The sequence below is a fragment of the Lissotriton vulgaris genome, chromosome 10 (genome assembly GCF_964263255.1).
Source record: "Lissotriton vulgaris chromosome 10, aLisVul1.2, whole genome shotgun sequence".
NCBI lineage: Eukaryota > Metazoa > Chordata > Amphibia > Caudata > Salamandridae > Lissotriton > Lissotriton vulgaris.
The window spans coordinates 1,109,175,146-1,109,319,324 of record NC_141698.1 but is presented as its reverse complement, the minus strand read 5'-3'; the positions used below and the strand labels follow the sequence as shown (position 1 = coordinate 1,109,319,324).

General features: G+C 44.7%; 1 protein-coding gene across 2 annotated transcripts; it reads left to right on the top strand.

The window, feature by feature from the left end:
* Window positions 1–46,173: 46,173 nt before the first annotated feature.
* LOC147689408 (vomeronasal type-2 receptor 26-like) lies at window positions 46,174–142,624 on the top strand. Of its 2 annotated transcripts, none has more exons than XM_086940087.1 (3): window positions 46,174–46,389; window positions 77,714–77,837; window positions 141,717–142,624. In XM_086940087.1, exons 1-3 carry the CDS (start codon window positions 46,174–46,176, stop codon window positions 142,622–142,624), a joined length of 1,248 nt encoding a protein of 415 aa, XP_086796213.1. The 2 variants fall into 2 exon arrangements, with proteins under 2 accessions (XP_086796213.1, XP_086796212.1); XM_086940086.1 differs by having other exon boundaries at window positions 46,174–46,401.
* Window positions 142,625–144,179: the final 1,555 nt, after the last annotated feature.

The window sequence follows — 144,179 nt, the reverse complement described above, 5'->3', positions numbered from 1 at the left end:
TGCCTTTTTAGCTGCTCCCAAACATGCCCACATAATTGCTTTGTATGCCTTAGTTTGGTGTTCTAGTGTGGTATCTCTAAGGCCGAGTAGGATCACATCTATGGAGCTCGGGACGGGGTATCCTAGCATATCTTTCATTTGGGCCAGAATTTCTTCCCCGAATGGGTTGATTGTCGGGCAGTCCCACCAAATGTGGAGGAAATCCCAGAAGATCCTGCACCTTCTCCAGCAGTTATTTGAGGTGAGGGGAAATTCTTCTTAAGTTTGGCTGGTACTAGGTACCAGTCGAATAACATTTTGTAATGTGCCTCCCTCAAGTCAAGTGAGTGATACCATTTAGTGATGTCTGCCCATAGGTGTTTCCATTCCCCTTCTGGTGTCTCCCTTCCTAGGGTCTGTTCCCAGGTAGATCTCTATCTAAGATGTGGTGCAATCGTAGTGGAAAATAGTAGCTTGTGTAAAAAGGAGGTTGTGCCATTGGTCGTATTAGCTTTCCGCACTAAAGTTTCTAACGGGGTCAGGTCTTTAGTCACCTCCTCTCTAACTTGTGGATGTAAGGACCAATGTTTCAGTTGCAGGTAGTGATAGTGCTCTTATGGCAGTTCCCCAAAATCCCATTGACCATTTTCACAAGAGAGAATGTTGTAGTTGTGGAATAGATCTGAGAGAATTCTGCACCCTCCCTTTCGCCATGCGTCAAATGGCCTTTCCTTTAGCGTGTGTGGGAGTTCTGGTTAAAGTGTATAGGTGTATAAGGAGATGGAAAAGAGGTCCATCCCAGGTTCTTATTTACCTTGTCCCAAGTCCTAAGCGTGGTCCTGGTAGGAGTGCTTAGGTATGCATGAGCCGGTCTACCATTTTTGGATTTTCACAGCACATCCAAAATTTTCCTTCCCACGATGGCACGCTTCATGTGTAGCCAGTGCTTGTTCAATTCCCGCATGGACCATTCTGTGATAACCCTGAACTGTGCTGCCTTGTAATGGAGTTCAATGTCTGGGAGAGCTACCCCTCCCTCTGCTCTAGGTCTCCTTAACACGTGTAAGGGGAACCGTGCTCTACCATCCTGCCAAATGTAGCGGAGGATCATAGATCGTACTCCTTTTATATAATCCTTATCCAGTTCTATTGGGAGTGCCTGGAACAAGTAGAGCAGTTTAGAGAGAAGGGTCATTTTGACTGCATGAATCCTACCCAGCCATGAGATAAACAAGGTTTCCATCACTGTAGTTCCTGTTTTACCTGTCAAACTAAGGGTGGAAAGTTAGCCTGGAACAATTCTTCTATACATGGGGTAATCTGAATCCCCAAGTAGGCTAAACTGTGCTTAGCCCATGCAAATGGGGATTCCTGCTGTATTAGTAGCCTCTCCCCCTCTGATAATATTAGGTTTAGTATTGAAGATTTAGAGATGTTGACCCAAAAGACTGCCACTCCCTCAAATGCTCTTAATTCCAGCTGTAATGCTCGGAGAGACGATTTAGGTGCTGTGAGAGTTAACAGAATGTCGTCTACTCATAGTGACACCTTATGTTCATCTCCAAGAAATCTGATTCCTTGAATGTTTGGATTCGCTCTAAGTCGGGCCTCCAGCGGCTCGATACCTAGAGCAAACAGCAGAGGGGACAATGGGAACCCCTGCTTTGTTCCTCATTTCAGCTCAAAGCCAAGCTCACCCCATCAACCTGAACTCCAGAGCACAGACTTAAATAGTTGGCTCTTATCATTTGCAAAAACATATCTACAAAGCCAAACCTCTCCAGGGTAAGAAACAGGAAGTACCAGTCCACCCTGTCGAAGGCTTTTTCCGCGTTCAAGCCCAACACTATCGCTGTAAGTTTGAATGTGTTGGCTTTTTCTATAGGATGGAGCATCTTGCAGATGTTGTCATGCGTCTGTCTCCCTTTTATAAAACCGGACTGGTCCAGGTGGGTAATGTCGGGCAATAGATTTTCTAAACAGGTTGCTAAAATAGCAGAGTTAACTTTGGTGTCTAGATTTAGGAGAGCTTTTGCTCTATATGAGGTGCAATGTTGCGCGTTCTTCCACGGCTTTGGAATTACTGTGATGAGTGCTTCTGCCATGGAGGGGTTGACCGCCTGTCTTGTTGCTATGTCATTAAATAGAGTTGTCAGATGGGGTAGTAGTTTGGCTGCGTATGTCTCGGGTGCGACCCCTCTCACCCGGCAGAGCCGGACCCACCCTGTGTGCTCTTTCAATTTAAATTTTAAGGTATTTAGGCTCAAGTATCTTTGCAAAGAGGCCTTCTACAAATGCCTCTAAGTCTTGACTTTCTGCGTCTTTCCTCCAGGTCCTTGGTGTGTATATTCCGTCGCCCGACCTGTTTTCCTGGTCTTCATTCTTCAATAGGGCCAGTTGGAGTTGCAAATGTAAGAGTTGTACCTTGTCGTTCATGTCCTTTGTTCGTTTGTCGAGCTCCTGGGTTTGGGACTCGGTATCCAACAGTCTTGTTCCGATGGAGTCCATATCCTGCTGTAGAGAGGTATTTTTTTCTGAGAGATCCAATTTCAATTGGGCCATGGAGGCCTGGAGGTCCCCTTTTAATTTAGAGCGCAGTTCTGCTTTGAAGTCCTACAGGGAGCTGAGCGGGTCTTACTTGGTCAAGGCCATGACTGGATCAGGGGTCTCCTTCTCCTGTGCTTGTGTCTTCTCCGCAGGTGCAAAGTAACTGAACACCTTAGAGGTTGTCTTCTTAGGTGGCAAAAAAGAGGGCTGTTAGTCCTTCCGTCCCCAGAGGCTTATGAGATTTGAGCGCTCCAATCGAGAGTCGCACCTCATCTTCAGAGACTGGAGCATCCAGCTGTTCTCTCCAAGTTTCGGAGATCTTAGGGAAGGCAAACTAGTCTAGGTAAGTCTTCTGCGCTGTAATGGTAGGGTGTGTTGCTTTATAGAGATTCGGGTAGAAAACACCAAACAGAGAGGCTTTACCCTTGTTGCCTAATTGTAATTCCCCCATCTTTTTTATTCCTCCAATAAACTCCCTCGTCCTTTTTTCCCTAAGCTGTCTCGCCAGATGTGTGCCCACTTTCTTTCACTGTGTGTAAGCACTATGACGAAGACGGAGAAGTGTGAATTCAGCTCTGTTTGTATAGATTGCCCCTAGTTTCCATTTGAGAGTACCCAGCTGGCACTTTAGACTACGTGTGGGGTTCTTTTTTTATTCCTTATCTACTTGGGACATGGCCGCCTTCAGGTCCTCCTGCTCCTTTGCCCTTTCCTTGTTTTGCACCGACCATCGCTATACACTTTCCCCTAATGACGGCCTTAAAAGCATCCCAATTGTTCTGGGCGGAGGTGTCACTCGAGTCATTCATTTGAAAAAACTCTTCAATCACTAGTCGTAGATCGTCATGGAGCAACTAATCTCACGTCAGAGAGGTGGCGAAATACTATTTTGTGAACCCCTGCATCTGTCCACCCCAGTTCCTGCCCAACGTTCTTGGACTATGGTCAGATAGAGAGATGGGAAGGATATTAGCTCCCTGGAGGGAGCCCTGTAATTCTAGGTACACAAAAATGTGGTCTAGTCTGGACTAATTTTGGTGGGCATGTGAATAGTACATGTAGTCTTTGGTGGTGGGATTGAGAAATCTCCATGCGTCAAAGAACCCCAGGTTTTGAAATGCTTGTTTTAGGGATTTAAGGAAGCTGCCTCCCGAGGACCTATGCAGCTGTGAACTATCGTCTGGATGGTGCTAAGTGAGGTTAAAGTCCCCCATTATGATCATTTGACCCTCGGCAAAACCACTCATCATATTCAGTAGGAAATTCACAAATGTCACTTGTCCTGAATTGGGAATAGGCTGAGATAAGTGTCACAGATCTACCCCTGAGCTTGCCTTTCACCATTACCACCTGTCTGTCTTTGTCCATCTGAATGTCTTCAGTCTGAAATTTAGTGCTGTTGTGGAACATTAATGCTACCCCATTATGCTTCGTTTTGGTGGATGACCTATATATAAGTGAATTGTTTTTATGTCTAAGCCTCAACTCTTCTGATCTTTTAAGATGTGTCTCTTGGAGCGCCACCACACCAAATTGGTGGTCCTCCAGAAACTTCCAAATTTTTTGCCGCTTGATCAGTGAGTTCAGGCCTTTCACATTCCACATTGTGATTGATATCATCTTATGGGGTACCCTGCCCCTTCATCGTATGACCCCCATGGATATTTCTTATCATACCTCCCTGCCAGTTACCTCTCGCCAATTCCTTCATTCCTCCGACAGCATAGATCACAGTTTGGCGTAGCAATATGCCCCTCCTCCCTCCGCTTCACCAGCACCCCTCCCTCCACCCAAACCCTTACTTTGAAGTTAAAACATAACCATAAAGAATAACAGTGTTTGTCCGCAGTACCCTTACGTGCCCTGCCATTATGGCAGTTCTCGTTAAGAGAGCTGAGCCGGGGTTTCGGCCTTCTCCCGTCACCTTGCTGTCTCTGCATCGATATCCAACGTAACCGTAGATCAGTTTCAGCGTGAGCCCGCCCTGCACGATTCATGACCACTCCCGAGAAATGTGGGGCATACCATACCCTCCCCCAGGCCCTTTGTTCTCTCGTCAGCCTTAGTCATTGAGCAGCCTTATATTGAGCGTCCATAAAGCTCCAATCACTCCTGAGGAATGTATCATAAAAGTTTCGATCTTTCCCCGTTGTCGTGTCTGTCCCATAGGCATCGTTCAGTCTTGGCACATGTTCAATTTTCATTGATCGCATCAATCCTTTGGGCTGATGTAGGTTAGATTTAGCTCAAACCTCTGTCCTGCTGTACCTTGTCTGTCATACTTTATGTGGATCCTTTATTGCACATTTACAAGTATCAGGCCTTCTGGTATGTCATTTTCTAGTCAAATCTCCTTTTCCCTCTGCTGTCTTCGAGTCAGGTCCTGGAAGAGCGAAATTTAGTGTTTAGTTGGACCGAGGGGGGTCACTTTTTCCAGCCTGTGAGCTGGATGCCTCATCTTCCGGAATTGGAATCTCGAGAACCTCCATACCTTCTTTGAGCTCTGTGACATGCTGCTGTCTGTTTTTATATTTGAACGCTAGCCCAAAGGGATAAGTCCATTGATATCTTATTTTGTCCTTTTGGAGCTTTTCTGTGAGAGGTCTGAAGGATTGTCTTCTCTGAAGGGTCGCCTGCACCAGGTCTTGGAATAGGACTCAGCGAAATCCTTGAAAGGTGATGGAGTCTTTCTTTCTGGATTCTTGTAGGATAGCTTCTTTAATCTTATATGAGTGAAGTTTGACAAGTATGTCTCGGGTGCGACCCCTCTCACCCGGCAGAGCCGGACCCACCCTGTGTGCTCTTTCAATTTAAATTTTAAGGTATTTAGGCTCAAGCATCTTTGCAAAGAGGCCTTCTACAAATGCCTCTAAGTCTTGACTTTCTGCCTCTTTCCTCCAGGTCCTTGGTGTGTATATTCCATCGCCCGACCTGTTTTCCTGGTCTTCATTCTTCAATAGGGCCAGTTGGAGTTGCAAATGTAAGAGTTGTACCTTGTCGTTCATGTCCTTTGTTTGTTTGTCGAGCTCCTGGGTTTGGGACTCGGTATCCAACAGTCTTGTTCCGATGGAGTCCATATCCTGCTGTAGAGAGGTAATTTTTTCTGAGAGATCCAATTTCAATTGGGCCATGGAGGCCTGCAGGTCCCCTTTTAATTTAGAGCGCAGATCTGCTTTGAAGTTGTGGTAAATAAAGTATTACCCTGTCATAATTTCTATACTTAAACAAAGGGTCATGCATATAATGAGAGGCAGAGTCCATGGTGTCCGATTCAAAAGGGCTTTATTTCAGTAACTCGAGTTAAGGGAGAATCGGGTTCCATCACCACTAAGGTTCAGGAAGGGTCTTCTAAACTTTATTCACAGAGTACAATATTTATACATTAAATTGCATAGAGAAGGAGGTGCGCTCCAGGCAGAGCAAGAGAAAGAAAGAGATAAGAGCATGTGGGCGTGCATGAGGGCGTTCACTTGAGGAGTCATAGGTGTGTCATAGGTGGGTGGATACATGGAGGGGGTCTGCATGACCAGCTGAAACCTTTGCCCTACTTGTGTGCGCAACTTGGCCATGACGTGCAATTGACGTGTAACTGGGGGAAGCTGGGGGGAGCTGACTTTCGGTCTAGTAGAGAGGCCTTCAGTGTCAGGACGACCTATCTTAGGTTTGGAGGATGTATTATCTGAAGTAAAGGTCGCTCAAGCAAAGGTTGCTCATCACCAAGAGCCAGTTTGGGCATATATTTCATATATTTCTTCGTTCATTGTGTGGGGGCCGTGGGCTTTCTATGGATGCGAGCTCTGCAAATCACTTAAACAGAGACAGAAAGGCTAGGCCCTATCTCTGCAGACGGGTTCTGTTTACCTTTTTCACCAGGCAAGAATGTGATTCTGTAGAGCAAGCAGATAACTGTGTGCAAAATACTGTCTTGGCACCCCGGGCTGGGCCCCTCTCGGCTGAGCCAAAAGTATGCGAGAGGTCAGGGATATGTAGCTGCAGCTTTCAGAGTGTCAGGAGGCCTGAAAACCCTAATTCGGAGACTGGCTCAGGCTGAGCCACAAAATGGGTTCATCTCGATATATTAAAAGTGCACAGTGCAAAAACATGGACAACATGGGCCTCAATGCAATATTAACGTTTCTTTCATGGAAGACTTGGTAACTGACATCCTAAAGTGGGACGGAAATGCAGAGGCATTATTATTGCAGGCATGAGAGGGAAAATGCATGGGTGACATGCACATACACTAAACGTGGGGTACACGAAGGGGACACATTGGCCATGTAAAATTTCATTTTCCTCAAAGTCCTTCAGGGAGCTGAGGGGGTCTTACTTGGTCAAGGCCATGACTGGATCAGGGGTCTCCCTCTCCTGTGCTTGTGTCTTCTCCGCAGGCGCAAAGTAACTGAACACCTTAGAGGTTGTCTTCTTAGGTGGTATAGATGCAGTCTCTAATGTGATCCCGAGCTTCCATAGTCTCCCAATCCTCTTCTGTGCGCTTCTCTCTTGCTCCTGTGTTCACTCTCTGGAAGGTTCCTGTGGCCTTGTAGACACATGCTGGACCCCTCTCCCACGAGGTGGGTAAGAGTGCTTATATGAAAGACCAGTCTTCGGCGGCCATCTTAGGGTCAGGCACTCAGCATTTGTTCATGGTGACCAAATAGAGGCGCACTGCCCACTGACCCCCAATACCGTTACTTGTTCATGCCCTAGCTGGAGTTCTGGCTTTCATCAGTGGCTCTGTTAGGGGAAATCGATGTAGTGGGCTCAACACTGCCATATTGGAGTCAGGCTTTGTGAAATAGAGGCTCCCCACCACACTGCTGCTGCCTTATGGGACCCCCATAGCCTCCATTTGCCTCTCACGGGTGACTGGAGCCAGTACTATGAGGCGAGAGCCCCCTCCTACCTCTGGAGCCTTCAGTAGCCTCTCAACTTTGCCGGACCCCCTCGATGAGCACTGCCCCTTCTCACAGTGCGGAGCCTGCCGGTGGTATGTGTAACCGCTGGAGTCCCCTTAACAGCTTCCTCTCCGCTGTATAGGGTGGATGCACTGGGGGTCGCGTAGCGGTGCGGTTCCCGCGTTGCTGTCCCCAATCCTGGCATGAGGACTGAATCACTCTAAATGGCAGCGTGCCGCCATCTTGGGCCTTGCCATCCTTCTCCGCATTCCGGACTCTCCTGCTTCTAGGCTACATTGGGGCTTCAGAGATGCCCATAACAGCCTTGTGCTGATGGAGCCGATATGGATCATGTCCGATCGTCCATCTTGCAACGCCCCCTTGAACTTTCTTTTACTTGGATAAATTAGGAGCCTAAGACCTTGAGGAAGATTTAAATCCACAACAATTAATGACTCACTTTCTTACACATGCAAAAGAAACAACTGATGGACAGAATGCTGGACAATGCAAACATTCAACCCCAGCCACAAGGATCTGGGTTTAATCCATCATTCTCTTGCTCACCAGACCACCCCAGTTTGGACCCAGCCATATGCAAATCAGTCTTGACCCTGTTCCTTGTAGGAACAGTCCAGCCCGAACTGCCAAGCCAGGTTCTCCCTGGACTGGAAACACGCATCCTAGGACCGGTTTCAGGGCATCACCCTGCATCAGCCAGGCTAGCTTGAATCCAGTGGTGTAGTGAGCACAGGACCCAAGTCTGGGCATACCCTTCCCACTTAGGGTGACAGATGCAAAAGAAACAATCGATGGATGGAATGCTGGACTATGCAAACATTTACCCCCAGTCACAAGGATCTGGGTTTAACCCATCATTCTTTTTCTCACCACACCACCCCAGATTGGACCTAGCTGCATGCAAATCAGTCTTGACCCTATTCCTTGTGGGAACAGTCCAGCCCAAACTGCCAAGCCAGGTCCTACCTGGACCAGAAACAAGCAAACTGGGACCGGTTTCAGGGCATCACCCTTCATGAGACAAGCTAGCTTGAATCAAGTGGTGTAGTGAGCACAGGACCCACTTCTGGGACATCTGTCACCCTTCCCACTTAGGGTGACATATGCAAAGAAAACAATTGATTGACGGATTGTTGGACAACACAAACCTTCACCCCAGTCACAAGGATCTGGGTTTAATCCATCATGCTTTTGCTCAACACACCACCTCAGGTTGGACCCATCTATATGCAAATCAGTCTTGACTGTGTTCCTTGTGGGAACAGTCCAGCCTGAACTGCCAAGCGAGGTCCTCCTTGGACCGGAAACGAGCATCATAGTTTGGACTTAGTTATATGCACATCAGTTTTGACTCGGATGGACGGAATGCTGGACAATGCAAACGTTCACCCCTAGTCTCAAGGATCTGGTTTAATCCATCATTCTTTTGTTCACCACACCACCCCAGTATGGACACAGCTATATGAAAATAAGTTTTGCACCTGTTCCTCGTGGGAACAGTCCAGTCAGAGCTGCCAAGCCAGGTCTTCCCTGGACTGGAAACAAGCATCCTGGGAACGGTGACCCCCCTCCTTATTGGCTGACCACAACATGCTATGGCAACCATTACAGGACTATAGGACATGGGGTCACAAAAAGTAGCACTTATGAAAGGTGATAACAGATTTTAGTTATAATATAAATCATTTGCTGGTGGTACAATATAACTTTTAGGAATTGTGGCGTGTTCTAAAGGGATTTTACCCTGTAATAAATGCTCAACATGTACTGGGATTTCATGAATCTTGTTTGAGAGAAAAGGATTTTTTCATAAAGGTTATGGAAGGTACTTGAGAAGCTAAAGTGACAACACATTTTCAGTACATCAACACCATCTTTCTTTGCCATGTGAAGACAAAGTCTGACATTTACAGTAAATATGTATTCTATGTCAGTACCGGAGGCGAGGATTATGCATAACTTTCTTCACTTTTTATTAACAGCATATTCAAAGTTAAACAAACAAAAAACACTGTCCACACTACAACTCCCATTAGTCCTTGGGAGGAGTCCATGGCAAACACAAGCTAATTGCAGTAACGTCCATCCCGGTATACAAATTCTCGTTGTCAGCAGTCCTTTCTCTTTCTTCACTGCTGTGACAGTTAAGTCCCTCTTTTCAATCATCCGTCTCTGGGGTTTTCATTGTGCTTTTCATTGTGCTTGGGGGATTATAAGCTGGTTAAAGCTTGACTTGTAACCTTTGTGATAAACACAGGTTACATTGTACTGTTTTAGTGCAATTTGGGTAATTGAGTGGAACACGCAGAACGCACTGGCCCAAGCGCTTGCATTTTGCTATTGCGTGGGCGCACTGGGGGTGCTGCTTCTTGATATCCGTGGCCTGTCAGGCGCATCACAGCCTGTGAGGTAGTGTGTAAGAAAATGTATTCCACTACTCAGGCTCATGAGCCCGATAGGGAGTTGTGGGGAGCCAGTTACAACCAATAAAGGATCATGCAGATTGTGTGGAGACCTGTCCCTCTCTAACAACCCTTGCATAAGACCGCATTCACGGTAGGAACAAAGGCCTTGGGCCAATATATATTTTTACATATTCAGAGTAGAATTCCTTCTCTTTTCAGAGCACCTGCGAGGGGGCTGCTCTCTGCATTTATAGAGTGTTTTTGTTATTTTTCTGGTGCTCACACCCTCAGTACAAATGGATCCATACAGGGATCAAGACAACTCTTCAGATCTAGCCTTGTGGAGGAATGGCCCCCACAGCACAACCTCCCTGCAGCATCTATCTCAAGCAATTTCTAGGGCTTTGTCACCCCTGTTGGAAAGTGTGGACAAGCTCTTATCCCATGTCTATGGGGGTCCTAGGATCCTTGGGAAAATGGGGGCAGAGCCTAGATCATATATTCGCGTTCCCATCTTCAAAGGCCCATAAACGCAGCGAAGGTCACCTGGAAGAGCTTGACCGATTACTGGGCCGACTTCTGTAAGAGTGCGCTCATGTTGCAGAATGCACCCTACCGGACGGAGATACTGGTGACAATGCTACTTGTATTGCAGACCCTGATGAGGGGTTCCCTGATCCAGGGGAGCATGGTACGGATGAGGAGGGACCCCTTGGATGAAGGACATTGAGGCAGGCCTTGGCTCCCCAGCTTGGTGGCCTCCAGTTCCTTTGAAGAGGATACCACCGCATCCAACATGTTTGAGCCAGAGGGGATATATCATCCAAGATCCTCCGAATTGCTCCCAGACCTTAAGGTGGAATGAAATAAAAGGAAATCCAGTATTTGTAAAGCGCGAACATTTACCTGAAAGTGTCAAGGTGCTGGGGGCCGTTGGGAAGTTCAGGCAAGATATTGGCCAGAGACACATGGTGCTGGGCTAACCTGCTACCTGCACCGGGGATCGAACCGTAAGCTCCAGTGACCCAGAGTCAGCCACTCTGGACGCTGCTCCACACCTCTTCCAGAATATGGCAGAATCTGTGGCCCCAAAAATATGCCAACCTATGGACATAAAGTCCTGTCCTGCCTTCAGGGTGGAATGCCCTAGACCATCCTTAGAAGGAAAGGTGGTGCCATCCCCAACATTGACCCCAAGTTGTCTCCGTTTTTTTCCAAGTGAAGGATAAGCCTGGGCGGAGTTCATGTAGCAGCGCTATGCGGAACTCTGCGAAGCGTTAAAAAAACTCTGCAGAGCTGCCTATTCCGCCTGTTTGTGAGACATTTCTGCCATACAGCAATGCAGATTGTGTGTTCCGGGGTAATATCAAGCGGACTTCACCACTCGGTCTCGCACTGGTGCAGCAATCTTGTTTTTCTACTCTTGTTTTAGTTCTGGGGCCTATTTTGAATCCTCCCTAAATCTTTCCAATCTTTTTTTCCCAAAACCTTTTTCTGATCTTTTTATTTATTACCTATCCCTCTCTCTTCTTAAGTGCATATTTTGCATTTTTTCTTTTTGTGTGTTTTTTTTACTACGTTTGTACTGTTTTTCTATATTACTACCTTTTCATATTTTTTACTTCCTTTCTTCTTAATGTTAGGTAATGCAGACTAGAGATACTCCTTTCCGTTGTCCAGTCACTAAGATAGTTGTAGTTAGTTATTTAGTATTAGTAATTTAGAGGCCTGCGTGACGCGTCCTCTAACGTGACTTTAGTCCTTGACTCCTTAGTCCTTAGTGAACCTTTCATTGTAGTTTGTATAGTGAGTGAATAGCAACCAACTAATTTGGTGTATGCAATATGCATGCATCCATCTATGCATTTAAGAAGACTAAATGCAGCCTTAGTGAATTGGTCCTTCAAAAGGGGTTGAGATGATTGCGATTGAGATCGGAGATTTGGAACTTAGAAGCAAATATCATTTTTTTGCAATTCCTTCCAAAGTCTATGGAATAGGCGGGCTAGGTAGGTTTAGGATTCAGGAATCTGAATGGAGCCGTAAAATCATAAAGATAGAATGGTCCGCTACTGCAATACTAGTCTACTACTAGGCGATCTGATTTAGGAAAGGTCATGGTTATTGCAATTTGCGTTTCCTGTCAAAAAATTATTTTGTGGCAATTATTTGATATTTATTTAACACCTGTAATTTTTTGTCTGTGTTATTATGTCTTGCATGATCATCAGCATCTAGGAGGGAGAACACGATGAGGTCTTCCGAGGCGGGTGCGGGAGCTGGAGGGGTATCCCAGGGGCAGGAACGCTCCTCGGAAGATGGCTCTGCTGACTATTTTTATCCTAATTTTATTTTTTCCAAATCCTCTTCAGTCTATCACATTCTGAATTCTTGTTATCTCTGCATTACCTACTAACATAGTTATTTATCTATTTCTAGAGTCATTGTTTTGTACTATGTATTAGTCTGTCTGTATCTTGCTTTCTTCTGGCTTTTCATTCAGCTTTCCCTCTCCCCTCAGATATATTTTTTGGACTGCCTAATGGTGGGACTGTAAGACTTGGAGAACCCATTGCTCCTTACTACTGCTAGTACTTTGCTGTGCAGATTGCATGCTCAAGTAAGGTATTCTAGGCATGTTTGTTGAGATGAGAAGGCTTTCTTTACTTTCTCATACTCAATTAGTAAATGATGGTCTCGTTGGACACCCCAAGGCCTAGCATATTACAGCAGTTTTTGGTGAACTGATTACCGTGCACCATGGCTGGAAGGAAGTATGAGGAGTGCAATGATGTGTGTGGTGCATGTATTGCATTTTCAATATTGCTAGTGAAAAAAATAAATATAGGAAGGCATATATGGCATCTAAAAAAGCGTAATGTTTTTTCTAGGTTTACCGGCCACCAGTGCCGGGGCCAGCGGGGAAGGCAACGCCAGCCAGAAGGGAGCAGATGCAGCAGCTGCATGGAGTGAGCCAGCAGCAGTGGCTGGTGCTGGTAATTAATATTCCTTGCTTATTGACAATCAAATGTACAGATTCAAGGCAAGGTGGTACAGTCACTGTACTGTTGGGACTAAGTTGTGAACAGTTGAAGAAGACACCCTTTACTTAGCATTAGCGGCAGATGATGGCCTCTTCAACTCAGCAGACAAAGTTTCATAAAGAAGACTAAGAGTCAGACCTTGGAGGGTTGAAGGGAAAGGGAAAGAAGGAGGAAGGACGGGTTACATGTAATATATGACTGTCAGAGAAGGATGCATGGGTGAAGGGACCCAGGGTTTGCATATAGGTGGCTGAAAGGATGCATGGGTGGTTGAAGGATGTGTGAAAGGTGAAAGAAAGGATGCCTGCCTGCGTGAGTCAAACTGTATGGGTGAAAGGAATCCTCCTTGGGTTGGATAGGTCAAACTTCAAGGCAAGCAAGGATGCATGGGTGGTTAAATGATAAATGTATGTAGGTGAAAGGTTTGTTGAGAATAATAGCCATGTTTGGATGGGTGGATGCCCAGATGGAATTCAATCATAGTTGAAGACTGGATGAAGAGAATGCAAAAGAAAATTAAACCATGCCAGAGTAACAAAGCCAACAGTGAAGAATAAAAATAATTTTAAATGGAAAAATCCCTGGGAAGAATACTAAACAATGTGATAAGATGACTGACATGTACAACGATTTATGGTTCAGAAATTGTTATTAATCATATTTTTTAGACATTTTATGAAAGAACCATAGTTAAAAAATGTGCTGCAAATCGTGCTGGTATGTCAACGACGTTTCGATCCTAGTCAGTTGGGATCATCATCAGGACCATGTTGCCATTTGAAGGAGCGATACAAGGGAGGGAACGGGAAAATGAGATACGGGAAGGAGGGGGGGTTAGAGCCGAGAAAACACCATGAGTGCGTGGGACTCGGGCTGGTGAAGCATACCTGGGGAAGGTGCTGAGTCGTTGATGCAGGTAGAGTAGAAAGGCTAGCCCTGTCCCAGAGGCATGTGTGTCCAATAGGGGCCCTGTAAGGCAAAAGGGCCAGTGTGGGCCAGGTAGAGAGTGCTGTGGCCAGGGGAAGGTATTACCGAAGGTGAGGTGCAGAATTACTGGTAGGCAGGGTTCCTGTGGGGGGGCAGAGTCCGGGATGGTAGATTGTTCCAATGGAAGGAATCGGGATAAGTTTGTATCTGGTATCAATGAATCCGGAGTCACGAAGGCCCTGGAAGAGAACGGGTGTGTGAGTATGAGTACGGAAAGGACTGTGGCATGGGCTAAACCGCGTGAGTCAGTGATGCTCCAAACTTAACATGAAAGGAAGCATGAGCCAGTAGGTCAGCAAAAGCTGATGACTGACAGGGTCGGAGCCCCGATCAACTGTCGGCTGGCTGAGGCGAGGGGTAGAGGAGTCATTTAGTGGGTCTGTTCAAAACAAGGGATAAAAGTGGGGGTCAAAGACAGGCGTCCAAGGAGCGGCCCGGGTGTGGGATACATGGTAAAGTCAACATCAGGGCTGTAGAGCTTACCATAGGAGAGAAGAATCAGTCCAGGCGTGGAGTAAATCAATGTCGATTTGGATCCTTGCCCAGAGTGTGCGATCTCCACGAGGCCGCCACATTCGTGATCGGCTTGAAAGAATCCAAAATGCTAATGAGAGTCTGGCATATATGAGGAAGTGCACAGGATCCCAATTAGAGCGTGACCATCACCGCACAAGAGGGTGAAGCATAAAACATCATTGTGCGTAGGGGCGTAACGGCCTGATGACACCACGGTTGCCAGGGGGACTAGGGAAATGCTAGAGGTGCGGCTAGGAAGAATTACAGAAGGTGCCAAGTGTGCCGTGTCAACAGTAGTGTCGACGTAATATCGAAAGGGGGGACATGCCCCGGCGGATGTGATCCCGGTAGTCAAGGAAACCGGGCAAGCGCTGCAGCGTGATAGGGCAGGCGGCAAGGCATGAAGTGGGGTAGTGATGGGAGCGCGTAGAAAAAGGAGGGGGATGAAGGTTTAGGGTGGGTGGGTCAAAGGGACATCAATTGAACAATCACTAGGTAAACATAGTACAAGTATACGCATATGTAGCCCAAGATATTTGCGATTCCTCATAATGGAAAATCGTTGGCACATAAAACATATATGCTGGCTCATAATACATATATACTGGTTCAACTCAGGATTTTACCAGCTCAATGTGACGGGATAATGTGGGAAGAACTGGATGCAAGTAATCCAACCCAGATGAGCCCACAGTAAGCACAAGGGCTCAATCTTGTAGAGCATGGTGTAGCATATTATGGAAAAAGGGACATTGCAGTCGGGCCTTGTTTTATTTTTTGTGATACAGACAGACTGTATTTAAACTGCCACGTACATTTTGGTGCAAGGTAAAACATGGTACATGAAAAATATGAAAGTGAGGCCTAGTCTGTCTGAAATGCTTGAGGTAAATTAGCATGTGTTTTTGCAATGTAGAGAAAAACTCGTGATTTAGGTGGCCTCTTTAGCTTTGAAGATTAATAGAATGTGTTTCTCCCTTCCCAGCTCATCCCTTGCAATCTAAATTCACTATTCCGGTCTTAAAAGACTTTGCCTTGTTGCATATTTAGATAAATATTTCAGTTAATAACACCTATTTTTATAATGTGTGTGAATTTATAATGCACCAAACACTACACATCGGGCTAAATGCTTTTTTGCATGAAAAGCTATCTAAAACATTAAAGCATGTATGTATTAGCTGTGTGCGCTGTATTAACTGTGTGCGCTTTTAAAATTTACACTAAAGCATAAAAATGCTATGTTGCACATTTTGCATGTTGTGCATAACCAATCATAAAAGCTTCTTCAAACTAATAGCTTGGCTAGATAAACATTTATAAGGGGTATTAGTATGGAGTTGGGAAACATAATGGGCTGATTTACATGAAATTAATATTATTTTTTTTGTGTCTGTTTAATTTTTGGGCCTACAATTAAATGGCTGCCTGTGAATCCAGCAAGGCTATGACTTGCATTAAAGAGCAGACACCAGCTTGCCTCAAACCATGAAGGAGTCAAGGCCACTTTAAACTTTGAACATTCTTGTGATTGTGCCAATGTACCAGTTAGCTAAAGTATCCTTCTAGCCTGTGCTGTGACAGGTAGGAAGAGGAAAAGATAGAAATATTTTCCTAGCAAATGATGCAAACATATAAAATGTATTTACTTGTTTTGCGCTTCTTTTGTTAAAACTGGTATGCTCTAGAATTTTAAATGAGTCACAATAGTGAGACCTCATCCCATCGTGGCTAACCAATCAAGTACAAGCTTTTGCGAAGATGAAACATTTTTGTGTAGTCTGCCAAGAATTAGAGTATAAATAATGCCCTCTCTGGAGGCGTGGCTGGCTTTTTTCTCACTCCCTGGCTTTTTGCTCATTTTGGCTTTTGGGCTCTTTAATCTTAGGCTCTGTTTCATAAATATAGGTTAGGTACGAGATCGTCACGAGTGCAGCCTTGGGAGGTAATTTGCGTCCGAGGAGAGTCAGGGGGAGGTTTCCTGCTTCCACGTCATATTTTTGGCACGGCAGGCCACATTCCTTTTAGGTCTGGTGAAGGAGGGGGTGCTTTCAAGGAGAAGCTCCAATCAGACACACCGAGATGCAGAGAGCAGCAACAGATAGAAAGGCTTTTTAGATTTAGATGCTAAAACTTTAAGTTTATGCTTTGACTAATTAATTAGGTTTGAAAATATGTATTCGTCTTATACATTATTTCTCTTTATGGGAGATTTTTGCAAACTAATTATTGATTAGCCTTGCAAGACTATTTTTCTTAGAAACTCTTTAAGAGTTTTGACTGATATTTTGTGCCACATTTTCTTTTCTACATGTGATGCTTATATGCAGACTGTAATATGTTCTGTATTTATGCTATTTTTCCTGTTTTCCAAATTCTGTAACCTGATTGATATGTTACTAATGAATGGTCAGAGAAAACCTTAACTTTTGACTAGAAAATAAAACCCTTTAAAATACTCAACAACTCTCTCTTCATTGGCTTAAAAAATAATTGCATTTTTGACTGTTCATGTTTATTTGAAATCTCCTGAAGGTAATACATGTTGTCAAGGGCCCAATCCCTTTTTCGGCGGTAAATAGAGGTAGCATGAGGGTTTTGTATTGAGAAATTACCAGAAGAAATTACCGCTGCATCAACATCAATTGAATAATCAGTAGGTAAACATAATACAAGTATACGCATGTACAGTCCACGATATTTACGATTCCTTACAATGGAAAAGAGTGGGCACATAAAACATAAATGGTGGCACATAATACATATTTACTGGTTCAACTTAGGTTTTTGCCAGTGCAAAGTTAAGGGAAAATGTGGGCAGAACTGGATGCAAGCTATCCAACCCAGATGAGCCCACAGTAATCATGAGGGTTCAATCTTGTAGAGCATGGTGTAGCGAGATTATATCCAAGAGGGCGGGTTACTAGGTTAGTGCAGAGGGCTCAGTTGGATGTGTTAAGCAGCTGGGGGTAACACTGGGTGAAGCCAAGTAACAGGTAGTGTTTAAGGCAGACGAGATCCACTCTTCGCTCCTGCCCTGAGTGGTCGCTCCCCTGTCTCTGTGCTGAGACGTGGTATCGTATCGTTACGCTGCATTGTGACAAAGTTTGTTTAATAGCGCCAGGAATTTACTAGCGTTTAGATTGCTTGGTCGCTGCTTTGCTGGCTTGCTCTGATATTGACCTGCACATTATTTCAGCGATATCCCCCGGCGCCCTGCTCTGCCCTCCCCTCCATTTTGTTTTTGTTGTTGTTGTGCTCCGTTCCCTTGAGCCCGCCCCGCCTCCCAGCTGAGCCGCCCTCCCACTACCAATATACAGCGTCCCCTGACCTCGCAGCGCTGTGATCCACTCTTCGCTCCTGCCCTGAGTGGTCGCTCCCCTGTCTCTGTGCTGAGACGTGGTATCGTATCGTTACGCTGCATTGTGACAAAGTTTGTTTAATAGCGCCAGGAATTTACTAGCGTTCAGATTCCTTGGTCGCTGCTTTGCTGGCTTGCTCTGATATTGACCTGCACATTATTTCAGCGATATCCCCCGGCGCCCTGCTCTGCCCTCCCCTCCATTTTGTTTTTGTTGTGCCCGCCCCGCCTCCCAGCTGAGCCGGCCTCCCCCCTCCCCCCTTCACCATCCATATATGACCGCTGCATTTGCGCGCAGCGTCCACGCGCAGCGTTCGCATCCCAGTCGCGCCGAATGTGCGCCAAAGGTAAGCCCGTCTACGCCCATCCGCGCCTGGACCGCGCCCAGCGCCAGAGCCCCTGGTCCTCGAAATATCCACCCCTCCCGCATTACTTACGATGCCACCACCCTCCTAGCCCTCAACCCCAGCCGTTCCCCCACCTGCTTCCAAGCCGCCCCTGGACACACCCATGGACCCTTTTCCTGTAACTCCTGCAAGTTCGACGGCACCAAGAACAACTCCTCTTCTACGAACACACAACAGATAGCCGACCCCAACAACCTACAATGCATCCTGCTCAACACCCGCTCGGTCCACAGGCACGCCATTGACCTCTGGAATCTACTAGACACCATCTCTCCAGACGTCGCCTTCCTAACAGAAACATGGATGAACGCCGCATCAGCCCCAGACATCACCATTGCCATCCCGGAAGGATATAAAATCATTCGCAAGGACCGTACAGGCCACACAGGAGGAGGCATCGCTATCGTCCATAAGAAATCCCTCCGTATCTCAACCAGCTCAGACATCAATCTCGCCAATTCTGAACACCTTCACTTCCAAATCCACATCGACCCCAAGACCACACTCAGAGGCACCCTCCTCTACAGGCCACCAGGACCCCGCGCACAATTTAGTGAAGACATCACGGACTTCATCACTCCACACGCGCTCCCCTCCAAGGAATACATCCTTTTGGGAGACCTCAACTTTCACCTTGAAAAGAACAACGACCGCAACACCACCACCCTTTTGGACAACCTCGCCAACCTCAGACTTAAACAGCTTGTCACTACCCCCACCCACATCGCAGGTCACACACTCGACCCCATCTTCACCTCCAGCAAACATATCTCCTTCAGCCACTCCACAGCTCTCCTTTGGACTGACCACAGCTGTGTTCACTTTACCTACAACAAGCCCACATCCAACAACCATCCTCAACCTACTCTGCAAAGAAACTGGAACAAAATCACCATCGACCAGATCTCCTCATCGCTTCTTCAAAACCCCCCAGCCCACTCCTCAAACCCAGACCAAGCAGCATCCAACTTCACCCAATGGCTATCCAACAGCGCCGACATCCTAGCACCACTGAAAAAACGACAAATCAAAGTAAGCAGGAAGAAGGCCTCCTGGTTCAACGATGATCTTAAGAAATCCAAGAAACTCTGTCGCTCCCTTGAGAAGGCCTGGAAAAAAGACCCAACCACCAGCACCAAGGACGCCTTCAAAAACGCCACCCGCATACACCACCAACTAATTCGGAATGCCAAGAAAGCCGCTTTCAAGGACAGACTGGATAACAACGCCCACAACAGCAAGGAATTATTCAACATCGTCAAGGAATTTACCAACCCTTCAGCCAACACCAACGACATCACCCCCTCTCAAGCCCTCTGCGACTCCCTAGCCTCATTCTTCCACAACAAAATTGCAGACATCCACAACAGCTTCGACAACCGACCCGAAGACCAACCCTCCCAACCCCCCGCAGGACCCCCACCCCCCTGAACATCCTCAATGACTGGAAGCCAATCTCCACTGAGGACACCATCCGTCTGATGAACTCTATCCACTCAGGATCCCCCACAGACCCATGCCCTCACCACATCTTTAACAAAGCAGACTCCATTATTGCACCGCACCTCCGAGACGTCATCAACTGCTCCCTCAACTCCGCAACCTTCCCGGAAAGCTGGAAACATGCCGAACTCAGCGCCATCCTGAAGAAACCCACAGCTGACCCCACCGAACTCAAAAACTACCGCCCTATCTCACTCCTTCCATTCCCGGCCAAAGTCATCGAGAAAGCGATCAACAACCAGCTCGCCGCATTCCTCGAAACCAACAAATCCCTCGACTCCTCACAATCCGGCTTCCGAGCCAAGCACAGCACTGAAACCGCCCTCATCGCAGCAACAGACGACATTCGAACTCTACTGGACAATGGAGACACAGTCGCCCTCATCCTCCTCGACCTCTCCGCAGCCTTCGACACGGTCTGTCATAGCACCCTTTTACAACGCCTCAGAAACGTCGGAATCCAAGGAAAAGCACTGGAATGGGTCACCTCGTTCCTCACCGGAAGAACCCAGAGAGTCCGCCTTCCACCATTCAAGTCAGAAGCCACTGAAGTCATCTGCGGCGTACCACAAGGATCTTCCCTCAGCCCCACCCTCTTCAACGTATACATGAGCCCCCTCGCGGTCATCGCACGCCAACACAACCTCAACATCATCTCCTACGCCGACGACTCTCAACTGATCCTATCACTCACCAGAGACCCTAACACCGCCAAAACCAACCTGCATGAAGGAATGAAAGAAGTAGCCGAATGGATGAAGCACAGCCGTCTGAAACTGAACTCAGACAAAACAGAAGTCCTCATCCTAGGCACCTCCCCCTCCGCCTGGGATGACTCTTGGTGGCCAGAGGCCCTCGGAAAAGCACCCATTCCGACGGACCACGCACGGAACCTAGGCGTCATCCTGGACTCCTCACTCTCGATGAACAGACAAGTCAACGCCGTTTCTTCATCTTGCTTCAACATCCTTCGCATGCTCAAAAAAACATTTCGCTGGATACCCACCGAAACTAGAAAAACAGTCACCCACGCTCTGGTCACGAGCCGACTGGACTACGGAAACACCCTCTACGCCGGTACCACCGCAAAACTCCAGAATAAACTCCAACGCATCCAGAACGCCTCAGCCAGGCTCATATTAGACATCCCGCGTAAAGAACACATCTCTGGTCACCTGAAAAACCTCCACTGGCTCCCCATCAATAAGAGAATTACTTTCTGGCTCCTAACCCACGCACACAAAGCACTCTACGAAATCGGACCCGAATGCCTCAACACACGACTTTCCTTCTACACCCCCTCCCGCCAGCTACGATCCTCCAACCAAGCCCTTGCCACTGTACCTCGCATCAACAAAACCACCATGGGAGGTAGATCCTTCTCCTACCTGGCAGCTAAAACCTGGAACTCACTTCCCACTCACCTTCGCCTTACTCAGAACCACCTAGCATTTAGAAAACAAGTCAAAACGTGGTTATTTGACAAGTAAATACCCACCCTTGCTCAAGCGCCTTGAGACCCTATGGGTATGTAGCGCGCTATATAAATCTTCTTGACTTGACTTGACTTGACTTGAGTTACACTTGGGAAGTACTGTTCCATTCATCAATGTTGTTGAGTCCAACATTTACTGAATTGCATCTAGTGATCCATTTGCATTCACTCCTGTTCAGTAGTATTTGAAGATTACCACCCCTAGTTGAAGTGAAGGTTGGTCAATGACCTGCCACATCATTTCCAATTCGCTGTGTTGTTTCTTGATGTAGTGGAACACCAACGGGGCGGTCATAACCTTGCAATGAATGCAGATCTTGTGTTGTATTCTCTTCTGGTTGACCATTTGAGTTGTTAGGCCAATGTAGATTAGGTCGCAGGGACATCAGATGAAGTAGATTACATCACTGCAACAGAAATTGGTGAAGGTTTGCGAGTCATGTTATTAGTGGTAAATTCCTTAGTGTTCAATGTAAGGCAACAAACCACACAGTTCTGGCATCTGTAGTGTCCAATGATGTGTGGCAGGCCCCATGTGGCATTAATATATTCCAGTGGGCTGGGTTTCTTGGGCCATGTGATAGCAAGAACAAGATGGTTGCAGAGGTTGTTGCCTCTTTTATAGGAAAAGAGCTGGGGTTGTTGAAATGGTTCATGTGTTCTCAGTATAGACTAGTTTTTCTTGATGATCCTGCTGACCTGATTACTGCAAAGGCTGAACATAGTGACAAAAGGTATCCGAGTGTTGGCTTGTCTTTTTTGGGGTGTAAGGAGCTGTCCTCGGTGACAATACCATGCTCTTTTGTGAGCTCCAGAGACCAAACATGGTAGATAACTTCTTGGGAGGAGTTAGTTTGAGAGGACGGCTGCTTCCCGGAAGTAATCTTTCAGCCACTTACAATTTCTTTTGATGCATAGAAATTGCCCGTAAGGGAGGCCATCACGGAGACTGCGAGGATAGTAACAGGAGTAGTGTAATAGGGTGTTGTGTTTGGTGGGCTTCTTATATAGGGTGGTCCAGATTTTTCAATCCTCAGTGTGCAGGGTGATGTCTAGGAAAGGAAGATGATTAGATCTGCAATCCGAGGTAAGCTTTATATGAAGTTGCGACTGATTCAGCCAAATCATGAAGCCATCTAAGGTATTGGTCGGACCCCTCCATAGTAGGAGAATGTCATCTATGTAGCGTCGCAAAAGCGAAATCTGGTTTTGGAAGGGATTATGAAGCGCAAAAATGTGGGTCTTTTCGATGTTGTAGACAAATAAGATGGCAAAGTTGGGGGCAAAGCATGCCCCCATTGATACTCTCTTGATTTGAAGGTGTCACTGTATAGAAAGTAATTATTTTCCAAAGCAATTTTCAATAAGTCTATGATGAAGTCCGTAGGGATCAAGGTCAGTCTAGGTCTAGTTTCAAGAAAGTCCTGGATGACACGTAGGCCTTCCTCGTGGGGAATGTTGGTGTAAAGATACTCCATATCAAGTCCCTCCATGAGTTTGGTGTTGGTGTCAAATGGTCCATCCTCAATGGCGTTTATGAGGCCCATGCTGTTGCGTATGAATGTTTCCATCATGGGTACAAAGTCTTTGATGACTGCGCCGATGTGTCTGCCCAAGGGTTCTAGGGCGGAACCACATCCAGAAGCAATGGGGCGGCCTGGTGGGTTGGTACTATCTTTATGTTTCTTGGGCAATACATAGATAACCGGCATATGAGGGTGTTGGTTGTTCAGGAATACAAACTCTTTAGGTGAAATGATGTCCTGGGATCTGGCCTGGCTGGTTACTCTTTGGATTTTGTTTTTCAGATCTGGTAAAGGGTCTTTGGCTAGTGTATGGTGGTAGCAGCCATTGGCAAGTTGCCTCTTGATTTCTTGATTGTATTTGTCGGTGTCCATAACCACAAAGCCACTGCCCTTGTCGGCTGGTTTTATGATCAACTCCATCTTTTCTTTTAAACTAAGTAACGCTTGCTTTTCAGGCCAGTGGAGGTTCTACGGGATGTACTCAAATTGATTCTTGTGGTCTTCTCGGAGGACCAGACGTTCAAACAAGAGAATTTGGTAGATGGAGGGTTGAAGGTAGAGGGTAGGTGGAAGGGGCTCCTGGTGGTTAGTTGTGACGATGGTCTGTCAAAAAAGAACTGTTGTAGGCTGATGCATCTGAAGAACTGAAGTCAATATTCTTGAAGGTCAAACAAATGACTGCGTTCAGTGAGGACAACGGTAAGGCCTCCACTCAAGAGTGTGGTTTCCTCAGAGGATAGGGTGTGGCTGGATAAGTTGAATATTGCTATCATCCTCAAGTCCAGGGTGTTTGTTGGTTACGTACTCGAGGTGGACGGGTCCCCGGTGTCAAGGGGTTTGTCTATTGTGGTAAACCCCTTTGGTAGAACTTTCTTCGGGTTTGTCATTCTCCGGAGTACTGATACTGGTAGTTGTTCCATGTTGGTCCTCGTCTGCGACATCGCTCGCGGCTCTCTTCTAAAAAACAAGGAGGAAGCAGTGGTGGTGGTCAATTGGAGTTCTTTGAGGTGCTGGGGCGTTCTTCTGGGTCGGAGTCTTCTATGAAGGTATTGGAAGAGTCAGAGAAGGTGATGGCTTAGTTGTTGCACACACTGCCCAAATTGCGGGTTCACAGTGGATTGTAAGGGGTGTTGTAGGATTTGTTCTGTAAGTATGGGTATGTCTTCACTTTGTCGTAGTTCCTTTTGTTTTTTTGGATTTTGGTGATCTTTTTATTGAGCTCAAAGGTATTAAAGGAGGCAATTGTTGTGTTGATTTTGTCTAGGAGGTTTTTGGCTTCTGGTAGGGTATTGTTCTCCAGAATGAGTTTTTCAAGCTCAGCAATCTCTTCCAGTTCCTTACGGCAATGCTCAATGGCCACATAGATGCCTAGCACATCCAATGATGTGAGCAGGTTGTAGCCAGGTGACTGAAGCCTGTATGGAATTTGGGGCCCTGAGTGAAATTTGCGGGGGTGTTGCGAATTTGTAAGACCAATGGAATGATGTTCGATTTAAGATATTCCGTTAACATGCATGCATGGAAGTTGGTTATGATTTGTTTTTCCTTTCGTTTTTCAAGTCTTTCCAACAGAATCATGGAAGTGTTAGTTGTAGGAGTAGAGGAAGTTGTAGGAGGGGTGACAGAAAGTAAGGAGGGGTCCCTGAGTATTTGTTGGATATAATCATCTGAATAAGATGGAGTCTCCCTAGACATAATGTTTACAATAAATCTAAACAATGTATGTCAATTCAATTAGCTCTTGCAATAATAGCGGTTGAGACATTGTTGTTTTTCTACACTTTCTTACCCAGATCTCAACCTGGTCTATGTTGTTTATTGCTATTCTTATGGTGGTAGTCATGCTCACACCCTGAGTCATTCCATCATCTTTTCTGATCTTCCTGACTCAGACTCCGTATGGTGTCCAACTCCGTACCAACAGTGTCCCTAGTGAGTCCAGACTCTCCTGACTCAAAATGCAATGGCTCAACCAGTAAAAGTACAATTTTGTTATTGACCAATAAGAAGGGAAAGATTGACTTGAGTCACTTTTTGTGTGTAGAATATAGTAGACAACATTCACACCAAACATTAATCAGTCAGCGTGCAATGCATGCAATCATTTATCTGTTTTTACGGGGCAGTCCCTCTAGGCTAGGAAACAATAGATAGATAGTCAGGGCCCAGGGTTATAGGCTGGCACCGATTTGTTCATTTGTATTCTCCATTCAATGTCTGGCTTGAGGGAAATGACTTTAGTGCGAGTCTAGACTCGGGAGTCAGGACTTACTTCTTCTCCGACTGCACACAGTTGCAAATCCAATCTTGCAATAAAAGAGCAACCAGTCGGGATGTATTTGTGAACCAGAGATAGACACATACAAATATTGTTCCATAGCTAAATCTTTTTTGGGGGGGATTTGGGCGTCAAAGAAAGAAAGAAAGTAACTGGAGTAGAGCTTGTCCTTAAACTGCTTTGCCCAGGTGTGGGTCACTTAATATACTACTTCCCTGACCTAAGTTGTCGTCATCATCTTCCTGCTGTGATACTTAGGTATGTTATAATCTGGTGGTAAAAAGTGCTAATTCATTTTGATCATGGTTGGCCTCTCAACATTTTGGGGTGAGAGACTGGTCCTTCTCACTGTCGGAATGGCACCAGCAGCACTGAAAGCACACTCAGCAGAGACACTTGCTATGGGGCAAGCCACATAGTTTATCGCCATCATGCGGAGCAGTGGCCATTGGTGCCTTGTCCCGTACCAATACAGCAATGGGTTTTGATCAAAATAGAACTCTGATGGGTCCTCAGATAGGCCTGGACCCTCCACTCAATTGTCATGGGTGCTCCGCTTTGCTTGGCCGCTTTGGCCTTTGCATCAGCTCTGGACTTAATCCCTGCCTGTAGAAACCCTTCTTTTGCCGATTTTGGGGCTGATGCTCCTGTTCTTGTTGATGTGTTGTTATTGGTGGTTTTGGCTGCTGTGAGCCAAACACACTGCCCTCAGGCTCTGAAGTTTAACTAGAAGGCTGCCCTGCAGTACTTGCTGTGCCCTGGAGGAGCAGGCCTCAGATTTCTGGCCTTTCTTTTTCTAGCTGACTGCCTTGCACAGCTATCCAAGTTTTGGAGTTTAAATCCCTGTCTGAAAAAGGAATGAAAATGTCCAGTAATGGTTTGTACCATAGATAAAGAATTGTGGCACAAATATAATGGTTGGATGACACAATGTCTCTTTGCACCCTTGTATTTGCAGATAAGTGAAGTATTAAGTTCTCCACCAACTCATAAGCTTCTTTTTTTTCCCTCCACACATGCGTTCATTGCATACACCTCCTTTAGCTGTTCCTGTAGCATGTGGAACAATGGGATAGCTTGGCCCTTAGTACAGTCCTCCTTGCTGACTTCATGTGTGAACACCTCGAAAGGAAGCAGCATCTCAGTTAGGCTTTTAACGAGGCCCCATTGGTCCATCTCAATGATTATGCCTTTCACAGTTGCATCCCCTCTCATTCATTGATTGGTATGTTCTATTGAAACAGATGTTCAAGCATGTAATAAGTTGAGTTCCAACATGTTGGCACCTCCTGGCATTCTATTATCACATTGAATGATCCTCAGATGCTTCCGATCTTTAAAAGATTGGCTGAAATATGTGCAGATTCTTCTGCAGGTGGTCAGCAAGTTGCTGACTCGGTCTTCTTTTTTCAGAAAGTCTTGAACAATGATGTTAATGCTGTGCGCCAAACACAGGATCCCAAAATAGCCACCATTGGCCATGGCCTTTACAATATTACTGCCATTGTCCGTGGCAACAAAACCAATGTTAAGCAGTCTTGGTCACAGCCATTCAAAGACCTCAGTGTTAAAGTCTTCAAAAATGTTTGCAGCAGTATGGGATTTTTCCATGGCGAACATGGGTACTGCACCATGCTTCTGAGTGCCATTAGAAATGTCAGCAGTGCCAACACCTGCAGGTATCTTTTCTCTAACCCCCAAAAAAGAGATCCAGTGTGCAGTGATGCACATGTAATCAATGCCTTGGCAACTGGTCCACATGTCTGTCATCAGGTGGTTACTGTGAACAGCACTCTGCTGCAAAGCTGGTCCAAGCAATTCCAGTACGTTGTGATGTAGTGCTGGACCAGCAACTCTGGTGAAATAGGACCAGCTCGGAACCTTCCATTTCGGGCAGATGGCTGCCACAAGTTCTAGAGAACCCACCCCTTCCACAAAAGAAAAAGGGAGACGGTCCAACGCCAACATTTTAGCCAGTTTCGCATTGTACAACCGTGCCGCTGGGTGGTTACGTTTGTACTGCCCCTCCGGCCTAAACATGCTGAGAATTGTAGCTAGGATTTTTTTCTTTTCTGGTACCACTAATGCAGGTGACTTCTTGAGACCAGATATGCGTGTTTTTTTGTTGCAGTACTCTCTTGCCTTGGACCCCTTAGTTTCTCGGCCTGATTCTTGTGTCATTGCAATGTTGCTGATGATGAAGTGGGCAGTACCCCTGCACTGCTGGGACAGGGCAGCTTTGTGTACTGGAGACAATGTCTCCCTCTTGTTCACCTTCCACTGTGATTGGATCGTCATCCCCGCCACCAACAACACTTGCAGCTTTTCGGCTGCTAAGGTGCACCTCCCACTGGATCAAGTGGTGTTTTCCCAGATAGGTTGTTTGGCCTCCATTACCATAGTTTGTACCAAGCTTACCCTGACTGACACCTACTCCACAAATAGAGCATATAACAATATTCACCTCCTTCTGGCTAACCAAAAGGAATTCCCATACCGGGGAGCTCAACTTTCTGACTCTGCTGGTGCCACTTGCAATGTCGGATGAACTGGTAGGTGGGCGTGACGTTTGACTCTCTGCAGTACCCACTTCTACTGAAGTGGTTGTGGTGGATGTAGGTCGCAGCCTGGACTTTGTAAATATGGCAGCTCGAAGTAGTGTTGCTGGTATCTGTGTTGGTCATACCCATGCAACATCCCTCACAGCAATTTGGGATGGGGTAATGTTGTTCTCCACTGGGGCGGGGCTAATATCCATGTTGACTAGCTTGTCAATACCCTTATCGCCTACATCTGCCACCATAATTCTAGGGCTTTCTGGAACTTTCCCTTTCCCTAGTCTTGTGTTGTTGCATGTCTCACTCTCAGACTGAGGTGGGATCTAAGTGGCGTCTAGATCATCAGGAGGGGGCTTGCATAAGAAGTTGATAGACTCACCCTCCTTTTTCTTGCTGGGGATCTGGAAGACAGTGGATCTTCTGAAAGAGTGGCTTGCTCTTCTTCTTCTTCAGGAGGAAGCTCGATCTCCTGAACTGCCCCTACTTCGAGTGGAACTACTACCAATGGGGGTGGTTGCAGCTGTTGTTGCCCACTTATTTGAGTTTCCTGCATTGAATGAGTACTTCTTTGCGATAACGATAAGTCAATTTCAACGTCACTGCTCATCGGAGTTTCAGTGATTAGACTGGCTGCCTCTTCGACAGACATTGGCTTGGACCTAGGTTGGTCAGGTTGGTCCAGTGATGCGGGGTGCTGCTCCAAACATGCCTATCAGACACTGCTACTGCATGCGCAATTTTTGGTTTCCCAAAAATGGTCTTGGGTGACATACTAGTGGTGGTAAGAGGCAGTGCCTTCTTCTTCTCACTGGCAACTTTGACTTTCTTGGAACAGGCACCTTTCTTTGGGGCCATCTTGAAGATGTTAGTTAGCATGCAGCTGCACTTGTCTTAGATTCATACTTCATGGGACATTGTGCGCAGGGTGCAGGCTTTCTGCTTGGCAGTACAATAGGTGATGTTGTTTCCTCTTCCTTTGTGCACCTAAAACCAAAGAAGCAAGAAGAACATCAGTAAAACTTGGCATTGTTGTAGTTCAATTACTAGTACAAACAAATATAATGTTATTTAGTGAGTGGACACACTTGATAGTGTTATTACCTCAGTTATTAAAACAATTAACAATACAGTGTAATCATTTGAAAGACTTTGACAACAACAAGGGCTTTGATGGTGTACCGTACAGTACACTTAGAAAGGATAGGAAATAAGAAGAACAACAACAAAAATACAAAAATACAAACGAAATGGTTTGGCATTGTGCATCACGTGGGATGCAGCACTAAGGGCGCTAGAGCTGATAAATGACAATGGAAGCAATAAGCCAAGGAGAACAAAGGGAAGACAGACATGTAGGCCTATATAGCAAAAGCACACTGATTGCCTTCACAAAATGACCACCAGCCACGTGGTTGCAACAACAACAAGCAGGAGCCCTGGAAAACAATGAACTAAAGCAGGCCTATATGGACACAGATGTTACAAAATTGCCCGTGGCCACATAAGGATGCTCATCCAAGGCAAATGATGGCCTACTATTACAAGCACACTCACACACTTGCCAGACAAAGGTGGCATGCTAAACAACACATCTTTAATGCAACAATGCCAAAAAAACAAACACAGGGCTAAAAAGATTTGCTAGTTATAACCACACACAACCAACAGCATCATTTGATTTAACACACATATGACACATTTTGTATTTTTAATCCAATGCTATCCATGACCAAAATGATGTTTAAATTCAACAGGCACCACAGAAACAGCTTTTTCATGCACCCATGAATAGCTCTGGGCCAATTGGCTGAGAAAGGCCTATTTGTGGCAGACTACTGGTCTACAAATTGAATTAAATAAATATTGCAAATTAATTTCAAAACATGGAGAAACATGTAGTGAACTTTGCAACAAGTTTCCTTTATAAAAGAAGAATAAATACTTACAAAGAAACAACTAGGCCCTACTGAAACTACAGGCCACCCACCACAATAAATACATTAAAAAAACAATAAAAAGTACAAATAAATCTAGGTGCATGCCCCAACCAAACAAACACCAATGTTCCAACTTCCTTGTAATATCTCAAATGTAAAGTCCTCAAATCCAATGATATATTATGCAGCAATTACAAAGAGTGATTCTTCCAGCTCCAAATCCAAATGAAAAGTGACTAGGAGGCGGCTGCTGGATAGGAACAGGAAGTTGGAGACTCTGGGGCATTTCCTTCCTCTTGAAATAAAAGTTCAAAAACAAAAAGGACTCCTTACACAAAAAAGTATAACCAAATAGCAATTTCATGAGTTTTTTTTTACTTCAAATCATCATTTCGAGAAGGTTTTGATGCTGCTCGGGGAGAGAACCGTCTCCAGTTTGTAGTTTTCGTAGAGCCTGCGTGTTCAGGAACCTGATCGTCACAAAACCCCTGCCGGAACCCCACTGGCCTGCTCAAAATACATGTCTGTGATCTCAAACTCTTGTGGGACCATGCGGCTGCCTAGCAAATCTCGTGGCCCTCGCGAACATCTTGGAAAATCTCGTCAGCGATCGCAGGCACAAAGTAAGTCCCTCCAGCGTACACGCATAAATGCATTTGCTTAGAGCAGAGTTTTTCGGCAACTCAGTGTTCTACTTGGAGCACGGAGTTGCAAAAACACTGCAAACTCCGTGAGCGGATCAGAGTTTCATGCCCAGGTTTAATAAACGACCCAAAGAAGGGTATTGACCGCTCCTAGAGAGTGAGCCAAGACAAATGAATTGATGTTATGGGTCCCTTACCAAAATTATAGACCTAGTTGAACAATCTAAGCAATCAGGGAGACACTTACCTGCGGATATTGTAGCTGGTTGGGTGTAAAGGACAATGTGCCTTTTGGGCAATGCCAATTGTGCCTTGTAGGCTGAGAGGAGAAACTCCCTTCTTTTGAAAAGTAGACCCGAAGCTAAGAGAGCTCTTCTCATCGGAAGCAGGCGCCATAGTGAAGGGTAAGTTGTTCAGGGACCCTTTCATGAAGGAGCTGAGTAAATTTGTAGCCACCTTTTCAGCCCTTGATAAGGCCCGGTTCCCCTCAAAAGCATTCTTCTCAGGGAAGGTTTTTGCAAGGGTTAGAAGAGTCAGGGGTCACTCCTTCAGCCGCGGTTTCCAGACAGGCTCCTACAGAGGCCAGACCGGCCGAAATAATGGCTGAAATGATGGCAGACAGAGCACCTTCTACCCTAACCAACCAACTGGAAGAGGCAGAGTCAACCAAGCCAGAGGGCGAGCTAATGCCCCAGGAGGTTTAAATGGTAAGAAATACCCTTTCTTTCCCTCAAGATTTAGGAGGGAGACTAAAGTTTTTTTTCTCTCAAGTGGGAAGAGATCACGTCAGTCCTGTGGGTCCTGGAAAAGGTAAGGGGCTATCACAAAGAGTCCTACAGAACTCCGATCTAGTTATCCATACTGCACCCCTGTAGCCTCTGGGTTTCCTGAGCAATCTCTTTCTGGTAGTAAAGAAAGACAAAGGGTTTCGACCACTGATAAACCTAAGAAGCTTCAATGAGTTGCTGGTATATCAGCACTTCAAAATGAAGGGCATCCCCGCCTAAGAGATATGTTATTGCAGAATGACTGAATTGGTGCGTCTGGACCTCAAGGACACCTATCTGATGGTTTCCAATTTCCCACCTCATCGCTTTTTCCTTCAGTTTGCTTGGAGAGTTTCAGGTGTCTGAGTTCCAGTCTCTACCTTTTAACCTTTCCATAGCCCTATGGTGCTTCACGAAACTGCTCAAACCAGAGGTGGAGATCCTCCAGATAAAGGGCATATGGCTGATCATCTTTCATGTCGATCTTCTTTTGATGGACCAATCGCAATCCCAGCTAGTGTCCCATTTGAACATGACTATCGCATTACTCCAAGTGTTGGGGTTCGTGATCAACGAGCAGCCGTCAGAATTGACTCAGTCTCAGAACTTGGAATTCCTTGGATTCCTCAAAGACTTCATGATGGCTACACTTAGGCTACCGGAGTTAAAGATCTAAAAAATCAAGAAGGAGCTGACCAAGGTCTTATGCAGAGATAGGATCGCTCTCAGGCAGTTAGCAAGGATATTTGGCTTATTATTGTCTTTGATCCAAGCCATCTTTCTAGGCCCACTCCAAAACCGAGTTCTAAAGCAGCTGAAAGTAGCTCATCAGGCAAGAATTTCAATGGTGGACAGACCACATGGAAGCGTGAAATGGGAAGACGATCTTCGGTTCCCTCCCAGACTTGTTGATAGAATTGGTTGCCAGTGGTCTGGCTTGCGAGCCAGATGTGGGGATGTCTCCATGGGGGTGTGTTAGAAATGGGATTTCTGGTTGGCTAAGGCTTGCGCCAAAGCCAGGCAGAAACCACCATTCCTAAGTCAGGCTAAGGAAGTCACCCGCCAAGATAACCCCTGCTCACCCTCTTGGTACCGTGACGCGAGCAGCATAGCTAAACTTGGAGGCTATGTATGTTAAGTGTTTGCGCACGCACCCAGCAACAACACCCAAGGCCACCACAAAGGAAACTCCACACAAGGTTATATATAAAAATAGCCTTTGTATTATACCAAAACACATTAGATAAAAACACACACTTTGCAATGTGCCAAAAGGTACGGGCAGAATTTACATGGGATATGTACAAGACAGGGCCACATGGACCACTGTCAGGAATCAGCACTTTTAGAACTTAGCACTGGGTAGAATTAGCACTTAGAACATAAAATCACTGTAGCACCAAATAGCAAATAGAACACACAACCAGTAACTACTGGTAAGAGGTAAGTACCACCTACGCAACCCTAACCACCTTAAGAGAATGTCACGCAGGAAACCAGGACCTCACTAGCAACACCTGTACTAGGAGAAAAACAACCACCTAAGTATCACCATACATTTAGGGGTATAGGCAAGGACACGATACACATGATGCATCACAACATTCAGAGGCGTAGGGAAGGAAAACACACGATGCATAAACATACATTCAGCGGTGTAAGAACAAGGCACATGATGCATCATAACACATTCAGAGGTGCAGCACAGGAGAACACATGATGCATAAACAACCCATTCAAAGGTGTAAGAACAAGGCACATGACGCATTTAAAACACATTCAGAGGTGCAGCACAGGAGAACACATGATGCATAAACAACACATTCAGAGGTGTAAGAACAAGGCACATGACGCATCAAAAACACATTCAGAGGTGCAGCAAATAACAATTATCAGAAATCACATTAGCACAGAACTTACATCCGAGTCCAGGTTGTGCCCCTGCGCCAAAACCTAAACGTAGCAGCTGCCCACTACTTGCTGGGCAGCTGAGGGACAAGACAGGACAGGGCCTAAACGCTGCAGCTGGCACTAAGTGCTGCGCAGCTGGGGAAGGCCAAGGTAGGGATGCAGGAGTGTGTCTCACTCCTTCTAAGTCCAAGAATAAGTCCCTAGAAAGGAAAGAACCCTAAACGGTACAGCTGCCCACTTCTTGCTGGGCAGCTGGGAAGCAAATTGCGACAGGGGCTCTCGCTAGCCCCTCAGGAACCCAAACTGCGCAAACTGGAAGCTTCTAGGCTCTAGGACAAATACTGCACACCTGGGAGCCCTCTAGGCTCTGAAAACAAATGTGGGCCTTGGAGCCTCGGGGTTTGGACATACAACTGTGCCCCCTGAGCCCTCGTGGGCTCTAAAACAACAATGCCCGTCGTTGGAGTCTCATGGACTCTGGAGGAATTGGGCCCAGTGTGGGGGGAGCGGCCCACTGCCTGTCGGGGCCGCTCTACCACCCAGAATGCCCGGGATCCCGGGAGTCCCTCGTGGGGGACTCAAAAAGAACTAAACACCAGCCAAGAGCCTCTCTGGCTCTAACAATAACTTACCCCCCTGGAGCCCCTCGGGGGATCGAGATAAATGCTGGTGCCTTCGGTGGAGTCCCCCCTCTGGGGACTCAGAAAGAAACAACTGCCACCGGCGTTGGAGTCCCTTGTGGACTCAGGAACAGCAGAAGCGCTGGGGAGCGACCCGCGGGGACGCCCGCACTCACCGGATGGCTGGGAGGCGGTGTCTCCTCTCCGCAGCGTCTCTTCAGCTTGGCACTTACGGTGGAGGCATTCTCTGGCGGCTGCGGAGCTCTCCCTCGGTCATGGGAGCCCCGCCTGGCCAGCTGCCAGGCTTCACCTGGCCCCCCATCTCGGGGCTGGGACTTGGAAATGGAGCCTGTGAGGCTCCGGGCTAACAGCAGACCATGGCTGCCCCCAGGCGGGGGGAAGCGGAAACAACGTCCTCCCGGCCCCGCCCACAACCAGATGGCTGGCCCGATATCGGCTTCCGGTGCTCCACCAGGACCGGCGGTGAATCTCAGGTGCCAAAAGGAGGGGTGGGCACCCTCGTGATAAAATAAAAGGCAGAAGCAAGGTGGGCACTCGCTAAGGGGCAGATAAACGGGGTGGCACCCGAAAATAAAAATATAATGAGAATCGGGCACCATGCAGGGTAGGCTCCTGCGAATCTAGGCTCATGAGCAGGTCAGAGAGCAGCTCCATGCTGCAAAATTCAAATAAGGCGCTCTTCAGCGCGCTGGGGAGTCCAAGGAGTCCTGGGGCAGGGAAATGGAGCAGGCAGCTCCCAGTAAAGAAAAAGTCCTCCAGTACCCCCCAGGCAAGACAGAGGGGTACCACAGGGAGAGAGCTTTCCAGGCCTCCAGGATAACAAGGGGCTGGTCAGGGCCCAGGGAGGCAAGCCGTCCCCTGGGCCCAAGCAGAAGCACTCCCCTGGTAGATTCGAGTTCGGAACAAGAACATTTTGTAAGGGGACACAGCCCCTTTTTATACAGTAAAAACCTTTGTCTCAGGGTGCAGGGTGGGGGAAAAATCAGTCGCAGCTGGTTTTGGAATACTTTTTTTTCCTCAGCCACCCTTTCCCTTCACCAGGCAGGCTAGGGTCATCAGTCGTACCACAGGGGACAGAGCCAGCATTGTGTGGGGAAAGCCCAGCCCTATTCAGGTCCCAGGTGCACCACTCCCTCACATCACACATGCTAATCTCAACACTCACCACCGGGGCATATCCATGGAGCCTGGCACACCAGCAGCTCCAGCCAATCACAAGCCAGCACATTCACTGCACAGAAAGGCACACTTCTAGAAGTGGCACTTCCATATTAGATACAAACACGCTGCACACACCATTGCGCTGCATTCAACCACACGAGTCCGCACATACCAGACTCGAGCCTGTACACCCCACACATCAGGAACTACCAGGGACACATACATTCCCCATGCATTCCTATGGGAGGGCAGGCCTATCTCACCACACGCACTCAGAGTGCGCACGCACTTTCCACTGGGACACAGTGAAAGTGCGCAGAAACCAAGACAATACTATAATTATTTAATAACTCCATCAAAAAGTTCAGGGGTGAACCTGCCAGAAGGGCCAAGTCCAACAGGGGAAACGATGGAAAGGACAAATTGAACCTACACATAAACTGTCTTGAACTCCAGGCGGGTTACTTTGCGATCCTCTTTTTGATGAGGGACAACGTCTCCTGCTGTGTGCTATTGAGGATGGACAACACAACAGTGGTTCAGCATATCAACCAACCGGGGGGTAACAGATTTATGACACTGGCAGAGATGGCCAAGAACTTCGGACACTACTGCCTAGAACGGCAGATCTCTGTAACGGCGGAATACCTGCCAGTTCACTGAATACAGTGGCGGACTGGAACTCCAAACATTTCACGGACACCAGCGATTGGCAAATAGAACTAGTGATCTTTCAGGCCCTGATGGGACTGTGGGGTCCCTGCTCCATCGACCTGTGTGCATCCAGACTGAACGCACAGATTCCTCAGTACGTATATTGGAGACTGGACCTGGGAGCTGCGTCAATGGATGCTTTCCTGCAGGGCTGGTTGAGGGGACAAGCTTACGCATTCTCACCTTTTCTCCTATTACCCAGTATGGCAGCTCAAGTCCGATGTTAGAAGGCATCTTTAATTCTGGTGGCACCAATCTGGAGATCTCAGGCATGGTTCTCCTGCCATATGGAACTCTCCAGGATGGAACTACTTTGACTTCCATCATTTCCTGAGATCCTGCAGGATCCCCAGGGCCGTCCTCATCCTATTCCCACCTTCAGCTCATGGCGTGGTGGATTTCAGTGATGCTGGCAAGACCGCAGGTTTTCAGATGACGCTGAAAGACTCATCCAAGCATTACAGATCGACTTGGAGATTATGGATTTGTTGGTGTGTGGAGATACACCTGGATCCCATGGGGGTGCAAATTACAGACGTCCTGAATTTTCTTGCTGAACTGGCTGGATCCGGTAGTGTATTGCAAAGTCAATTCCTTATACTGAGCTATTTCTGCTGGGCACCTACCCATTAACAACATCCCGGTCAGGGATCCTCCATGGGTGTGCAAATTGCCGACAGAGGTTACGGAGTCGAATGAAATCCAGGATGGCCGCAAAGGAGCGATCATTCAGTCAGCAATCTAGTGTGCCAGCCTTATGGTGTAATCAAAGATATCCAGGTGAGGCGCCTGTCGAAGTGCGCACTTCACCTGAAGACTTCGAGGGAGTAGGAGCTTCGGATACTCGTGGCGCGAAAGTTCAGTCAGGGACCTTCTGTAGCGTTTCACTCAACGGAATTGAGTTGTAGTGCAGTAAGACATAGTGTTTTCTGTGAATTTGTTATTGTGTTTTGTTGAAATATAATCTCAGGCGCGTACTGCGCTTCCACAGAGTATTTACCTTGACATTGAGGGGCAAGCAGTAAAGAGGCAAGCTAGTAAATTCTGCTTTAGGGGACCTCAGTTTTAGACTCACTGTGAATGAAACATTGTAGCAGTGCTACTATTTTTAGTTACTTGTTGCCAAGAGTCGCTTACCTCATGCAGTCCAATTTACAGACTTATCAGGCACAACATCCTAGCTTTACAGTAGTGTTAATTTTCTATTGAGCATATGGACCTTAGTTGAGGAGGACATTAGTCGCCAGTCAACACTAATTTTCACTAGGAGAAATGACACTTAAATTCAGGAATTACTAGAAGACACCCTATATCAAAGATACAATAGCGATTACCTGCAATCAATTTTAGAGGGTTTCTAGGTGTCTACTATTAGCCTTGTAGGTAAGAGTATGAAAGACAAAAAAGAACTAAAATTAAAAGTGATGTTTAAGTTAAAAGACGTTGTCTGACCACACATGTAAATTACTAGTTTCAGTCAAGGTTACCATATCTAAAAAGCAAGAAGAAAAGAAGAGAGGCAAACATCAACAGAAGATTGGGTAGGTCTAAATGTAAATTAAACTGTTGTCAAAGACATTGTAAATTGTTGTGGCATAGATATTAATTAGGGGTTTATTACAGTTCCAACAAAGTCAACGCTTGGTGAGAAACACTAAAAAAGCAGAATAAGAGAAGATTCCAGAAGGAAACAGAATTCTTGAGTGGCAGTCTCTTCTCTGTCCCAATCCCCTCAGCCCTCCGGAGATTCCTTGGCATGTCATGTGCTAGAGAGCCTACTGCCTGGAAGCTGTAGTGGGGCATTGGGAACATACATCGTTCTGCTCCTGTGCATCAAGGTTCAAAGGTACTCTGACAGATTCCCAAATGGAGTGACTCCGCATTACTTAACTTCCTGCAGCAAGAAAGAGGAAGCCCTGCTGAGCACAAGGATTTATATGTTGGGACAGAATTTACTGCTATTGGCTTGTGGTTGCCCTGGACTCCTCCAAAGGACTCATGGGAGTTGTAGTGTGGGCATTGTTTTTCGTTAGTTTAACTTCAAATCAGCTGTTAATAAAAAGTGAAGAAAGTTATGCATAATCCTCGTCTCTGCATCCTTAATAGAATTAAATGTTTTCTTCACTATAGCTAGGATATTTCTAATTTCCATTAGCAGCTCCTCTCAGCTGATACCCAGTACTCTACTTCAGGCTTCCAGAGTGTTCTAAAGAACAACTAGACCGCTAACAGTCTTACTTATGACAAAAGAGTGGGACACCTGACGCCATTTTGGGTGAATGAAACTGGTAAAACATAAAACATTTCATTTGAAAAGAAACATAGAAATGATGGTTGTGCTGTAAAAAGAATAATTAGGACACATTTTAAATGAGTTCTCAAATATCTTACTCTTCTATGTAATTAAAACATTCTGACATACAGAACGAAACATGCACTTTCAACACCAGCAGCAGATGCCAGTTAACTCCCTGGTGATCAGCAGGTTTATGATAGTGTTCTAATGAGGAACTAAGGGCCATATGTATCAACAAACCCTTTTGCGATTCCTAAATAGCGATTTTTAATGAATCACTATTTAGGAATCGCAAAATGGTATGTATGAAGATATTCGCTTTTTTTTTGCGATTCCTTAATCTTCCTTATTTGCGAATTCGCATTTTCGAATTAAGCAATTAAGCAATTAAGGAATAATTTCCAATGCATTCCTATGGGCCAGGAGGCCCATAGGAATGATTGCAAAATAATTCTTAAATTGCGAATTCGCAATTTGCTAATCGCAATTTGAGAATTATTTCAAGGGTGCAGGGGTGTCTCAAAGACACCCTGGTGCACCCCTGAAATGTACATGAGTGTGCATATGGCGCACATACATGCCCTACGGGCATGTGTGAGCATCACATGCCACCTTCAAAAATGCCAAATTGTGCATTTTTCTAAGAATTCGCAAGTTACTATCAACTACAAGTTGGTGGTAATTTGCGAATTCTTAACCATAATTTGCAGCCCAAAAATGCTACATACATTGCAAATGGCAAAATAAGGAATCCCAAATCTTTGCTATTCCTTATTTTGCGATTATTTCATACATACCAAAACATGCAAAAAGGCCTTTTGCAATTCGCAAAGGCCGAAATTCTGAGAATTTCAGCCTCTGCGATTCGCAAAAGGCTTGATACATCTGGCAAGAGATTACTAACATTCAGAATTCAGAGTAAATGCGGAAATTCAGGAGCTTCATAACAAAAGGGCTTCCAATGGCGCAGGGAAAAAGGGCCCGAATGTAGCACAAATATCAATCAAATGTAGCCCAAATATGCCCAATGACACAAGTGTGAAAAGGCTTCTTTTTTGCACTTTTATATAGCACAGACTTGCCCCAAAGATATTGGTGTCATTTACATGAGCATTGATTACACTATACAAGGACGCATTCATTTTGGTTGTAGGCATGGGGAGATTAATTGATTTGCCAAGACACATAGAATGTTGAGGCAAAGTCAAAACTCAAACCTGAGTCCCCTGTTGCCAAGTAGGTAGCTCTGACTGTAATGCTATATCCTCTACCCTGGGTGCAGAAACTAATCAGGTGAACAACTGGAAACAAAAGCATTGATATAGCAAATAATTTAAAAGCACTTTATCGCTATTTGGGAAATCAGAAATGAGTGCTCATATTAATTCTTTAGAGGAGTAATCATAATTTCTATGTGAAAAGACCCCCTCATGTTTTAATTTGTAAAGGAAATGCTTCAGGTATTACAGTTGTGATTCCATCAAGATGACATCAGGCATGACACACTTTTGTAATGAACATAGAATGAGGCAGAGGTCAGGGACATGCACTTAGACAATTGAGGACAGGGAGAAGGGGGCAGAGGCAGCAAGTTGACCATGCTGGGATGGGCATGAGGGGCAGTGGCAGCACAATGGACCATGGAGGGCAGGGGGAAGGAGAGCAGGGGCAACAAACCAACTATGTAGGGCAGGTAAGGGAGGCTTTGGCAATACAATATACCATTGGGGCAGAAGAGAGAGGCAGTGGCAGTACAACCATACATGCCACTTGACCTAATTCAGGCAGGAAACTCACAATGTTTTTAAGCCCAAAAAGGACTTTATTTTCACTCTGTAAAACCTAAAATATCCTCTTTTTCAATGTAAGTCATTGGAGAAAATCCATTCCCCAGATTTCATTTTTCAAAATCTTCCTCTTACCAAGTTCATGGACTCAGAAAATAGACAGCAGAAGGGAGGTGGGCAAGGGCACCAAACTGACCTCACAGGGCAGCCACCAGGGGCGACGGCAGTACAATACAGCACACAGGGTAAGTGAGAGGGCATTGAGCCCAACAGACCATGGGAAGCAATCAGGATGGGATGAGGTGCCCACAGGACAAAAGGAGGGTATTGGGCAAGGTGGCAGGGCAGGTGAACTAACCTGACAATGCAGGGTGGTCGGGATGGGCACTTCAAACACAACACACCATGGAGGACAATAGGGAGAATATAATGGAATGGACACAGACAATATAGGGAAGGCGGTACAAATCAGGGGCAGCAAACTGACCACACAAGGAAGGTGGGAGGGGCAATGACAGCACAAAAAACCATCCATGAACAGTGGGAGGGCTAGTGGCAGCACAACTGCGATAGTGGGCAAGAGGAAGGGGGCAAGACCATGCACAAAGGACCATGGAGGGCAGAAGGGAGAGAGAGGTAGGGGCTGGATACAGACATGTGAGGACAGGGGAATGTAGCAGTCACTTCCCAACACACCACGCCTGGTGGGCAGGGGGAGCAGTTGCAGCACAACTGAGTATGGAGGGCAGAAGGGAGTGGCAGAAAAATGGACCATGGAAGACAGAAGGAAGAAGCTAGAGTCATGGAATTATTTCAATTGAATAAAGGGTGGAGAGAACAGGGATAGGTGACAGCTATCTGCCCATTCTGTGCAGGTAGGTGGGGCAGTGGCAGGTCCATGGAACTTGGTGGGAAAAAGAGAGTGAGCAGGGGCATATATACAGACTTTAGAGGGCTGGGGATGGAGGGTAGAGGCAGCAAGCTGAACACATAGGCTAAGCAGGAGGGCTATGATAAAGGCATACCCTCAGGCAACAGAGGGAGGAGAAGTGGACAGGGACATCAAGCTAAAAAGCAGGCAGTGGCAGTATATCGAACCATGCAGGACAGGTGGGAGGGGGCAGATGTATGGACTCAGACAGCAGAAGGAAGGGAGGAAGTGGGTACTAACAGCAAGCTAACTGTGCATGGCAGTGGAGGAACAATGGCCACACAGAGCTGAAGGAGGGCGAAGAGGTATGGGCTTGGGCAATGGAGGACAAGGAAGAGGGGGGCAGGGGCAACAAGCATTGATGGGGCAGCACAACGGTCAATGCCAGCCCAAACCTTGCATCCAGCACCCCCTGCCATGCATTACAATGGACATCTTACTTTACATAAAAAAAACTAAAGATTCACTGTAAAAAACAAAGGTTAAAGTGACATTATAGTTAGAAACTGTAAGAATATCTAACTTCAGGTTAAAAAAAACATAGAAATTCACTGGAGAAGCCAAAGGTTAAAGGGATGCTATAGTTAGGTGAAAATTACATGTAAAGCATACCATTTGAAGCTAACAAAACCACAGAAATTTAACAGTTATAATTATCCCACGCAACTATAACTCCTACCCAAAAGAAACTATAATTTGCGTCCTCACCATGCACAGCTTTTACCCTTGCATAATAAATCACCGATGACATATTCATTTACTACATTTATACTATACTTAATCCCATCTGAAATGCCATCATTGTTGATAATACTGTGCAAGGTGGGAGCACAAATTATAATTAATTTAGCGTTTCCTCCCAGTGGATGTGAAAAATAAGATTCAAACATAATCAAAATTTCCCTCTGGTAAATTTCCCCCTCCCTGCAACCTTGCGTGCTGGACTTAAAACTACCTGTCTCCCCAACAATGCAGAGCACCTGTTACTACAAAGAAAGTGTAGAGCGAACAGGTTGCTGTGCGAGGTCCCTGATAATTTGTCATCTTTTCTCATCCCGCAAGAATTACATTGTATTTCCAAGTCAAATCAAATCAAATCAAGCTTTATTCGATTTTTGTAGTACAAAAATTCATAAAAGCATACATGGTATTGCAGAAATAAATAAGACATGTGGACACAATATAAAAATAATTCATTCAACAGTCATAGTTACGAATAAAGCTAAGAGTAAGTGGTGCTAGATGCTGTCATTTAACTTTAACATATTAAAGATTGTTTGCTACTCCTGATTATACTTTTTAAAATTGAGACTATTTCTCTTGTAAAACAATCAATGCCTAAAATCTACAGTGCAATAAAAGCTGGGCAGCATTGCTTCAGACCCCATAATTTTAAAATGGGAAGGATCCATCCCCTTCTGTTTGCAATTTAGAATTTACAGAATATTACTACGTGCAAATTAATTTGCTGGGAAACCTCATCACACGGGCAGGGGCACAGAATTTTAGACCAGTCATTTATTGAAGCAAAGCTTACCAAACGATGGAAGATGTTAAGTCTGAAACGAGTCATAACCAGCCTATCATAGCCGCTTGACATATCGGTTAAGTAAGGCTGAATGCCATAGGTACTTAACAGCATTTGATTTTGAAGTACCGTCTGTCGTGAGGCTCCTCCAGAAAATCTGATTGCCTCCAGGTGAACCATACAAGACTTTTTAAAAGCTTTTCTGGAAATGTTAGTCATAGACAGGGGGTCTTCAAAATAGCCTGCATGCCCCATATTGTTTGTGAAATCTTTATTGTACTTCAACTAGCGTATTTCAGATACAAGATCCAGTTTGAGGCTGTCTCTTAAGATTTCACAGTTAAATTCTGTCGCATTTGAGGACCAAATGCGATGCCAAAGGAGGACAGGTTGTACTTTTATTATATCTGTTATGTACAGCACTCCAAATTCTGAGTGACAAATATAGGTCAAAGTACTGCATGGGACTGCCGACAGGAACCTTAAAAAGGCGCTCTGTGTCTTTTGAATATAATTTACGTTGCAATAGCCCCATATTCCAGCACCATATATGGCTGTGCTAATGCATTTCACGCTGTAAATGTGAAGCAGTTCCACTGGAGGTTTCTTTCCTAACTTCTTTTGAGAAACTTACCAAAGCTGAGTTGCTCGCATAAAATGCAAGTTTCTAGTTTTAATGGCTTGGGTCCAAGTTCCATTGGAATCAAATAAAATTCCTAAATAGGGATATGTTGTGGTCTTAGCCAACTTTTTATTGTCGATATAAATGGCTCTGCTCTTCGAATTTCCTTTCCCACAGCTCATAATAAAAGTTTAGGATGTGTTTACTCTCAGGTCCAGATTTTTCATATAATCGTTGGAAGTGTCAAGGGCCCGTTGTAGAGCCAATGGAGTACGGGCCATTATCACAGCGTCATCAGCATGGAGAAGGGCAGGCAGGTGGCGGCTGGCTATCTGTGGTAGATTGCAACATTTCCCAAGCATTGTCTGCTCTAATATATTAGTGTATAGTGTAAAAATAAAAGGGGCCAAAACGCAACCCTACCTGACCCCACTCTCCATGCTGAAGGGCTCCGTACACTCACTGTTCGTCCGATAGCGGACTCTGGCATACGCATTACTGTACAACTGCCTCAGGAATTGGATTAGAGCTGCCTCCACCCCCATACAGGCTAGTATATTCCATCATTTCTCATGGATGACACATTCGAAGGCGGCCGTGAGATCTTCAAAAGCTAGATGTAATTGGCCCTAACTTGATCTTGTGTATTTCCCCATTAAAATACTGAGGTTCAAGCCTTGCTCTAATGTGCCCAATCCTTTCCTATTTCCAAGTCATTTCTGGGAGAGAGGTCCACAAACCTCCAGGCAATGTGCCTACCTATGCCAAGGCTACTATGATGTAGGAAGGCATCTCTCAGTTCAGCAGTCTCCAAGGTCTTACTGGAATCAACAGCACTTGGGAAGTCCCTAGTCTCCCGTTCCAGCACTAATATCCCTTCATCAAATGCTTCCCATGGGCTTTCTATTCTCTGGAGTCGCAAAGTGTCAGGTCTTCCGTTCTGCCACAAACTTTTACCTTCACAGGAAAAACCTCATGTATTAAGAATCTTTCACTCACAGCACATTTTAGATACCATTGAAGCTCCATCATATGTGTTGTACGTTTTGCTGTGAAAACATTTATGGTGGCATTTTAATATTGTAAGTTTCTTGTGTACTTGTAGGACTGCATCCTTATCTTAAATGATGATTAAAATGTGTACAATAATAGTTCGGTGTGGGGATGTGGTACGGAGAGGCAGTGTTGGGGCCCTAAAGTCAAGTTCTCCAGGAAGAGTTCCACACTTGACCCGTCTGCCCACTCAAGTACCCCTACACTCAAATATTGTTCCTTCTGGAGCAGTCCTCGTAGTCTAATGATGTGTCTCCTCCAATGGCAGCTCCTCTGCTATGGCAGAGGATCGTCGCCCCGCTGCTTTTAAGCGGTGCAAAGTAGAAACATAAAATAATAATAACTTTGAGTTATTGTCATTTTATGCTTCGTGCTTCTCTACAGGCCGGCAGGTGGGCTGGCCCAATCTGCTCTCAGGGCAGGGGAGGAGTGGTTTTCTACTCCTAAGTGCACATTACTGATTGGCTGGCCCTCTCGGGCCAATAAAAACAATCATGCACACTTTCCCTGTTCTCCATGAAGGCTGCCTCACAGCCTGCATGGAGAACATGCCCAGGACCGCATTCCCTGGCTGAAAGTTGAACCAGGATGCTCAGACCAACTGTGATTGGTCAGTGGGGCCTGGCTGTGCTTTCTGTTCCTCGAGTTTGACAAGGGGATCAGGAGCAGAGACGCGGGAGTCTGCGGCAATTTAAGTTTTTAAAATTTTATACTGTGTAACATACCGCCCCGCCGCACCACCCGTGAGCCATACCAGCCGCCACTTGTTTCCTCCCTCATTGGACCGTTCTGATCTGCGCTATATGGGCCACCATGTCATGTCCAGCCTGGCACACACTGCTCCCTTGTGCTGCGTGGTACTGCAGCGCTACCACCACTTAAGCTCAGGGATTCACAATCAGACGCATTCCACCTACTTAATTACAGTCACACTGTTTCTTCTTCTACAGCTTCCCCTCACCTTGCTGCAGCATTGCAACTGCTGGTGTCAATTCGGGCTAGATTTCAGGATGGATGCATCAGTGCTAGACAGCCACAAGTGTGCCACAGCTGGAGAAAGCTCAAGAGCTTCATATCTTGATAGTTATGGTGGTTTCCAACTCTCTTCCATTCACACTGCACTGCACAACAGTTACCTTGCTGTGTGAATTGTAAGTAACCCAGCCCTGATTATCAGATTCAGTCATTATTCCAAACAATGTATTATACATGTATAGGTCCTTTAAAAGACTGAACATGCTAAACCAGCCAACATTTTATGTGCTTTTAGGCTCATCCTACTGAGTAGTCTCTAACTAATTAGTGCTTTTATATATCCTAATATAACTTAGTGTTTCCTCACAAAACCACTAAATGAATAAAATAAATATATTAACAAGGAAGCCAATATCAAAATACCCGGGTGGCTAGTGGCTAGAGCGAGATCTAAGCAGGTACTTTTTCAGACTTCACTTTGTGATCTCGCGCAGCCATGAATATCTCTGCGATGACCTCTGCATGAACCCCACAGATTCAACCCACCCATGCTTCACCTTCCTCTTCAATAAATAGTACATGATCACAGACATAGGCACTTTGGGGCAGATTTACTAAGAAGTCATGCAACACAACACAGCAGGACAACTTGCTGCGATGTGTTGCACGACAGGGGCAGAGCAAAATGTGCCACATCTACTAAGATATGCTGCATTTCTACTCACCCCCTGCGCTGCTGCACTTTGTACTGCCTAGCACCGAACCGGTCACACTCGCACCATGCTGCAAGGGGGGCTGTATTAAGAGGATTGCTTCACTCTAATGAGGTTTTTCCTTTTCCTGTGTGCCACAGAATTCAGTACAAGTTTAATGAGGGAATAACAATGAGAAAAAAAGTAATTTCTCCTCATTATGTCTCACTTGGAAAGGCGTGCCATTTTGACAGAACCCCAGTTCACAATTTTTTATTAAATCTGGGATTGCACCAGTATCAATGGGTGGATGCAAGGGAGTGCTCATGCTCCACCTTTGAAATACTTTATCAATGCAGGGTGCTTTAAGGCAGCAATTTGGGCTGTCATGAGTTACTCGGGATTTACTAAGCTATGCAAGGTGGCTTTGTGTGGCTTATTAAATCCCATTCCAGGGATTGCGTTGCCTTGTGTCACCTACTATGACACAGGGGGATTGCAAGCCCTTTGTAAATCTGCTCCTTTGTGACCAAGTCCTATCACCCCAAACCTGGCACTGTCAACTGAATGACTCCAGTTATTGCCATCATGGCATGACCAACTCCTGCAACACCTATCAATTTAATTGCACCCGTCTGCTGAATACCAGCATCCAATGCCCCTTCAACAGGCAAAGTGTGTTCTCTACCACTGAAGTCATCTTGTTATTTCTACAGCACATTCTCTGCCTCAATCTGGCATGGCAGCAGCTCTTCCCTGCATTGTCAGTCTGCAGGACTACACCAGGACAACTGCAGTTGTTCTGAGCTGCATTGGGTTGGACCCTTTATGACATCTGACCCACCAAAAGTGCCTTATTTACAAACGCTTCTGCAACAATGTTATGTCTATGAGTAGCAGCCCACTGCTGTAGGTATTATTGGAGCTAATGGGTATTTATTCACTCTGTCACTTTCAATTTCTCTGTCTTCTTCCAGTTACATCATTACATGCAGAATCTTCATTTTAAAACTTCCTCTGGTGATGAAATCTACTTTGATGATCAAGGGGACCCTCCCACGCACTTTGAAATTTCCAGTTGGATTTACTATGACCACAATAATGCCACAAGGACCAAAGTGGGAAGCTTCCATCTAAACCCTTCTGGGGAAGAACAGTTCATCATTGATGACCGAGCCATTCACTGGCACCCCAACTTTAAAGAGGTAATGGCTCCTGTCTGATTTGGGAACAATCTTGGAAAAAGGTGAGAAACATGAGGATGTGAAAGGACAATCATGATCTAATGGAAAAGTAATTGTTGCCCCAAGGACAGTTTGAACTAGCGGTGAGGGGCCTATGTACTTATTTTTGGTGCAGGCAGCACAGCAGGTCACTTTGCTGTGCTACTCTGCATGAAAAGAAAACTGCAGGAATACTCCATATCTATGGGATGCAGCACATTCCTGTGCTTTCTCACTGTGCAGGTGCACAATTGGCTGCCTAGCACCAATGCAGGCAGCATTGCACCACTGTGCAAGGGTGCCTTCATTGTAGAAAATATAGTATTTGTGCCCGAAGGGACACCTTCTTGTACAAAAACAATGGAGGCGCTTTCCTCCTGCTATGTGTGCTGCACATTGCAGCACAAAAAGAAAGAGGAAAAAACAAGATGAAATAAAGTTATATCTGCTCTCGCATTTCCAGCATTACATGTCCTTGTAAATCTGTGGTAGCATCCAAATCCATGGGTGTTGCATGGGAACACCCACAACGTCACCCTTGGAATGCCTCTTTGATGCAGATTAGGTAACGCAGCGACTTGCTCTGCTTTGCCTTACTCCATATATAAGACCATGAAAAGCCGCTCAAAGTGGCTTTGCGTGGCCTCGTAGATATAGGTCAGCACTCTGCGCTGCTGGTGCATCAGAAAAAGTGCCTCTGCTTCATTTAGAGGTAGAACAATGTGGGGTTTTCACCTCAGAGCATAAATTGGCTCAGATGGCAGAAAACATTAACCTAACGGCTTGTCTGCCACTTGACCACCAGCTTACAGTATCAGGTGCAGGTGCTGTACTGGGCACAGCGAAGGTCACCACATATCTCTGGGTCACCATGTCTGGATTTGAGACCCATAGCAGGGGAATTGTTAAATGACACCCACACTCAAGGACAATGTTGGAAGCTGTGTTTTCTGGTTGGAAGATATGAATATCCAGCCAGGCAGAATCCACCACCTGTGTCAAGGGCAGGTGATTACACTCACTGTATAACCTGTGCTCACCCTTGGGTAGCTTGGCACTAAGCAGTCAGACTCATCACAGAGGCAGTGTGTAAAGCATTGGCTCAGCACTCCCTAACGATAAATACCCAACGCGGTACAAAAGAGATTTCACACAAGACGTATGAAAAAAATCATTTGTACTCAACACACATATGCCATCAATGCAAAATAAACATTGTGTACTTTGGGGCATAAATCACACTTGGAATTATTGCTAGCAATACTAGGCCCACTTGTGATGTCATAGTAGGAAGAATGTTCACACTGGGGACAATTCCCAATCAAACCCCCCACACAATACACAGCACCCGTATGCGGTGCAACACACTATCCACCCCAAGCCCACCACAACAATCCTTATAATTCAATCCCGCACAGTTATAGGGGGAACACCAGCTCACAACGAAATCAGGAACATTTAGGAAATTCAACCACTTTTTAGCAGCTCCTCAGGCCGGGTTAACTCAGTTACAACCAGTGTTAAATGAAAAGTGCCTTTGGTATGAAATCAACTCATAAAACTGCACTGCCAGTCAATGTTGTGAAACACTAGCAGTATGCACACTGTTACTCCAACACACACTCACTCCGCACTGCCACACAATGCCACTGATACCAGCCAGTCTGTACAGATTGTTCTTAATCAATAAATCAATCATAGCATTTGTAAAGCGCACTACATACCCATGGGGGTCTCAAGGCGCTAGGGGGGGTAGCTACTGTTCGAAGAGCCAGGTCTTGAGGAGTCTTCTGAAGGTCAGAAGGTCTACGGTCTGCCACTGGCAGATGGGGAGGGTGTTCCATGTCTTGGCGGCGAGGTGGGAGAATGATCTGCTGCCGGCTGTCACTCTTCGGATGCGGGGGACGGTGGATAGGGCGCGGTCTGCGGAGCAGAGCTGGAGGGTGGGAGTGTAGAGGCTGAGTCGGCTGTTGAGGTATGCTGAACCGGTGTTGTGGAGTGCCTTGTGTGCGTGGGTGAGGAGTTTGAAGGTTATCCTCTTGTTGACAGGGAGCCAGTGCAGGTCTCTCAGGGAGGGGTGTAATGTGGCTGCAGCGAGGGATGTTGAGGATCAGGCGTGCGGAGGTGTCCTGGATGCGTTGGAGCTGTTTCAGGAGTTTGGCCGGGGCTCCTGCGTAGAGTGCGTTTCCGTAGTCCAGTCTACTGCTGATGAGGGCCTGGGTGACCGTCCTTCTTGTTTCAGTGGAGATCCACTTGAAGATCCTGCGAAGTATGCGGAGGGTGTTGAAGCAGGAGAAGGAGATGGAGTTGACATGATTTGTCATGGAAAGGGTAAAGTCGAGGATGACCCCTAGGTTGCGTGAGTGGTCGGTGGGTGTAGGGGGAGCTCCTAGTGCAGTCAGCCACCAGGAGTCGTCCCAGACCGAGGTGGTGGATCCGAAGATGAGGACCTCTGCCTTGTCCGAGTTCAGCTTCAGTTGGCTGTTCCTCATCCAGTCGGCGACAGCCTTCATTCCTTCGTGGAGGTTGGTTTTGGCGGTGTGGGGGTCTTTGGTGAGGGAGACAATCAGCTGGGTGTTGTCGGCGTAGGAGATGATGTTGAGGTTGTGCCGTCATGCGACGTGGGCGAGTGGTGCCATGTAGATGTTGAACAGCTTTGGGTTGAGGGAAGAGCCTTGGGGTACGCCGCAGATTATCCTGGTGGCTTCAGAGCTGAAGGGGGGAGGCGGATGCTCTGTGTTCTGCCGGAGAGGAAGGAGGTGGTCCAGTCCAGAGCCTTCTCTTGGATTCCGGTGTCGTAGAGGCATGTTTGTAGTGTGCCAGTGTCGAAGGCGCCTGACAGGTCCAGGAGGATGAGGGCCGCGGTTTCTCCATTGACAAGCAGGGTTCTGATGTCATCGGTGGCGGCGATTAGGGCAGTTTCGGTGCTGTGGTTGCTACGAAACCCGGACTGGGACGGGTCCAGGATGCTGTTCTCCTCGAGGATGCTGGTCAGTTGTTTGTTGACGGCCTTTTCGATGACCTTCGCCGGGAACAGGAGCAGGGAGATGGGTTGGAAGTTCTTGAGGTCCTTGGGGTCCACCTTGGGTTTCTTGAGAAAGGCGTTGATCTCTGCGTGCTTCCGGAGAGCTGCCTCGAAGGAGATGCTGTTTAATTTCCGGAGATGGGGTGCGATGGTGCTGCTGGCTTTGTTGAAGATGTGGTGTGGGCAGGGGTCTTCCAGGGATCCGGAGCGGAAGAAGTTCATGATCTTGATTGTATCATCATTGTTGATGTTGGTCCAGGAGAGCAGGCGGTTGGTGTGGGTGGTGGTCGTGGGAGTGGGAGTGGGGGTCTCAGTGGTTTCCGGGGTGGTGGCGGTGTCAAAGCTGTCGTGGATGTCTGCAATCTTGGGATGGAAGAAGGTGGCCAGCGAGTCGCAAAGGTCTTGTGAAGGTGGGATGTCGTTGGAGTTGGAGCTGGGGTTGGAGAGTTCCTTTACAATGTTGAAGAGCTCTTTGCTGTTGTGTGTGTTGTTGTCTAGGCGGTCTTTCAAGGAGGTCCTTTCGGCGGATCTGATGAGGGGGTGGTGTCTGTAGGTGGCGTTCTTGTGGGCTGTGTAGCTTTCCGGTGTTCGTTCACGGATCTAGTTTTGTTCGAGTTTTCGGCAGGATCGCTTGGAGGCCTGGAGGTCTTCGGTGAACCGTCTGGCTTTCTTTTTGGTGTGGGTGTTGGAGGGCTTCTTGAGCAGGGTGAGGGTGTGGGCACAGTCGTTGATCCACTATCTGAGGTTACGGGCTGCGGCATATGCTTATATGTAATCAGCATCCTAATGTGGTGCACAGACACTCAGCAGGCCAAATGATAACACACTGCAGACACTGCGGCCCAAACCTCCCTTTACCCTCTAGTTCACCCTGGCTGTCTCACAACCTCAGATGCATAATCCCCAGGCCCCATTAGTATGGGTTTTCAGGAACAGGTGAAGAAATTAACAAGTTTAATTAAGAGTTAGACGTAAACAACAGGGGTTTGGGTGCCACTCAGGAAGTCACCCACAGTCTCTCACCACACCCTAATACGCAGACTTATATAGGTACATTTCACATTGCCCTTCTATAGTCATAGAAATCCAGTCCTTATTTAGGCAAAGTCTATGCTACCCAAATACAGGCATGGCTACTTCCATCCGTTCATCTACGTCACAACGATTTCTTGGAAAACCAGACTCTTAAGCCGTTAAGGACTTCCCCTTGCTTGGATATTGATTTCTCCAAGAACTCATTTATTATGCATGAACATCTATTCCTTAGGGGTTCATTCATGATGTTCATATGCCCGACTTTACGTCAATACTGGCATTCCTAAACACCATCAAGGTTTAAATATACCTTCACTTGCTCTGGCAAAGCACTGTGTGGTTCGGGCAGTTCGACTACCTACTTGCACGACGCAGCTCGCCACAGCAAGTCCTGAAGGAAGCCAACTATCCATCTGACTCACTGACTAGAAGCTGTCATCCTCCTGCCGAGAATCCAGCTTGAGTGTTTCTGACTCCCCTTGCGGGGTGTTGGGAAATCGAGTCCCGGGAAAGAGATACCAACCTCTCTCCTTTTAAGGTATGGAGCTGATTAGAACCTAGAGAAACCTTTGGCAGATTCTTGGGAAACCTAAACTTAACCTACTTCTTCCCTTGTACTAGACCTAGGTTAGGTACACTGGGGTAGGCGTATTTTAGAAGCACCAGTTGAGTATTTTAGCCTGTGTTATTTATGTATGTATTTTTATATATGTCATAGCAACAGACAATGCTTTTACATTATGATTTTATATTACTGTTTACGCTGGACGCATTATACTTTGCGTTCTGTCTAACAATTGTAGCAGTTCATATCTCTTGCATGAGAAATAAGACTGTTCAATAAACCTTTTTATTGAAACGCCCATCTCTCTATCTCTATGTCACTCTGTAGAAACGAAGCATGCACAATTGACTGAGTAACATAGTTATCTATTGCTTCCATGACTCCACAAAAGTTGTCATGTTTATGCAGTTGTCAGAAACGAATCCCTTCTTGTTTATTTGAGAACGTTTCTAGTGACCTCTGAGTTAGCTGGCACACACACAATTAAGTTAAATATACTCGATAGAGACATACTGACCACAGTCCTATGTCAAATCTATACTGTATGTTATTCCAATGCGCAGAGCCTATTGTGAATATAGGAACTACACTACACTACAGAACATCCCAACAGCGCCACAAGAGTGGTCTCCAACCTGCCAAGACACTGCCACATCTCCCAGGACCTGGCTCCCCATCGAAGCTAGAGTCACCTTCAAGATGCTCACCCACGCTCACAAGGCCCTCCACGACACCGGACCAGCATACCTGAACAGCCGACTCATATTCACACACCCCAAAGGACCCTACGATCAGCCCTGCTCTCCTACGCAGTGGTCCCCCGCACCAAAAAGACCAGATCGGGAAGCTGCTCCTTCTCCTTCCTCACGGCCAAAGCCTGGAACGACCTTCCTCTCCACCTCAGGCAGACAATATCACTCCCCATCTGCGCAAGAAACCTCAAAAACTGGCTCTTCGACAGACCCCCTCCTTGATGGACTGGAACCTTTGATCCCCCCAGTGCCTTGAGACCTTAATGGGTGAATAGTCACGCTTAACAATCACCTGATTGATTGATTGATTGATTGAATGGTCTTAAAACACAAAGGAGTCACGCAGTCTCTTGATCCACTTCTCAACTGTCTCAGAAGCGTTGCCCCAGCCCAGTGAATCTCTCTCACTATTCCCAGGCGCCACAATGTCTTTGGGAGAGGCCAAGTCAGAAGAGGCAGTTGGTCCGTCGAGATGATGGTCAGAAAGGGAGCATCAATGAATGGGGAAAAATACCAGGGAGCCTCTCAAAAGCAGAAGGAACCCCCTCAGTTACACATTGATCTGTGTCGCATCCAGGCATCCAGGCAGTCTAGGCACAATGTCTGGTGCTCATTAGTATGAGTCGCACCATCAATGTTTCTTATAAATTGCTCAACTGCAAACCACTGTTGCAGCCCAAAGTAATGTTGAGTACTTCTCCATGTTATCTTAAGGGAATAGCAAGTCTCATAGTAAGTGAAAATGCTTCGGTATTTTACACTACCTGACAGCATGAGCGCTAATGCGTACACAGACATGCAATAGCAGGTTGGACACAGACCCAGGCACCATCAGTGCCAGGGTGCTCACAGAAAGCCTGAAATGGCAGATTGGATATGGGTTTAGCCATCCTGGGTGCAAGTGCTTACACACAGGCCTACATGGTAGGATGGACATGTAGTCAAGGGCACCATAGGTATAAGTGTGCACGCACAAGCCTGCAAGAGCAGTCTGGACACATAGTAAAGAGTACCATAGGTGTAGGAGTGCACACATAAGTCTGCAAGAAAGATGAGACACGTAGTCCCTAGCACCATTGGTGCGAGTGCAAAACCCAAATCTGCAAGGGCAGGCAGGACACATAGTCCCTATCACCATAGTTGCTGCTGCACATGCACAAGTATGCAATGGCAGGCTGTAAAAAATTGGTTTTCCCACTACGGAGCAAGTGTACTCACACAGGCCTGTGATGGCAGGCCGGACACATAGTGCCTTACACCCTGGGTGCAGTGCATCAACTACAGGCCTATCCCGGGTCTTGGAACATCGTTGTCGTAGCTATGCACACATTGGCCTGCGATGGCATGTCAGACACCTATGTGGGTGCGCTCCCATAAGACTGCAGCTCCAGACTGGACACGTATTCAAATCAGCACAAGGGCCAGTGCGTACACCCAGGCCCGCAATGACAAGCGTACACACACACAGGTGTGCCATGACAGACCAGCACATGTCTCAGAACATTGTTTGGGCACCACTTCCTAACATGTATAGGAAGGAGATCATACTTTCACATTGTCGGTATGGTGAGAACGTGCCCCAGGCCCTAAGGCCACACAAGAGCATTGCCAACAGCTCAAGAGTGCCCTGTGGGGAGTCAAACTCCAAGGCAGAGGAAAACCTGCGTGTGTGCTCCTCGGAGGACAGCCATATCTCCCCGCCCTGCCTTCAGCTGACCACCCCAGTGCCCCTCAGGGCTTTCTTGGGAGGTGTTCGCATGGTATTAGAAGGCCCACTCAGAATTAGCTGAGGCATGAGTGATGGCATCATAAGCAGGTGTGCAATGGCGCCTCACAGGCCGGCGATGGCAGGTCCAATACATGGTTGACAGGGTATCCAGGGGGTGGCACACTCGGTGCTACGTCCCACTACTATCAAGTATTGTACCTGCGCCGGGTATGTTGTGTGCCTGTTTATGGAGTATGTGTAGGTACAGCACTGAAACCAACAACGTACACACCCCTTCCTGGTATGTGCAGGACAGGCAGGCGCACCTTGCCTCTGCAGTACAGCAGGACGGTGCCAGGAGACCTATGCTCAGGCAGAAAGATACAGCAAAAGCCAGCAGCAACTACATCACTGAGACCGCCCTGCTCCCTGCCACAGATGACATCTGCACCCTCCTCAACCAAGGCAACACTGCAGCTCTGATCCTACTTGACCTGACAGCAGCTTTTGACACAATCTCCCACCATACACTCCCAACCAGACTACACGACGCTGGCATACAAGGAACCGCCCTTGACTGGATCCACTAGTTTCTCACCGGCAGAAGCCAACAAATCAGAATACCACCTTTCCTATCTGAGTCCACATAAATCAACTGCAGAGTGCTCCAGGGATCATCACTCAGCCCAACCATCTTCAACATCTATATAAGCCCCCTCGCCACCATTGTCAGACAGCACGGCCTCAGCATAGTTTCCTACGCCAACGACACCCAGCTCATCCTCTCCCTCACCAAGGACCCCACCACCACCAAACTCAACTTCCAAGAAGGAATGCAGAGTGTGGCATCCTAGATGAGCAACAGCTGCCTGAAGCTGAACTTGTAAAAGACAGAAGTCCTTGTTCTCAGAACTACACGGTCAGCTTGAAATAATACCTGGTGGCCCACCGCCCTCGGCAGCCCTCCAACCCCCATGGACCACGCCAGAAACCTCGGCATCATACTCCACACCTCCCTCTCCATTAGCAAGCAAGTCAAAACCGTTACTTCCAGTTGCTTCAACATCCTCCACATCCTCCGGAAGACCTTCAAATGGATCCCCATCAAGTCAAAGAAAACAGTCACCATGGCACTCATAAGCAGCAGACTGGACTACGCCGGTGTCAACAAGTCCCTACTCTGCATACTCCAGACGATGCAGAACACCGCCGCCCGATTTGTGCTTGGCACCCCCCAACAAGACTACATCAGTCAACACCTACGGAACCTCCACTGGCTCCCCGTTGAGAAGAGAGTCACTTTCAAGATACTCACCCACGCCTCCAAATGAGTACACAACACAGGACCCCAACACCTCTAACAAAGAATCACCTTCCACGTACCCAAAAGAAACATCCGATCCGCCAATCTCACCCTCGCAGAAACCTCGTGCATCCACATCGCAAGAACAGGGCGAAGAGCCTTCTCCTACATCGCGGCCAAGACCTGGAACGAGCTCCCAGTAGACATTAGACGCTCCCCCTGCCTGAACAACTTCCGGAAGGATCTCAAGACCTGGCTTTTTGACTCAGCGGAACTGCTACCTCTTCTCTTCCCCCAGCACCTTGAGACCCACATGGGTGAGTAGTGTGCTTACAATTCTCTGATTGATTGATAAATACATTATAACATAAAGGAATAATCAAAATAAAGGGGGAGGGAATTGGTGCCGAACATAACATTGAGTTAAAAATTGGGATCACAAGTGCCAAAAGTGACAATCTCAATACTGCCATAATGACATTCTAGAACATGGGCTAGCTTGTACCTATGGGTTACTTTCCCCCCAGTTGCGAGATGTGCAAATCTTCGTAAAGTGCTATATCAGACATCCTATATAGAACATGCAATCTCACAAGTCATTCATCACAAAATTGTTAAAAGACACAAGAACATTAAAACCATGAGTGGTGTTGCAGGGATTCTGCACAAACACAGAACAAAGCATAGTATTATTGGACCTTGGTATACAGGGACTGAGTCATCCTACTACCTTAGTACCTATGAGCCCAGGACCGGCTAGCTATAATGTCTCACTTGCCCTCCTACTTACAGAGCAACAAGTGAGTAGACACCCCAGAACACAGCGCTTCCCACTCTCTCAGGACTAGCTGATACAAAGCACACCCTTTCACTCACACTCTTGTACTTGTTCACAATAAGATCACACAGAGACACAAACAAGTTCAAAATATTTATTTTAATGAACATGCTCTGATATGCAATATATGTGCTACAATAAGCAGAAAAATGCATAACACAAATTCAGTCAGCATCGCAAGTAGTCGTAAATCATGAAAAGAGCTGCCATAGTGAGAGACAGTGTAGTCTAACCTCAATCCCCTTGCACAAAAGCACAATGAATATATATTAGAAGATCTCTGGGTGTTATCTTCAGACCCCGTACCTCAGTCTATGGATGGTAGATCTACATCATTGGTGCTGTTATGCTCTTCCCTCTGGAAAGGTCCCTCTCCAAGGGTGAGCTACCCATCCATGTATTCCAATATGCCCAAAGTACGTATTCTCAAACAACAGCTGCATCTGTATGTTTTGTCTAGTTGAAAGGGCCTGACCAGAACAGAAGGGGCATTGTTGTTCCACCTTGTTCATGATGTTCAGACAAAATCCCAGGAACATGCAAAGCGTGAAAACAGCGATAGGTTCTGATGTGAAAATATCGACAGAGACGGAGTGAGGTCGGGTAGGGGCACAGGCCTCAAAAACCTACTAGGAACTATCTCCAGGGAACACTCAGCCGATTCTTATGGGGATTTCTTCCTGCTTAACTTGGACTACTACTTCCTTAACTTCACTGTGGCACTAGATTCATTATTGCAGGCCACAAATCTTTCCTATCTATCACCACACTCTTTCTGGTCCTGAAGAAGCGCATGGGATCTACTCCAGAGACCATTGAAATGCGCAAAATATGTTGACCTAAAAAAACATACCCACTAAGGGGGTGTGGTGAACCTATCTACAGAGGCCCATTATCTCCTTCACAGCAGCACCACCTTTTTGGTTTTTACAAATGACAGAGGGACTCTCTTTCTCAATAGACTTTTCTGGACACCCCTCCAGTAATGTTTTCACTCCACGTTAGGACACCACTGCCACTCACCCCCACGCACCCTCACTGCTTTATCCTGAAAAAATTTCCAAAAAAGTGACCCTTCAGGAGACCAGGAGGGCATTGCAGGGCCGACTCAATGAGGAGCAATAAACCAGTGATGAAGCATGACATTCTTTGGGGTGTGTGAGGGCACCAAGAACAGGACACATTGTCCCCAGTAATCGCAGTATTAGAACAAACATTATTTCTTCCTCTGCCTATCTCTTATAAAAACAGTGACCCTTGTGGAATATCATGATAATCAGACTAAATCCCAGGAATATGCAAAGTGTGAACACAGCAATAGAATCTCATTTGAAAATACATTTGCAAAATAACCTTGTGTAGTGACATGCTAAAAGCAGCAGACAGTCTGCAGTGGTCCCATGTTAACTTAGGGAAGATGACAATGTCCCACCGGGCCACAGGACAGTGGGTTTACTCCCATCAACCTGACAATCTCTTTTTTGTCGGTCACACTTTGCCATTTCCTAAACTGTTCCTGCTTGTAAACACTTACTATGCCAGATCCAAGATGACATTAGAAATCTGGAAATCGAAGAAACCATCAGTTTACTTGTGCCAGTGCAAAGGATTCTATATGCCTCCATATATCGTCAATTCTACTAATATATGGTGCTCGCCTGCTTCCCTTTAAGTGCTGGCATACCCTGTGCTGCCTTGCACCAAAGTGGGCATCTATATACCATGCTACAAGACAGCCTGCGCTAGGGGCAAAATAGTTTTTATGCGGGAAGGTATACCTTCCTGCAAAAAACAATCTTGTAATGAAATTTCAACTTCCTATTTGTGATGGAGACTGCATCACGCCTAGCAAGATAAAGTAAAAAGGTGAGATTCATGTATTTCTACTTATTACACATAGCTGAGGAAGGGGTAGCATTTCTAACTGCAGTGAATCTTGGAATGTGCCAAAATCCATAGATGGATCCTTGAAAATGCCCATATTCCATCAATAGAATGCCTCCAAGGTTCAGTGTAACTCAACACAGCACAAGGAGATGCATTGTGTTTTATTTAGTTTACCAAGCCACGCAAGGCGGTCAGCCATCGAGTGGCTTAGTAAATACCAACTAACATTTTGCGTCACAGCTGCATCTAAAAAGTGGCACAACCACAATGAAAAATGACAGTAAATCTTTGCCATAGTGCAGTCACTTCCACCACAGCAGCTACATGAGGTTTATGACGCCAACCCCACATTCTTGAACAGCACACTACAATAACATCCACGGTGCAAAGCAGGCAGGCACTTACAAACTGTCAGACCCCCACATTGATTCGCAGGATTATCCGCTTGAGGTAGAAACATTTAATGCCGAATATGCAGCAGACAATGAATAGGACATCAAATGATGATGTAAACCTTTTAACAACTATATTAATTGGAATCCAAAGGTATTTGCTCATCCTTCTAATTTTTGCCTGTGCTTAAAGTTAGCACTGTCTAATGAGAATGGACGGCTGTCATCATCTCTTTTGCTTGCATACGTATATATCCCCCTTCGGAAGTCATATAATATTTTAGTTGATTCCATGCTTTTATTCATTCATAGCGTTAGTGTTCTGGAGCAATGCCCTTTGGTTATTATTGTATCAGACTTCAATGCTAAAGTTTCAAATTTTGCCTGCATGACCTTTGCCAACACCAAAATGGATGGGGTATGGTGCATCCCTGAGGCGGTCTTACCTGAAAATGTTAGATCAGACAGGCCGAGTTTATGCTTCCTGGAAATCCTGAGATTACAGAGATTTATTTTCTTAAATTGCAGAATTCCAGAAGGCTCTCCAGTCTCCTACACTTTTCACTCCCCTCAAGGGCAATCCCTAATTGATTATATGGTGGTATCCCATCAAATATTTGCTGTGTGTACACAATTGGAGGTATTGGGACTGATTTAAGTTACCTTAGTATTGTTTCCATGTCTATTGATTTAAAGCTTAAACCTCTTGATTTCTGGGACTCCTGGAAACACAGTGGAGTTTATAATAAATCTAATGAGCGCACTTTCTGGTCTTATGACAACATAAAGAACATTAGATATAGCATTAAACAGAAAGCGTGGGCCCCCTGACTTTTCATTAGATGATCCTATCTCCTGATTCGAAAAGCAGTTTACCTTTTTTCAAACATTTGGGAATAAAGATACAGGTAAAAGTGTCAAGTTACCTATTAAGATCCCTTCGGCAGTAAAACAAGGTGAATTGCTAAATAAACTTCCTAGTAAGGAAACTATTTAAATGTTCTTTGATTCCAAAGCACGGGAAAATCAACTGCCTTAAGCATATAAGAACTAGACTGAAGGTGTCTGAATGAAAGAAGGAGAATGATTGGAAATTGATCAATCTGAGGGAAGCTGCTACTACATTTAATTCTTGTAAATATTGTGCTTTAATAGCCGAATACCAAGACACTAGAGTTAAAGCAGAGGCTATTCCAAAATCAGATGATGAGGGGACACACTACATTTCACAATTATATGGCTGTAATTTAAGCCACAGTGGCCAGTTTGCGCTCAGTCTTGAAGCAGTCACTGGAAATATATGGCCCGCCTTCATGTGAGGAGATTGAGGGATTCATTAGGGTGCAATAACTTCAGGTGCTGAGGGCCCTTAAGAACTCTCAATAGCACACATTAAACAGGTAGCCTCCTTTTGGGCTATCTCTTTATGTCCACTGTTTCAGTACTGCTATCTGTCTGGTGATATTACATCTTCTTGGTAGGGAAGTATTGTGGTACCCTTATGTAAAAACAATTTGAAAGCCTCTCCTGCTATCTATAGACAAATCACCCTCCTGCATGCGACTGGTAAATTATTTGCCAAAAGTATACTACTTCACCTTCAGGAATAGGAATTTAGCAAAAACCTCATACCTGCTGAGCAGGCTGGCTTCCATAAGAATTGTGATACCCTTGATAATATCACAGCCCTCAAAACCCCGATCAAAAAGTATCCATTGGCTAGGGGCAGGCCGCGTATTCTGCCTTCATTGATTTCCCCACAGTGTTCAACAGGGTTGACCGAGTGGTGCTGTGGAGAAAACTGTCTGCACTAGGGATTTCCGCTCATCTTCAGGGGTTAATAATTGGCTTGCACTCTTCTACTTGGACTCAGGTCCTAATGGGTGGGAACCAAGGTTTTTCCAGTGAAGTGGCAATGCATAATGGTCCAAAGCAGAGGTACCTGCTTATGTCTCTTCGTTCCTCACTCTACACTCCTGATTTGCTCCCTAGAGTTGCTCAGACAAAGACGGATCCACCTAAATTAGCTTTAATGAATGTTTGTTCATTGTATTCAGCACTGTTAATGCTTGTTTACACTCAATAAGGTTGTAAATATTCTCAGAAAATGACGTTTTGTATTAGATCTGTCAATAACACAGTTTTAGTTCATCTGAGGGATACCTTATGGATCCCCAGGTGCTACCTTTTATGGATGAACCAATTTATCTTTCAATGGTAGTGCTATGTTTTTCTTTTTTGCTTTAATTTTGTTGCATTAAAGATGAGGATGAATTGTTGCATTCTTTATCTGGAACTCTGTTGAGTTCCATATTACAATACATAAGAATTTATTATTTTTTCTAAATATATTTATTAATTTTTGCAGCACATTACAGTAAATAGAAAATCAACCATCAAACAACAAGAAATACACAGCACAGTATATCACAATAATACAGTACAAAACAAAAAGAAAAACACAAAATTACCACAGTAGGTACAACCTATCTCCCCATCAGCACTCTACTTTATCCTTACATTGTGTGGTATCCACAAAAAAACAAAAAAAAAAAACCAGCCCATATCTAGATATAGAAAGGGACCAACTGATGGTCACTCATTAACAAGCCAGACCCTCTTTCCAGGCCCTTATAGGCTCCGAAATCTTATTACCTAATCGCCCCGCTCTCCTACCCCTCCTAGCATATATCCCTTTTTCCAAGTTGTAGACAGCAAGGATCATTGCCAGCCACTGTTGCATCACTGGAGGTGTTTTATCCAGCCACGTCCTTGCTATTGCTAATCTAAACACAGCCATAGCCACAAATAAAAATTCGCCATATTCATTATCCGAGTCTATACTGACTCCTAACATAATCAGAGGGGGGGAAAGAGTAGTAGCCACCACCAGTGAATTGGACAAAAATCCTTTGACCGCCTTGATGAGTGTAGAGCTGAGGGCAGGTAGCAAAAATGTGAATGCGGTCAGCCTCTGGTGCGTTACATCTTGGGCAGGTTGTTCCGGAGGTTCCCCCCACACTGTGCTATTCTTGTCGGGGTAAAATATAAAGAAAATAAAATTTTATAATGCTGCGCTTGGAGTGAAGCTGAGCAAAGCACTGAGCATCCTAGATCTACTGAATCCTGGAAATACCCTGGATCGATCTCCAACTTATTAGCCCATTTGTCTCCATGTTTCCCCATATCATCTATTTTATTTGCTGCCAGGGCTGCATACAAACCACGGATTGCACACTCACCACCCCTTTCGATAGCCTCCATTATATTATTACTAGCAAACCCACTCGTCCCCCCTCTCTTATTACACAAAAATCTACGCACCTGGAGGTACTTAAAAAAGCTTTTCCTATTTAAGTGGTATTTAGCCTCCAGTGTTGAAAATTGCTGTACCTCCCCATCCGGCCCCAGCAAGTCCCCTATTTTCAGAATCCCCTTGCTTGCCCACTCAGATATAGTGGCATCGGCAAAAATCAATGGGGATAAAGTTCTATTTTTATAAAGATGGGTATATCTATTAAATCTTCCTAAGCCAAATTTCCTCGCAAACGCAGACCAAATATTCAACGTGGCTCAAATGGTCTTGAACCTTGTCCTTTTAAAATAGGAATAATCAGTACAATTTAATAAGCAGTTTTCCATCTCTGAATCAAGAATAGTTGCATAAACGTCGGTCGGTGGACGTTGATGTTATTCTAGGGTCTGGTCCCCCCTCACTCCCACTAGGCCATGCATAAACTGTAAAGCAGGCTGCCCAATAATAAAGTCTAAAATCCGGCGCCCCCATCCTATCTTCTCCCTTGGTAGAGTCATAAACCTGTACGCCCTCCTGGTTTTTCCGTGCGCCCAAATAAATCTATTTAACAGTACCTCCAGTTTATTAAACCATATACCCTCAAAAACCAATGGAATTGCCCTAAAAAAATATAAAAACTTCGGGAGAATCAACATTTTGATTACATTTGTGCGTCTTACCTGAGAGAGATAGAGATTATTCATCCTCATCAGGTCCGTACTGACCTTAGCAATTAGGGGTGCCAGGTTTAGTTCCACTACAGTATCCAAATCTGCAGAAATCTCTACCCCCAGATAAATTGCAGAGCTAACTACTCTGGGGTCACTACAGGAAACCAATGAGTTCTTAACTATTTGAGTTTTACTGCTGTTTAGCTTATACCCTGAAATTCCACCAAACAAGCGTGCCTCTAACTCTATCTCATGGATTGCCAAAGTAGGGTTGGGGGTAACTATTGCCACATCATCGGCGTATGCGAGCACTTTAAACTGCCTGCAATTTAGACCTATTGGTGGTATATTGGGGTTCCCTTCCAGCTTTCACAATAAGGGATCCCTGTACATTGCAAAAAGCAGAGGAGAAGATGGACATCCCTGCCTAGTCCCCCTCCTAATGCATACCGCTGCAAGCAAACCTTTGTTGACCCTAATCCGAGCTGACGGTTCCCTATATAATGCTTGGACTGCTTTAATATAGCCCTCTCCTAATCCGTACCATCTCATAACTTCCCACAAGTAGTCCCAAGAGACCCTATCAAACGCCTTTTCTGCGTCCAAAAATAAAGCAGCGATAGGGTCTCCTGGGACTTCGGTGGCATCAAACAAGGTAATCACCTGCCTAATATGTTGGGTAGTTCCTTTACCTGGTATACACCCATGCTGAGATATGCTAACCATGCCCTCAATCACCTTAGCCAGTCAATTCAATTCAATTCAATTCAAGGATTCTTTATTCGATGATTAAAAATCACCATAAAAGCACATACATATATACAACAATTAAAAAATTCATTAAATCTTTATCAGACTCCTAATTATAATAATTTCTTATACATATACTAAAAAAAAGGGAAGGAGAAATAAGATACTTTAAAAAATATAATAACAGTTTTGGAAATCATTCCTCTCCTTTGGTTACACTTAATCGGACCGCCACTTTAATAAAATTCATTATACAACACAATGTTAAAGGGTCAGATGCTTGCTGTAAATAGATTAAATGATTCAGAAAAGGGGGTGGTGATGAACAGAGTGTCTGAATTAAGCAGACCATTCTTGCCCAGTCCAAAGATCAGGGCTTGATCCATCACCGTTTTTTAGCTCACTGCACCATGCCAGCTCAGAACCTGGCTACATGCAAATTAGTCTGTTCCTGTCCCAGTGCAAGATGGGCACTCTGTTCATCACCACCCCCTTTTCTGAATCGTTTTTGGCCACTATAGGTGTGGCAGGGTATACTCAGACATGAGTCCCTTGCTCACTGCACCATCAGGATTCAAGCAAGCTGGGCCGACGACGGCTGAAATGCCAGAAACCGGTCCCCGGAAGCTTGTCTCCTTTCTGGTGAAGAATTGGCTTGGTAGTTTGGTCTGCCCTGTTCCCATGATGCACTGGGCCAGGGACAGACTAATTTGCATATAGCCAGGTTCTGAGCTGGGATGGTGCAGTGAGATAAATAACGGTGATGGATCAAGCCCTGATCTTTGGACGGGGTAAGAGTGGCCTGCTTAATTCAGACACTCTGTTCATCACCACCCCCTTTTCTGAATCGTTTTTGGCCACTATAGGTGTGGCAGGGTATACTCAGACATGAGTCCCTTGCTCACTGCACCATCAGGATTCAAGCAAGCCGGGCCGACGACGGCTGAAATGCCAGAAACCGGTCCCCGGAAGCTTGTCTCCTTTCTGGTGAAGAATTGGCTTGGTAGTTTGGTCTGCCCTGTTCCCATGATGCACTGGGCCAGGGACAGACTAATTTGCATATAGCCAGGTTCTGTGCTGGGATGGTGCAGTGAGCTAAATAACGGTGATGGATTAAGCCCTGATCTTTGGACTGGGTAAGAGTGGTCTGCTTAATTCAGACACTCTGTTCATCACCACCCCCTTTTCTGAATCATTTTTGGCCACTATAGGTGTGGCAGGGTATACTCACATGAGTCCCTTGCTCACTGCACCATCAGGATTCAAGCAAGCTGTTCATCACCACCCCCTTTTCTGAATCATAAATAGATTAAGGCCTCTCGAGCATGTTTCAAATTAGCTTGTTTTAAAATGTTTACCAAAAATCTACGCCTGGGCATTGAATAAAAGGGACAAAATAATACAAAATGAAGGGAATCCTGCGGAGACCTATTGTCGCAGCCGCAGGTTCCCTTCTGCTCAATTGTAGTTAAAAACCCTGCTGGTGTTGCCAATAAATACGGTAATAAATTGAGTCTAAAACGGCACATTAGAAATCTGTCCTGAGCGTTATGTATGAGGTACAAATATGGCTCCATTCTCTCGGTGCTCTTAACCAGGTTATGAGCCCTCACAGTCTTTTTGGACCCTTCAACCTCAGTTCTCTGTGATGCTTTTTGGGATAAAAAAGCTTTTTTTACTATCACCTTGTGCTGGGGTACAATTGCTACCGGGTCAGTAAAGAGATTCCTGTAGCCAAGAGCCTCTAAGGTACTCTTTACATAATCGAGCCATGGAATTCTCATACATTTGTCACTTCCCAGGCAATCATTTAACGTTTCCCTGCTCAGAGATGCCTCTTGGTTAGACCAAATTTTTAACCAGGCCACTATAGGTCTAAGTTTTACCAGGTCTTCTAAATATGGCCTCCCTAATTCCCTGTGGGCTATGATGCCAGCACCTTAGCCAGTCTCTTTGCTAATATCTTGGAATACATTTTCGCGTCCGAGTTCATTAATGTGATAGGTCTATACGACCATGGAACTGTCGATGGCTTGCCTTTTTTTAAAATAACTATTACTTCAGCTCCTCCCCATGAACTGGGAATTGATTGTCCCTTCTGTGCCTCCTTAACCGTATTTAATAAATCTGCAATTAACTCCTTCTGGAATACCTTGTAAAATTCCACTGGTATCTGGTGTGGGCCTGCCGCTTTAGCCGCCGGGAGATCTGCTAGCGAAGCGGTCACTTCCTCCAGATTAATTGGGGCATCTAGAGCTGCTCTATCATCCTCTGGTAGCTCTGGCGCAAGATTATGCTTCAGATAATCCTTATTCTCCCTGTCGCCACCTCCCTCAGCTATGCTATAGAGATCAGCATAAAACTCTCTAAACACCTCCCTAACCCCCTCTGCCTCCTCTACCAGTGTACCCTGCCCATCCAGAATACCCTTAATTTCTCCTGCTGACTTTTGTTGCCTAGTGCGAATTGCAAGAATGTGCCCGACCCTCTCACTTAATTCGAAGGATTGTTCCCTTTTAGCTAAATATTCAGCAGTCGCCTTGCTAGCAATATCCTCTAATGCATCAGATTTTAACAACATGATTTTTACCAATCGTTGATCTACAGGCATCCCTTGTTGAATTAATAAGCTGAGATCCTCTTCTGCCCTTGCTACCCTCCTAACAATTTCATCCACTCTCCTCCTCTCGGATTTCTGCTTGTGCACTGAGTAGCTAAGCGTCTCACCTCTAACTCCTGCCTTGAACTCGTCCCAGGCATTGCCTGTTGACGTGCTCCCCCTATTAATTGCCCAAAAATCTTTAATCCAATTATTCATATATCTGACATATCCATTATCCTTCAACAGCGCTCTATCAAATGTCCAGATACATTGTTTAGCAGCTACCCCCTTCAAGTTCACTGCAAGAATCAGGGGATTATGGTCTGAGATGAGCCGTGGGAATTTTTCAATTTGGGATCTAATTACTAAAGAATTAGAAATCAAAAAATAATCTAATCTAACCAGAATCCTGTGTGGTGCTGAATAAAAAGTCCCTTTGTGGATTCAGTTTAGCCCATAGATCTACCAGCGCGTTATGCTGTGCCATAGCTGTTACTGCCCGGAAAACTCTCTTCTTCCTACCGGTATATCCTCCCACTCTTTGGATCTCAGAGTCTGAGGGGAAGTTGATGTTCAAGTCGCCTCAACAAATAATCGGCTCCGACCACCTAGCTAGTTCTGTGTCCAAATATGCAAATATATCCGAGTCATCCTCTGTGGATCCATAGACCGAAACCAAAGTAAATTTCTCCCCCTATATACTAGTTCTACAATAACCCACCTACCCCACACATCTTTAGCCTTTCTAGTATTTAAACAATCCCTCTCCCTAGCCAAGATCGCTAGACCCCTTGTTTTTTACCCTTGCTTAGTATGAGCTAATAAAGTGAACCCCAACTGCTCAAGCAGAAAGCCCTTCCCTCCCTCAACATGCGTCTCCTGTAAACATACAAAATCCAACTACATTGTTTTAAGAAGTGCGGAGACCCGGATCCTTTTCTGTGCATCGTTTAGCCCACAAATATTAATTGTAGTAATACGACAAGCCATTAAAAAACATCAAATGGTTGTTCTTCTATTTCCACCGGATATTCATTTAGAAACAAAACCTGTGTGCTGTGGTGCACGTGCTGTACATACCCTACCTCACCTAACCCCCCTCCCCCCTGCTGCCCCTCCCTTCCTTTCCCCCCTCTGCTGACCCTCTTCCCCCTACAGGCAAATAGGTCAGTCATGACCTATGTGTGGACGCTTTGGAAAAGTAGCAGTCACCTGCTCCTCTTCTCCCCTTACATACACAGCCCCCTTATAACCACAAAGTGAACCCCCTTTTAAAGTATACCAATTACAAACCATGGATCCCATAAGCAAAAAATACTAAGCCCATAACATAGGGTTTTTACCTCCTTCGCCTCATTCTCTTCCGCCCACATTCCTGTACCCCAATACCTCTACCAAATACTCCTGTGCTTTAATTTCTGAAAATAACATTTTCACCTGCCCTTTGGTGATCACCTTCAGTTTAGCTTGGTACAGCAAATAGGCCTCTGAGCCCAGGACCTGCAGGGGGGCGATAAGCTGTCTCAATCGCCACCTGTGCTCCACAGTGACATGGAGGGGGCAAGATGGCCGCTGGTGGACTGTAGTGAGTAGTCGCACCTCACTCCTCCTCTTCACAACCTTTTAATGGAGGGAAAATGAACTACTTCTTTGGCAATGAGAGTAGATCCCTGCGAACTCAGAGATGACAATTCCGGCGATCAGGCCACTGTGTTCTGGCAGCAGGTTACTCGGAAGCTATTGAGGAGGTTTTTTCTCCGGGCCCAAGAAAAGATAACGGCCCTCGCTGTACTGTTCATGAAAGGAGTCAGCACGCATAACTAAGGCTAACAAAACTAAAGCTAAAGAAGCTAAGGATGCAGCGATGCAGAAAGAGAAGCAAGGCAAAGATAGGAGTAAGATCGAGCCTAAAATTCCATCTGGCTCTGGCAATGTCTCTGGCGTTACACGAAAAACCCTGGGGAAAAACTCTGGAGAGGAGCGGGCCGGTAATGAAGCAGGATTAACCCCCGGCGCCCCCCATGACAATGCTTCCCCCGGTCCACACAGCTTAAGCCCAAACTAAAGGAAAACAACATGCGGCAGGCGACAATGGCGGAGAGCGTTGCAAACAAACCTGCAGTGATCGCAGAGGACGCTGCCGGGAAAGCAAGGAGCGCTGGAAAGGGCTCTGAGCGGCAGAACGTCCTCTTGGGCGCCGCACCACTGGTAACTAAGCAACCAGAGCAAACAGAGCAGGCAGGCTCTTCAGCGGCAGTGCAGATGCCGGTGCAGTCGTTGGAGAGCCTTTCAGAGGAGCTGATTGAAGAGCTGACCGGGGATCCTGCTATACGAGTTGATGTGAGTAACAAGGGTGCCAGAGGCAGACTCTATGAGCAAAGCGCCAGGGGCAGTGGAACTAAGGCCTGAATTTCTGTGCCTGGCTCAATGAGCAGGACCCTTTCCTAAAATTCACAAATACAATGAGCAGAACCCATTTGGTGTTCCTTGACCTGAACATTTGGGCAAAAGACGGAACCCTATCGACCACTACTCACTATAAACCAACCTCGAGAAATTGCCTCTTAACTTACAACAGCTTCCACCCAAGGCATTTGAAACAGAATCTCCCGTTTGGACAATTCCTACAGTTGAGACGAAATTGTTCAAGTAAATCAGACTATTTTGTGCAAGCTGAGGAATTTAGTAAAAAGTTAAAACAACGAAACTACCCAAATAAGGTAATAAAGGAGGCGAATAAGAGGGCAAGTAATAACAACAGGGAGGCCCTTCTGGAACCAAAAGTACAAAAATCAACATCAAGTGAAAGACCCATCTGCATAACTACCTTTGACAAAGTATCTGACCAGGTTACCAAGATTGTTATGAAGCATTGGACCATACTAAACAGTGGTGATCTTAATATCCCAAAACCTATGTTCAGCCATTGGAGAGGTATGAACTTAAAAAATTACTTAGTCCATACCCGACCAAAACCTGTGGAGAACACCAACAGACTCCAACCACTACCAAGCGGTCATTACCCATGCAATAATTGTAGTGTCTGCCACCTAACCTCAGTGACCAAGTCGGTCACGTTTAACAATAATACCACATGGCAACTCAAACAGTTTTCCAATTGTAACACCAGTGGGGTGGTATATTTGATCACCTGTACCTGCAATCCGCATTATGTAGGCATGACCTCAAGGAAAGTCAGCACCCGAATAGTGGAACACAGGAGCAATATTCGGTGCAAAAAAGCCACTACACGCATGACCAACCACTTTATCGAAAAAAAACACACACCAAACGACATGAGATGGGTGGTTTTGGAGTGTGTAAAAAACAAAGACAAACTTGAAAAAATCCTTCATGAGCGTGAACAGCGTTGGGTTTTTAGATTGCAGACAGACAAAAGTGGGCTGAACGATGATATACCCTGGGGTGCTTATAATCGCTGATATAACCAACACTGAATACCTGAACATGATATATAGGGGTACAGCAATGCACCTTTAAGGTCTATCTGAAAAATCCTCCTTATTACCTGTCTGATAACCGGTATTTCTATCAAAATCTTCTGCTTTCTCTAAAAACTAAGAAACAATTTCTAGATAACCAATCAATTTGACTGTGTCTACTATATCGTTTTTACTATATTCTTAAAAATTGTTCCCAACACCAGCCCATTAATACCAGAGTGACTCGCCTATTTACCTTTTTAAATACGAGGTCCACATTACACCTCTCTGTGTATTAACATTTTTTTCATGACTCACAATATTTGGGTTTGATCACTGAGTTAGGCATATTGTTTTTACCATATTCTTAAAAGTTTGTCCCAACACCTACCCATCAGTACCAGAGTGACTCGCCTATGTGTTTTTATAAAAACGAGGTCCATAGTATACATCTTTATTTACTGACATTTTCGTGTCTCTTGACATCTGGGTTTGAGAAAGCAGACTCAAGCAAAAGGGAAGAAAGACCATCTCTGTTTGCATCCCTCCAATATGGCCGCACGTACGTACGGTCTAGTTTCCCAAACCGGAAATGGGAACAAACAAAAACCGAACTCAAGGATCGCATTCTAAGATGCGGTCCGAGGGAAAGCAGCTAGGTAGTATTGTGCGGCGTTGCTGATCAGGAAGTAAGTGAAACGCCGATGGCCCGGTAATTGAGAAGAGACGAACGAGTCTCTTTAGTAACTACGGCCAAAAAACCTCCAATTTTTTTGAAAACTAACCACATTTTGTAAATCCCGCAATTTACAGCATTGTTTCCACCGAGGTGACACCGCCCCCCTCAGTGACCATGATGTGCTATTAAGCACCTACAAATGTAAATATCTGGCATTTTTCTCTGGTTTTGTGTTAATTGTGTGTTCACTGTCTGTGTTTTTGTTAACGTCACCTCTGGATGTGTGTGGAAGATATTTCACGTTATAATCACATTACGTGTTATTCCTCTAGCAGACACCGGATCTGAAAGCGTGCACGCACCGATATGGTCAAATCAACACCATATAATATGTGCACCCATATGTACGTGTTTTGAGACGTGCATCATGAAGGATATGAATGACCCCGATCTCGGTTGAGAAAGGGGCAAGGTGTTTTTTAACTTTGCTTTATCCATTTCTATTGCAGGTTCTTCATTGAGCAATACATTCGCCCTAAAGGTCAAGCTTATGTATTTTGAACCACGCAAGTATCTGAGTGGTACAGCGTCATTCACTGTAAATAATTAATTGCACTACTAATTCCTTAAACCGTATTTAGGTTTTTTAGGAGTGGTACAATACAGGGCTGGTCCCTGTATGGTCCTGATGAAACGCTGGGGGTAGCGTGAAACATGTCGACCATATACTGAACCTACCCACATTATTGGCAGGTGTACAGTATAAACCCCATTTCTACCATACGAATCTAGGAGCAGAATAAAACATTGAGGCCCAAAAGCACAGTATTTTTAACCCACACTCGCACCCACTCCACTTCTTCTTTTGCACCACACATAGTCCTTCACAACTATAGTGCTCCTACGTAGTTCCCCAAGTCGCAGCACGCCCCTTTTCGTAGAGAACTGGGATGGCCCGATGATGAAGCATGTCACCGTGAGGAAACTCCGGTGAGTGAGGGGACTAAAAGAAAGACATTTTTCTTTCTTTCTCTGGCTACACTCAGACTTTATTAACTATGTAGTTAGCCACCACACGTGACAGGTTTTGGAACCCAGAACTGGATTATGAAAATCATCACCGGCGTAATAACATCAGACTTTTGGGGGTGGCTGAGGGGATGGAAGGGCACGATGCTAGGCTATTTGTTGTGAGCTTACTGAAAGGGGCTTTTCCAGAGCTATCATCATGGCAATGGGAGGTAGAGATCCAGAGGGCACACCGGTTCCCCTTTACAATTAAACGAGGGCAGTCTGGGGCTCAAGAAGGGAAACCTAGAGCAATCCTTATTTTTGTAGGCAATTTCCTTTTGAGACAACTAATTTTAGATAAAGCAAAACCGGAGGCCAAGCGCTCTTTTAATAACGTTACATTCTTTGCTAGGCCAGACTTTTGTTATGTTACAATACATAAGAATGTAATTCAATTGCAAGAACCTATTATTAATATTTTGGCAGATCATCTTTGTCATGTCTCCCTCCAAGGACCTGTTCTGTGACTTTCACATACACAAAATAGATTGTAAATATTATTCAACAAATTCACCCTTGTATTTGGAAGAAGTAATTATGTTTTGGGAATTCCTAAACATTTTCAGAAGTACTCTTAGAAAGCGAATGTTGTTGCGCTACTGCTGAAAAACACTTCCTCTGCATTTTCACCAATACTAGAGTTGTTTCCTGCACACTTGCACTCTGGAAATGGATTAACTCCTGCTCATGACTGATGTAAATCTCCACCATTTAAAGGGTGGAAATGAGTCAGCAAAATCTTGTAAATCCCCACAAAAAAGTATGTTCACTCTGAAGAAAATCGTATTTTTAAAGTGGTTTTACACATTCAAATAGGTCTGTGGATTGGACACCCTGTGTAGCCTGATAAATGCACCCTGTCTCTACACATCATTGTCCTCAGAACTCCTGACTCTGTATGAATAGGGCTTGTACCTTGTGTCTCTTCCACCACGAGCCCCATGCTCTGTAATGTCACGTGCCCTTTGGTATTCTCCCTGGATCTCTCACACAGAAGTGATCACATGTTTCCTACGTCTCTCACTTCCTGGATCCCTTGCACTGATGCAATCACATGTCCCCATCTCTTTTTCCTGGATCCCTCGCTCTGATGCAATCACATGTGCCCAGCATCATGCACGCCCTGGACCCCTTAAACTGATGCAATACATCTGCCCGCATCTGTTCCTCCCTGGACCCCTCGCACTGATGGCATCACAACTCCACCACGTCTTCCTCCATGGATCCCTCGCACTGTGACATACACATGTGCCCTGCATCTCTTCTTCCTGGATCCTTCGTACTGATGCAATTCCATGTGCCCTGCATCTTTTCTTCTTGGATCCTTCGTACTGATGCAATCTCATGTGCCCTGCATCTCTTCTTCTTGGATCCTTCATACTGATGCAATCTCATGTGCCCTGCATCTTTTCTTCTTGGATCCTTCGTACTGATGCAATCTCATGTGCCCTGCATCTCTTCTTCTTGGATCCTTCGTACTGATGCAATCTCATGTGCCCCGCATCTCCTCCTGCATTGTAAAGATGGCCGCTCTGTAAGAGCCCACTGCGAGAGCTCCAGGGGCTCAGGGTTCGGGATAACTAATTTAATAGTTTAAATCCACGAGTAAACCCTTCAGAAAACAACAACCGCCTCCCCCCCCCCCCCACCCCCTCCAGGACCCGGTCAAAGAATAACGTGAGTCTAAGGAAATACGGCGACTTACCTCGGCAGGGGAGGGTCCGGAGTCCAGTTCTGACTGCTGCCCATCGGACTTCGGGTCGGCGCAGGGATCGTCTGCGGAGATCTTCACGGGACAAAAGAAGGGAAGGCGGAGACGGCGGAGGGCCCACCGAGGAACTTGCACCGGATCACTGAGAGAGCCGGACCAGGAGCGAGGACCGAGCTAGGAGTGGAAAACGTGGACTAATGAGGCGGCGGGGAGCTGAGACGACGAGAGTTGAGAGAGCGGAGGGACGACGACGAGCCGGGGAATCGGAAGGGAGCCTCCGCCTGCAGCGCGACGTAGGTGGAGAGAACAATTGAATAAAGATAAACTCCCATATAACAGTGTGAAGGGCTGAAGCGGCGCGCCTGACCTTAAGATGGCGGCCGACTAGGACATAGTCTAACGTCCTATCTAAGCACGCGACGGCTGGGAAAAGTGGAAAAAGACAACCACACGCATGGCGAAGTAGGCAAAAATTAAGTGCTTGCTTAAAGCTCATACAGCCTATACATTTAGCATACAGTATACCACAGAAGTGGAAATACTCATGCATAATAGCGCGCCTGATCAAAGCATGGCGGCTGCTCAGGACATCGAGAGTCTAGAATGCTCGTGACAAGACTGGGAGAAACGGAGGAGACCCATCACATCATTAGGTGGAGCAGGCAGTGATAGTCGTACAAGACTGTTGGAATGCCCCTATAGTGAATGCTGCAAGTGGGGAAACAGTGAGGAAACGTCATGCCTGACCCGCAAATAGTGACCGCATATGCCACTGATTATCGCCCATAGAGATCTCATCTGCGTATGGAGAGTCATAGGAAACAGAAAATAGGACCTTAATAACCTGCATCAAATCTAGTGAATAACTGAAACAGGAAAGACGAACTGCAGCAGGAAGATAAGGAACTAATATAGGGAATAACGAAACGCTGGACAGAGCTAACACCCTAAGCCTATACCGATAGGGGAAAGCTGAGACTTCATAAGAAAATTACCTGAAAGAGAGGTCTACATTAACTATTCTACAACATCAGTAGAGGAAGGATTTAAGATACAAAGGGTGGAGACTCAACATTTATCCTACAACTTGGCGCAACATGTATGAAAGATACCCTGCGGCTTCTGGCACGAACGCCCTAAGCTTAAAATATCCATCCAACTTATCCAAAAACGCAGCAAAAAAGTTTAAACATGATACCCTGAGGAAACACCCAGACACACTGTTCTCTGACCCATACTTTAATATAGACAAAGGAACTATAGTGAACGACTTAATATTCTTCTCATATAAAACGGCTAAATGGCGTGATGCCCTCACAAATACGCTTAACATAAAAGCTATAAAGAACATCCCATATGGCACTAAAATAACGACCTCGCCTTCAACAAGAGGTGGAGCTGAACTATATATTACTATATATAAAACTGGGATAGTGCTGATTCAAGCAGCGAACAGCGAACTAGATAAGTTCGACAAGATGTTCCCATCCGTAAAAGAGCGGCTTGAGGGACCAAGACACCAACCAGATCTGAGCACACATGAAGTCGCCCCCGGAAACACCAGCTCCTCAAGAGACGCCAATCAAAATGGAGGCCACCAGGCACAGGGTCTGGCTATTAACACGAGTTATAGAAATGAAACAGATCTGACAGCAGTGAATGAGGAGGCTGAAGAGACAGGAAGGTCTACTAGTCACGAGAACAACGAACAAGACCTACTCCTTATGGAGGAGCCGACGCCAATCTCAAATGCTGGGACTTCCGACGCTGGGCGCACACCTAGATTGAAAGAACCACTTAATGAGAATCGGGAAATAAATATGATCGAAGATAACAAGCTCCTGTTACCTCCTTCCAATATCATAAAAGACTCATAGAGAGCATCGCCAACAAAAAATCGACTAGCATCTCCAAACGCAGATATCATGCACAACATATCAAAAAGAAGCGGAACAAACAATCGAACAGTGAACATTATGAAAAAGACTACGACAATAAGACCAGACCAAAAACAGAGAAGAGAAAAAGGCAGAACAAGGACAGGCAGACTAACCATTTCTAAGAAGTCCCCACAATATCGGAAAGATATCAAAGATCTTCAGAAACTAGTTGGCTACTTGGCTCAAGACACAATCAGTTCTCGACTAGCGATTGAAAAAATACTGGAAATGACGGCAAGCACGCACTCCAAAGTCACGCATATACAAAACCTTGTACACGACTCGCAAAGAAGGAGCAATGAGATGGCCATGCCAGCAGCAAATAGGCACAACAGACCAAACAGAACTAAGCCCTTGTCGAAGGAGGAATCGCTGGCCTTACTCAGAACGTATGAACCCGCGATGCATACGAGGGAGGAAAGAATCAAAATAGTTCCAATCGACTCCAATAGAACATCCAGAAAGAACGATAGAAAGGACGAACCTTAGCAGCTCTGGTACTGCAATGAACAGCCTCCGACTCAACTGTAGATCGGCAACCAAACATGCGTCCGATATAGCAGACCTCATCATCAACAATGGAATTGATCTGGCGATCCTCACAGAAACATGGCTCACAGAATCATCATCGCCAATCCTGGATCTATTGGTACCTCCCCAATATATCATTATGAGACGAGATAGGCCGATAGAGACCGGAGGAGGGGTAGCCTGCATTCATAGATCGGATATAGAAGTCAACCTAATACAATCTGACCCACTCGAATCCTGTGAATACTTAGGTCTCAACGTAAGATCTGCAACCAATCAAAGATGCAACTTGCATGCGTTCTATCACCCACCGGGAGAGAACACAAAGTTCACGGAACAGTTAATGGAGATCATTACGGCCAACTCCAACATCGACTCCAATAATATATACCTAGGCGACTTCAACCTACATTGGGAGGACTCCAATGACAAAATAGTCAACGCGCTTAAGGAGTTCCTCGTCGAACTAAACCTCAATCAAGCATGCACACAACCTACTCACTCGAAAGGAGCAACGCTTGACTGGATTATCTCAAGAGCCAAAGACACATCAATCCTCTCCATAGACCCGTGTGATTGGTCTGATCACCATGCCATATCTTTCTTGATACCGGTAGTGAAAAAGAGTAAGACCGTTCAACCCTTCACACTCAGAAAATGGAGTCGAGCTACAAAAGAGGCTAATATGGAGCAACTCGTAGAAAGGTGTGAGAGAGACCTGAAGGTACCTAGCAATCTGCAGAAAGTAAATGAGATGACAGAACACTACATAACCACAATCGGGAACATCGTCAATGACGCCATGCCACTAAAATTGAAAAGAGTCACCGAAAAGGAAAAAAATCCATGGTTCAATGGATCACTCAATGAAGAGAGGCGCAAATTGAGAATGGCAGAAAGAAAATGGAGTCAACGCCCGTCATCCCCGGAGCTGACAGCACTCCGAAAAATCAGAAACGAATATAACAAAAAGGTCATCAACTCCAAAAGGGAATATATAAGATCCGAACTGGACAATGCCAAAAACAGACCACGGAAACTCTTCGAGATCCTAAAGCAACAATCAAATAAGTTAGCCAAAACCGCCCATGAGAACTCAAAAACTCCTCTAAGCTGCGAGGATTTCTCGACATTTTTCACGGAGAAGGCCAAAGCACTGGAATTGGAGCTCACAAGCGCAGCGGCTACCTTGCCAATCCAACCATTGACTGCGAACAAGCACGACAGGGCTATAGAGCGTAGCGAATCAAAAAACAAAGCATATTGGGATACATTCGAACTATTCGACCAGGAGAAGGTCGCCAAACTGAGTTCCTATTAATCTCACCAACAAGGAGCCAAGCAGAAATAAAGGAATGGATCAAACTGGTGACGGCGCTAAACTGCACCCCCACCCTAGTCAACTCAGCTAAATCACTAGGAATCACTCTAGACGAAAATCTTGACATGAAAACCCATATTAACTCTATGGCTAAAAGTGCCCGCTTCCATTTGAATTATCTAAGGAAACTGAAACCATTCATCTCAGAAGCCGATCTTAAACTGGCTATCCAATCCCTAGTCATCTCTCGGATTGAATATGGCTGCACCACCTTAGCCGGATTACCAAACACGTCGACAGCACCACTAAAAGCTTGCCTGAACGCAGCTGCAAGACTCATCACGGGATCAAGAAAATTCGACCACATATCCCCACACTTGAAAGCATTAAACTGGCTACCCTTTGAAGCCAGAATCCAACTAAAGATAGCATGTATCACCCATAAAGCGCTCCACTACAACACGCCAAGATACTTAGCTAAGAAAATTGAGCTGTCAGGAGGTAACAGACCAGCTAGGAGTGCTAAGGAGCTACTATTGAGACCAGCCTTCTTCCGAAAGAAGAAAACCTATGACAGAGCGTTCTCGGGAACTGCCCCCAGAATTTGGAACTCACTCCCCCCACGAATTAGGAAGATCCAAAATACCTCAACTTTTAAACGGGAAGTGAATAGCTTCATGATGAAGAAATTCTCCACATAGACTCGTTCGATTACAATCAAGTGCAGTCCGATTACTGAACTTTGCTGAGAAGATATGAGACTGGTGACTCCACCGTGACTAAACTGTAAACAAAATGCTACCTCAAGTAAAGACTATCGTATATTTTCACTTCAATTTATATTTTATCACACGAGGCAAATCCAGATAATCCTTACCTTATATGTTTAGCGTAATAGAATACGATATATGTTTTAGCCTTAACCTACCTCTTATCACATATTGCACATTGGATGGATATAGATCTATATGCACCCAAACCTTATATCTTTCTACCTCATACCAGTATGTCGTTATTATTTGTGGATACACAGTTAATGTGTAACTTGCCTTTATGTGAAGCGCTCTGATACCCTTGGGTCTTGTTCGCGCTATACAAAACTTTATAATAAATAAATAAATAATAATAAATAAATATGTGCCCGTATGTCCTCCTCCCTGAATCCCTCACACTGATTCTATGACAAGTGCCCCGCATCACTTCTTCCCTTTTATTTCTCTCACACTGATGTAATCACATGTACCTCATATCTCCTCCTACTTGGATGGCTCGCACTGATACAATCACATGTACCCTGCATCTCCCTCTCAATGGATCCCTCTCACTGATGCTATCACATGTACCCACTTCTTTTTCTCCAAGTATCACTCACACTGATGTTATCACATGCTCCTTGCATCTTACACTCCCTGGATTCCCAGCACTGATACTGTCACATGTGCCCAACATCTCTTCCTCAATGTATCCCTCGCACTGAGGCAATCACATGTGCCTGCATCTCTAACTCACTGGATCCCTTGCTCTGATGCTATCACATGCGCCCTACATCTCTTCCCGTAAGTATCACTCAAATTGATGCACTCACTTGTGCCTCACATCTCTCACTCCCGGGTATACATGCACTGATGCTATGGCAAATGACCTTCATTTCATCCTCCTCTTATCTCTCATATGAGCATATATACAAGTTATCTCACGATCCGCTGCTTGTGTGATAATGTCACATCTGACGTTTGCCTCTTCCCCAGTTTGTTTCTCACACATGTTCTTCTTCGCCTCCTCTCCAGGTCCCTCGCTCTGTGTGCAGTGAGAGCTGTCCTACTGGGTACAGGAAGGTCCCTCTGGAGGGCCAGCCCATCTGGTGCTATGACTGTGCCTTCTGCTCAGAAGGAGAGATTACCAACAAGAGTGGTAGGTGTTAAAACACTGCATGCCAACCAATGATCCTTTCCAAAGACCCAAAGGAGAAGACTTGCATATGTAAATTACTCACAAGTGTAAGTTAATTTTATGACTCGCTTCCTTCGTTTGTAGCTATTTAGTTTTCATGTATTCACTGTGGCTCCGAACATGAAAATAAAGTTATTTGAACAGAATGATACCATTATTTTAGGATCTGCCAAAGCCAGAATTAGTCCATCGGCATAAACTAAACCACATTCTCCTCGTCTCTTTTACTCTCTCCCTACCTACTCCCAACCAGTGCTGGCTTCAGGGTATTGTGACCGACGCGCCAGGTGCCAAGACCAAGGGTGCGCTCTCTGCATGGCAGGCTGAACCGATATAGGAGCACCCTGCAGGGATCTTTGTATGCACAGAATTTTTCAGGGATAATTGAAATGGCATGATAACTCTGGTGGTTAAAGCACTACAGGGAGAGATCTGTTATTTGTCTAGTCACAGTTTTGACTCATGAAAAGATAGACTAGGGCCACATGTACAACCAAAGCATTTTGAAAGTCCCTAATTGCAATTTTTTTTGCGACTCGTAATTAGAAACTCACAAAATGTGATGTACAACAGTGTCTCAGACATTGTTTGCGATTCCCAATAGGGTTGCAATTGACCTGCTTCATCAATATTCATGAGGCAGGTTGTAATTTACGACCTACCGGAAATGGCCAGTAATCACAGGGATGGTTGGCTTCTGGGGTCAGCAGACCACCATGTCTCTTAATAATTTTTAAATAGAGCATTTTGTTTTAATTTAAATGCAGCTTGTTTTCCTTAAAGGAAAACTGGATGCATTTCAAAAGAAAAAAGAAAAGCTACCTTTTAAGTTCATAACAGTAGGCAGTGGTCCATTGGACCACTGCCTGCTCCTAAAAAATGTTGGCACCCACATTTGCAGCCTCCTTTGTGGAGTTGTTAAAATATGAATGTTTAGCAACTGAATTCTGCTTGCAAAACATTCATACATGTCCTTGCGACTCGCTATTAGGAAGGGATGCATTTGGCATGCCCCTTCCCAATACCGACTCGCAAATCCTATTTTGTGAGTCGGTAATAGCTTATCAATTCGCAAAATAGGGTTGGTACATGCCAAAAGGCGTTAGAGCGCTCGCTAGCATCCCGATTCTCTATTAGGCACCACTAAAAATTGTCATCCATGTGCCCCTAGTGTTAATAATTCTGCTGCAAAGCTCAATGTATGACATGCAGTACACAGATTAGTATTTTCTGCAGATAGTTTAGTGGGTTATTGCTTTTGTAACAGAGATTCTAATATTATTAGGAGTTCATAAGTAACGATCCTTCCAATACAGCACATTGAGCATTAATGCAGCATCAAAGTGCTGCAATTAAATAGAGAGGCATGGATTCAGAAACGTATTGTTTATTCCCCTCAATCTTTCATTATTCTAAGGTTGCAAAAGAGGACTCCTTTAGATAGCAATACCATGGGGCTGATTATGATGGAGGATTTTCCGCATCCTCCGGGCCGGCGGAAGCCACCTCCGGCCCGGAGGATGCGGAAAATCCTCTGCGGACCCACCAAAGACCCACCACCACATTAGGATGGCTGGTGGGTCCTAGTTTCAGTCCGCCGCTTTTCCGCCGCGGTTGACTTACAACCGCCGCGGAAAAGCTGTAACATGGCTGGCGGTGTCCATATAAGGATGTTGTAAAAGAGATGCTTTTCCACGGCGGCTTTTCCGCCATGGAAAAGCATACGGACTTTGACTTCGGAGGCCCGTTGCGGGCCCCCTGGGTGAAGGGGGGGTGGGGGTGCACATTGTGGGTACTCATGGTACCCCCCTGCATTTGTATGCAGAAATCGGCAGGCACCGCGAAGTGCCTGCCGCTTTCTGCATACAGATTCTATGTATGCATTTGTAACATTGCGGCGGGTGCAGCTTGCACCCGCCGCAATGTTACAAATAGAGGATGTGACCGCCAGGGTGGCGGTCACATCCTAATTGCACAGGAGGGAACTCCGCAGCCCACGCGGACGTTCCCTCCTCCTCAGGGGTCGCGGACGGACGCAAATCCGTCTGCGAACCTAATGGGCCCCCATGTGTGGTACACGGATGTTTGCATGTACTCACCCATGAATGTTATCACAAATGCTTATCTACTAGCTTTAACAGAAAGGGTTAAGCATGAAACAATTACGCTTGCTCAAGGCAGGCGTAAAGTTGGAGAAAATATTTCCAAATTTGCAGGCGTGCTGCACCATACATTAGGCATACAAAGTAGTAAAATGTTAAACTTTGTCAAACATTGAATTTTGTGCTGGAAGGGTTCACTTTCTGTATGCATTGGCTCAAGGAAGTCTAAGGTACACCAGCACTAGAGGACATAACAACGGCACCTTATCTTAATAGATAACTTTGGTTGCTCCTCATGGTAAAAAATGTTTAGCTAATTAGTTAAGGAGGGGTTTAGGGATGAACAAACATTCACCCCCCAAAGGACTAAGCCCATTGGTATCCACAAACTGCACTTCAGTAGTTACCTAAGCCAAAAGGCTCAGCAAGCAGTTTTAAATGCATTCCAGCTCAGCCTGGAGTAAGGCCAGCACCACAAATGGCCAACCACTAGTACTTCAAAAACTGCCTAGCCATATTAACAGAGACAGGGACTTATAGTGACACCATATAGCAAATAATGTTAAAAAAAAGAATGTATTTAGAATTTTAGAACATTTGTATAGCTAGAATGTAATGATAAAGAAATAATTTATTATTTTGAAACAAATATGTGTTTATTTTAAAATAGAATTAAAACGTTTTAAGCTTAACAGAAAGCATGCGTTTAATTATTTAACAATCTAGCAATTTTATTGTCAATTAGTATTAAACAAATGTAATTAAAACGATGAGCTAGTTTACGCCATGGAGGCATTCCATGGTTGTTACATGGATGTTCCCATGAACTCAACCATGGATGTTTACACGAATCCCTATCTACTAACATTAATAGAAAAGGATGGGCATCAAACAATATGCATCCTCAAGGCAGGTGAAAAGTTGGAAAAAATATTTCCAAATTTGCATGTGTGCTGCACCATACATTAAGTGGTAACATGTTAAACTTTGTCAAACATTGAATTTTGTGTTGGACGGGTACACTTTCAGTATGCATTGGTGCAAGGCAGTTAAGGTACGCTAGCACAAGAGGACAGAGCAACAGCACCATATCATAATAAATAAATTTGGTTGCTGCTCATGGTGAAAAAAGTGTAGTTAAATATTTAGCTAAGAGAGGGTAGGGATCAAAAAAGATTCACTCCCAAAAGAGTAAGTCAGAAAGAAGTTGTAAATGCATTCCAGCTTGGCCTGGATTAAGCCCAGCACCACAAATGGCCAAGCACTTGTACTTCAACAACCTATATCCGCTTGTAAAGATCTAGAACGCACTTGGCGTAAAGATTATGGCACCACCCATAAGCTGCAATATAAGAACAGTATGAGGAAGTATCACAAACTGATAAGGAAAGTGAAAAGAGAATTCTTAAGGGAGAGAATTGAGTCAGCCGAGAACTCTACTAAGGAATTATTCTCAATATACAAGGAGCTGACGGTGCCCAATAGGACAGTGGCCCAAGACACTTTCTCCGAAGTGGTCTGTGAGTCTATTGCGGACCATTTTGTGAAGTAGGTGGAGAAGATATACCCCTCCTTCCCGACAGGGGCTGGTAAGGATATATCTGACCCTGAAGGTAGTATGAGGAATATAGCGGACAAACACTTGAATTGTTTTGAGGTCCCTCCGAGATTGGAATTACTGAGAATTGCGCTCAGCATTCAATCAGGATCTCCACCGATGCTGCTCCGCCTAAGATTTTTAGAAACCAGCTGGAATTCCTGATTAACCATATAGATCATATGCCACTCCCTCCTTTCAGGAAGGCCACGTGCCTGCTGACTGGAAAAAGGCTCAGGTTATTCCTATAAAAAAGAAAGCAAATTTAAATATATCTCAATTGGAGAATCTCCGGCCTATTTCGCTCCTTCCTTTCTGTATGAAAGTAGTGGAAAAAATAGTCAATATCCGGCTAATGAAATTCATGGAAGAAGGCTGACTTTTCCACCCTTCCCAATCCGGCTTTAGGGCAAGCCATTCAACGGAAACCACTCTTCTCTTCTCCACGGAGACCCTCCGGCAAAAAGTGGATGAGGGAGAGACAGCTGCTTTAGTATTATTAGACCTGAGCGCGGCTTTTGATACTGTTGCGCACTCCTTGCTACTAGCCTGTCTCAGTGAGGTCGGAGTGAAGGGACAGGCTTACAATTGGCTATGCTCATTCCTTGCAGATAGGAGCTTCCAAGTCCATTGCCCTCCGTTCAAATCAACACCGCTGAGTCTAAAGCAGGGGGTACCACAAGGCTCTATTTTTAGCCCTACATTGTTCAACCTCTATATGGAGCCCCTTGCGAGGATTGTGGAATCATACGGTGTGGAAATTGTATCCTATGCCGATGATACACAATTGGTGATCACTTTATCTCAAAGTCCCGCTGAGGCGGCAGCCAATTTCTCCGCCTGTCTAACTGCTTTAGCTGGTTGGATGAATAATAACTGCCTCCTCCTTAACGGGAATAAAACCGAGTTGTTATTGATCGGTGAGAGGCCATCTATCTGGTCGTCAGCCTTTTGGCCCCCGGAACTAGGTCACACACCCTCCCCTTCAGACCTTGTGAAGAACTTAGGTATTCACCTGCTGGATACTCATCTCTCGTTTGAACAACACATTAGAAGTATGTCAGGCAAATGCTATGGCATTCTGAAAGCCCTTCGAAAAGTCTTAGATCTTCTTCCCATTAAAGCAAGGAAAACCTTGATACACGCCTTAGTCACTCCACACCTGGACTATGGGAACTCTTTGCTTATTGGTCTTAACAAAAAAGGGATCCACCAACTCCAATGTGTTCAAAATGCGGCTGCCAGACTCGTTCTTAATCTGCCAAGAAAGACATCAGGGAAACAAGCTTTAGCTACTCTCCACTGGCTCCCTATAGGGGGACGCATCCTGTTTAAAACTATGTGTATGGCCCACCGCATTGCAGATGGCAAAGCCCCTGTATATCTCCAAAATTTGCTGACCATCTACCGTCCTAAACACATCCTGAGATCTCTTGGCAGTATGCAATTCCATGTCCCTCGCATTCATAAAGCGCAGATGGGAGTCCGTTCGTTTAGATACTTAGCCTGTAAACAGTGGAACACACTGCCTATTGAACTGAGGATGGAGCCCTTGGAAACAAGGTTCCGCCTGAAACTTAAAACTCATCTTTTCCCGAAAATTAATTCTTTGGAGTTTTCTGATCTAACCTCACTTTGCTGCTGATTGCCTGAATTTCTACGTTACTTTGGACTGTGCCCATAGCGCGGGGTCACACTGATTATAGTGTAACCATGCGCTTTACAATGTTTTTATTATTATTATTATTATTATTATTATTATTATTATTATTATTATTATTATTATTATTATTATTATTATTATTATATCCATATTAACAGAGACAGGGACTTATAATAACTAACCCTGGGCGTAGCTGGCGTAGCAGTACTCCGGGGAATTTCACGGAGTTACTACAAAACTCCATGAAGATCCATGGAGTACTGTGGCTGGTGGAGTCACATATCCCCCCATACCCCTCTGTAGCCCCCTACTAAACCCCTGGCCTGCCCTTCTGCTAAAAACCCCAGTTCCCCCACCCACCCTCCTGCGTAGTGTAAGGCCTGTACTGCAGTAGTGCTGGCTAGGAAACTTACCTTGGCTTCTTCCTAGTCTCAAGGTGTCCTACTCCTGTGGCTCCACTTGTCTTCCACTGCACTGCTCTGCTGCTCCGGAATGAATTAACAGGAAACCACGAAGAACTGCAGTGCGCATGGCATACTGAGTGAAGCCATGCCTGACGTCAGGAGTGCGCAGTTTTGAAAATCCGCAAACTTCACTGGTGGAGTAGAGTTATCCGTCCAGCCTCAATAATAACACCAGACAGCAAATATTGTTAACATAAAATAATGTACTTAAAATTTGAAAACATATGTGCTCTGCAGTTCTTCCTGCTTTCCTGTTAATTGATTCAACCGGAGTGGCAGAGCAGCGTAGCGGAAGGCAAGTGGAGCCGCAGGAGCAGGCAGGAGCAGGGCACCAAAGGTAAGTGCTACGCCGCTCCACTGCAATTGTGGAGTTTTGGAAAACTTCACACTCCAAAAGGAGTGAGCGGTTTTAAAAATCCGCAATTTTTGCAGGTGGAGCAGAGGTATCCGCCCAGCCTTAATAATAACACCACACAACTAATATTGTTAAAACAAAATAATGTACTTAGAATTTGAAAACATATGTATAACTGTCATTTAATGTTAAATAAGTGATGTATTTTATAACAATTATTTGTTTATTATTAAACAATTTAAACACATTTTGAAGCTTAAAAATAAGCATAACTTTCAATATTTAAAAATAATTCCATTAAAATTGATGCTATAGAATATTTTGGTAACGTTACCACATAATAAATAAATATCAACATGTTATTTACGTAGGAATTTGTAAAAGAAATTTTCAAAAATATATGTCATTTAAATTTGATATATTCAAATTTTTTAATATTTAATTAAAATCTAAGTTTATTTTGCTGTAGTAGTTTTTATTTTCCTCAACTTTTAAAGTACAAATATACAATTCATTTGCATTAATATTTATTATATAAGTATTTATAAAAATAATTTAAAAGCTAATAAAGTTTTACAAAATGTCCTATACTTTACCATCAGGAGATCTCTGCCCTGTGGCTATGAATCTGTGTCAAATGTTACTAGTAGTATCATTACACTCTTGAATTGAGGCTCTACCTCCTGATTTCAGGGGATAGGGACATGTACGTTCAGGCTATGTAGTGTGTTTACACTTAGAAATGGTGAATAGCAAAAGATAGTAAATGTACTGCACACTACAAGTCTAAATTTAAACATGTAGCTTTGTATATTTGACTTGGAAATATTGAGCATAAAGCCACTCTTACACTTTTGTGTGAATTTCATACTTTTGGGTATTCACAATTTCCAAGTAAAATAAATATTATTATTTTTAAACAAAATAAATAAAAAACACAACCTAACAATGTAATTAAAGCCTGAGTTTATTAACATAAATTACATTGTAAATATATTTTTTAATATGGTAAATATTAATCTGTGGCAAGCACTGAATATAAAAAGGGAGCACCATGCCTGAAGGAGGTAGGAGGTGGGAGAGTAGAACCTGCACAAGTTTTGTCTCCAGGGTGTCCACGATAGCACTCCGTTCCTGTTGCATATTACAGAACTATGCACACACACCTCGTCTGCATTATAGTACAGTGCACTCTAAGGCCACAGATCTCAAGTTTGTGCAGTACTGTACAGTATTGTGCACACTCAGGACACAGAATTCAGTTTCTGCAGCACAGAATGGAGAGGGGCGACCACTAGGTCCCCCCGAACGTATGGCGGGGTGCCCGGATCCCCCCAGGAAACCATTTTGGGTGGGGGGCGTGTCTCGGCTGGTATGCCCGAAGCGGCGTAGCCGGGGCGCGCCTTTTCCCGCCCAAGAAGGGGTTGTCCTAGACACCTACACCGTTGGTCACGCCCCATAGGCGTACCAGAGGAGGGTACACGCCCTCCCGAAGAGGAATAAAAGGAGCAACAATCCAGAGAAGCATCCTCTTGTTCCTGTGCTTGGAAGCTGCACCCTCTCGTTGCACGTGAGCCCTAGACGGAACAAGGAGAATTTTGATTTTTGTGTTTCTCTTCCAGGATCCTTCTCTTCCGGTATCTGTGGACTTCTGAAGCCAGGACCTCGTCGAGCAGCGGAGCAGCAAGGGTCAAGGCTCTGACAACGATGCCTGGCAAGAGGGTCGGAAAGAAGGCTGGGATGGAGCAGATGCTCCACATGTTGGTGAAGGACATGGCGAACATGAAAAAGAAAATGGCGGCAATGGATAATACGGGCAGGCCGAAGAAGGTTATCAGACCGGCATTGCCGGGAGTAGTTCCTGCAGGGAGAGGTAAAAGGGCCAGGAATAGGGCGGCAGGGGGGGAGTCTCCAGTTCCCGAGTCACCCCCGGTAAGCCCAGTTAGTCCAGTCGAAGCCCCGGTACCTGTACCGATCCCGGATGCAGGTCAGCCGATCCCAGTTGTAGTTACGCCCACCAGTGACAAGGAAATGCCTCCTGAGTTGGCCGCCCAGTTGGCCGCGTGGCTCGGAAAAAATACCGAGGGGGCAGCAGCGCCCGGAGACACGGCCAGAGAGGCTAGGTTATTAATGAAGCAGTTGCGGCAATCGCAAGATGCTGCGAAGGCGAATGTTCCTTTTGTCCCCTCACAGATTCCCACGGGAGAACCAGCGGCTGGCGTTGGAAAATCAGCAGGACCAGCTGTGGAGTCTGGTAAGCAGCCTTTGCCAATGGCAAACGGGGGGTCTTTGCCCTCAAGGAGGGAGAAAGTAGTTCAGCATATTCCTCTGGCCACGAAAGAGATGATTTGGGCTGATAAATATGTAAATATGTTTTTGCTCCTGACGGATCATCACGAGATTGAGTACGTTAAGGCTCAGAAAGATTTGTTGCATCCGAGTGTGTGGCGCGCCAAAATGGCGGGCTTCAGGGTGGATGAGACGATCTCTAATTGGGCCAAGGCCTTTGGGATGTTTACTGCTATTATGGGTGAACGTAAGCCAGAGATTATGACTGAATTAGCCTGTTATCAGACACGTATACTGGATTTCTACGAAACATATGAGGGCGATCAATGGAGGGGTTATGATAGTAAATTTCGTAAGGCCAAGGAGCACGATTCGTCTCTGACGTGGGACTGTCTCGACTCCGTCTCTTGGCAGAAGCAGATGATGCCGGGCACGACGAAGTCGTCCTCGCTTGGTGAGTATGGATCGGCGCCTTCCCGCCATCAATCGACCGCGCCCTTTCGAGCAAACCCCGCAGGTGATCACCAACCCAAGAGTAGTGGGAATGGGGGCAGAAAAGGAGTTCGCTGGAATTTTAACAGAGGCAAGTGCACCAGGCCACAGGGGACATGTAAGTTCAGGCATGAGTGTGCAGGTTGCGGACATTCTTCACACCCGGAAAGTTCGTGCAGGGCCAAGAATGGGGATGCCGGGGGTAGAGGAGGTACCAAACAGGTCTAATATCGGCCAAGGGGTACCACTACCTACCCCTGTAGATATCATGGCAATGATCCCCTGGCTAAACGAATACCCTGATCATGTCTCCGCTGGGGTGTTACGGGACGGTTTCTCGAATGGTTTCCACATCCCGGCGGGGGATTTTCAGGGGGACTCACTGTGCAGAAACCAACTGTCCGTTCGGCAGCACCCAAAGGTGGTGGAAGGTAAGGTTGCGAAGGAAGTTGCCCGGGGCCGGGTCGCCGGCCCATTTAGGCACCCGCCGGTTCCTAATTTCATTTGTTCACCGCTGGGAGTGGTCCCCAAGAAGGACCCTGGTGAATTTAGGTTAATTCATAACTTGTCGGCTCCTAGGGGTCTTTCGGTAAACGATGCCATCGATCCAGGAGTCGGTACGGTATGCATCCTTTGATGAGGCCGTCGCCATGTTGAATCGCCTGGGGCCCGGAGCGTTGATGGCTAAATCAGATATTGAGTCAGCGTTCCAGTTGCTCCCGGTACATCCTCAGGATCAGCGTCTGTTGGGTTTTGTGTTCCAAGGACGCTATTACATGGACAGATGTATGCCAATGGGTTGCTCCATCTCTTGTGCTTATTTTGAGAAATTCAGCTGTTTTCTGCAATGGGCGTTCACCAGAGCTACGGGCTATACGCAGGTTATGCATTATCTAGATGATTTCTTGTTCTTGGGGCCAGCCGGGGACACAGAATGTGCACAGGCTTTATTTGAATTTTGCAATCTCATGAAACGATTCGGCGTGCCATTGGCACCGGGGAAAACAGTGGGGCCATCTACTTCACTCGAGTTTCTTGGAATTGAGCTCGATTCAGTGGAGGGATGCTTCCGTTTGCCCAGGGACAAGGTAATGAAATTTAGGGCATCGCTAGAATTGTGCATTAGCAGAGAGAAGGTAACTGTCCATCAGTTGCAGCAAGCAGTGGGCCAACTTAACTTTGCCCTCAGAGTGATACCAATGGCCCGCCCCTTTTCCCGCTCTATTGCACAATCCATGGTCGGTCTCAAAGAAGGACACCACCGTACGAGACTGTCGGCAGAGGTTCGCCAGGATATGCGCATATGGCTGGCATTTCTGGCGGATTTCAACGGTCGAGTGGTATGGAGCAAACCGCCAGCATCCTCGGAAGAGCTGGGTTTGTGGACTGACTCGGCAGGGAGCATGAGATTTGGCGCCATCTTTGGTAATCGATGGTCGGCGCAAACATGGCCGACGTGGTGGCACACCAATGGGTTAACAGGTAACATTGGTTTTCTTGAGCTGTGCCCCATTTTTGTGGCCCTGAAAACATGGCCGGACAATTTCCGTGATCGCTCAGTGGTATTTTGGTCCGATAACATGACCGTTGTTGAATGCATAAATAACCAGGCAGCACGCTGCAAGTTGATTTTGAGATTACTGAAAGAAATTGTCCTACTGTGCATGAGAATGAACGTTCAGTTTAGGGCAAGGCATGTGCCGGGTGTATTGAACCAGGCGGCTGATGCACTCTCTCGTTCCCACATGCAGGCCTTCAGGGGTTATCTACCTTCTGCGGATCTAGTGGCGGCACCATTTCCCGAAACTCTCTGGTCACTCGGTGCCCCGGATTACAGGACCTCGTGGGAGCCAGCTTAGCCCCCAGGACAAGGAAGGCATACGAAGGAGCGTTTCGTTCCTATTGGGCATTTTTGGGTCCGGCAGGAGGGGATAGGTGTGGAGAGGAGGAGTATGTGCTGAAATTTTTAGTAGCACTTCACAAGGCTGGCCGATCTGCAGCGACGGCCAATAGGCACCGGGCCGCCATTGCATTCATGGCGCAGGCTTACGGCATTAAGGGCCCTACATCGTCCTTTTTGGTTAAGAAGGCATTACGAGGGTGGCAACGCCTCGAGGGTCATAAAGTAGACGAGAGGCGCCCGATTGGCTTAGAAAGACTGTCCCTGTTGATGTCAGTGCTCCCCGCGACCTGTTCCTCCCAGTCCGAAGCAGTGCTGTTCCGGGCCACTTTTGCATTAGCGTTCCATGGGGCTATGCGGGTGAGCGAGCTGGTGGCAAGAAATAAGAAGGACGTGGGGGGAGGTCTATGTCGAGAACACGTCCAGATCAAGGGTGATTCAATGGTAATCACAATAGCTAGGTCTAAAACTGACCAGAGTGCGATGGGGGATAGTATTGTGGTCCAGCGCATGCGAGGGACCCCCATGTGCCCGGTGCAGTGTGTTGAGGAATACCTGGCGCAAAGGGCGGCAGCATGGGGGGGAAGCTTGCTGAGACACACCGACGCCACCCCACTGACAAAGTTTCAGTTTCAGCGGGTGTTAACACTGGCAATCGCGGCAGCGGGCTTGGACCCGAGCGATTTTGGGACCCATTCCTTCAGGATAGGGGCTGCTACAGAAGCTACAGCCAGGGGTCAGAGTGTGGAAACGGTGAAACGATTGGGACGATGGTCCTCGAACTGTTATAAGAGGTATGTGCGGTTGCACATGTTGTGAAGCTAATGTCATGCACTCATGCTTCTTGTCTTTTGTTTGGTTTACAGTTTCGCGAGCTTGCGAGGCGGGGAGGACTGTGCAGTCGACCCGACACCTGGGAACCAGCGGTCAAAGATCACCGGCTGAGGAAAGAGTGGTGTGGGTCGTTGGCCACTCATACGTGAGGCGAGCCGCGGACGTATTCAAAGCAGGTGACATGATTCAAGCAGCTGGGGAATACGGGTACAGGGTGACCTTCCATGGAAGGGGCGGGCTCTGTATTGACCGGTTTCAGTATTTTATCAAGGAATTGTTAGGGCGGACAAGGTCACCGCCGTCTATACTCATAGTGCATCTGGGGGGCAATGACTTGGTGGCGCTCGGTCGTAGAGTACTCCTCGAGCGGGTTCTATCCACTGTTAGCTGGCTGGCAAAGAGGATTCCGGGGTGCACGATTGCATGGTCACACATGATTCCAAGGAAGGTGTGGCGGGGGGCCCTCTCTGTGTCAGCTTTGAATCATTCAGTGAAGAAAGTTAATAACAAACTGGCTAGATTGTTTCGTTCAGGACAGTTGCACTGTATTCCGCATGGTTGTATCCGGGGTGATAATATGTATCTCGAAGACGGGGTTCATTTGTCCCGGGAGGGGAATGTCTTACTCATAGGAGACTTCTTAGCATGGTTACGGGGTTAGTATAGCTATGACCTTTAGTAGGAGTGTGGAGGGTCCGGATAGCCGGTCAACTATCCGGCCTGTGGCGGTAAGGTCATGATCGGTGAGCAGTAATTTCAAGATCCCTAGAGGGGGCGCCACCCATTATGGATGGGAGCGCCCGGGGGGAGGCGGCCATTGGCCCCTCACACGGGGAGGCGGCACCCACTAAGTATGGGGTCGCCGAAGGGAAGGCGGTCATAGGCCCCTCCCAGGGGAGGAGGCGGCTCGATGCCCCTCCTAAGAATTTCCCGGGCCAGGATATCCGCGACGGCGGATGTGGTGAACAGTGTGGGGTGGGAGGGGGGTCCACGCTACCTTCTAGACACCTCACACGAGTCCTCGGACGACCACTAAGATGGCGTCGAGTTAAATAAGGGGCCCCCGCTAAGACAAGGGAAATTGGAAGTTGGCACAGAGGTACAGTCCTCTGTGCGGCCGCCCCTCACAAGTGAGGGGGGAGTTCTGGTAGTAGGGATCTGACACCGGTTACAACCTTGCCGTTGGCCCGTAATGTTAGGATGTACAATTTTTATTTAGAAGTATGCATTTGCAGGATGTTTAGACTCGGCTAGGAGAACCTTTGTATTAGAGATTTGTTAAGGTTAGCCAATAAACGTGACTGCAGTAAAATGTATAAATGAAAAATTGTACATGATATGAAACTGTTATTTTAATGTTTTAAATTTGTTTCATATTTTAATAAATACGGCCGGGAGGGTAACTCCCTCCCGCCTTCCAAAAGTTCAGAACTGTGTCCGTCTTCCCATCCTTGGGGATTGTGTTGGGAGGGGGTGATAGGCATCCCGGCCATATGGAAAGGGGCGACCACTCGGTCCCCCCGAACGTATGGCGGGGTGCCCGGATCCCCCCCGGGAAACCATTTTGGGCGGGGGCGTGTCTCGGCTGGTATGCCCGAAGCGGCGTAGCCGGGGCGCGTCTTTTCCCGCCCAAGAAGGGGTTGTCCTAGACACCTACACCGTTGGTCACGCCCCGTAGGCGTACCAGAGGAGGGTACACGCCCTCCCGAAGAGGAATAAAAGGAGCAACAATCCAGAGAAGCATCCTCTTGTTCCTGTGCTTGGAAGCTGCACCCTCTCGTTGCACGTGAGCCCTAGACGGAACAAGGAGCAATTTTGACCCACCCACCAACCCCTTAAGGCAACGTTAGTAAATGCAATAAAGTTGATTGGCGTTAATAGTATCTTTTTTCCAGGGTTTATTGTAGTATGTAATAAAGGTGTCAATGTGTGAACTGCAATAAAGTGATTTGCTTCATGACAATTCTCTCATCCAGTTGAGCGAGGGTTGCACAGTCTAATTAAAGGTGTGTGTAGATATATGGATGCATAGGACAACGTCCAATTTACCGTTTATCGCTCTCTTCATTAGGTTCAAAACGTCGTATTTATTTTGGTCGGGCGGTAAGGTCATGATCGGTGAGCAGTAATTTCAAGATCCCTAGAGGGGGCGCCACCCATTATGGATGGGAGCGCCCGGGGGGAGGCGGCCATTGGCCCCTCACACGGGGAGGCGGCACCCACTAAGTATGGGGTCGCCGAAGGGAAGGCGGTCATAGGCCCCTCCCAGGGGAGGAGGCGGCTCGATGCCCCTCCTAAGAATTTCCCGGGGCCAGGATATCCGCGACGGCGGATGTGGTGAACAGTGTGGGGTGGGAGGGGGGTCCACGCTACCTTCTAGACACCTCACACGAGTCCTCGGACGACCACTAAGATGGCGTCGAGTTAAATAAGGGGCCCCCGCTAAGACAAGGGAAATTGGAAGTTGGCACAGAGGTACAGTCCTCTGTGCGGCCGCCCCTCACAAGTGAGGGGGGAGTTCTGGTAGTAGGGATCTGACACCGGTTAAGACCTTGCCGTTGGCCCGTAATGGTAGGATGTACAATTTTTATTTAGAAGTATGCATTTGCAGGATGTTTAGACTCGGCTAGGAGAACCTTTGTATTAGCGATTTGTTAAGGTTAGCCAATAAACGTGACTGCAGTAAAATGTATAAATGAAAAATTGTACATGATATGAAACTGTTATTTTAATGTTTTAATTTTGTTTCATATTTTAATAAATACGGCCGGGAGGTTAACTCCCTCCCGCCTTCCAAAAGTTCAGAACTGTGTCCGTCTTCCCATCCTTGGGGATTGTGTTGGGAGGGGGTGATAGGCATCCCGGCCATACAGCACTGTGCACAGTCAAAGCACTCATCTCCATTTCTGTAGCATAGAGCCATGCGTCATCAGGGCAAAAATAACCAATTTGTAGGTGCATAACTCAGGGATTTCGGGGGATGATTGGTGTATGACAACCCTTCCCAAATAAATACATTCTTGACCTGATAGTTGGGTGTAGGAGAACCTGAGTAGGTCTACTGTGTATGTGTCAGCTTTTCTTGTCATCCCTATTTCACTAAAAGGTTTTAACTTTGCCTTCATTTCTTTGCTGCGCTTTCGATTTGCCTCCCAAGGCCCCTTTTCAATAGGATGGATAGTCTAGTGGCCCTACTCATTTGCGGAACAGAGTTCCACCATAGTGCCCTGAACAAACTGTGTTTCACCACAGATGAAGAGGAACTCGCAGTACTGGATATGATGCTCTATTACTCTACAGCGCATCTCAATTGGACGGTTCACCAGCAGGATAGAGACTGGGGTGGAACAGCCCAGGGATGGCCTTTGTACCCACTCGAGCCACAGTTGCGGTCCTATCACTCACACCTCAAACTGAGCACCACAAGGAGCCTGAGGGTCCCTTATTATATATCATCTGATTTTGCTTGGCTTTGCAATGCACTGGGCAATGCTTCTTTAAAGGAAAAATGTTCCCCTAACAGCCTTACTTCATCTTCCGCGCACAGGAGACTGGTCTACACAAATGGTTGCAGAGAGGCATGATGATTATGGAGGACTGGTTTTCGAAAGGGCATTTGCAGAGCTTCCTTTTACTAATAGACAAATGTTCCCTTTCCCCACATAACTTTCTTCTCTATGTGTAGTGGTAGCTACTATTTGCTGGGCATGTGGAGGCCAGGGACTTGAACCCCCTAAGCACAATTGCCTCAAAACTATTTTCACCACATCTGGCTGGGTACAAGCAATTACACTCCTTTATGGGTCTCGACTCTCCCTAACGAAGAGTGACCTCTTCAAGACCAATGGGCCAGGGACATGGGCAGACAAGAACTGGTCTAATGCTCTAGGTAACACTCATCACACCTTCTGCAATGCCCTCCTAAACCTGATTCAAAATTACTATCTCCATAGGGTGTATGTAACCCCAAAGTGCATCAACAGGATGTTCCTAGGGGCCCAAGCAATTTGCCCTAGATACCAGCTAGTGGTGAAAACATTTAGCATATGGCACGGCACTGCTGGACCCTCACAAATTATTGGGAAGCAGTGCTATGCCAAAGGCCAAAATCTCAATAGGAACCAGGCCCACACCCCAATCTAATATCACCTCCAAATTCGCAAACTTAGCTCATGTCCTGGCTCTCTGACACATCCATGTTCTTAGAATCCCCTACCAGTCCCTCCAAACAGGGGTGGAGATGGAAATTGTCCAAATGGTCTGAATGTGAGAGCATTTTAATAAAGTTGAAAGTACAGAAAGGATGGCATAATACAGACCACACAGAGTCTTGGATGTAGTACTGAAGGACTACCCTATTGTAGCTAATGCTGGCCACCTACTTTTTGCTCCAGATGAAGAATCTTCTGATGAGAGTTGAGGCACTAATCTCTGCCAGATGGGTGCATGTCCCATTGTTTCGTTTCTTGGATGTGCCGTGGTTCCGTTCATTGAGGTGCTTTGTAAAAGAGCTGAACGTAATACACTTATACCCCGTGTGAATTGGCTGACGCTACTTTGGACATTCGAGTGGACTTTCTCATTTGATTTGGCTGTGTACAACAGGCTAGGAGGTTGCCTCGTCTATCTAGGATCCCCTGTCCTGTGGGCAGGTCCTTTAAGTACCCATGTCCTGATGAAGCCTAAAGAGATATTTGGCAGAAACGCGACCGCGACTGCGTCGACACCATTCTAAGGAGTCCGCTTACATTGATTGTTGTGTTTCATTTCTCGCGCCTTCTCTCTTTTATATTATTGTGCATAAAGAATTTATAACTTAGGCGCTGAGAGGACTTCCTTTGTAGCTTTATATCACTTGTAGGTTTTGTGAATATAGTTGATTCCATATTATTTTAATTTTTTGTAGGGTACACCAGGTTTGTTTATATGTAATGTATATAATGTACTTGTATGATTTATATAGATAAACATGTATAGCTTATTCATTATTTTTTCTTATGTGGTGTGCCACCTTGTCCTGTGATGCGTATATTTGTGTTTGTAAATTTGTGAAATTATATGCTGGACAAATAATTGTACACTACAAGATAATTAAATATATCTTGTGAGAGAAAAAAAGTTTTTTTGAATTTATCCCTCCACATCCCCTTTGTTCTATTTTTTCATCCCTGTGATGTACCAAGCCCAGGTTTTCGAGGGTCATTTGGGCAGAACCCCTATATAACTTTTTCAAATTGGGTCTTTATGGCCACGTATTTACCACACTCTGATTTTCAATGACCAAAAGGAAAACTCACTGTACTCACTTCCTGGCACCCTCTGAAATCTACCCCCACATACTGGAATGATCCATCGTATATATGAGTATGGTATGACCCTCAGTGAATACGTGGTCCCTTATTTATAGGGATTTGGTATAGGGGAGGAAAGCAAGTCACCTTGCTGTGTGTGCTGTCCTACACTAAAGTGCAAGGGCAGCCATGCACCACATTTAGGCAATGCAGTGAAGTCTTGTCCTTTTTTACTGCATTAGTGCTGTTTTGGTTGCCTGGGGCCAAAACAGCCACTGTTATGGCCCAACGTTGGGCACCATGTCATGTAGTTTTGACCAATCTGTAGGATCTGCATGTTTGTTGGACAATATAAACTTTGGGAGAGGTTCCTAGACTGAATTTGAGCACCCCTGCAGGATATATTGGCCTACAGACCGACTAGCTCACAGTGCCACAATAAGCTCCCCCTTATCATTCAGGGAGCTTATAGTTTCTAGGAGCAACTGAACATGACAACCCTGGCCCCTCAGGGATCATAGAGCAGATCAGAACCTTTTGCTCAGCTACTCGGGCTTTATTGTGCTCAGAGAAATACACAGAATGCGCAATGGGACATTTTCAATATATTTATTGAACCAATGTTATTCTGGTATAGAATACATGTGCTGCGATAATCAGTAGGCAAAAGGAGATAAATATGATTACAAGCACCAAAAGCATAAATAGTAGACACAGCTCTACCATGGTGCTAGAACAGTATATATATGAAGGCATATAAACCAAGCAATAATCTGGTGTATTCCCACTATTGAAAACCCTATTCTCTAAGTGTATCTAGAGTGTATGTAGGTGTGGTGCCAAGAATCCCCCCAAGGGATGATCCAACACCATTACCTGCTGGGAGAGAATGTAAGAGCCTGTCTTGGTCACAAACTGGGCACCCCCTCTCAGAGATGTCAGACCACTGCGTGGTGTCAGTTAAAGTGCCTCCTCTGCAAATCTATTGAGATGTTTATTATTTATAGTAGAAAGCAGCCTTTCGATGAACGTGTAGATTCCAAATGGTAGACGCAACATTGTTGTTGCCCTCATCTGCAGACGATGGTACCAGAGGCACACCTCGAAGCAGGTTTATGGTGCAAAGGTGATTCCAAATAGTATAATGGCTTTTGAGGTGTTCATGGAATATTTGAAAGGAAAGTTTGCTTTTAGATGATTTTAAGGATGCCTTTAGATCTATTTTAGACCAATTTCATTAGGACCTAGAACATGTGTTCTTCTGGCCTCTATCAACTGTGACCCACCTAAGCCCCAGAATTCTCTCAAGAGCCTTCAAATTATCATTGATAAGAATGTATCTCTAAAACCCAATCTGGGAGCAGTCACATCTGCATGCTTTGCTAAACTATGAAGAATTATGAACATTTGCAGATTCTTCATTTTTGATACCCTGAGTCAGATTGTGCTGGCTTAAGTTATCTCTACATTAGCCTATTCCAATGCCCTCTACCTAGGCCTCCCTAAAGGACTTAATCAATGATTGCAGCTGGTTCAAAAGCAGGTAGCAAGGATCACTTGTCAACAGCCTAGACCCTGCCACATAACCCCCTTATTGAAAAATATCCACTGGTTTCCTATTGAACAATACTTGATTTGTAAGTCAAGCTGTCTCATTTTCAAATCCCTAAATGGTAAATGCCCAACCTTTATATCATCTTGAGTTAAAAAATATATAACTAATTGCAACCTGAGATACAGGCACAATAATTTCTTTAGAATTCCTTAATTAAAAAACAAGAGATTTGGTTGGGCTAGATTGTGTTAGCTCCTCAAACTTGTAAATCTCTTCCCCTGGAGATAAGATCTACAGCAAATAACATGCATTTCCATAAACTATTGAAACTTGGCTCTTCTGATAAGCCTATAATTAAATTATCTCCAGCAGTTTGCGGTCTTCTGCTGCCCAGCACCAAGGAACCTCCCCGGTGATTTGGAAATTTATAAAACAAGATGGAGGTACTCATCCTCGAACCCACCCCCTCAGCCTGGGACGACTCCTGGTGGCCGACCACACTGTGAACAGCACCAACACCCACCACCCATGCACGCAACCTAGGATTCATCCTCGACTCCTCCCTCTCCATGGCTAAGCAGGTCAATGCCGTCTCCTCCTCCTGCTACAACACCCTTTGCATGCTCCGCAGGATCTACAAGTGGATCACGACCGAAACAAGAAAAACGGTGACACGGGCCCTCGTCAGCAGCAGACTGGACTACGGCAACGCACTCTACACAGGAATCTCAGCCAGACGCCTCCGCCTGACTGATCGTCAATGTCCCCCGCCGCAGACACATCACCCCCCACCTACACTGGCTCCCCGTCGACAAGAGGATTACCTTCAAGCTCCTCACCCACGCACACAAAGCACTCCACAACGCCGGACCAGCCTACCATAACAGCAGACTCAGCTTCTACATCCCCACCACCAGCTCCACTCCACCAGCCTCGCCCTCGCAGCTGTGCCCTGCATCCAACGAATGATGTCCGGCGGCAGATCCTTCTCCTACCTCGCCACCAAGACCTGGAACACCCTCCCTACCCACATACGGCAGACCCAAGACCTACTCGCCGCAGCACCCCCTCCCCTCAGCGCCTTGAGACCCTCACGGGTAAGTAGCACGCTCTACAAGTACTCTGATTGATTAATTGATTAAACCCAACTAATATAACATGACACTTTTATTTTAAAAAATAAATAGTCAATTCTAGTATGAGAATTATGAGTGGTTGAGTAAAGAGAGAACTGGGTTGAATATCCAGGAGTCAGACAAGGAGCTCTGTGAAAATGTATTTTTAAATGCTTCATGAGGATTATTAGCAACAAATCTAGCTGAGGAATGAATGCCTGTCAAAACAAGGGTACATTAATTGATCACAATCTCTAATTGGAGGTAATTAACACTAGAATGTCCAAGTATTTAGATTGAACTGAGTTTTCAAAAAAGTGGATCAGAATGAGTAGGGCTATATATATTCATTATTTGATGGACATTGTACACTATTTTGAGTTTTTACGGAATCCACCAACCTCAGAATCATTTTCTTGTGAAATAAAAGTAATAGGTACATTTTTTGACAAGTTATAGCAACACCATACTTATTAGAGACAAAGAAGGAGAATAATACTTCATCAACCCATTGCTTTTTTAAGTTTAACAACCTCAATATCAGATAAATGTGTTTCTTACAATATTACTAGCTGACACTTGGGTCTAGCCAAATGTGTCAAACCTATCTGAGTCTTAATAGGGTTTTAAAACTGTTTAAATTTTGCATAATAATTCCAAGATTCATAACAAATAATGTGATTGAAAAACACGGCTTAAATGAGCACATATTATGTAACATTCCTAGAAAAAAGAAAGAAGAAAGAAAAACATGCTGGAGTAATAGGAAAGAAAGAAAACAGGAAGTGGGGAACAATCCCCAACACACTAACAAAGACATGAATGTGACAAAAAGGAACAGAAAATTCCCTAGTCATAGTTGAAACAATTTGAATTTGAATTGAAACACCCAGAAGGAAGTGAAAGTTGTAGAACACTTATATTCAGATGTGCAGACTGTTACTATCATGGTTAGAAAATGAATGAAAAAATATATAAATACCAGAGTGATAAATGAAAAAGAATAAAAAACACGAGGAAGTGCAATAAAAACGGGCAACATGCAGCTCAATATTAAACAGTAGAAACATAGAAAAACAACATAATGATAATTTTACCAAGGTCTCCGAAGGTACACATAATGACATAAAGAAAGGTCAAAAATTAGGAGGGAGACTGACAACAAGGGGAGGTGGAAACAGGACAAGGAACTATTAAATAATCTAGTCTGAAATATTTTTTTTAAAAGCAAGGAGACACCGATTATGAATAGCCATGGGATCACCTGAAACCATGAAAGGAGAAACATATTAGATGCAATTAAACATTTTTTATGCAGATAAAAGAACAACAAAATCATGAAGTAACAGAACAACCCAGTTCCATATCTTCAGTCCCATGCTGTCTGGTAACATTTCTTAGCTCAAGAGATTATTCAAATGTAAAAGTCTTATCTTGGTACGTGAACTTGAAAAATCAGGGATGCACTAAACCATGTCTAGCATTCATAGATTTGAGTTGTGGATGAAATTAAAAAAGTTGTTTCCTTTTAAGTGCTCTAGCGTTTGAGACATCTTGACAAAACAAGCACAATGGTCTAATGTTTTTTTAACTGTTGAAATAACATTCATCAATTCTGTGAACTGCAGGAAGACAATGATCATGCTCCTAGGCCTTGTGCTAGATGAATAAGAGATATTAGGGCCCAAGCAATGAGCTCTTTCGATGCTGAGTGGCACATGATCTCTCATATCAACAATTGAGGGAATAGCCATTTGTAAAAATGAGATCATGTTTGATCCTTCAGATCCCTCTTGTATACCCAGGACCATCAGAATTATTCAGCAGGAGAGGGACAATTTATGTGGCAGGGTTGACTAAATTCAGCAGCAATAAAAGGCAAATTTTGCAGCATAAAACAGCACATTTTCTGATAGTATTACTTCATTATTTTGTCATCGTTACACTTGTTTCACTTTACACTGCCTGGGCATTGGTTGCACCTCAGTTTAACATCCAAACATAGCAATAAGCAACAGAAAGGTGATGAGTCAACCTTTGCAAAGACTAATCCACTGTGCTGTAACACGTCGCTGTGATTTCAATAACGTTTGAACTGTTTGAGCTAGACACAAAATAGTTTTTTGTTAAAATCTACAAATTGTGCAGCAGATAAATGGCAAATGCAGCAGATCCATAATCATGCATGCCACATAATTTCAGTGACCTTGGGTATACCACATAGACTAAGATTATTTATCCTGTTTCTGTTTTCCAAGTCCTTTAATATTTTTAAGTTGTTAGTTTTCCTTGACCATATGGGAAACATCTGGTATGGAATCTTCTACATCACTCACTCTCTGCTCAATGGCAGATAGTCTTGTATCATAAAAAAACTTGTTCCTTCATTTTTTTGAATGAGCAGCATTCGTTACAACAACAAAGGCATTCAGAGCTTTAATCTGTTCAATTAGATCTCTCAACTTCCTGGGGGAAGGTGATTTGGGGGGAGAATGCACATTCTTTTTGGATCTGATAACAGCGGTAGAGGTGCCAGGCATTTCTGAAGCTGCCCCTGAAACTTGACGAGAAGAAGAGCATCTTTGTGAAAATTCTCATCTCCCTTCCAAGAGATATGTTAGCAATATCCTTCTGAAACTTTTTTGGCATTATAAGGGATGGATACTTGAAGGGAAAAGAAGTATATTTACCACCAGCCAGCCCCCTATGCAAACTCGTCAAGTAATACCAGGTAATAGCTAAGTCACAAATATTCAAAGCAAGGGCCATCAGTCTGGACTTGATTACCAATGGCAATACAAGAGACAGGATCAATGTTATTAAGGAGCTGTATCCAGAAACATAAGGGACAATCAATTAATTAGTAATCTCAAAATAAAACTGGAGCAAAGTATGCACAAATATTCCTCAAGCTGTTGTCAGGTACGTGAAGGAGCCAATAACCCGCTAATCCAGCAAAGCAATTAAAATAGGGCTTTAATTAGAGAGTACATGTCAAGCCAGGCACTGAGGTAAAACCACACCATTGCAGGAGCTTCATTGATAATAGGCACAGCAGTATTTTCTATTGATCAATAATCAAAACTGAAAGTGCTTGGCCTTTTAGCTTGTAAAGAATCCTGAGGAGCAAAATGAACAAGCTGCAAGATTTTTTTTTCCCATGCATCATATGGTCTTATCCAAAATATGCTGCATACATAAATGTTCTTGTACCTTTCAGAATTCTTTCAGTGTTTCCTGTTAATAAAAACTTTTCTGGTATTTATGTTAATTTCAAAAAGCTTTCAAATGTTTTGCTAACTTAGAAGAGGCATTGACTTGAAAGGCAGAGCAGTAATATTGTAAATCATTATTATAACTGGTCTCCTGACAGCAAAATAAATCTTTGTTAAAGAATCCTTTCACAATAATAGAGATACAATTTGCTTGTGAAAAGCTTAGAAATCACCTCAGCACTTCTTCCAAAACATGGCAGGCATGACACATCATAACAGTTAGCTTCTCCACAGACACATTTCTGTAGAATTTTACATTTATTTTATTTGAGAGAGTTTTATATAGCATGAACTTGACCCGAATCGGGTATCAGGGTGTTTCAAATAGCACCAGTTGCATTACATGAGGACACATTCATCATTTTTGTTAGGCACGGGGAGATTAAGTGATTTTCCCAGAATCACAGCGTCATTGCCGAGACTCGAACCCGACTCCCCAGATTCGAGGTTGACCGCCCTAGCCGCTAGGCCAACTCCTCCCCTCTAGATAAACTTGCTCACCTTTCAACTACTTTTCACATTTGATGGATCTTCAACTAAATCAACCTTCAGGACTTCATGTGTGCAGACTCTGAGTGGATGCAGTGCAGCCAACTCAAATGCAACACCAATAAAACTGAGATTATTCTGTTTTGATCCCATGCCTTAAACTGGCGAGAAGACATCTGGCCCTCTGTACTGCTGCTCCCTCTGCTTTGCTGGTTAAAAATTATGGGGTTGAGTTTGATAATCACTTGTCCATGCAATCGAAGATCTCTACTGTAGTGGCATAGTGCTTCGCAATCTTTAAAAGTTTCTGTTCCTTTTGCCCAGCATTGCAGGATAACAATTACCAATGCCTTGATTACATTGCACCTGGATGACGCTTATTCCCTCTACCTCGGTGTCTCAGAAGTCCTGATAGGTCTGCTTCAGGTGGTTTGATGTGCTGCTGCAAAGTTTATTCAGAATTTACCTTCACGCACTTCCATCTCTCCTGTTCTTAACTCGTTACACTGATTACCTGTCAGGAAAAAAATCTTATTTAAATCCCTCATCCTGATCCTTAGGGCAGTGTTTCAAGCTAGTCCATGATACCTTACTAGGAGATTTGTGCCCTACTGTCCTTACAGAGTGCTGCATTCAACATTAGCTTCCCTGTTGGGTGTTAACTGCATTAGGCCCATGAAAAAAGGTGGCTGTGACTGTATTTCACAGCTGGAGCCTCAAAAGGCTGTGTCCGCCATCTTGGGTTTCCAAGGCACGACACCCGGGGAAATTGTTTTTGAACAACAATTTAAAAAACAATGACTCCAACACCAGTTTTCACCTATGGTGTGGAAGCCAGTTTTCTTTTTTTTTAGTAGCCCAGAACACCAGGATATATCTGGCAGTGATGGGCGGTAATAAAAAGCCATCTCACCATCCACTCAAAATAGGGTGGATGGTCAAATAGCTTTCAATGACACTCACTCTGCTAGGAAGAAGAACATTAGGTGCCCTGGATTGACCATTACATGAATGATCTTCGCATTTTAGTGTATTTTTAACATAATATATGATATATATTTGTATCCTGATAACTTTTTTTTAGTAATATTTTGTTACCCATATGTACTTTGTAATGTATTGTGATATTGATGAACTTTTATGATTTTAATTAATCGATTAAAGTGGTTTTGAACTGAACTAAACTGAACTGGGACAAAGGTTAGGTCATTCTGTAAAGCAGATAAAACATTTGACACTCATTCTGTTGGGCCATCAAAGTATGTTTTACACAGATAGGGTATATTTTACTCCATTGGAGTAAAACTTGTGGTCAACCTGACTGTGATGCATGCCAAGGAATCGTGAGTTTGGCAAGCAGGGTACTCTATTGCAATAGAGTATGTGTCCACCAAAGTCTAGATTAGCCCCATGGCTGACCCAGTTGAAATCAGTACAGACCCTGCTCCTCATTTCAACAGTCCTTCCCAATCCTTTGTCACACCACACATTCACCCTGTGGCCTAAGGCTTTCTTAGTTAGGAAATTAGTAATTGACACCCTTGAATCTCACTGACTAAGTTACGCCCCTGCCAATTTGGCAGGGTACTGATCACAGATGAACGCTCAGAATATGCAGGAAGTGTATGAGGAAAGTGATCATGAACTGATTAAACAGCAGTCAAAGAGCTCTTTGTGTGAGTGCCCCCCCCTGCATACCAATAAACATATATTAAGCCAAAATGTAACAGAGCAATGTGCACACAAAGCATTTTGGCAAAATTATTTGGTTAAGTTTCCTTAGCTGAGCCATTCTGTGTCTGTGAATTGAAGAATCTGGGAGGCATTATCGAGAATGGTGGTAGCCCTTCAACCACACCACACCAAGGCCAAATTTGTGAGTGGGTCCTTATCTACTGACATGTGTGGGAATGCTTGTTACTGCATATATCGGAATCATGAGTGTTGCCAGTTTCACCAGACTCTGTAAATACCAGGTGTGATAAAAATACATACCTGTTAGATATTTACAGGCCAAATCTGGTGGAATTTAAAGGTGTTCTCTCTCCCAAAATATGATACATGTGAATTAGTAACCCTTATTGGCAGGGACATTAACCCCAGCATAAACCCCTGGTAAGTGGTACCAGTGGTACCTAGGGCATTGGAATTAAAGAGGTTACCAGTGCCTGCAGCACTGAATGTGCCACCCTGAGTGACCAAAGAAAAGAGATAACAGCAGCCTTATTATGGCAGAGTGCAGGAACAGTTGAAATTGCTCCAACTCAACTTTAGCCTCGCTATGAGTAGCAAGATTAAATCACTATTTTTAATATATGTCGCCCCTAATGTATGCATCCTCAGCACAGGACGCAAAGTGCAATATATTAAAGGTGTGGCCATATAAGTGCAAGCCTATATGTCCCTATAGGAGCCTCTTTCTATTAGGGGCAACTAAAAGTGGACAGTGGGGCATAGAATTACATGGGATGGCCCTCAGGCAGCCCGATGTACCAGATCCATTATGGTCCCATTGAAAAGTGTCATGTTTGGTTTAAAATAACTTGTCTCATCAAACCCAACTTTTTCCCAAAGTCAGATTTAATGTGACATGCACCAAGGTGACTACTCTAGAGGTTGCCCCACCCTTTCCAGTTCCTTGGCTGGCATGCTGCAGCTGCTGCCACCAAGACAGGAATCTAACCCCTAGTCAGGAGGTGTGAAGACTCCCAGGGAGCAGAAACAAAGGCCTGCCTGGGTGGGAGGTACCACTTCCCTCCCTGACAATATGGCTGGTAAAGTGGCACATTAGGCGGTGAGCTTTAAAGCTATCATCACCTCTGCTATGCAACCTGGCTGTCTCCCATAGGAGGAAACAGCCAACCACCTACTCTCAGGCGTATATTCACACAGGCAGGTCAGTAGTTAGTAACCTTAAGTTGTATTTGATACTGCCAAGGCTTGCTGATGGCCAGTTGAGCAACCAATACCTTAGTTCGATGCTATACCTCAAGGGAATTCTGCAGCATCCTCAACCAGACACATCAGTGGCCCCGTTGTCCAGATTTTGCATCCCTTTCCTCATACGCACCATCCAAGCAGCAAAACCAGCAACCACCGCTTCCGACAACCAGGACAACTGTGAACCAAGGCCCTAAGAGCCAGGTAATATTCATCTTGTAGAAATCCATTCGGGCTGTGTAACATAGACTTCAAAATATGGGAACTCAGTTCACACATACCATCAGAGAATGTCTGCCTAGTTCCTAGATAGCTCACAGTATCCCATCTGAACCCCTAACCTTACCAGAGAGGCAGATGGTATCAGCAACCTCGAACATGACCTCTCTTTATTCCCCAAGGAAATTGTGGTAACAGATCAACTCTTTTGTTGTTTTACTTTTGCATGCCCAACAAAAACACAAGAAAGATGTGAATTGGATTTTTAAAATGTATTGAAACAATCATATTCTTGTATAAAACGAATTTGCTGGTATTATTAGGAACCAGCATTACAAGAAAGGTGAATAATATAAAAAGTTCAACCATTAGGACATTACTATGAATATACTCATACCTATCATTATTTACCCTATGGAGAGCATAGTGGGAGTACTCTCTGCCAGATCCTTAGGGATAGCCTAACCCCACCCCCTCCAACTGAGTGTGATGTATCAGGAAGCCGGCCTGTGGAGAACAGGCTATCGTCCTTTGCAGGATAGAGGTCAGAGTCAGCAGGACGGCATCTCAGCCACATTCCGTTGCATTCCAGGACAAACCCGTTAAGTGTTTATAAGCAAAAATACTGTTCCAATCACACTGTGTCAAAGGTGCAGCTCTAGTGCAATAGATAGCCATAAATGTGTTTACAACTTGACCATGGACTACAAGTGGATTGCTTTCTCTGTGCTTAGCCTTAAACAGAGTGCACGATTAGCATGATAATAATGTGTGCTAACAAATTAACAATATGTACCATAATTACTCAGTAAATTATCGTGTAAGCACAAAATATTTAAATAGCCATCATTTGAAAACAATGTCAAGCTTAAATGTGAAACTAAAATGAAGACTTGGCTCGGGCCCTCTTGTACATCACAGCAATCCCCCTCCCCTCCCGTGGCCAGAGGGAGACCTAGCTAAAAGCATTAAAGCTAGACTGAAATGTGTATTAAATGCTAATAAAATATACTTTCATAACAAGAATAAGCTAAAGCTGTTTAAAAATATGCAAATTAAAAAAGTCAATTCGGTATAAAAACAAAAGAGGCACATTTAAAATCTAAGAGGCCACTGGAATGTTTCCCGTGTTCAAAGAGTCCGAGGGATTGAAAAAGGAACCTGTATCCGCACACTACGTCTCAACAGAGGCCTCAAGAGCAAATTCCAGAGTGAAAACATGGCCTTGCCCATCCTGATCAGCAGATGCTGATAGTGTGACAGCTGATAGCCTACCTGAGTAGCAGAGCCATATTCCAGGAATTCAGGAGCCGAAGCATCCATGCTGGCTGGAAATAATATATCATATTAAGCATCCCTCAGCAATGGTGGTCTCATAGGATAACACTGAAGATGAGCCCTCAATGGGCGCACTTGCAGTTTCATATCCCTAGACCGAACCAATTGCATAGCAAGACATAAATCTAGTGCACACTCGAAAGGGCAAAACAGAATGCCAAACACAGGCTGCATGCAGTGTAATCACACAGGTCTAAAGGACAAGGATCAGTTGTCGTTCAATTCCTGGATTAAAGACAATACAAAGGACTGCATCATGAGCACTCAGCAGAGCAGAGCATGTGGTAAGTCCTTCAGTATTTGACTTTGAAGTGGCACATCTATTGCATAGCAACCAAAATAGGACCGAAACTACAAAGACAGAACTAACACTAGCAATATGCCTCCAAATACACTGGAAACCAAGGAATGTAAAAAGAATGGAATAACTCAGAATATTTTCTGGAAGTTGCTTCCAAAGCCAGACCAAATAACTTTAAAAATGTCTACCAATCCCACTGTATTTGAAGCATTAAGGGTTCCATTATGATGTCGGGCGGATCGCCACCGCCATGGTGGTGGTGGCAATCCGCCCGACAGAAATGACCGCCCACCACCCTTTTCCCCCCGCCACATTACAATGGCGGGGGGACCGCAGAGGAGGCAAACACCGGCCGCCACTTTCCCGCCCCGGTCGCCTTGCGGCCGGGGTGGAAAACGAGTAACATGCAGACGGTGTCTGTCAGACACTGCCCGCAATATTACAATGGGCTTCTTTCAATGCCTTTCCGTGGCGGCATTGCCGCCACGGAAAGGCATGCGGTGTTCACTCTGGGGGCCCCCTGTGGGCCCCCAGAGTGAAGGCCAAAGGGGGGTGGCACACGGGGGGGTACCTGTGCTACCCCCCTGCCTTTGCATAATCGAAGAGGCAGGCACCGCACGGTGCCTGCCGCTTTGATTGTGCAAAGGTGTGCTTTTGTTTTTCACATTTTGGCGGGCGGAGCAGTGAGCACCGCCTACCACAATGTTAAATTGAGGAATGCGCCCGCCACTGTGGCCCGCCATCCTAATGTGCCCCTAAATATTCGGTGTCCAAGTTCACCAAAATGCTGGGGCAGGTTTGTGTGCCATAGCGATTGTACTTTAGAGGAAACCTTGCAGCGTGGAGGCAAAACATTTCCTGGGCAGATGTTAATGCAACGTCTTTTTGAAAAAATATAGCTTTCAGTCAGCTGAACTTATCAAAGTTAATGTTAAAAATTTGGATAGAAGGCCATTCAGTAATTTCCTTAATCTTGTGCGTTGGAAGAAATAGCACGTTATTGCAACAAAAAACAGCCCTGGAAACCGTCACCACATTATCCAACAACAACCTAGGTCATTCAGAATCAAATATCCTATTTGAAATTCATTTGAATACTGGCCGAATTAAGGAGACAGGGGCACCCTTCAGAAAACACACCAAATTGGCCATGGATGCACTGCACGCCAAATGAATTGTCACCTCTTTACAAACTAGAGAATGTCCAAAAGAAGTTTCCGATTAGTTTCTGCTAATAAATACTTCAGTTTCCCCACTCAAACATTTGTGATTCAAGGGTAAACCTAAGGTTTGTAGACAAAACTCTCTCCTAAAGCTTCATATCTGCTTACTTGAAAGTCCTTCAGACAGGATGAAAACTGAAATGGTAATATAGGTGATGAATAAGCCATACAGTTGATGGTGTCTCATCTATTCTAAAAGTCAATTTCTCTAAATGCTCTAAGTTTAGCATTGTGTATGGCGCATCTTTCTTTGCCATTAGTCTTTCTGTGCATGTGAAATTGTACGGCAAAAACTACATTGTTACGTTCAGAAATTTTCATGGCACACAGTTTAATTTTAAAACCTGCAATGTCCAACTTAATTTCACAATCTATCTAAGATGACTTTGCCCATGCTGGAGAAGAGACGTGTCATTCTGTATTACATCAAATAATGATGATACAATATTATTAAAAGAATAAATTAGAGTCAACGGTATGCAGACAGAATATCAAGTTGGAAATGTCAACTTACACAAATATCGAGTTGGAAATGTCATGATACAGAAATACCGACAGCAAGAATATCCTGGTCAAGAATATTAACTTTAAGGTAAGAAATATAGTTTTAAAAAATATCGAAGTCATTAATATCATTTGCAAAAATATAGTTGTATAAAATATTGATTTTCTTTCATTAGTGTTATGTATTTTAGTATGTATTTTAAATGCCTGTGATCTATTTTTTTGTATAAGTATGTATTTTGTTTTTTAATATATGTGTTCAATTTTCAGTAGTTATCAATTTAATTTAAATTAAATTTTGCGTTTTTTAGTTCCATAGCGGGGTGTGGATCTATAGGGAAATAGGGTGGGAAGTAATTTAATTATAATAAATGAATGATTATTTTTTATTTAGTAATATTTATCGAATTTAGATTTTATAGTGTTAATTGTGAGAAGTAATTTAGTATTATTTAATAAATAATTGGTTGTTAATTATTATTAATCAATTAATTGGAAATTAATTATGGTAATTGTGTTATGTTCTTTAGGAGTGGGTTGTGGGGCTTATAGGAGTAAAGAGTAGGAAGTAATTTAATTATCATAAATGAATGATTTTTTAAAATGTTTTAATATTTATTTAATTTAGATTTAATTGTGCTAATGGCGGGAAGTAATTTGTTATTATGTAAATATTAATTTGTTGTTAATTATTATCATTGGTAAATAAGTACGTTAATTGTGTCATTTTTTTAGGAGCAGGTTGTGGGATTTATAGGGGTAAAGGGTGGGAAGTAATGTATTTTTAATTAATAATAATAATTTCTTAATTCGTGCAAATTAATTAATTAACATATAAGATGCCAATTGCATTATTAATTTTCGATGTGAGTTGTGGGGTTTATAGTGGTAAAGGGTGGGAAGTAATTTATTTTTAATTAATTATTAAGTAGTTAATTGATAAAAATGTGTATTTAAAAATTAATTATGCAAATGCTGTAATGATTTTTAGGTGTGGGTTGTGGAGTTTATGGGGTATTGGGTGGAAAGTAATTTATGTTTAATTAATGAATATTTAGTTTATCTTTAATTTTAATTGATAAATTGAAAAGGGTAATTGTTTACTTTTTTAGTGTGTGAGTTTTGGTTTTTATAGGGGTATGTTTGGGGAGTACATTTCATTTTTATCTGTTTTAATTGTTTTTTAATTAGTAATATTTCTTTAATTGATGGTTAATTATGTTATTTATGGAAGTAAATGTTTTTTATTTCGATGTTTGTTGTGTAGGGTAGGAAATAAAAAATGTATGTTATAATTAATGTTTTTGTTTATCTATAATTAAAAATAGTTATTTGTTTGTAAATTATTTTTAACTTTATTTAAGATATTATTCTAGGTATTTTCCATATCTATTTAACATTATATTATGTTTCTATATTTTAGAGGTTTTTAGATTTTTTTATTATTTTTAATTTGTAATTGTTTTATCTTGTGTTGGTGATATTTTGTTTGTTTTTAATTTTGAACTAACTGGAGTGGGAATAATATAGTATTTGCTACCCCTCCACTGTCCAACATTTTCCCTAATGTTGCCCTCCTGGAGTGGGAATAGTCATCTTTATTCTGCCGCTATTCAACACTCTACCTACTGTTGCTCTCACTGAAGTGGAAAATGTAAGCTTAAAGACTTTTAAATAGTTTAATGTTTTATTTCACAATATTATGCATTTTAATTAGATGTTATGTTATTTGTGTATGTATATATCTTTATTTGTGAGTTGTGATATATACAATTATAAAATAAATATAAAATTTATAATTGTTTTAAAGTAAATATATATGTATATATATTACATTTTATAGGCATGTGTTTAAATGTGTTACATTATATTTATGTGTTATTTTTGTTTAAATGTAAATTAAATCGAATTTATTCTTTTGCGTTGATTTTATTATTTAATATATTTAATATAATTTTTTATACATATATTAAAATCGATATTTTGTACAACTATATTTTTACATCGACATTTTTTTCAAAATGTTTGTACTTACCTCTTTATAAATATATGATGTCGATATTTTTGACATCATATATTTATATTTGTGTATGAGGATATTTTTGGGGGTTGATATTCTATCAGTGAACCAGAGTCAACAAAGTAGTGTTGCCATTGTGGTCAACAATCATTGCTTTTTACAAATGTATCCTGTCAATTTATCATAAGCATTCAGCAGCTCTTAAAGTGGATTAAATGAATCTGCTAGAAAGTGGTCCCCCCCTTGCTAAGCCTTTTTTTGGTTATTTGGAATAGTTCTCACTTAGGCCCCTGTAACCTTTTGACCACATAAGGTATCCATGCCAAATTTGCATTCTTTTCGTCCAACACCAACTGGATTCTAAAAGTACCCAAGGTTTGTGGTTTCCCCAGGAGAAGACCCAGAAGTTAGACAAAATAGAGCAAACAAAATTTTTGGGGGGAGGGGGTATGGGAAAAAAGTGTTGCAAGTGAAAGTATCAACAAAGGGATGAAATCACCATTTTCCCAACTTTCAGGGACTGACAGACTTTTTTCAGAAAACAAACATTTTATACACAGTTTGACATTTTCCTGCGACATAGCCTATGTTTGCTATTTTTTGTGCTAATATCCTACTTTCAGTTATTGGTAGAAATCGGTATGAAAACAATGATAGATAATGGAAAGATATACATTTAAGAAAAGCAGACAAAATTCTGAATTCAGCAAGGGGTCATTTGTGTAGATCCTTCAAGGTCCCTTTATAGAAACTAACAGTTGGAAATAGGAAAAATTGAAAATGTGTTGACAAAAACAGCCATTTGTGCCAACGTTTTTACCTGTAACTTCTAATTATGGTTCACCAAGAACCCGACAAAGCTAGAGCAAATAACTGAGCAGCGTCTTGCAATGGTTTTGAATATGTACCGGGGATATAGCAATGCATTTGGGAAAATATATCCAGTGAAAAATCTGGATGAAAGACACCTATGTATTTCTGAAATTGGAACAAATTATAGAGTTTGCAAACAGTAGCTATTTACACATTTCCAAAATTGTGAGTACCCATACTAGCATGAGAATTACAGGACATCTTTCAAAGTGACTTCTTTTTTACACATTGTATTTCATTTGAGTATCAAAAGTTGATAGGTAATAATAGTTGCTTTACAATTCTGTATTACCCTGAGACTCCCGATAGAAATGGCACCTCACTTCGTGTGGGTAGGCCAAGTTCCCGCAACAGGAAACTGCTCAAAACGCAACATGGACACAAGAAAACTGACCGTTTTTTTCCAAAGTGCCTAGCTGTAGATTTTGAACCCTAGCTCTGCAGACACCTAGGGAGACATATCAAACCTATACATTTTTGAAAATTAGACACCCAGGGAAAATCCAGGATGGGGTGAATTGTCTGGCTCTCACCAGGTTCTGTTACCCAGAATCCCTTGCAAACCTCAAACTTTGTCAAGAAAACCACATTTTTCCTCAACTTTCTGTCGTGGAAAGTTCTGGAATCTGCACGGATCCCCAAAATTCCACCCACCCCCATTCCCCAAAGTCTTCTGAGAAAAATTGTACCTCAGTTGTGTGGGTAGGCCTAGTGCATGCAACAGGAAACCACCCAAACTGCAATGTGGACACACCACATATTCACAATGAAAACTGACCCTTTTTTGTAAAGTGCCTAGCTGTAGATTTTGAAACCTAGCTCTGCAGGCACCTAGGGAAACTTAGTACACCTATACATTTTTTAAACCTCGACACCCAGGGGAATACAGGATGGGGTGACTTGTCTGGCTCCCACCAGTTTCTGTTAACCAGAATCCCCTGCAAACCTCAAACTTTGAAAAAAAAACATTTTTATCACATTTCTGTGGTGGATAGTTGTGGCATCTACGTAGTTCCACAAAATTCCACCAACCCCGCATTTCGCAAAGTCATCCAAAAAAAATGGTACCTCACTTGTGTGGGTAGGCCTAGTGCCAGCGACAGGAAACTGCCCAAAACACAGCATCGACACACAATGTGCCGAGCTGTAGATTTTGAACCCTAGCTCTGCCGGCAGCTAGGGCAACCTAGCAACCTTATATCTTGAAAACAAAACACCCAGGGAATTCCAGGATGGGGTGACTTGTCTAGCTCTCACCAGGTTCTGTTACCCAGAATCCCTTGCAAACCTCAACTTTGTAAAAAAAACACACATTTTTCTCACATTTCTGTGGTGGAAAGTTCAGGAATCTGCGTGGATCCACAAATTTGCTACTACACAGTGTTCACCCTCGTCTCCCTATAAAAATAGTACCTCACACTTGTGGTGGCTCAAGTACCCGTCACAGGCAAGGGCCCAAAATGTATTGTGGAAACATCAAAATGACCTATTGCAAAACAACATGGTTTTGCAAGGGGGGTTCACCTGGGGGTTTTGCCGAGGGCTCGGCGGCCATCTTGGGAAACCTACCAAACCCACACATTTATGAAAACTAGACACCTGGGGGAGTACAGCGAGGTATGGTTTGCGTGGGACCCCCAACATTAGGTGTTTTTGGTGGTGTTGGCTCTCAGGCGAAAGGCCTTGTGGTACCAGGTGGAATAGTCCACAATTACTAGGGCGTATTGATGTCCTTTTCTGGTTTTTGGTAGAGGATCGATTAGATCCTTTCCCACCCATTTGTACGGGGTGCCTATAACCAGCAGGGGCTGTAGGGGTACTGGGGCAGGCTGATATGGGTTTCATTTTTGACAGATTTCACACTCCTGCCAATGTCTCTTTACGTTGCCATACACCCCTGGCCAGTAGAAATTTTGTAATACACTTTTTTTTCTCTTTTCTGGTATGACCAGCAGTGAGATGAGAGTGATCAAAGAAGAGTATCTGATCTCTAAAGGCTAGCGGTACTAACAACTGGGGTGCCTCCTCTCTTGTACCCTTCCGGTACAGCAACCCGTCTTTTACGAAAAAATGGGGGTAGGTTGTGGGAGGGCAAGTGCTATTACTAGTAGATTGGGCATCCTGCCAGTCATTTTGGAGGGAAGAGTCATTGGCTTGGGCAAATGAGAAACTCCTATCTAGGAGCCGGGGTTCCAGGGTGATAAGGGCCGACTGAGGGATTTTCCCAGGGACACCCCAATCTTCTCTACTCTTCTGGGTGTGTACGCTGGTTAGGAACTTTCCAAGAAAGCCAGGATTATCGGTCCCTATTATCAATTCTTCGGGGAGATTAGCCAATACCCCACCCTTACAGGGGTAAAGAATACCTTTGCTGCTGGATAGGGTTTAATGTCCCCATGTACACATTGTATGTGCACTAAGGTGTCTGGTATGATCTGAGTGGCATTGATCAGTTCTCCCTGGATGACGGATTGCCGACATCCCGAGTCCAAAAAGGCCCCGACCCACCGTCCGTTCACCCATAAACTTACAGAAAAGGCACTCCACAATTCCGCTGTGTAAAGGATCGACTATGGGATATAGCTGACCAACATCAGCTCTTCGGTAAGTTTTTTATGGGGGCACAGATGGGCAATGTGGCCCCAGTCACTGCATTCAAAACACTTGGGACTCGATACATAGGGACTTTGGGCCTGTAGGGTCGGAGTTTCTGAGGTTCCCGTGTGAGTCGGTTGATGCTCTTTTTGTCATACCACCCTTGAGTGTGACGTATTGGTTTCTCTGGTTCCCAAAGATGAGTACGGGCTGTGCGTGAGAGATTGTGGTGGCCATCTCAACAGCCTATTCCATGGTGAGGTGGGTGTGCTGACGTAACCACCTTTGCGTGTTATATGGAAGAGCCTCCAAGTACTGCTCTAAATAGATGCGGTCCATTATCTCCTCCTCACCGCTTTCTGAGGGTTTTAGCCACTTGTCTGCAGCTGCTTTGAGAGCAAAAAAGTAACGTCTTGGGGTTTTCTCCAGGGGCTCCTTTTTCTTTACAGAAGCGCACCCTGTATGCTTCAGCATCCATTCCTAAATGGTCCAAGATGATGGGCTTGATTTCTGCATAAAGGGTGTTACTTGTGGAGTTCTTCACCTGATAGGCAGCCGGTGCCTTGCTGGCAAGAAGAGGTGCCATTTCCCTATGGGCCAACCGCAGGCTATGGCTGCCTGTTCAAAATTGTGGTGGAAAGCATCTGGATCCTCCCAGGCAACGTACTTCTGAAGGGATATGCCAAGTGGTCCCTGAGGGCTGCTTTTAGTGTCTCGTTATCTGGAGGTTACCTGGACCTCCACAAACTTGGATTCTGCCAGTTTGTGCAGCCCCTCCATTTGGGCAGCCATTCTGTTTTTGAATATGCTTGGGCGGAAGTCATCTGACCTTCTACGGCCCATTCTAATCTTTCCTGTCCTTTTGGTGTTGGATTAAGGCGTCCAATATTTCAATAATGGACAGCAATACCCAGTATTCCCACGGTATGCTGGTAATCCCTAGAGGCAAACGCTGGGCCCTGGTCCGAGTGGAATGCTGCTACTTCATATGTCCCGATAAAGACTTGCAAGTCCTTATTACCAGTTTGAGCGTCAGCTGATCACTGTGACCACACCCATAGGAAAATAGAAATAAATCTACGGCCAAGAGACTACACTTAAATGCACCACCTGATTTCAGAGGTCCGCAGTAATCCAAATAGACACATGTCAAGGATTTACTCAAAATAGGAAGGGATTACTGTTGTGGGCAAGCTGTGGTGGAGCTTTTAATTTGCTGGCAATCATTTTTGCTAAGGACAAATTGTTAAGTCTGTAAGACAGACCGTGCCGCCAATAGCATTTCTGTACTTAAGAAACTGTAAGCTACACCTGCATGGACGGATGCAATCAATAATGAGCAGCTATGATTAATCCTAGCCTGCGGTCTTAGTTGGGTTTCACTCGATCACCCACCCCGGGAATTCGAGCAAAAGGTATATTTTGGGCACTCAGTAGGTGGGAGTATTTTGCTGTATAATTCTTTTTTAAGATGTGCCACCTTTCCCAAAAGTAATCTATGCTTGATAGTGTTTTCCTAAGAATCTCTGAATCCATTAGGCACCAATAATGTAAATCAACATTAAAGGACTGGACCCAACAATACAAATCACACACCAAAAGTGTGGAGAATTCAGGATCTGTATTTTCTGTTGCCTGAATTAAAGCTTTGAGTTCAGCCAGCTCAGCTGTACACTCTCCTAAGGATTGTGCAAATTTTTTTTGTTGATGAGATTCTTCATTTTTCATGACACTAAACTCCTGAGCAAGCAGCTGAATATTGTTGCTTAGTGCCAATAGCAGGCTGAACTGAACCATCAGTATATATATTAGGTAATCATAATGATTGAGAGGCAAAACATCACTGGGCATAGGGTATTCTTGTTCATACTAGAGGAACTCTTTCATTTGTAAGGTAGGGTCAAAGACACAGTTAACATCCCTAGCTGCTAAGGAGGTGGCCCATTGTATCCATCTTGGATGTTAGGCTTTTGCATTCAGGATGATTGCCTTAGTGATAGCCTCTAAGGCTGGGACGGGAGTATGCACAATTATGCATTTCCCCTGAGCCAACTATCTTTCCTTTATAACAGCTGTCTGGACTGCAGTCAGTATTAATTTTGTTGATTCCATTTGAATATAAATGTGATTTATTTGCAATCCGCACAGTGTCTCCCTCCATGAAGGTGACATAGGTATATTCAGTAGATCCTGCAAATGAGCAGATCACCAAGCTAGTTGTGTTGAACAAGTGCTCAAGTGTCTGGATGCAAGTACGTCAGTTTGGCATGGTATGGGGATATTAGAATGTTCTGTAGTCAAACGTTTGTCTAAAAAAATCAGGACAAATTAAGTCATACGGGGTTTAACCAGTTGTGCGTAGTCTGGTATGCATGTTTAACCAAAGTTGAGAAAACCTAAAAGCAACAGGACTTTTTAATGGTGTTTGGTGGTTGTACGAGACCACATTAATCTAAGAAATGTAGGGAAAGGCTTTTGCCTTCATTTGAAAGTTCCAATCCTAAGAATAGGACACTAAAAAAAACTATTTTAGTTTTATGCAATTGAATTTGTAGCCATGTTCAGCAAATCCCAAAATAATACGATCTACTATGTCTAAGTGTGTGTTTAAGTCATCGACCATTAGATGTATGCCATCAACATTAAGGAGGTCATTAGGATGGCGGGCGGACTTTGCCCGGCCACCATCCTCATGGGAATTGGTCCCGCCCACCATGAGGGCGGGGGTCCCGTGGTGGGGATTAGGATGCGCCCGCTAGGTGAGTTTCAAGAGTTTGGCCCACTTTGCTCTCCAAGAGTTCAGCAAAAAGCTCTGCTACGCTGCATAGAGGAGCTTTACGCCTACTTTAAAAACTAGGGTGAAATGAAATCTGATAATCCTAATAAGCTGGTGAGATGCTATTCTCTATTGCCCATGCATCTCACTTGTGAATTTAACTAGAACGATTATCAGAGTCTGAGATGGGTGTGGACTGGAGCTGTCCCATGTCTCCAGAGCCCTGACTGAGGCATCACCAACTTCTGCTTTTCCTCTCGAGAGATCACTAGTACTTCCGTGAAAATGGCAATGGTAGGCTGGAGATAGAGTATGTGGGGATGTGGGGGCCACGTTCCCAGCTTCCTCTGCTCTACCCTTAGCTCTCTGTAATGCAACCGAAAGGTCAGCCCATATCACAGGGGTGTGTGCAGTTTTTTTTATTTCTAATTGCCAACAACAATCAACAGCTCAATTTTTGCCATTAGCTTTAAAGTTTCTTTCCCTTTATGCTGTTTTTCCTCACATTTAAAGATAATTTGCAGGTTAATTTAAACCATATATAATTTTTCTCGGCAATATTACTTTTGCAGTTTTTCTATGCACACTATCTACTTTAGCCAGCAGTTTCCTGTACACGTCTTCCTTCTGCTACAAATTGTTGCAAAAGACTAAAGGGTCTATTAGTATATCGGGCGGATCGCCACCTCCCAACATACTACATGACACTGCCATCCATATTACAATGCATGCGGGAAAGTGCCTTTCCATGGTGGCATTGCCGCCATGGAAAGGCATGCGGTTCCGGCATGTGGGGGCCTGTTGTGGGCCCCCTGAGTGTTGGGGGTGCACATGTGGCACATGTGCCACCGCCACCATGGCAGTGGCATCCTAATTGCCGGCACCCATTATGCTATGATGAACTGCTGGGAGCTCATGATTCCTTATCAGAGACAGATCTGTGTTGAGGGCACAAGATCAGGAATTTGAAACAAGCACTTACCAAGCCAATAGCAGTTGTTTTTCATTTCCAGTTATGCTCCAGACCTACTGGCTTTACCAAACATCTTCAGGAAAGCTGATGAGTGTGCACATATTTACACTGTGGAAGTCATCTTAATATAGAATCTATCCGTACTGTTCGGATTTGGAATTTTAAAAGCTTTAGCTTTTTTCCAGGCAAGCTGGGTCCTCCAGAATGCAGTGAGACACTGAGGACCCCCTTAGGGCAGACAAGATCAGGGAGCCAGAGGCCTATGGTGCCAAAGCCTCATGGTGGGAAGTGCAACCCAGCATGGGAGTGCCTGCAGTGGTGTGATCTTGGGGAGACGAGCACAAGTAAGAGGCAGAGCCTAGAGGCTGACAAAACTTCCCCAAGAGAGCAGTCGATTCCTGGGTACTAATCTTAGGAGACCATCCGTATTCTGTCCCCCCACCTCAGCGGTGGGCCTGTAGGAGTTGGTATTCGAGGAAAGAGTATTGCAGGATATTGAAAAATGTGAGAAATCTCAGGATACCTTGAAATATAAAGAGATGACTGGGATGCAATAAAGGGACTTCAGGACAACCATTTTCTCACCATTAAGTCAGCTGACAAGGGTGGGGCAGTGTTGTCTTGAACACTAAAGATTACGACTCAGAGGTGTTGCGACTCCTTGAAGTACGCACAAATTATCGACCTTTGAGCCGCGACCCAGCAGAAGAACTTCTTAAAATCATACGGGAGATGGTGGGCAGTGCAAAAGAGAACAGATGGATCTCGGTTAAGGAGTAGGAGTTCCTGGTGAATTACACCCCCAGGACTCCTGCCTTCTAAATATTGCCCAAAATACACAAACCAGCGCGGCCCCAGCCCGGCCGCCGCATAGTCTCGGGCATACAGTCGGTTTTGGAACCTCTCTCACAGTATGCCGACTTCTTCCTTCGGGAATCTGTTGTCAACCAGAAATCTTTCCTAAAGGATACCACAGAGGTCCTCAACATCTTGGAGAATATCCCTTTTGACTCCAAGACCGAATTTCTTGTGATCATCGACATAGAGTCCTTGTACACGTGCATTCCCCAGGACTTAACGCTGGTGGCAGCAGCACGCACCCTGGGTGAACAAGAATGGTTCTTTGACACATCACAATCCTTTGTGATGGAGTGCATTGAACTAGCACTGACTAGGAATTACTTTAGCTACAAAGATCAGCTTTATCTACAGACCTCTGGGACCTCAATGGGGGCCACTATGGCCCCCAGTTTGGCTTGTATTTACGTGGGCCAATTTGAGGAGCACGTCGTCTACCCCTCCACCAACCCCTTCCAGAGGAACTTGTGCCTCTGGAAGAGGTATATCGACAACGTGCTCTGCATTTGATCTGGCACAGAGGAATCACTGTTAGAATTTCTCAGGTAGATTAACATCCAAGACCCCAGTTTTAATTTCACCTGGTCATACAATCACAACACCGCTGTGTATTTGGATCTGGTCATCGAATCCAATGGTGATGCCTTGAGCACCCGCGTTCACCAGAAATTTTTCTATTGTACGACTCATATCATCCCAGAGACCTTAGGGACAATCTTCCGGTGGGACAGTTCCTTCGGTACCGAAGGAACTGTTCCTTGACGGAGTCCTTTTTGGAACAATCCCAGGATCTGACTAGTAAGTTAAGACACCGCAACTATCCATCAAAAATCATTAGGAATGCTAAGAAATGAGCCTTAAATACCCCACGCAGTGTAATTTTGGAGATGAACATAAAGGATAAAGAAGACTGCGTACCGCTGGTGATGACGTTCAATCCTATGGCTACCAAAATCAGACAATCCATACGAAAACATTGACCTCTCCTATCGAACAAAGATTTCCTGATGCCCCTGCCGAGGTTCGCTTTCAAGAGATCTAGTAATCTCAAGGACAGGCTTGTCCACACCCGCGAACCCCTTCAGGGAAACATGAGCTCCACTTCAGTCCCAAATGGGTATTACCCATGTGGGTCTTGTTCCGTGTGTCCATTAACTAAAAAATTTAACAGTGTGACTCTGGCCTCGGGAAAGGAGTGGTTTCTCAACCAGTTCAGTAATTGTAACACCACCAATGTGGTGTATGGACTACTGTGTGAATGTGGCCTGCAATACATCGCGTTAACATCAAGGAAAATAAAGGTGAGAGTACAAGAACACCTCAGCACTATAAGGGCAGGCAAACTCACAACCAAATTGGCCCAGCACTGTTTCAAAGAAAAGCACAATTTCACCTGGACCATTCTTGATAAGGTTACCTGTACTCCGAACAATATGAAGAGTGTACTGTTATCAAAAGAAGCCCGTTGGATTTTCTGAGAAAAGAGCGACCAACAGGGGCTTAATGAAATTATAGAGTGGAATAGGGTCAAGTAATGTATTTTCACTATACCCGAGCATGTCATTCTTCCTCTATGTTTTTTTTGTATCCATCCGGGCCTCCCTACGAGGTGACTTCTTTCACAGGTATTAGGTTAATAGAGGTCACCCTCCCGCTGGTATGGTGATGGCTTTGCAATTAACTCACCGTTGCCCGGCTAGATTTGGCTGATTTCATGATGAGGATATTTGCGTTGCAAGTCCGATAATAAATTGGTTTTATTGATAATCTTGGACTTTGCACAAGATAGGAAAGTGTTTTCCCTAAGTGTTAAGTTTATCTACACTCTACAACCTGTTTTGGGCCGTTTAATTATTTGACATAAAAGCAAGAGATGATGACTCTGGATGCCTGTAAATCACTAAGGGCTCCTGTCTCAAAATATGTGCACTAAACAATTCGTTAAGAAAAGACAGGGGTTTTGTTTAAATTTTTGGGACTGCTGCAAAGGGCTTTGCTAACCTTTTTTAATCGTTTTTAACTGGTCCATGAATAGCCCCCGTTTTTTGAATTGCGTGTTCCCGTTTATTGGCTTTTTTCAGCCTAGTAATAATCACAATCTTTATTGCATTAAAATAGACCGCTTTCTGCACAATCGTGGTTCTGGATGCCGAGGAGGGAGTCATGTGATGATTCACCCTGATCACATGACGATAATAGAGCCAATGACCATACTCAGGTATAAACCCGGCTTATTGAAGCCGAGGAGGGAGTCACGTGACTGACCATAGTCACGTGCCTCCCACAAAGATGCAACCGTCTCCGCTGTGAATTTAAACTGAAATAACGCGGAAGACGCTGCGTCATCTGGACGAGAAACAGAGCTCCGTGCAGCTCCATATGGTGAGGAGTGGGAGTGCGGGGTAATAGAAAGATGGCGAGAGAGTAGGATTACACCATCCAATTTGAGGGTTAAGAGAAGAGACTCGAGATCTATTAAAGCCAGTGTCGGAATAGGGCAATTTATGGTAATAGGATTTTTTAGAACAAAATGAACGGGCTGTTACATTGGACTGAGAGCGACTGTGCATATTTAGGTCGCAGTTTGCGTAAAGCAGTCAGTGTCACCTTGCATCGAGAGTTACTCGTTTTGGGCATACTAATGGGAAAGTCGATATCCATGGATAATCTAACATGACCTATGACACGATGGTCTGTGCTTTGTGTTGTGTTTTGCGTGTTGTTGTCCTAAATTGATACAACATCTGCAGGGGCCATTTAGTTGATGTTAAAGGCTCCTATGAAGATAATCTAACTTGACCCATGACACGCTGTGTTGTGTTTGTGTTTTGTGTTCATTATTCTTAGATTGATTCAGCAATCGCAGGGGCCACTCAGTTTATGTTGAGGCTCACACGAGGAGCCAGCATACACCTTCCTCTTCAGCTGGTACGAGAAAGATTGGCTGGAAGAGGGTAATGCCTTTTTTCAAAAAAAGTTTTTTTTATAGATTCTTTGGATAGACTAAGAGTGTCCGGAGGGGTGTTCCTGGTGTGTTTTTAATTTATGTATTCTTTCAATTTGACAGTCCCAGAACACAAGGTGTCCAACATTGATGCAGTGACAAGTGTCAAGCCATGATGAATCTACTGGAAGTTTGAGTGGCAGTGAAACATGTTGGCTGTAGGTAATCGTTATCAGAGTTAGCTACCAGCCTTTTTAGTTCAACACAACACACCTAATTTCAAAATAAAGTTGTGTGAAAGGTGTGCCTGTTGATTTTAAACACTTTTTGACACATAAGGGAGTGAATGTTTAATGCTTCTTTGCACCTTTACACATTTTTTGGTTTGGTTTTGGACACTTTTTTATTATTTGAATTGAATGACTACCTGTGATGAGAAAAGGGGCATAATCTGGTGAACACATGCAGTTGCCCCGAGGGTGGTGCGCCCGTGAGGTGTCATTCTTTTCTCCACACATTTTTTTCACTCGCTGTAAGTGTGGGCGGATGTCCTGTGTACATGACTGATGCAGACATCATTCAGTGCTCTGCTGTGACTGTCTTGTTGAAGTTTACTGGGAATTTCCCTTATTTTTATGTTGAGAATTTTGGGCGAAATACTTTTTAAAAAACCAACCAATTTTTTTTTAAATAAGTTAGTGGTTTAGCATTGGACTTTGACCGTTTGTCTCTCCATTGCATGAATATGAGTTGTGATATTGAACGCCCTGGGGACAAGGTTTTTGTGATATTGTCAGTGCTTCTCAGCGTGTCAGTGAGGAGACATGTTGCACAAACAACTTGGCGCACACACACCCTACTAGCTCAGCACACACTGTCGGGCAAACAAGGACCTGCGTGACCTGAACCAGATGGGGCCAGGTCTTTCACTGTTCAGGGAAGCTTGTCTGCCTGCGGTCTGCTGGATCCTCAAACCCCGAGCCCGCACAGAGTCGGCACGCTAATGGAACTCATTGGAATCTCACAGAGTTTTCCAGCAACTCCCCAGAATTCTGTGGAGTGAAACTCTGTGAGCTACATCCAGGCCTAATCAACCTAGGACAATGCTTCTGGGTCAATGTAATGTAGAATTGATGTTACTCGGACAGAAAACAGACCTGGACTGTTCTTATAGCCCTGAGGAAGTCAGCAGAATTTTCCCTGAACTCTGAAAGCACTGAACACAATGTCTTTTCTTTCAGGTGATATATTTTGGCAGAAAAAGCCATTGGGAATGTCCAAAGTGGTTTTGTATTATTTTTGCGCTACATTGTTCATTAGTGCTGCGCTGTGTACATTTTTAATCGCAAAGGTGCATGTGTGACTGTTCAAATATCTGTAGTCCAAAACTAGATGATAGGAATGATCTGGTTGGTCACAGGAAATAATGTATTATTTTTTATTGCCGAATTGAAGGCCTAATAATGCCTTGACTCTAATTGTAATAGAATTCCATTACCTTGGCCTTTAGTTTCATATTTTAGTGGGTATTTTGCTTGCAATTGCTGGTTGGGGTGTAGGGATATAACATGATAATGTGAGTTCTTATCCCAGCCTACTTGATTGCAATATAATGGTGGGACTTGTGCAATAGCCCATTCGGCAGCATATGCGTGTTTGTCAATGTCAGGAACAAGAACAGAGAAGGAAGGTATGATGACGTCTACCCCTTGTGGGACTTTTCCAGCAAACTAAGGTGGCCAATCCATTTCAGTTAAGGAAATGTCATAGTTGTTTGTTAAATTTTCCCAGAACGTTATTTTAAGCTCATGCAGTATGCCACCTTTAATTTGATGTCATACAATCTGCTGGGAGGGCTAACCCACTGATCCGGTGTTTCAACTTGAATAAATTCATTAGTTGCTCTCAAAACCAGACACTGTTGAAGATTCTGGCAAACTATTGTGACCTCTGCTACACTGCGGACGTCTTGTTCTGAAGAAACGTTCTCAATATGTATGTCATGTTTAGTCGCAATAACAGAATATGTTCCCCCTTGACCTCTAAAACTTTAGCGGTATATATCCAATACTTTAATTCTATTATTTTCATACATAAGGGCAAACAACAAGGAAGGGTTTTCGGTCTCAAGTACAACAACTCAGCGACTACTTACGTTCATAATCACGAAGAGTGTGATTTCATGTTTCAAGTCCCAGTTATTGTGACATTTAGGTCAGTAACATAGGGACTGCATTAATAATGAATACATTTCCAACTACACCAAATACGAGAAAGTAAGGGGTTGTTCTCTTTTTTGTGGTCCTTGCAGTTTAACACCGGATCCATAAAAAACAAGCCTTTGCACCAACAATTAGAAGGAAAGAAAAGAAAAAAAGACAATATCTGATAAAATAGGTAAGTTATTGCCCAATATTTACCTGAGAAACATTTCCTTTATAAAGATAAGATCACAGAACATTGACAGTTTCTGTTCCTAATCTTATACAGGAAGTACTACTAAAATAAATCCTGAAGTCAATACTTGCAACTTGACAGGAATCCTTTCCCAGAATAACAGGTACATAGTATGAGATCTGTCATATTACAAAAAGTATCTCAAATGCGAACAAGTCTTAAAAGAGTTAAAACATGTAGAAGGATATAATTATACCTATCTATTGACATCATCTTAGATCTTGAGTGTAAAATACTGTCACTTGAACATAAATTGTGGATATGATAGTGAATCCCTTTCTGATAAGTTTTCTCTAACATCAGTACTAGAGTTCTCAGGCAAACCTAACCCTAGGAAAACTTACAAGGTTTGGGGTTCTGTGTCGCACATGAGAGTCGCGTGGATGTTATCCTACTGCTCAGTTCTGGTCCAACCACAAGAGAATCAAAGTAACTTTAATATGTTTATGAATTATGTCTTTTTGGTTGTACATAGGGCAACGTAAACTGAGAACAATGAAAAAAGTATTAGAACAAATAAAACAATGTATGTCATTTATCGTTACAGATATTCAACTATGCAGGGGCCATAAAACTATTGTTTGTGTTTGAGTATTCTGCAAGACAGGTCCTGAGGAAGGCGGTCCATACTGCCGAAACGCGTCGACCTTGCGTACTAATTTGCATTTCCACCTGCGATCCCTCAGACGCAGAATCTAGAATGAATGTAGTATGCATGTTAAGTAAGGGATGTATGTACTTGTGAGAATGTTGATTGTTTTGTATATCGTTTCCCCTGCAGTAAATAGTTTTTTTACTGATGATATTAGAAAATGATGTGTTTTATACTATGTGCTTTTTGATAAAATATATTAACTGATGTGATAAAACGACAAATGAAAAAAAAATTTTGTACTAAGAAATATAACTAAAAAAGAAAAAATATTAAAATGACAAAGTTATAAAAAAACCCTTCCTTGTTGTTTGCCCTTATGTATGAAAATAATAGAATTAAAGTATTGGATATATACCGCTAAAGTTTTAGAGGTCAAGGGGGAACATATTCTGCTAGTGCTTTGCTTTTCCCCTCTTTCCCTGACCTTGAAGTAATAAATAGAGGGGGTCCCATTCTCATGTTAACATGTTTAGTCGCAATACCTACCACTTTCGTCTTTCTGAATTATGTTTTTTGTTGTGAAAGTCTGTCTTCTGTTTTTATGATGATGTCAGTTGAGCGTTTCACTTACACTTTTTGCCTGCAACCCGGACATCACCCTTTCTCCAAACGTTTGTTGGGTGAGTCCTGAAAGGAACACGAAGGGCATGCTTTAGGATACCTATCAGGCTGTTTAAGTGTATCATGGTTATATACATTATGTTTTTAAGTGGGCTCTGGTTGTGGAGATCCTCCCCTTGTTTTTATTCTATCTTTATTTTTTTGTTTATCCTTGTGTATTAAAGACAATTCAGGTGCCTGTTTGATAGTATCTTTTTCTAAATTGTCCTCAAGCTATGGCTTATTAGTTCTGGAGACCACATTTTCTTAACCGATTGATGTATAGATCTCAGCAATAATATTTGCTCATTTGCACACTTTGCCCTTAACAAGGACCTGCGTGAGGCGTTGGTGTACCACCAGTGCTGCTGGCTCTCTTTTAATATTACTTAAAATAATTGAGGAAACTGATAAACTTGGCAATTTTTTTCATCCCCAAGTACAGGGCAGGGACAGCCCCAAATTCATTTTAAATCCGTTTTAGCACTTCAGGCAAAATAGCGATGGATGATGTACCATGTGTTATGGTATATAAGACAGCAACGTTTGTGCCCCCAAGTTGCACAATCCTCCACTGGGGCAACCATACCAAGTGATAGGCACATTGTGAGAATTTTATGTTTGTGTTTGAGTCCCATGTGGGTAAACACTTCTTCAAGTTGATTCGTTTTTTGTGCAATCCAGAACAGAATTTTATCCCATCTAGGGGATACTTTACCCAAAAATTGCGTTGATAGTGAATGGACTAATTGCTGGCACAGCTAAATTTGGTTGTACAGCTTGAACAGCCCTCGCTGACTTAGTAGGTATTGTACCCAATACAAACAATGTTAAGTGTCTATATTATCTAACTAAAGCAATTCACAACAAAAGACTGAGATGTGGGGAAAAATACATGCACTGCAAATTCATCAAAATGATTACCACAATTATTCATCTATCAACAGACTAAATTCATACATTCTTTTATTCAATCATGTCCGGGTGTATTCATCAATTGTTCTGTACACAAATATCTGTTGCTCTATGGTGTCACATGAGAAAACTATAAGACAAAACACTAAACAAAATCTAGAAAACAATTCATCAATCAAGACACAAAAATATACAGTAATGTTAAACAATCCTAAAAAGAACTCTTCTTCTTTCCTTGAATATACAGTGGAGGCTTTGCTATAGATTGTACGCACAATCACAATAGAAGATAGTCCCTTATATTAGTACATATACAGGAAGTGTAGTTATTCTCTTCAATTTCTTAATGATGTGTACTTCATGTTGAATACACTGCTGTTTTGTTTACGCGGACACTTCTTAAAAGAAATGTTGACGTGTTTCGGCTGAATATTTTTGGCTTATTCAGGACCGATGAAAGAAGCACTGCACGAGGTGAACAAACCATGTATCCCAGCCACCGACTGGCCCCCTATCCTGAAGCTCGTGGACCAGATAACAGATCCCCTCAATTGCTGTTGTTACTCAACGTCAAGCCACCGTCCATCCATAACTAATCCGAAACAGCCCAGCGGGCCTACTAATACTGTTGATATGTCTTTTAAGAAGTCTCCACAAATATAACAGCCATGTAGTCAACATCGTGCATACATCATTAAGAAATTTAAGAGAACAACTGCACTTCCTCTGTGTGAACTCCTACATTCCCTGCCTCTTTAGTTTTCCATGCGAGACTTGGCCCAAGCTACTCAAGAAAACCTTACATTAATTTGCACAATAAATTCAGAAGATGCCACAAACATTCCTGTGAGATGTTGGCCTGTCGACTAGTTCTAGTGGCACCTTGCACCTGACTAAACAAACAACCGTTATTGATCATAGGTTTAAGACAATTTTTATTGAAAGCTATCCTAGTGGAGGCTATGGAGAGCAGCCTTCAGGCTAAATCTTGAAGGAGTGTAAAGCAGCTTGGTTTACCAGATTAGAACCGCTTGAAGGACCAAATGAAAGGGGAACCACACAAGGTATATATAAAATATATGTATTTATTACTACCCACTCCCTACTAACCTCTTTATGAGATTAGAGAACAAGATACACAATATCAACACAATAGAACTTCAGTAAATAGCACAATATACAATGGGCTCCAGGGGGAGACCAGACCATATAATAAGAAAGTGGTATAAGCACCACGACTTGACTAGACACAGTGCCTAGAGCACGTAGAATTGCTGGGACCCCAAGGAACCACCCAAGGTAGTGAATTGTCGTTGATTTCAATGGCGATGTGCTGCAAAGTTCTGCTGCCGGGAAGAGTCCAAGAAGATCCAAGCCTGGATCGAAGATGTGAAGAACTTGACAGCAGAGGGGACAGAGTCTCGGTCACTAGCCAGTGACCATGGGCATGATAGACGAATGCCCACCGATGTCGGGTGCTTCAGGTGTGAAGAAGTGAAGCTTGACTCTGCAGTCACGAGGACCAGGAGGTGTCGACGACAATCAGGAGCTGGACTCGGATTGAGCACAACAAGCCTTGGCAACAGCAACCCACGCAGAAAGAGAAAAGATGCAGACCAGCAAGGTCCGGGGGACTCCCCAAGCGATGGAGAGTCAGGGCACGTCTGGAGCAACCAGGGAAGTCCAAGGAAAGTTAGAGTTGCCTTCTCAGGGACCCACCGGTTGATGGACAAGGGATCGCGAAGGAACCTCGAGAGAAAACACAAAGGGCCTGCTCAAGGAACACTCTTGGAGTGTAGGCTGGCAATCTTCGGTGGAATTGCTGCTCGGGATCAGAACTACAAGTAACCCAAAGCTCAGCCTCAGGGGTCACCAGAAAGCTGATGCTTCTGCAAATGGTTGCGGTGTCCAGGTGTTCGGGTTGTACAGTCTCCCGAGGGATACAACCTCAGACTTGCTGAACACACAGATCAACCTCCGAGACCACAGAAACCCACCTCCTTTGTTGCACAGTTCTTCTGAGTCCTCAGGAGCTTCGGAGATGCAAACAGGTCAGATGTGTCTTTGGTGCCTGCCAAGCAGGGGAGTAACTCCTTTACTCCAAGGGAGATTCTTCAGTTATCGTTGTAGATTGTCGAAGTTTCAGGATTGTGTATCAGAGTTTCGTCCAGGTAAATCTAAAGTCCTGTAGTCAGGGGTTCCTACTTTATACCCAAGGAAGGGGTGGGACAAACTCTGGTGACCCACCTATGGGAGGGTCAGGTAAGAGTGGTGACTACTCCCATTTCCTTTGTCCAGTTTCACGCCAAAGCAGGGGCTGGTGGCCTCTGCAACCGGTTTGAGCTGGTCTATGCACAGGGACATCAAATGTGACCACAGTGCAGATATCAAAACACACTTGTAGGGCACCCACCCAGCCCCAATACACTAAAGCCTGTCTGGGAGGTGGTTACACCTCCCGGTGACAGGAAACCTATTTTCCAGGCCACCCCTGCCGGAGTTTCATCCAGCTGCAGGAGCCAAGACTTGTGTCTGTGGCTGCAGCATCCATTTTGTGATGCCAGCGTTCTGTTGAGCTGATACCAGGTGTACCAGTGTAGTCTTGTTTCTCCGCTGCCGGGGAGGTATGATTCCAAGGTGTTTGACACTAAACAGGTTTCCTTGCAGCCTTTCCAAAGTTAGCATTTACTGCAAGGTTATAATGTACTTAGGAGTATATGGTCTAGCTGTATCACAGAACAACCCCCAATAATAGATTCCGAAGGTTGCAGAGGGCCCTGCTCATGCATGGGCATCCTCTCACACAAAGCCCAGCACCCTGCTTTCAGGATTGATAAGGCCTGCAATAGGGGTGACTGATTTATATGTGTAATGATATAAGGTACATATAGGCAACCTATATCTAAGTAAGGAGTGCATTCACCACCTTACACAGGCTGCTGCAGCAGACCTATGACCCTGCTCACAGGCAGGTCGCTCCCCACGCTGCTGCACGACTCTGCCTGCATTGTTTTTGCCTGATCTTGTATTTTTCAAATGTGCCTAACTTGCTTTCTTGCCCAGACTTGTTTTTTATTCCCCTGTGCCTGTACCTGCTTTCTTGCCCAGACTTGTTTTTATTTCCCTGTGCCTGTACTTGGTTTCTTGCCCCGACTTTCTTTTTATTCTCTTGTGCCTGTACTTGCTTTCCGGCCAGAACTTGTTTTTATTCCCCTGTGCTTAACTTGCTCTCTTGCCCAGACTTGTTTTTATTCCTCTGTGCCTGTACTTGTTTTCTTGCCTAAACTTGTTTTTCCTTCCTGTGCCCAGTTCTCTCGCGGCCCGCCCATTTTTCCCGCCGCTGCGTCCCTGCGGCCCGCCCACCTGCAATCCCATTCGCCGCCCCGCTCCCACCTCCCAGCTGCTCCTCCCTCCCACATCCCCTTATATGGAAGCCGCTACGCAGCCGCTACAAGGCAAGCCCGTCTGCGCCCGTCCGAGCCTGGACCGCGCCCAGCGCCATAACCCCTGGCCCCCCCACCCCCCACCACACCAGACTCAGCTACAACGCCGACTCCCTCCACGCTCTCAACACCGGCCGAGACCAACGTTGCAACCTGGCCGCCCCGAAACACACACATGGACCCTTCTCCTGCGGCTGCTGCAGATTCACGTGCAACAGAACCATCAAACCACCAAGAACCAAATCCAACTACCTCCGCTGCATGCTCCTCAACACCCGCTCCGCACGCAAACATGCCAGCGAGCTCTGGGACCTGCTCGACACCACAGGCCCAGACGTAGTCTTCCTGAGCGAGACGTGGTGGAACGACTCCTCTGCACCAGAGATCGCCGTAGCCATCACAGACGGATACAAGATCACCCGAAAGGGCCGTGCCAACGGCATCGGAGGAGGAATAGCCATCGTCCACAAGGTCACCACCCACGCAGACGACTCCCTCAACACCGCCGAACACCTGCACTTCCGGATCCACATCGAATCCAACACCACCCTCAGAGGAACTCTCATCTACAGACCCCCTGGACCCCGGGCCCGCTTCAGCGACTCCATTGCCGACCTCACCAGCACCCACGCACTCGTCTCCACGGAATACATCCTCCTCGGGGACCTGAACTTCCACCTCGAGAACAACAACGACGCCAACTCCTCCACGCTGATTGACAACCTCGCCAACCTCTGCCTCAGACAACTCATCACCGCCCCACCCACGCCGCCGGCCACACGCTGGACACCATCTTCTCCACAAGCACCCACGTCACCTTCGACCACACAACCGAACCCCACTGGGCCGACCACCGCTGCATTCACTTCACCTTCAAAAAACCAACCACGCACTATCGCACCCAACAGCTGTCTCGTCGCTGCTGGAGCAAAGTCACTGATGATCAGCTGATCACCACCCTCTCAAAGAACCCATCCACCGACCCCAACAATGCAGACGCCGCAGCCCGCAACCTCAGACAGTGGATAAACGACTGTGCCAACACCCTCGCCCCACTGAAGAAACCCTCCAACAACCACGCTGGCAATAGAGCAACCTGGTTCACCGACAAGCTCCTGGCCTCTAAGCGCGCATGCTGGAAACTGGAGAACATATGGCTCCACGAACGCACACCGGACAATCACACAGCCCTCAAGGACGCCATCCGCAGACACCACCACCTCATCAGATCAGCCAAGAGATCCTCCTTCAAAGACCACCTGGATAACAACGCACACAACAGCAAAGAGCTCTTCCGCATCGTAAAAGAACTCTCCGACCCCAGCGCCAACACCAACGACATCCCGCCCTCACAGGAACTGTGCGACTCACTGGCCATATTCGTCCACCGCAAGATCGTCGACATCCACGAAAGCTTCAACACCACGACCGACCCGACCACGCCAGACTCCACCCCTCTCCGGAACACCAACAGCACCAACCGCCTGACCTCCTTGTCCAACGTCAACGACATCAAGAAATGCAAGGTCATGAACTCCATCCACTCAGGATCACCGACAGACCCACATATTTAACAAGGCAGATGCAGCCATCGAACCCCAACTTCGGAAGATCATCAACATCTCCTTCGAAACAGCGACATTCCCGGAAAGCTGGAAGCACGCCGAAATCAACGCCCTCCTCAAAAAGCCCACGGTGGACCCCAAGGACCTCAAGAACTTCCGGCCCATCTCCCTGCTCCCATTCCCAGCGAAGGTCATCGAGAAAATTGTCAACATGCAACTGACCCGCCACCTCGAAGACAACAACATCCTAGACCCGCCCCAATCCGGTTTCAGACGAAACCACAGCACCGAGACAGCCCTCATCGGCCCCACAGACGACATCAGGCACCAATTAGACAACAGCGAAACATCTGCCCTCATCCTCCTGGACCTCTCGGCAGCCTTCGTCACGGTCTGCCATCGCACTCTAAAAACACGCCTCCAAGAAGCCGGTATCCAAGAGAAGGCCCTCAACTGGACCACATCCTTCCTCTCCGACAGATCCCAGAGCGTCCGCCACCCACCTTTCCGATCCAAAGCCACCGACATCATCTGCAGTGTCCCCCAGGGCTCCTCCCTCAGGCCGACGCTGTTCAACATCTACATGGCCCCCCTCGCACAAGTGGCCCGCCACCACAACCTCACATCATCTCCTACGCTGACGACACTCAGATCATCCTCTCCCTCACCAAGGACCCATGCACCGCCTAACCAACATCCACGACGGAATGAAGGCCATCGCCGACTGGACGAGGAGCAGCCGTATGAAACTGAACTCGGACAAGACAGAGGTCCTCATTCTCAAACCCAACCCCTCAGCCTGGGACGATTCCTGCTGGCCAACCACTTTGGGGACAGCACCGACACCCACCGACCACGCATGCAATCTTGGAGTCATCCTCGACTCCTCCCTCTCCATGTCCAAACAGGTCAATGCTGTGTCCTCCTCCTGCTACAACACCCTCTGCATGCTCCGCAGGATCTACAAGTGGATCCCGACTGAAACAAGAAGAACGGTGACACAGGTCCTCGTCAGCAGCAGGCTGGACTATGACAATGCACTCTACGCCGGAATCCCAGCCAAACACCTACGACGACTACAGCGCATCCAAAATGCCTCCACCCGACTGATCATCAACCTCCCCCGCCGCAGCCACATCACCCCCCACCTGAGAAACCTACACTGGCTCCCCGTTGACAAGAGGATCACCTTCAAACTCCTCACCCACGCACACAAAGCACTCCACAACGCCAGACCAGCCTACATGAACAGCAGGCTCAGCTTCCACACCCCTCGCCGCCAGCTCAGCTCTGCCAGCCTCGCCCTAGCCGCCATCCCCCGCATCCAACTAACAACCTCAGGCGGCAGATCCTTCTCCTACCTCGCCGTCAAGGCCTGGAACACCCTTCCTTCCCCCCTATTGCAGACTGATGACCTACTCGCCTTCAGAAGACTCCTCAAGTCCAGGCTCTTCGAGTAGTAGCGAAGCTTCCACCCCCCCAAATAGATTGATTGATTGATTGATTGATTGATTGATTGATTGATTGATTGACCTGTTGTGTCATTTTGAGTGGTCTCTCAGGGGTGGCATAATACCTGCTGCAGCCCTTGAGAGGCCTCCGAGGTACCTATTCCCTGGGTATATAGGATACCATATACTAGGTATTTATAAGGGTACCCCAGAATACAATCTGTGGTGTACCTAAAGTACATGCAATCATTTGAGAAAGGAAGCAGCTAGGCTGGGGTCCTGGATAGCAGGGCCCCAGTTAGACTAAAGTAGAAAAACAGTGAAACATCAGCAAAAAGTGGGGGTAACTATAAGAAGCAGATCCTACACTCCTACAACTCCCTTATGAAGGGAGTCTTTTTGGTACACCAGTCAGAAAAGAGCATCCCACCTTTGTGGCTAATGGCTAGGCCCAAGTCCACAACATGTGTCAAACCAAGATCTTTAGCAATTCAATTTTTTTAAACACTTTGGCAGAAATTGGTTCTAATTAGAAAAGAAAAAAAAATCACAACCTCTAAAAGGCACTCTTTGTTTTAGAAAATACCTTACCTGATAGAACTCATTTAAAGTAAAGTTGATCAAACAACCATGTTTTTTAATTTCTCTCTAAAAGGAGGATGACCTTCTCCAGAAGACCTTGGTCTCTCCTCCAATGAGGCCATTGTTGACTCCTCTGCGGTGTGCCACCTGGCAGATGACGGTCCCTGTGACTCTTTCTTTCCTCTTTGTCACCTCCCTTTCTATGCTTCAGCCAGATATGTCTCCCTTTGGTGAGATCGAAAAGGTTCCATTTAAATAAATGAACCCAACCATGCCTGGGCACATTCAACAGTAAGAAGGTACTTGCAGGAGCTCATAATAAAGGCATAGCAAACTGTTGTACACAGTATGAATTAGAGAAGGGAACCTTGCAAGATTCCTTGAGGGTTATGGGACTTCTGAATTTTGAGGCCAATACAGCCCTCAAGAGCTAAATTACTACATCTCTGTAACATTGAAGATGTTTCTCCCAACAGAGTTCCATTTCCAAGAAGCGTGGCAGAAACAAAAAGTAAAATATTGGATAATACAAGTTAGTGAAATGTTATGTACTTTTCATTTATAAAGTGTGAACAAATAACCCCCAAGAGGGTCTCCCAGCGCTAATGCACTCTAAAACAGTACAGCAATACCAAGAGGAATTAGAAGAGCCAAGCTTTGAGAAATTTTTTGAAACAAGCAAAGTCTAGGCAGGCTTGTATGTACAAAGGTAACTTGTTCAAGTGATGGGGGCCAAATAGAAAAAGATCTACACCCATATCTGATGGTACGGATCTGGTGGGATGAAGTAAGAGTTGCCCACTGGAACTGAGGTTGTGCATGGGTATATAAAACGGTACCTTCTCCTGTAGATAGAGTAGTCTGTTTCTAAAGAGGGACTTATTACGAGGCAGAGGAGTTTAAAAAGGGAGCTTTTTTTATCATGAGCCAATGCAAAATTGTCATTGTGGGCTCCGATGGGGAGTGGGAAGGCAAATTGCAGATCAGGCAGCCAGCTGTGGTTTATACCACCTGAAGTTTGGTTAGGAGAGCTTTGTTTGCCGCAATCAAAAGGGCATTTCCATAAGACTGAAGATGTAGCCATTGAAAAGCTCTCCTGAACAGTCACATAATTCCAAAGCAGGACCCAAAGATAGAATGTACTTGTTCTTTCATAAAGTGGGCATCATCTATCCGTAAGCCCAGATTTCTAACTATCTTTTCCGGATCCGGGGCTCGCCCAAGTATCAGCGGCCACAAGTCTACAGACCAAAAAGAGGGAGCTTTACCAAAGATCAGAATTTCAGTCTTTCCTGTGTATAGTTGAAGGCAATTGGAGGATATCCAGAGGGCTAATTTCTTCATACATTCCCTGAAACTGATTTTAGTAGATTCAGGATTTTTCCCCATGGTTATTAAAAGTTGTGTGCTGTCCGCATATGAAATGACTCTGAATGCGCAAGATTTTATTATTTAAGGCCAGGGGTGCCACATAAATATGAAAAAGGGTGTGGCTCAAAGATGAGCCCTGAGGTACCCCGCTGTCGAAGGCCAACCCAGGCCTTTCCCGCCAACACCTACCTCAACCAGTCTTTGGACTAGAATAGAATGTGAGATGCTGTTGAATGCTGCTGATAGATCTAGTCATACCAGCATGGCTGGGTGGCCTTCATCCAGGGGGTTGTATGACATAATATCAACAGACATATTATAGACATACAAAAATATTGACACAAAAATATCGACATCAAAAATATCGAAGTTGTATCTACATAAAGGTAAGTACAAAAATACCGGGAAAAAAATATTGTAGTACAAAAATATTGTTTTTTAAAATATATTGTTAATAATGTAAAAATACATATAAATAAAAAAATTATAGATATAAACATTAAAACATATTTAAAAAAAATAACTAATACAAATACATTTAAAATAAATGTAAAACTCTACATATAAATGAATATATATACTTACTCCACATATTGCATCAGTAGGGAAAGCGTTGGATAGCGTAGGGGTGAAAATTACTATTCCCACTCCAGAGGGTGCAACAGTAGGGAAAGCGCTGGATAGCATAGGGGTAAAAATTACTATTCCCACTCCAGAGGGTGCAACAGTAGGGAAAGCGTTGGATGGCGTAGGGGTAAAAATTGCTATTCCCACTCCAGAGGGTGCAACAGTAGGGAAAGCATTGGATGGCGTAGGGGTAAAAATTACTATTCCCACTCGAGAGGGTGCAACAGTAGGGAAAGTGCTGGATAGCTTAGGGGTAAAAATTACTATTCCCACTCCAGAGGGTGCAACAGTAGGGAAAGCGTTGGATGGCGTAGGGGTAAAAATTGCTATTCCCACTCCAGAGGGCGCAACAGTAGAGAAAGCGCTGGATAGCGTAGGGGTTACAATTACTATTTCCACTCCAGAGGGTGTATCAGTAGGGAAAGCGCTGGATAGCGTAGGGGTAAAAATTACTATTCCCACTCCAGAGGGTGCAACAGTGGGGAAAGCGTTGGATGGCGTAGGGGTAAGAATTACTATTCCCACTCCAGAGGGTGCAACAGTAGGGAAAGTGCTGGATAGATAAAAATAAATATAGGGAATCAATTAGGCTCTATCACAGCCATATCATGGTTGGAAAAAAAGCCTATTTTGATAAAAGAATTGAGGATGCGGCGAATACAAGCAAAGAAATATTCCGCATTGTAAAAGAGTTTATTCCCCCACCTTGATCCTGCCTTCCCACTCCCATACTGAATCATTGGTTTGTCAACTTGCAATCTTCTTTGCTACTAAAATTAAATCCATTCAAGATACTTTTCCCCCTACTAGCTTAGTATCTGCACCTGAGATCAGGCTTCCTCTGTTTCCATCCTTGGTAGCAGAAGGCCCCTCTCTCTCTGAGTTTCCGTCTTTGTCTTTCTCTGCTTCACTTGACCTTTTTACCCAGCTAAAGTCTGGTTCTCCGCAGGATCCCTTCCCCGCAAAATGTCTTGGAAGAGTAGCGCCTGCCATAAATACCTTGCTCAACCCGGTGCTCAATATGTCCTTAAGCACGGGAGTAGTTCCCCAGTTCTGGAAGCATGCCTTGATCCTGCCGCTTGTCAAGAAGCCCAATTTGGAACCATTGGTCCATGCTAACTATAGGCCTATCTCCCTCCTCCCGGCTTTGGCAAAGGTGGTGGAGAAGCACGTGCACGTCTCCCTATCCAACTTCATTGAGAGTAACAATATTTTACACAACACTCATTCGGGTTTCTGTGCCAATATGAGCACGGAGCCCGCTCTTCTTGAAGTCACCGATGCCATTAGGGAAGTACTAGACACTGGAGGAAAGGCCATACTAGTTATGTTGGATCGGTCGGCGGCCTTCGACACCGTTCCCCATGACGGTCTCCTTTCAAGACTCAGTGAGATCGGATTACGGGGAATGGTGTTAAACTGGTTTGAGTCATTTCTGGCCGCTCGCCAGCAAACAGTCTGGGCGCCACCTTTCTCCGCCGACATGCCGCCATTGGAGGCGGGGGTGCCTCAGGATTCCATCTTAAGCCCCACCCTTTTTAACATCTATATGGCCCCTCTGGCAGCAGTGGCGGAGTCGTTTCGTGCCCAGATCGTATCTTATGCTGATGACACCCAGCTCCTCTTTACCTGTACAAAGGGCTCCGTCTTTGACGGTATGCGGATCAGAGGCGGTCTGGGGGCTGTTTTTGACTGGTTTAAACAGCACAGTCTGAAATGTAATTCCGATAAATCGGAACTGCTTTTCTTCGACTGCACTCCAGATCCCAAATGGAAGGCCTGGTGGCCCCCGGATATGTACCCTCCGGCAGATGCTTCTTCCAAGGCAAAGAACCTCGGGTTTCAGATTGACGATGGCCTTTCCTTTGGGCCTCAGATTCTCGGGCTTACAGGGAAATGCTTTGGCATTTTGAAAATGTTAAGAAAATTCCTCCCGATCTTGTCTCTGGAGCATAGAAAGACCACTGTGCAGGCCTTGATAGGCTCACACCTGGATTATGCGAATGTGCTCTATCTGGGACTGCCAACATTTCTTCTTTCGCGCCTTCAGATGGTGCAGAACTCCGCTCCAGCGGAGAGTGAGTGCATCGGAGTTGCTTAAAAAGCTCCACTGGCTTCCTGTTTCAAGACGGATTAATTTCAAGGCACTGACACTTGCCTTTAAGGCGCTCCACCATGTAGGCGTCAGATACATTAGGAAGCGCCTGGCCTTCTATGTGCCTTCTAGAACTCTGAGATCAGCTTCCTTGGCTATGGCTTCTGTTCCTTCCATCAGGCGGGCTAGAATTTGAGGTCGCTCTTTTCGCCACTTGGCACCTCGATGTTGGAACTCTCTGCCCGTCTCTCTAAGGAAAATCAGCAACCTACTGGCTTTTAGGAAGGAGCTGAAGACATGGCTTTTTACCCAGTAATTTTCCTGCTCGCCCTCACATCTGCCCTGGATTTTCTTTCTCGGGTTTTTGTCAAAGCGCCGGGACACTCCTCGGAGTAGCCGTGCGCTATAAAAGATCAGTTTTAACATATCATAACATAGCTTAGGGGTAAAAATTACTATTCCCACTCCAGAGGGTGCAACAGTAGGGAAAGCGTTGGATGGCTTAGGGGTAAAAATTACTATTCCCACTACAGAGGGTGCAACAGTAGGGAAAGCGCTGGATAGCGTAGGGGTTAAGATTACTATTCCCACTCCAGAGGGTGCATCAGTAGGGAAAGCGCTGGATAGCGTAGGGGTAAAAATTACTATTCCCACTCCAGAGGGTGCAACAGTAGGGAAAGCGTTAGATAGCATGGGGGTAAAAATTACTATTCCCACTCCACATGGTGCAACAGTAGAGAAAGCGCTGGATAGCATAGGGGTAAAAATTACTATTCCCACTCCAGAAGGTGCAACAGTAGGGAAAGCGCTGCATAGCGTTGGGGTAAAAATTACTACTCCCACTCCAGAAGGTGCAACAGTAGGGAAAGCGCTGGATAGCGCAGGGGTAAAAATTACTATTTCCACTCCAGAGGGTACAACAGTAGGGAAAGCATTGTATAGCGTGGGGGGTAAACATTACTATTCCCACTTCAGAGGGTGCAACAGTAGGGAAAGCACAGGATAGCAAAGGTATTATATTAACATACTTATCAATTACATATTTAAAAAATATATGTATATATTTTATTTACAAAAATATATTACTAAATACCAAATATTTATAAATAATATTTACTTAAATAACAAAATATTACTTCCCACGCGACTCTCTCTTTAACACAGAACACACTACACATACAAACAAACACAACTAATCAAAATATCAATTAATCAATAATAACAATTATTATTATTAAATTGATGTCATTATACATTTAATAATTAACAAATATTAATTACCAATTAATAATTAATGACCAAATAATAATTAATTAACAAAAAATTCACAATAAGAATATACGATATTTATTAATAAATTATTTATAATTATTATTATAAAATAAATTAAAAAATACTAATTAGCAATTAATTAATTAACAATTAATTGATAATAAATACCAATAAATAAATACAATCCCTTTAATTAATTCAATTTAATTATTCCACACCCTATTCCCCTATAAACACACAACCCTCTACACATAAATAAATCACACCAAAAATGTACTTAATAATAATTCATTACCAAATAATTATTGATTAACAATAACAAAAAAAACAAAATATTAATACATTAAATCTAATTAATTTAATTAACTAATTAATAATAATTAATTATCAATTAAATATTAATTAACAATTAATTATTAATCAATAATATTTGTATTATTATTCATTAATTATATTTACATTACTTCCCACCCTATTGCCCTATAAACCCACAACCCGCTCTGATACTAAAACGTAAAATGTAAACAAAATTACTAATTTCTAAACATACATTAAAAAACATGTTTAACAAACATATAAAATACATATAAAAATACATAACACTAAACAAAATTTAGATGTTAGTAACATCAAAATCTTTGATATCGATATTACTAACTTCGATATTACTTACCTTAAAGTCGATATTCTGTCCTTCGATATTTCTTCACATCGATATTCTGTGCCATCGAAATTAAAACATCGAGATTGTTGTATATCGATATTTTAAACTCGATATTTTGGCTACTCACCCATCCAGGGAGAGTCAAATGGTGTCGAGAATACAACCAGTGCAGTTTCTGAACTATGAAATTCCGGAAAACCAGATTGGAAAAGGTCTAGCAGAGAGTGGGTTTCCAAGAAAGAAATCAGCTGTTTGTTAACAGCAGTCTTCATAATTTTTCTGAGAAAACGATTACGTTATATTGGTCTATAATTTGCAAGGTCTGAAGGATCTTCTGTGTGTTTCTTTACAGTAGGTCTCACCAGCACAGCCTCCCTTTTTGTGGGAATGGCTTCCATATTCAGGGAGTGATTAAACAGATCCCTAATAGTGGGAAGGAGGGCTGCTGCCAAGGTCGCCATGATGTAAGGAGGAGAAGAACCCTTTAGTGAGCCCGCTTTGATATTTTAATCAGGGCCAAGATTTGCTCAGAGGAGACTACATAAATATATTCCAGAAGCGTGGGATGATTAGATAATAAAGAGGCAGGTGAAGCCCTCCATGCCGGTGTGGGACCATTTGACTGGGTGTCATAAAGTTTTGAAATGTGTTCTTCAAAACCATTGGCAATGTCATCACAAAGAGATTGAAAAGCTGGTATAGATTAGGCAGATGTGAAATGTTTGGTAAATTCCGTTACCATATATAATTCCTTTGTCGTGTTTCCGATGTTGTTAATTCTGTTCACTATATGGGACTTTCTAGTTATTTTGATGTTTCTATAGTAAATGCCTGTGGCTGCTTAGTGAGTTTGTCTCCACAAGTTTTAGTGGTTCGCCACTTGCGTTTCAACTTTCTACAGACTGCTTGTTCTGCCGTTGGAGACTCTGAGAACCAGGGAGACATGGCTTCCTAAGTTTTGAAGTGGCTACGCTATTTGGGAGCGATGATTTCTAATGCCTGGGTAAATACTTCCTCAAAATTATTGAGAGCAAGATTAATATCTCTGTGAGCGGTAGGGAAGAGCAGTAAAATGTGAAGTAAAGTTCTGGAGACACCTCCCTCCAGGGTCCGACCTTTCTAGGTGCCACAGTCTTGAGGTTCAGGGATTCTTCTACATGGAGATGAAAATTGAAAGAGAAAGGGTCTGTCCAGTTAGGAGCCATGGGTTATTCGACCTATAGGTTAGCAGAGTTTATGAATATGCGATCCAATGTGAGCCCATCTATGTGTGTTGGGCCTACTATGCTTAGATAGAGGTGTAATGAAATGACATTGTTGCTAAGGTTTATAACGTTCACTTGTGTTTTAGAAAATGTAACACATTTCTTCAGTTTCCATACATATTAGACTTTTATGGTTTATAGTAAGATATTTATCTATTTCAGGGTTTGAATGTTTATAGTGAAAATGTTATTTCATGCAGAAGAGAGATGTGCATTGAGGTATTGTGGAGAAGTCTGGCTCACTGGTTAGAGGAGGCAGACCTGGAAAGCAGAGGTCAGCCCGGGACCAGGGTTCAATTCCCGGCTCGGCGGGGTCTTGAGTCCTAAAATGTCCATGGACTCGACAATTCTCGCTCTGGTGCCTACTCGATTCACGGGTTCACACTCTGCGACTCTGGCCATTAGCTTGCTTAATCTCCACAACGGCCCCTCGCGGCGGGATGCCTGACTTTCACCTTGCGGATACCCTGCCGGGGTTATCTCACAGGGGAATACCAGGACGGGTTCCCTAAGCAAGCGCTTAAAAACCGCTTGGTGATTTGCGCTATATAAATTCCTGTACATTTACATTTACATTTACATTCAAGAATAGGGAGAGGAGTCATTTCAAGATTGGGTATGTACTGCAGTGGAGGGCCTTGTTGTTTTTGAGGCGTATATTATGTCAGGAGATTAGATTGAAAACTGGGATAGTCACATAGTGTAGCAGAAGGGGCAGCATTTTCATACCAGGAGCACCATTAAAATTACACTATGAAGATTTTTTGCAAGCAGGGGCCAGACTAACATTACATGTGCAACTACATGATCCCTTCTCTAAAGACTGATGTAAACTTTTATTACAAACATTCAAATCTGGGTACAATTTTATTGCTTGAGGACTTGCCTCTGTGAAAAGGAGAAACTTCATGTTGCCTGTGTGCATGCCCCCATTACAGACCATTACACACTCATGCATACTTTTTTGTAGTCAGGAAGAGTGTACGCACATTCTACAGACAGTGGCAGCCGGTAAGGTATGGGGTGGTGTGGCGGCTGGGATTTTTGAATAAAAAAAACACATGCCTGATCTTGCCGATGTCTTTACCACATCAAGTGAGTCTCTTCCGGGAATCAGGAAGCACCCATGCTCACCACAGCCAATCACAACACTGCAATGCAGCGTAATGATTGGTAAGCACACAGACTCCCCATAGCCAATCACAACTCTGCAATGCAGCGTTTTGATTGGTCTGAGCGCCGTAGTGTGGAGCTCAGCTAGGGAATGGGGGCATGGTCATGTTCTGCATGCAGAATGTAATGCAGCCTGCATGGCTAACATGCAAAGTTCGCAAGAATGTTTGGCTGGCCCGAGAGGGCTGGTCAAACATTCATGTGCACTTTACAGAGTGCACAACCACTCCTCCTACCCGATGTCAGGGGAGCCCTGCCCCGCCCTTGCCTGAACATACCAAAAAGAAAATGATAATAACTTCAGTTATTATCATTTTATTCTTTTGTTTACACTGCTCCATGAGCAGTGGGGCCATGCTCCTATATCTTAGAGGAGAAGCTGCCAGTCAGTAACTTCAAAAATATTCTGGTACTATTCCTAGGGTTGTAAAGGGTTTTCTAACAAGCTCAAGGGTTGGAGAGTGACCATCGCAAGCTGTTAGTGGTTCCTCAGACTGTCCTCCTGGCAGCCTTTATGGAGATGATTGGTCAATGTGTTTTTGTTGATGAGTTGCAAGGCTCAGAGTGCATATTCCACAGACAGTACATCCGCATACAGGTGCATAGCTAGCCATAGGACAGGTCATAATAACATCACAGTGTCACATACCATTCATCTATATAATTTTTCCCTACTTGAAAGCATCTTCTGTAATACTGAACAATGTTCTTTTCATGCAGATATGCCAAACTGCCTATCATGCCCTGAAGACCAATGGTCCAACCAGAAAAGAGATTCCTGCATTCCACGGGTGGTAGAGTTCCTGTCCTATGAGGATCCTCTGGGAGTTGCCCTAACCTCCTTTACAAGTTTGTCCTTCATCATCACTACAGGAGTGCTTGGAATCTTTATTAAATACAGCAACACACCTCTGGTTAGAGCCAATAATCGTGATCTCAGCTACATCCTCCTCCTCACCCTCATGCTGTGCTTCCTCTGCTGTTTTTTGTTTATTGGACGCCCTTTAAAGACCTCCTGTCTCCTCCGTCAAACTGCCTTTGGGATCATTTTCACTATTGCTGTTTCTTCCATTTTAGCAAAAACTCTCACCGTTATCATTGCCTTCAATGCCACAAAGCCGGGTAGTAAATTCAGAAAGTGGGTGGGCCCACGATTGTCCATCTTTGTGATGCTTGGCTGCTCACTGGGAGAGGTGGTGATCTGCACTGTGTGGCTCCTTCTCTCTGCTCCATTTCCAGACACTGACACCAAATCAGAAACCGGGAAGATGATCCTACAGTGTAACGAAGGTTCTGTCGCTGCGTTCTTTGTTGTGGTTGGTTATGTGGGATTCTTGGCTCTTCTGAGCTTTGTTGTTGCCTCCATAGCTAGAAAGTTACCAGCTACGTTTAATGAGGCCCAGTTTATCACCTTCAGCATGTTGGTGTTCTGCAGTGTCTGGGTCTCCTTCATCCCAGCCTACCTGAGCACCAATGGGAGGTACATGGTGGCCGTGGAGATCTTCGCCATCCTTACTTCCAGCTCTGGACTGCTAGGCTGTATCTTCATCCCTAAAGTCTACATCATCCTCCGTAGGCCTGAGCTGAACACCAAGGACTATCTAATGGGAAAACAAGTAAACACCTGAGACTTATAGCACAATAATGAGTGGCAAATTATCGACTTCCAACAATACCAAGCGCAGAATATTGGATAGCACAGTCTCTTCAATGTAGGTATATATAAGTTTGTGTTTACATTTACTATTCTTAACTCCATATCTATGTATCTTGACAACATGAATATCATCAAGGCACATCGGTGTGGAGGCAAAAATAAAGGGGCTTATTTAAGTAGGTTTTGCGTTGCCCTTTCGCCATGAAAGGGGGCCCAAGGGTGACGCGAAACCTCTGATTAATCAAATCATGCAAGGCCACCTTGCGCAGCCCTGAGTGGCTTGATAAATCCAGAGAAACACAACGCAGTGAAAATTGCTGCATTGTGTTACTCTGCCCTGGGAAGGCATTCCATGGGTGGACCGTGGGTGGTCCCTCGCATCCACCCTTTGATTCTGAAGTATTCCCATATTTATCATTACTTGTAGACCTGGGAATGCGTCAGAATGCTTCACCTTCCCAAATGAGGCGTAACAAGGAGAAATGTATGTATTTCTCCTTGTTACTCCCTCTTTCTAGCTGTGCTCCATTCAGCAGCACACACAGAAAAATGTAAAATACCTCAGGGGATCGTTTTCATGCAGGATGGTGTCCATTTCTGTACAAATACAATCCTGCTTACAACGCAGGCACCCTCGCAACATGGTGCAAGGGAGCCAAGCAGCACATTGTGCCCCAGCACTGGGAAATGAGAGGAATGCGCTGTATAGTGTTAAGTACGGTGCATTCTTGCCCTTTCCCTATCTCGCAGTGCAGCACAGAAAGGTGACGCGCTGAGCTGTGTGAGATCTTAGTAAATATGATCCTAAATCTACCAATGTACTTGCCTTGACAATACAGCTTCAGACCCCTTCCTGAATTGATATTTTCTGGCCAATATTCTGCACTCAACTTTCTGCAACTTTGTGCTAGAAAATCCACTGGAGCCCAATGAAGAAGGAGCAAATAGGTGTCATGTTGTACTGTGGGTACGTTCACAGTACATCATTTACACAAAAAAAGCTTGGTCTTGTACACATCACAATTCTACTGCCTTGAACATGTGATCCTTGAGGGAATACTTTATCAGCTTAGAATTCTAGCAATAAAAGCTTTTCTGCTGCGAGAGATGATTTCGAATTATTTAAATTTGTGTACATCGTTATATTTTTGCGCTAAAACACAAACTGCACTTTGCAAAACTGTATTTTGTTGTGCTTGTCAAAACTAGGTGCAAACTAGACATAAACTCCATTTTGAATTCAAAAGCAGCCATGATGTGTGTTTTCATTTCTTCTCTGTGTTGACATGCTGTCTTGAAGAAGTCTAGAGGAAGACTTTACTACATTTCAAGGCTCCACCTCTCTGCACTACTGTGGTCTACTTTCTTTTTGTGAGATTTTAAGTGTTAAGTCTAACTTGATTTATACTGAGGCATCTGATTGCATTAGGTAATATTCAACTAGGGGATGTGTGGGATGGTGTTAAATCACACTGCATATCATACTGTATGCTATTTGCCAATTGTGCATAATGACGCAAACACCT

Bases quoted from the DNA above. Each gene is read 5' to 3' on its own strand.
- LOC147689408 (XM_086940086.1), top strand. From the start codon at position 46,174: ATGCAGAATCTTCATTTTAAAACTTCCTCTGGTGATGAAATCTACTTT. The intron at 46,402-77,713 runs GTCTGATTTGGG...CCTCCTCTCCAG, and splicing joins TTAAAGAGGTAATGGCTCCT to GTCCCTCGCTCTGTGTGCAG. The intron at 77,838-141,716 runs GTAGGTGTTAAA...CTTTTCATGCAG, and splicing joins AGAGATTACCAACAAGAGTG to ATATGCCAAACTGCCTATCA.